This window comes from Phasianus colchicus, chromosome 8 (assembly GCF_987193195.1).
Source record: "Phasianus colchicus chromosome 8, bPhaCol1.hap1.1, whole genome shotgun sequence".
NCBI classification, from domain to species: Eukaryota; Metazoa; Chordata; class Aves; order Galliformes; family Phasianidae; genus Phasianus; species Phasianus colchicus.
This window is the reverse complement of record NC_143443.1, coordinates 32,769,116-32,912,115: the sequence shown is the minus strand read 5'-3', so window position 1 is coordinate 32,912,115 and position 143,000 is coordinate 32,769,116. Positions and strand designations below refer to the sequence as shown.

Genomic DNA, 143,000 nt, shown 5'->3' with positions numbered 1-143,000 from the left:
TCTGATTCTTTGGTACTTGTGTTTCCTAGGGGATGTGCTCCCTCTGCTAGGCTGCTTGTTGGAGTAACATAGGGCTGTAACTTTTTCATTAGTGATGGAGTAAAGTATATATTACCAAGACCTTTCTCTTAAATTCACCTGTTGTGGTTTAAATCAGCACCCAAAGTGCAGCAAGTACCAGTGTACCAACACGGTGATTCTGTATTTTCAAGTTTTCCTTCATAATGGGCATTTTAATTCAGCAAAGGAAGAGTTAACAATCTCCATAGGCATAAACTCTTATGTTTATAACACTCACCAAAAGCTTTTAACTCAGGATAATATTTATTTCTGAGCTGCATCGTGCTTCTAATGCTTGCAAGGTTTCCCAACTACTTTTCCAGCAGCTCTTCTGATGGAGAGAGTCCAGAGGGAAGGATGGAGCTGAGCCTGCAGTGCTGCCCCTGACGTAGCAGTGACACTGCAGCATCTCCTCGCTGCCCTGCCAGGTGTCCTCAAACCCTCAGGACTAAAAGCAATGGAGTGAAATGGATTTGCATCAACCAAGGCTCAGGCCCCCAGCACGCACTCCATTACCTGGAGGCACCAACATCTTTAGTCCTGGCACCACAAGAACATTACCTACCTGTAGCAGCTCAATTTATGCCCTCCCCAATACCTCTGAGTTGCTTTACAACCTTGAAAATCCCCTGACAACAAATATTCCCTGTTAGCACACGCTGGCAAGAAAGCCATGTAGCCACACCAATTAAGATTGAACATTCCATGCCTCTATGGTATTTCTTTTAATTGAGGTGCTGTCTATCTTTGTAGCTAGGTTTGTTTTTATTGAAGCAAAAACCTACCCTTTCAGATGAGCCGCCCAGTCTATCGGAGCTGACATTTAGTGGAAAAACAAAGTGCAGGCATGAGAAGGTTACGAGAACTGGCACATGCTTTAGCCCAGATTAGCCCACAACAGAACTCGACTTGTCTAGTTTTACTTCCAGAAAAATCCTTCTGTCAGTAAATTTTGTGCTGCTTGTAAGCAGAGTAGGAGGCCAGAGCAGTACTGTTACTCGACAGCTGCAGAAAATACAGGCTTGGGAGTTGTTCTCTCACATCCCCTCCAGAACTGATGTAAGAGGCCAGGACTGGTTACGTGTACAAGCTCAGTGGTTAAATCTGTTGCAGTTTCACATTTTTGTGCCAAAGTGCAGTGTGGGTCCTCAGCTGCTCCTCATGCATCTTGCCCTCCGTACCCTTCCCCATCTTTGTTGCCCTCTGTTGGATGCTCTAATAGTTTATCTCCTTTGCATATTGTGACACCCAAGACTGCACACAGCACAGATGTCCAAATAACACTAAATTAATTTGCGACTTAGTCTTGTGCAGTAGCGATCTGATCACAATCCAGATGAACCCCTGAGGAAGACTTTTTCTGGCACGTGTTACTTATATCAGCCACCAGCTGAAGGTCGAGGCTCAGCACTGCCCAAAGACAAAGAGACTGTCCCGACCCCAAGCAAGTCGTGGCATGGTTTTGTGTTGAGCTAAAGCAGGCAGGAGTCAAATGGAATTAGCAGGATGGAAACCAAGGGGTAAGAGGGCTTGCAAGAGGCACTGCACAGAGTGGGGACTGGGGAGAAACTAGAAAAGAGCTGATGGATGTTTTCCTGCAAATGAAGGAGTCATAATCCCATGGGTTCAAAGCTATCATCACTAAGCAGCTTAGTATTTCGGTGTTTGAAAGGGATGGCAGCAGCTGATTTCAGTTGCCTGAAGAGTGAGGCATGGTGGGCTTTTAGCATCCACAGTGCTCTGGTGGAAGGGAAGGGCTGGTAGGTATGGCCAGGGCTGGCCTGCAGGCACCAGGGAAGGAAGCAGAAGGGATCCTGGTCTGCTCAGCCAGGGAGCACAGGTGCAGTCACATCAGTCCAGCAAAGGTTTTTAGAACATTTTGCTTTTGTAAAAACTAAAGTTGGAGTGTTTGGTTTTCATACATTCATAATTATTTGCTGGTCAATTTTAGGGCTGAAATATTTAAGCCAAATAGTTGGATGAAAAGCTTTTCTCTGCAGCTCAGTGCCTTTATCTCACTGTTCATAGACCCAACTCAAAATTCTTTACTCTTAACATCATCATCTGTTGTCATAGAAACTATTGCAATTCATAAGTACTCTAAATGACTGCAACTTCATTGAATGGCAAGGGATCAAGATGGACTGTGATGGGGGAACACTCTAAACAGGTAGATCTATCAACAGTGACTGACAGGGAGAAGTATTTAGTACTTCAACAATGCAACGTGTGCAGCATTCATTTTTATGCTAACAAATCCATAGAAAAGTATTTACTGAACCTTTTGTTTATTTGGTGTACACTTTGCAAGGAAGTATTCAAGCCAGGAGGCTCTTTGCTTTCCTTACACAAACCCTTGCAGTCCGGTCCTGAAGCAGTTATGCTGGAATTTGGGGATGGAATTTCTTTATGAGAGAGGGGCCTTACATTCCTTAATTCTTAAGTTTATGTTTATTTACACCTTGCTAACAAAGAAATCATTCATAAGCGTAGTTATCTGTGGCTGAGAAAAATAGCACATCACCTCTGGCAATTGTGCCATCACAGATCTTCACACCAGTGAAACCACAATTACCAAACCCAGGATGCTTCAGCAGCTTATACACTTCCAGTCAGTTTGCATACATCTATCTGAAGCATGTACTGTTCCCAAAAAGCAGAACAGAAGGTCAGTTACAAGTTACTGGCTTTTTTTTTTTTTCCCCTTGCCACAAAATGCCAGAAGAGCTTCAACTTGAAGCCTGAAGAAACTGTTATTCCTGCATCATCTCAGTGGAATGCAAAGCTCAGACAGGTCCTTAGGATGTGTAAATGTCACAGAGATTCAGTTTTGCAGAGAAGTCATTGACACTCCAGTGACAGCACAGCAGTATTTTGCTTCTGGTTCAGTACAAATTACAGACAACTTGACATAAGAGACCTTAGAATGCAAAAGCAGACTGAAATCTTACATGATCAGCTGACTTCCCCTATTTACAAAAACACAGCTTTCATTTATACATCTCTGCAGGGACAAATGGATGGAATGGAATTGGAATGGGGAACAAGCCAGGGAAGTTTCAGAGTTGTATGATGCTGCTCCGTGCTGAAACCTGTGAAATGTGGCTGTGATTTGCCCTTGCAAGACGCTGCACGGAGATGTTAACAGTGTGTTCTTAGAGCTCTAATGTTTAGCCTTTACTCTCTGAATCCCTCTGCAAAAAGCACAGAGGGTCAAACTGCTCAAATCAGAAGAAATCTCAGCAGCATTTCCAGTCCTTGTTTTTGTTTATTTCTGATAATTGCTCGAGTTTATGTATGTCATCTGGTGACTTTGCAGTTATCCTCTGATCTGTATTTTTGCATGTGATAACAGCATGGTGACCGTTCTGTTGGGATGGATGCGTGCAGCTTGATTCTGCATTTTAAAGAGGTTGTTTGCTGAAAGACAAGGGAGATCACAGCTCTGCTAGGAACTACTGTTAGCCAAGGGGAAAAAAGAGCAATTTGGGCTCCATAGACAAATTAAAGAGCATGACACAGGCTGCTTTCTATGTGCTGTGCAAAGATACTGTTGAGAGTCGGGTGCAAAAGACTGGAGCAAAGACTTTACCTGCCTGTAAAGTGAAGCTATCATGGCTTGCTCTGGGCTGAGTCTCCTGAAGATTGAGAGACCTTGCAAGCACTGCTTTCAACAGCACAGAAGAAAAAAGAGTTAATAAGAAAAAAAAAAGCACCAGAACAAATAATGCATGCTCTTGCCCCAACAGTGGCTCCATGACCTCAATTCCTACTGGCAAACGAAGACCAAATCGAAAATGCAGGAAACATTTTCCTGGCCACCCTGCCCGTTTCTTGATTCCCTGCAGCTGGATGTTTTTTATTTAATCTGCTCCGAGCTGTGGCTGTTGGCTGCCTGCAAAGGGAATGACCCCATGCCTCGGTGGGAGCAGAACTGAGCAGCTCCCACACACCAGGGCAGGAACCCAGGTGACATCAAATCCCCACCTTGTGATGCTGCTTAGTGAGGAACAGCACTGCAAACCTCAGCAGCAGCCGAGCACAGCTTGGGGCCCTGAGCCAATTGGAAGGCCAGCTTTACATTGCCTAATTAATGCAACTGTCATGAAATTAAACTATCATGTACTTTGATATCTGCCTGTTTTCTCAGGTGCAGTTATATTTGAAGAGACCCCACGCCTGTTTAGCTGTGATCCCTTTTGGAAATAATTGGTGTGGTTTTGATTGATAATGTGTATTCCTCTTTAAAAGAAAACACACTATTTTTCATAATCAGAGGCTGAATGCATAATGAGTGCTCTGGTGCTGCCTTTAGCATCCGGTCTGTCAAACTGCACAGTTATTTCCATATTGATGCAAACTAAGATATTACACTCCCTCATTACATTGACATGGCACATCTTTCAACAGTCAGCTTCCAATCATACGTTCCTTGCAAACAAAATTACCTTCATTTTCTCTTTTGCTACAGAAGGAACTAGCAGTGGAAATGTGCCCTAACAAGCTAATCAACTAATTTTTAGAATATGTTTGAACCATTTAATATTCTAAAAGAAAACAAGAAAAAGTTGCTAATGGGTATGCTGGCATAAACAGAAATAAATAGACAACTGGTTGAGTGAACATTAGCATACTTAAGTTTTATCGAAGTCACAGTGGAATTCATTTTGCAAGTCAAAAAAGCAAGTATCTATTTGTATCCATAAGCCAAACAACCTCATTTTCCCTGTACGTTTTTGAGCAGATAACCTTGGTTATGAAGGTAAAAGGAAAAGCAGAAACCATCCATTTATGAGCCAAATACTTTGGGTGATAAATTGATTTGGTGGGACGGGGGTGGAGAGCTACAGGCAGTGGTTGGGTGATGGTCGTGGTGTGGCTGTGGACTGCCATTTGGTATGCTGGCAGGGATTGAGGGGTTTGTGAAGCAACATCCAGGGATGGAGCAGCAGGGATGGCAGCCCTGCATTGCTGGCTTCTGAACCCAAGAGAAGCTGGCTTCTTAAATGATCCAGCTCCATGAAAAAGGGCAGGTTGCTGGTGGCAGGCTGGAAGGGACATCAGGGGAGAAATACTGACCAGAGAAACCATGGCTAAGGTGGCTAACCCCCTGCAGGGATGTTACCTGTGAGCAGACTCAGGCCACCAGCTGCATGGACAGAACAACTTGAACCTTTGCAAAGATCCTCCTGTTCCTTCAGGACTCTCATAGTTTGTTCTTTAATTCTGCAGAAGGGTAACAAACCACGTGGGAAGTTCATCATCCTGCCTCACGTTGTAGAGTTTATTTTTAAAACGGAGTTTGGTTTCATTTCCTATGTCTGCATTTGTTTCATTTGTTGTTTTGCTTTGGAAAAGCAAACTGTTGGGCTGATCCTGTATTTAGCCAAACCTCCAACATCTCCTCAGGGTCAGGGTGGGGGAACAACGACATTCCTTCCCATGTCAGTGTGTGAGTACAAAGCCCCCAGCTCAGGAGGGCCCTGGTGCCATCGGAGCTGCTGGTGCCTGCAGACAGCCCTGGGCATCCCTTTCTCCTCGGGCTGCAGTGGAGCCTCTGCAAGGCAGAGACTCACAGCCACATCCCAGGTGTGCACAACAGCTTCAGACAGAGCACAGATACATGCATGTGACAGCTTGCCTCTTGCATTGTGTTGCACCACCGGTTATCTCCAGATCTCAGATTTTGAAGCTTCCAAATTGATCTTGAATATTTAGATGTCCGCATCATCGTCGTTCCATGTGCAGTCACCGTAAGGAATATAATGGGTGATTCACACATCTGAAGCCATAACAAATAACAGAACACAGTCTTGTGAGATGTAAACATTTGGGCACTACGATTTGCATTTTGTCTCCTATTTTACATTTGAGACTCTGGGCCTGAAGACCATGAGGTTAGAGCTGCCGTAAAACCTAATGTTATTATCGGCTGCATTTCCTTCCATATCCAGGGGAAAGTACCTTCCAAAAGCTGACAGTTGCATGGGAATGCACCAGACTGTTCCCTGACGTGGGATTAAACAACATACTGTGTAGCAAGAGAAACATCTGTTTGTTCTTGAGCTGAGCAGCGACTGTCTCACATGAGGGTCCGGAAAAGGAGAGCTGCTCAAGATGAAAGCTTGCAGTTCAGCTGTTTGGGGATGGGAGACATCCATGCTCCTGCAGAATATTTCCGCTGGGTCATAAAAATCAAGGCAGTGAGTATTCCAGCAAATACCCCAGCACCGCTGCGGCATGACAGCCAGCAAAAGAAACTGGAAACATTTCCGTCAGAAAATCGTATTCTACAAAGCTAAAAGCGGGGCTAAAGAACAGATGTCCCAAGATCTGTGAGTGTATCTTATCCATTATGGATGTCTTTCAGTCTGGAAAGCAAAAAAAAGGATGAAAGTAGCTGTAGGAAATAGAAGGATGCAAGAAACTCTCATCTATCACTCCAGCTAAAGCAGCCTTTATCCCACCAAATGGAGCATGCAGATGTGGATGGCAATGGCACAGAAATACAGAGGCTATGGGCAGCAAATTGTGGGAGGGCTCACAATGCAGCCACATGGCATGAGGTTCGGTGTTGCTGTTTTCAAGCAGTTGGGTGTGGGGTGTGGAGAGGTGGCCGTCCTGTCACGCCATGTCTTAAGAGGTTTTGGACATGTGTCTTGGTTTGCAGATTTAGACACAACTTTGTCCAAAGAAGTGTGGTAACCCGCTCTGAAACCTGATTTGCTTTTTTCCTTTTGCTATCTTACCTGGCATGGAGGAGATTGAAGCCACACCAGATTACAGAGCAGCGTCCTTTCTGCTCAGTCAGACTTCCAGGGCTGAGCTCCAGGTAGCCTCTGACTGTACATTTATGTTCTGAAGGTACTTTTCATCCCATCACAGGCTCAAAAGGTTCAAATGCTGAGTCCTAGGCTTGGTAATTTCTTCAACAACAATCCTGCAAAAGAACCTTTTCATGATATCAATAATACATAACTAAGCACACTTTAAAGACTGATTTCTTTTTTAGGGGGCTGTTTTGAAGAATCTTTGAATTTATTACGAGTAATTTTCTCTTTGCAAACTAAAAAGGAAGTTTCCCACAGAAGCTCACCCCCTGGCAGGTACATTGTTCCGCTTCCAGGTCTCGTTATTTAATTACCGCATGCACCAGACAGCCTGAGAGCAGCTGCACATCTATAAAGCCTCACAGCTGAACCTTCCTCCTCCTCCCAGGCAGTGCTGTGGGATGGCAGCCTGTGGCTGGGCAAGGTGTGTTTGCTGGGGCTGCCCTGATGCTGGAGGCTGCTCTTGGCCCACGCTACCTACACTGGGCAGGAGAAAGCAGTGAGGCACTGCATGGGCTGCCCAGAGAGCCAATAGTGCCCATCCCTCCAGACAGCCAAAGTCAGGGGATGGACTCTGAGCATCTGATGGAGCTGTGGGTGTCCCTGTGCATCGTGGGGAGTTGGACCAGATGGCTCTTAGAGGTCCCTTCTGACTCAAATGGTTCTATGATTCCAGGAAGGTAAGAGCTGAAGTTGCCCCACGTTAGATAAATAAAGGTGTGAGGGTCAAGGGCTTTACACTCACTGACTGCTATGAGGCACACATGCCAACATCAGATCCCTGGGAGAGATCTGTAACCTTTCCACTCAGCTCATGTTCCCAAGAGCACCAAGACCACCTGATAACAGCAGCAGGAGTATGAATTTCCAGTAGTATTCCACACTGTGGTTGCAAACCTACCAGAGCTGTGTCTGAGGGCTCTATCCTCCCTCCCCACATCTTCCAGCAGCAGCAGATCCTGTTCACACCGAGGGGCGGAGGGAAAGAAACGCTCCTCATGCAAAGCTTCATTCTTAGCTGATCTACACCAAGTGTTTGCACTGCACTGTGGAAGGTTGTTTTATCCCCCTCTCACCATCACTTTGCACAGGCAATGGGAACGGTCATCGGTGTCAGCTCGCAGAAACATGCAAGCATCAAAGCCATGAAGCACTCAGCCCTTCCAGGCATATGGATATCCACAGGAGAAAGAGAAGACCCCGATCATATCATCCCCTCTGCCATGTGAGCCACGGTTTCTGCTTAAAACTTCACTGACAATATAGAAAAATGCCACTCAGGGCCAGCGGCATGCCAATGGAGTGGGGATTGCTGGAGACTATAACACAACAGCCAGTCGGCAGCTGATAATCTGCTTGTAAACTCCTGTTTGAAAATAAAGACAATCCCATTTTACAGTAACCAGATGTTTAACAGAATATTTGTATCTACAAGTGCCTTAGGCTGTTGTTTTATAGAGGTCTGAAGAGGACTTACAAACGTGAAATCGCAAGCGAGTCTGCAGTTCAAAGGCTTTGCAAAGCTGTGAAATTTCATGTAGTGTGGGCTGGAGAGCCCTTTGTTTGGGTTTGGTCCATCGGATGGGATTGATCATGGGGCGTTCCTCTCTAACTTACCTAACCAAGTTCCCCTCTGCTCAGATTTTCCCTGTTCTTTATTATCCGTAATTGGATAACTTCTCTCCAATTTTCTCCTTGGAACACTGAAGATAAGGTTTCTGTTTAATCATCCCACTTTAAGTACTTGCAATCAGACAGGATATTGCTGCTTTTAAAATAAGACAATGACATTTAATGACTTTCATTTCTTCCTATACAAAAGATTAATTTATATGCTGGAGTCATCTGTTTCATTGGAAAATCCTCCGTACTCTTTGAAACGATTCAACCTGATTAACAACTTAATTCTTCTTTTATATTTCTGATGTTGTGGCTTTCACTCTGAGCCTTTGCTTGTCTCTTTCCCGCAGCCTGATGTGGCTGTTGTTTCTGAATTAGTCTGCAGTCACAGAGCTGTGAGGTGTGGGAGGGCAAACACTGCAGCTGCTGGCAAGGAGAGATGGGCTTTCCCATATGTGAAAATGCACTTGAGCAATGCCCATTGTAAACCTTTTTTTTTCTGACAAAATTCCTATTCCCAACAGATTTAACCCATGATTGTTTTCTAGACTGTGAAGCCATACTTCCTGGAGGACCCAGTGTCTAATACAGTGTTCAGAATGGGCTGACATAAGCCAGTGTGCCATGTGAGAACTTCTCAAACCCCCTAATGGTTCTTTCTGTTCTCTTCTGTCTTTATAAGAGACAAATGGGTGACCCTGGATGATTTTATTTGTCCCAGTACGTACAGCCTCTGGATGTGGATGAGTTACACTTCCCCTACGTGTACAATAAATGTAACAGGGTTTGCTTGGAGTTCGAGGTATAACACCATGTTTTAATATTTGCTTTATTTCCTCACTCAGTTCTCCTTTTTGTTGAGACACTGCCCTGCATCACGATCATTGCTACCAAAGAGCACTTTTTTTTCTGCAGCTAAGTGGCATCTTCCCTTCTCAACATAACTCCTGATTTTCCTCTCACTTGCCCCAAATACCATCATCAGGAGCCTCCTCATGCACACAGCTCCTGGGCCAGGCACGCAGCCCTCAGCCACTTCTCTGCATCCTGGGACATACACAGCCCAGCCCTATGTGTGCCCAAGGTGCAGAGTGCTTTGGGAACCAATGCTGATGGCTCTTCCCATTGGAGGGCCATGAGGTGTTGGGATGATGCTTTGGCACAGCTCAGGCACGAGATGCTGGAGGGTAATGAAAACAGGAATACACGTTTACCGGAGTATAAAGGCAGAGAGAGAACAGAATGAAAGTGATTCTTCACTTGAGGCCACATACATATGTGTCACTTGATTGTTTTGTGCTGCTGACCCCAGCCCAAACCCCACGGCAGGGCCACAGCAGCCACAGAATGAAAGCAGCATGGCCAAAGAAGTTGGATCCACTTTTCATATTAAGATCTTCTTGCAAATAACTCCAGGCTGCTGAAATCCAGCAGCCACATGGAAGTCCCTGTGTGGATAACCACCAAGGACGAGGCCCTGCCCCATTTCCACTGGAACATGCCACTGCCTGCTGGGAAGGTAACCCACTCGTGGTAAATGCACCAAGCACCAGGGATGATGGATAATGCCAAGCTGAACAGATTTGGAGAGAAGAAGCTTGACTCAGGACATTTAGCCCAGAGCGTTGCATCTCTTGTGGCGCTGATTTTGCTGGCTTTGCTGCTGTTGGTACACCGAGAATAGTTTGTGCATGGCAATTTCCTTTAAGAAAAAGAGACTGTGAAGGGAATGAGAGTTGACATGACAGATTGTATCTGCTGTGCCTGTTGGCCCCAAAGGCAGTCGGTTGTGTTTTAAAATTCAGTAATTATGTATGTACACAAATGTTTCTAATGGGCCCCAAACCGTTAGCAATGTGGGCCGCCGTCCCCGAGCGCCGTGCAGCAAACGCGGGAAGGATTAAATTGAAAGAAAGTGGCATGGAAGGGGAGGCCAGAACACTGGCAGCAGCTCCGGGTTCTTTGGTCATGGTGAAGCCATACTGACTAGTCTGAGCTCCGTGGGAGAGCAGCATGAACCTGGAGCTCTGCAACCTTGGGAAGAACAAATGCAGCTCTGTGGCCTGGTGCCCGGAAGGGATGCTCAGCAGAAATGTGCTTAGGAGCAGGGCTGGGGTTCTGCAGCCACCGTGGGGCTGGTGGGGCAGGTCAGAGGAGGAAAGGCTGGGGGAGGTTCAGCCTGGAGAAGGGATGGCTCTGGGGAGACCACACTGCAGCCTTCCAGAACCTGAGGGGAGCTTGTTGCGAATGACTTTTTTCGCTGTCTGATAGCAGTAAGACAAGGGGCAATGGCTTTAAGCTAAAAGAGGGGAGATTTAGGTTAGATGTGAGGAAGAAATTCTTTACTCAGAGGCGGTGAAGTGCTGGCATTGCTCCCAGAGCTGTGGTGTCCATCCCTGGAGGTGCCCATGGCCACGGATGGGTCCTGGACAGACTGAGCTGGGGGGACAGCCATCCCATGGCAGAGCTGGGGCTGGGGAGGCTGAGAGGTCCCTTCCAACCCAACCATTCAGTGAATCTACGACTGTATGGTTCTATAGTTCTATGAATCTATGAGTCTGCAGCATCCTGCTGCAAATGGCCTGGGGACAGCCTGCATTCTCCAAGGGCTCCAATTCCCTGGGCAAACAATGTGTGCCCTTCTGCTGGCTTCACACAAGCCTTGGCTGTGCAGGAAGTGTGGGCTGGATCCAGTACTGCTCCGATCTCTATTTTCCTTCTCATTTCAATGGTGCACTCCTCTCCTGCCTCCTGGCAGAGACCCTTGACCAGGCAGAAGGGACAGCGCCTGGTTAATGAACCACCTCCACACCTTTGTTCCTCTGGCTGCCTGGTGCCCTGCTCTCACTTGTACAGTTATTACAAAAATCAGAGTGTTGCCTTGAGATATGATTTTCATAGCGGGATAGATTTTATTATACCAGCCGTACAATACCCACCATTATCATTTTGATTATACGCTCCTCTCATTTGCACTATTGGAACATTATCTGTGGTACATTCATTATTACTTTATAAGAAACTGAAACTACATCCTTAAGATGAATTGTAAGGAAGGTTTTCTATTTCCTCAGATATATACTTCGGCTGAGAACATTAAGTGGCAAACATTATTTGTAAAAGTTTATTTTATTTTATTTACGTAAACTCTAAAAGAAAGAAATAACACAGATATTTCTAACAGACAGCAAAGCCCGCGGCTAGTTGCAACAAATGACTGCAATTTAGAATTCATGTACTATTAAGAAGTTCTGATTAAATTGTACGTTCCTGCGCAGGGGGGAAGTGGGATAAATGAGAGCTGGGTGCTGGTCCCGGATGGGCTGCGGGGTGAGGGATCGGTGGCCCCAACTCCTCACTGCCCTCAGCCCCTCATCTCTGCAGATCAGCTCCATCAGGAGTGCGATGGGAGAGGGCAGAAGGTCAGAAAGATGTTTGTGCTTAAGAGTCCCTTGGCTATGAACTTTTTCCCTGTGATCAGCTGTGCAGTTCGTGAGGGTCCATCACAGAGCACAGGATGTGCCCATGGCCCGTTGCTGCTACCAAATGAAAGCACCCCGCTTCTGCCCACATACAAATCCTGACCTTATTCGAGGCCTAAATCTTCTGTGGCCACAAGACCAGCAGACTTTCCGAGGTCCCCTGGCTGAGCAGTGCTGAGATCGCCCAACTACTGCCCTGCATGGCCAACGAGACTCAGCACGTGGGCTTACAGAGCATCCACAGAACTCCAAAACCCAAGTGTGGTCCATCTGAGGAACCCACCAGTGTGTGAAGCCCATGGTCAATTTAAAAGAGATCCTTGATGATTTCACTGGAAGAAATCACACTTTGTTGTGCAGCTAAGGGAACATTTTCAGGCTGATTGCAAATCATAAATATTTTATGTACTGTAATTTACTGTTTCTTAGGTACCATTTTCTAAATTATTATTATTTCCATTAAATACATAGAAACTTGGCATGGAAGAGTGAGTTATTGCAGTAACACTTCATTGCTGAAGATCTGGGCTTATGGAAGGTCATAAGTGGAATTACCTTTTATTTCTTCCCACTGCTTGCATCGCAGACCAAGCAAAAAAGAGACCCAGTGCTCAGATGACCCCAAACTTATCAACTGACAGACATCATGAGCTCTGTGCTATGACATGGACAGTCCCTACCTCATATTTTCAGTCTCCAGAAAACCAAACTCACCTGGGCACAATGGGCTTTTTAAAATAACATCAGTCATCAACTAATAGAAATTAACCACAAAAGTACCGTGGGCCCATGAGAGAAAGCTGGAAGCCCTGCTAGGATTTTACACTCCCAGCTGTGTCATCATTGAGTCTTTGGGCAAAACATGCAACCTTTCTCCTTCACCAAAGCCATCAGTTAAATGCACACAATAGTTCCTATTTCATGGGGTTGTGGTAAGACTTAGCTAACATTTGCAAGCCATGCTGAGATCTCTGATAGGTGGCATCTTATGAAGCCTATTCATTTCCAAGCTGTAAAAAGAGCAGGACAGGGGTGGTCCAGCAGACAGAAACAAGATCATAGAATCACAGAGTCACTGAGATTGGAAAAGACCTCTAAGATCACCAAGTCCAACCATCACCCACCCCACCATGCTCACTCACCATGTCCTCAATGCCATACCTACCCTTTTCTTGAACACCTCCAGGAATGGTGACTTCCCTCAGCAGCCTGTACCAGTGCATTACCACTCTTCCTGAAAAGAAATTTCTCCTAATATCCAACCTGAAACATTCCAGCTCCGAGCACTGAATAGCATTGCTGCAGCAACCAGGCAGAAATGGGCATGGCAGAGCTTTTGGTGGCGAGGTGAGCTGATGCAGCCATGCTCTGCCCAGGGCTTCCAGGTGGGCTCTGGGCTGCTGGTGCTTTGCTGGTTTCTGCCTGACCCCTCGTGCTATCTGCACGCACCTATCCTGCGCCTCAATTATTGCTTACAAGTTGGTAAACAGAAGGAAAATATTCAAACTAATCTGGAATAAGTCAGATATACTTTTTTTCACCTCTGGGGAGATTTTCAACTATAACAATGTAGCTTTGAGCTTCTGACAGATGCTAATGAATTGTTGTTTACATGTTTGATTTACTGCCTAAACAAAGATAAGACATGCTCTTGAAAACACATTGAATGCACAATCCAAACACATCCATTAAATCTGTCACAATAAACATGACAGCTTTCTTCTAACCTAACAACTGGCATGCCTCATTTACATATTAATGAGAAAACTGGGATCAGTCTGCACAAATTGCTTCTATCTTGCAAAGGGGAAGCACTGACTGACAGTGCAGCTCTCCACTGTGTAAATACAACAAGTAAATACCTCTGCCATCTTAATGGATTTTATTTTTATTTGCCTATTTGGTTCCGCTGTTATTGATTAGTTGTCTCCCATGAACAGACTTTGCAGGACAGGCATGGAAAGGCATCCCAGCACTTCCTGGGTGTGTGAGGCTGGGCTTTGCAATGGCATGGTGGAAGGCTGGGGCTGCCTCAAGCAGCTCTGGAGCACCTCCCTTTCATTATTCTCCTTAAATACACTGTATTGCCCTTAAGATGTTTAATAGAATCATAGAGTCATGGACTGGTTTGGTTGGAAGGAACACTGAAGATCATCCAGTTCCAGTGTTTCTGGAGAATGAACCATTCTGCAGGTGGGAAATCAAGGCAGAGGGGAAACTGTTCAAAATCCACCACTTCTGTCCCAGCTCTGGGTGTTGACAGCTCACTTCTTAGAGCCTCTCGAGTTCCTAATTCTGTCATTAGCAGAATGATGACATCTAAGTAACATTTAAACCTGAGCTTTGGGCATAACTATGACCTATAAACGAGTTTTCTGCAGAGCCTGGAAGCTCTGAAGTCAGATGAGTGAGGAGTTGTGCACCGTCTATTTATTTTTGTATTATTAACTGCAGAATACTAAAAACTCCCTTCATGCATCTCGGAGGACCCATGAATACCTGCCCCTAGCTGGCTGTGCAGGAAGCCCAAGCCGTCCAAGAGCAAACCATGCACGGCAGGCTCAGGAACACTGCTCTGCACCCAGGGAGGAATCCCAGGAAGCCTCCTACTGCTTTTGGACAGCTAAGGGAGATAAGATGAATTGCACCTTAAATGTCACTGACTTTCAATCAGGTTTACACTCTGAAGTGCTTAAATTACTTGCTAGAGTGACACTTAGTTTTCTAAATCACCGAGCTACTTTGGGAAAATCGATGTTGAGGATGTATCAACTCAGCTCTGCTTAGCTGTAGCACGCAGAGCCTTGTGCTGTGCAGATGTGCTTGAGAAGAGACCCACACGCGGGTTCTGCAGGGGATGCTCAGAGTAGCACAGGACCCTGGGGACCACATCATGATACATTTCCATATTAAGGGATCATACCACTGTCGTATGCTGCAGCGAACCGAATTTTCTGCAGAGCCAGAGGCCGTAGCAGCAGGGACAGGGAAGCTGCAATGCTCCAGGTCCCAGGGAGCACGTTTGAGACGAAGCAGATGCAGCCCTCAAATCCAGCCAAATCCTCACTAGATCAGGAAGAGCGATACAGATTTAGAATCCATTTTTTCAATAGAATAAGCTTTCAGGCATCCAAATGCAGCACTTCTGACCATGATGGGTCCATTACGAAGGCACTGGAGAGCCATTTGCAAAATTTTGATCTGCCTCTAGTTGTACATTTAAAACACAGCTTGGGCTTTGGATTCAGGCAAGTTTCCTGTTGTAATAGTTTGCTCTAACAGGCTGTATGAATAACACTAGAAACAACCCAAACTGTTCCAGAAGACTCGGGGGAAATTAATGCACTCCTATGCTTTTGTTTTTCTGTGTTTTTTTTCTGTCTCACGGCACTATTTCTTCCCTGCAAAACTATGCATGCTGCTTTATTCTTCCGAGGCCCACACAACCAAAAATTTCAAGAGGCTAATTTTATCCCGAAACGCATAGTCCTATTTCTAGATTGAAAGGGATGTGTTCAGTTACCCTCAGATACAGATTTCTCCTCCTCCTCTCCCAGGCTCCTCTCCCTGAACCACGTCTCCAGGCGTTAGTGCTTCGCCCCTGAAGAAGTCTTTCATCTGCTCGTGGCTGAGCAGTGCTGGGGCACGGCATAATAACCGCATTTGTATTAAATAATTAACATCGAATGAAACAGATTTTGCCGTAAATTATTATTACATTATTCCGACCCAGCATTACAGAACTACGTTCAAATGAATGAGCACACCCCAAGAAACCCAGGTGATCTCCTCTAAAATGCAAGAAAACTCCTCCAGCCCCCTGATTTCCCCAGTGCAGCACTGGCCATCCCAGTGGTGGCTGATCCCCTGCTGGTGTGTGCTGTGAGGAAGCTGCTGGGTGTATGGTAGAATAAGCTCAGCCATGCTGAGCAGAATGAGTTGCGTGCAGCACACAAGCAATGAACTGATTTAATTTCACTGTCAATCAACAAGGAAAAAGGGCCAGCATCGTGCAGATAGTCGCTTCCTTCAATCTGAGAAGAGCTTTCGGGGAAATATTGTAAATGTCATAATACAATATGTGAAATATAGTAGTTAAAATACTGTTCTGCAGCCAAATTCACTTCTGAGTCACACACAGAACTCCTACTGGCAGGAATGGGGATTGTGTAGGGTAGCCACAGGTGTCTTCTGAGGAGTAAAGAGGGGCTGGTCATTGTGCCCTCTGCACTGAGCAGCAGGAAGGACTTCAGGATCTCCAGATACTCAGGATAACTTTGGCTGCTAATGAGAAGCAGTTTGGGCACAGATTTCTGATCTCGTGCTCCAGGACACTGGACCAAATCCTAGGTCAAAGCTGGTATTCCTGCCCTTCTGCTAATGGAGCAGGAGTGAAGCCAGGAAGACCCCACTCCTAATCCTGACTTTAATAGCACGTGTTGGTGGTTGCATGCAGATGACTTAAAGCTGCTTATCCCACACCGTGCAAAACCTTAAACATAACTGTACTGATAAGGGCAGCAGCTGTGGGAAAGCTGAGCACAAGGACTGCACTTTGTGGTCACTCTTCCTATCTTAAAATGACACGATGGAGGAAGCTGACAAACAGGGCAAAGCTCTGCTATGGAGGTAGTTCATAAGTAAACATAGATAAAGATTGTTTTGCTGGTAGTGGTGGTTCCAGGTGGTGGCTGATTTGGTAAATAGCATTTTTGTGAGGAAGATGAGGATGGTGAGGAAGCACGTGGTGCGGCACCGGGATCACCTGGCTGGAGGAACTGGATGAAATAAAATGTTGTGACATCAGATGTGTCACCTCCTATACTTGCCATTCATTGCGCCTTCACCATGCAAGAAGCTAGACATCTCCAACAGACATTATGTTCCTTCTTTGCACTTAATCATATTCTTCTAGTGACCAGCAGAACTTGTATAATATAGAAGAGCAGAGCGATGGAAGAACACCAACTAATCAGCACACATGTTACATGTCACCATTCATTACAGCTCAGTGCAATGTACCCAGATGGGGAAGAACACAAGTGGGTAAGAACCACCAAGAAGTTGAGCAAAAAGATAAAGAAAGGCAGAATCCATCTTTTGGACATATCCTACATAAATTTGGGTAACTACCATTGAAATCCATTAATTTCTTTCTAACATCAGCCTGTCCAAGGCAAGTGGGTCCCACAGTGCAAGTAGGCTTTATGCGAACAGAGTGCTTGAAGGTTCACTTGGCATTCTCTTGAACTGAGCAACACGCAGTCACTCCTTTTACACCTCCTCCATGCCTCTCTGGTTTATGACCCACCTTTATCACATCCCCCCTCTGCCACCTCATTTCCTGAGCTGTGGGGAACAGGAAAGCTGCGGGCGGCGTTCAAGAGGTGGGCACACAAGAAGTTATATAGCAGCGTAATGATGTTGTCTGCTTTAGTAGCATTTTGTGACAGGCTAAGGACACCGATGGAACAAAGTTCACAGACAGACATAATGCCTTTTATTACCAACTGACAGAGCTGGAAGAATTAAATGAGTTTTCAGGCACACAAGCCTATAATATCGCGGTTGCCTTTTTGGCTGCCTATGAAGCTTTGACTGATGCTCCTTCAAACTATCAGCAGTGGCTCTCAGATCTCCTTTCTAAGTGGTAATAGCTGGAGAAGAGCTCATCAGCGATACGCAGAGTGAAGGCCGTGTTTTTTTTCCCTGTGAGCACATCAGAACTGGATTTGATCTGCTGTTTCACCACCGAGCTGTTTGGCATCGCGGGACCCTCCACAGAGGGCTTTGCATTTCACTCCCTTGCATCACTTTGTATCACCTTTTCACTATCGATCTGTTTTCCTCAGGAAATTTGTAAAAAGGAGATGAATAAAACACGGGGGTCAAATTAGAATCTACATTCCTTGTGAAACAGCCCGCCGGTATCGATGGGTTCTGCAGCTATTCCAAATGAGCAGTCCCTCAAGCAGAAGGGTTCTTTCACAGCCATCAGCAGCTCTTTCAGATCACATCTCCTGCATCCTTCTCTCACACTGAGCCCCGGTCATTACAGTTTCCAGCTGAGCTGCTGATTGGAGCTCACCTCATCTGGAGGGTCCCAGTTGGGAAAGCCACATCCAACTCTCCTGTTGCAAAGCAATCAAAAGCCTTTATTTGTTTGTTTATTTGTGATGGTTTATGCTGCGATTAGGCACTTGGAAGTACATTGGTGAGGGGAAGATGCAAGCCACCTCTTGAAACAGTGCCAGCACTAAGTCAATATTTCATTACAGCTCATTTATGAGAGCAGCTGAAGTACTGCAGTAAGGCCAATGCACGCTGTGTGGGCACAGAGCTGTGTCAAGGGAGGGTCAGGTGGGGATTAGGAAAAGGTTCTTCACCAGAGCGCAGTGGGCATGGAACAGCTCCCCAGGGCAGTGGACACAGCACCAGGCATGCCGGAGTTCAGGAAGCATTTGGACATTGCTCTCAGGCATGGGGTTTGGGTTTTGGGTGGCCCTGTGTGGAGCCAGAGGTTGGACTTGATTACCCTTGTGGGTCCCTTCCAACTCGGGACATTCTGTGGTTCTGTTTGGGTGAGTCACCTTGGTTTTTTAAAATGCATTTAAAATATATTTGAATATAGGCATAGTTTTAACTGTTCCAATCCCTAACAAAGGAAGAGTTATAATAATAAATAGATTACTCATATGGACAACATTTATCTTACTTCCTTCTAAAGATACGCGTGTGAACACATGGACACACAGACATTGCTGCTAGTATATCTGCATGCACGTACAGACAAAACAGGAAAGTTTGAAAGAAAAGTCTGGGCATGGCCAGACCAAGGTAGTGCTGTCTGCAGGGTTGTTTGTGGTATTTTGGGTGTGGGTGGATGTCAGCTGCCTGTTTCTCCCTTTGCACGATTCCTCCACTCCCTGTGCTGCACACAGCCCACAGCAGGATGAAGAAACAGCAGCTTTCAAAGCGATGGCAGCTGCCCAAAAAGGAGATGCAAAACCAATGGAGAACCAAGCAAGTGAGAAGAGCAGGAGCACGGGCTGATTGCATGAGCATCATTACAGGTGGGGTCTTCTGCAGGAACCCTGCTGGGTTTGAGCCTTTGAGCCCCCAGAGGACCCTTCCAACCTCAACCTCAACCAACTGCAGTACTTCAAACCTCTGTAATCCTGTGGCTTATGCTGGAGGGAACACACTGTCCTGGAGATCCAATGGAGAACATGACGATGGCTTGAGGGACAGGGAAGTTTCCTGCAGGCCCCAGCACCATGTCCTCTGCTCTCAGGGCTAACTGTAGGGACCAAGAGGAATGAAATGTCACCCTCAATTAAAACATCATCACAGAAGTGGTCCGTGGTGACATGGAGGTCCCCAGGCATGTCTGGCGTGGTGCTTGTGCATCTGCACATGGCTAGCCATGGCCATGGTTTGCAATTTCCTGTGCGGGGGGATTATAAAGTGAGGTCAATGCACTTGGTGAGATGCTGCCAAAATATGTATTTCCTTTCTGAAAACCTTTTTTGAAGAAAAGCCTTATGCTGGAGACTATAATTAATAAAGGAAATATTTATACAGTGTCACAAAATTTACCAGTCACTTTATAAACACAGATGATCCATGTTCCCTGTCCCAAAGCACTTAGAGTCTAAAAAAGGCAAGAGGCAGAGAGCAGTTTAGATGAGGGAGGGCACAGGGATTATTAATGAGGAGGAGGAGGATGAGGATGGGCTGCTGGGGAGGTGTTGTGGGAAGCGTCACTGGGGAAGCCCACGCTGCTCCAAGGCAAGGATGGAAAATACTGAAGATTAGGTTGTTTGAGTGATGTGAAGTGACCACACAGTGCAGGCTGGGGAAGGGCTGGAGGAGGGAGAGGGGAGGATTAGAAGGCAGGGGGGTAGAAAGGCAAGGAGTCCCTGCAGCAGAGGTTGGAGGAGTGTGTGGCTAAGAGGAGTGGGAAGGCAAGGCGTCAGGAGTTAGAGGAAGCTAGATAAGGGAAAGGAAGTTCAGGCAGCAAGAGTTAAGAACTTTGCCATTGATTTTGGAGACAAAGGAGGAAAATAAGTAAGAATGATAGAGAAGTGAGTGGGATGAAGGGGAAGTGCATGAAGATAAGCAGGGCAAAGGAGGGTGGGCAACTGGAGACTGAGCAAGTGGAGGGGATGGTGAAGCAACCAAGGAGCCTGACCTGCTAAATGTTGAGTTGAGGCAACTCAAATATACAGTGGGTTCCTATATTCCCTTGGAAAGATAAGGCCTGTGTATGTCTGAGCTCAAGTAGTAAAATGCCACAGTATATTTTTTGTCTTTGTTTGATCAAAGAAATACAAACCAGATAGAAAAGTACAAAATTGCCCTGGAGCTGAAGCTGGTGATGTCTTTCATTGCGCTATCATACAAATAGGAAGGATGTTCTTTTCATCTGATATAATGAAAAATGTATACCCTTTTCAAACCCACTGCTATTAATTCTGAAGTTAGCCCCCAAAAATCCCAAGACGTTACCTAGAACTTGATGACTTTGGATTAATTTAATGGGAAAAAATCTCTTGATAGTGAATACCAGTAGTGTTCAGGAGAAAGAGGAGAGAATATGAATTTTATTTGAAACCCATCTATTACATATAAGTAACAATAAGGAACAATTTTCAGAATTTTCTCATGCTAATAATTATTGTTCACATTAGATTAAAGGGGATGGAAGTGCTTGTGTAGGAGGTGGGGACAGCTCACTCCTAACGAGGCGTAACTCAGAGCTGTCCAATCAAATGGGCAAACCAAGAATTCTGTGTGAAAAATATTTTCTACGCTGAGTTCCTTTGGGGTCTTTTCCACACTTTCTAAAGCCGATGGAAAAAGTGCTACTGAACTGAATGGCTACCATCAAGCCCTGGGGTGCTTTCATGATAATGATGTCTTTCATTTCATTTTGCATGTCAGTGAATGTGCATTCCTAGCACTCAGCCCGTGCATCCAGCAACAGCCACATCTGTCCTTGCTTTTGTACCTTCTTGGTGCACCGTTACTTTTCTGTACTGAAGAGTTCAAGAGGTAATACATTTGCAGTTTGCATTTTGTAGTTGGTTTGGTGATACACCACACCTTCTTACTTTTGCATGTGGTCACCGTTGGTCAGATATACATGAACCAGAAGCTGAATGCTTTTGCTGCAGTGGGTAATCATTCGTAATTTCATATCCAAGAGAACAGGATTAAAAAACCCTCCAGCACTCCTGGCTGTTTGCGGTTCTGAGATGCATGGAAACAGAGGGAAAGATCATGTGAGGTCTTGTTTTCATCTTAGATTTGCATCAGGAATCACAATTTGTTTTAGAAATAGCTTTGGAAAACTTAATATGATGCTTCCCGTGGTGGAAGCAAGTTATGGGGAGCCAGTGGCCATTTCTCCATGAATCAGACAGACACTACAGCAAGGACTTCTGAAAGAGTACGTCAGAGACCAAGATGTGCTGGATGAAAGGACACACACTCTTTCTTGCAAAAGGGCCTACAAGCAGACCAGGTGCTTTTGTTTCAGGCACTTTTCATGGTAGGAATCCTATCTTTCCATTACAAAGATGAAGCAAATGTTTGCATTTGGTTTGTCAGTTGGGGTATTTACAGTATTTTCCTTCTCTGTGCTCAGCATTGCTAAGAGGCAAAAAGAAGCAGCTATGAGATGCTCCTGAGTCTGGACTTCCATGTTTTGGAAGTTTTTCTTGCCTAGCCTTGTACTGTAGTGACCATGTTTTCTATGACTGTCCCATGATTGCACTCCTTTCCTGCAGAAGATTAAAATGAAGCTCTCCTTGGCGACCCCCTCTTTATCTCCTGAAATAAGAAGCAAACAAAGAAGGAGATCTTTCTGAAGGAACTACACTGCATGGACCTGCCCACAACTGGCTTTACCAGCACACCATGACTCCTGCTATCCCATGGGACAGACGTGGGCTGTGCCCCCATTTCTGCACCCCTGCCCACCTCCAAGCTCTGGGCATAATATCTTCGTGCTTCGATATTTTTATTTTCCAGCAGTTTGTTGCATAATAACAACCCCCACCACTGTGCAGGATACTTGTTGTAAAAGACGTCTGGGATGGATTAAACTCCTTGGCACCTCCTCAGCGATTAATCAATCTCAATAGGCATTTATTGCTTTGTTCACTGCAGTGCAGGAGAGATTATCCCTTAAATATACTTGACTCTTCTGGTACCGTTCAATTACACCAAAAAGAGCCCCAACACATACACAATTATTTTGAACTACTTCTCCAGCGAGGAGCAATTGATCTCTGAGAGTCTCTTCCTCTTCTTGTTATGCTGATTAATAGCCTTGGATTTAGTCCCCGAGAGGAAAACATTTCCAAAAATAGATGACAGTCTCCTTGCTCATGTTTTAATCCCTCGAGGGCCCTTTACATCCATAACGAAGCCTTGAGGAACTTCCTCATTCCTCCCATCGTGTTTAACCTCACCAGAGGTTGGCACAGGGATGGGGATGGGTGCTAACACATGGAGGGAGCTCTCCTCCCCGGAGGGCTGGAGGGTGCAGGCACCAGCTAGGGCCTGGGGGTCCCTGCCAGACAGCTGAAGGAGTTTGTCCCCGCGGGCTTGATTTTTAATGCCGCTGAATTGCATTATTTATCTCATTAGGAAAGAAAGGAACTGAGTGGTGCGCAGCAGCTTGCATGGACACAAGCTGTGGAGGTGCTTCAGGGCACCCTTAGAGCGTTTGGTTGGGAAAAACTTGGGTGATTTTGCAAGTGGGGGGATGAGCCTCCGAGCGCGCCGAGGGCTCTGCTTCCTGCTGCACGCAGGCCCTTGCAATTTCCTACTTTTAACCGCGAGTCTTGTATCTAATTGTGCATTTTATAGCTGCTCTCCTGGCAAGCAGATGAGTCTGTTATTCATTTTGGAACTGCGTATCGTCGTTACTCTTATCCTACCATTTTTTTTTTTTTTAACGATATCCCATAATAAATGAAAATAGCCTTGTGCAGCCAGCTGGGTCCCGAGGTCCCCTCTGTCACCGCAGTGCTGTGGTTGCCACCAGGAACGGGCTGCACGGATGGGGTGGTGCCCACGGAGCCCTTTGCACAAAGCCTGGTGCACGTGTTTGCCTTTAAAGGAAGAGCAGGGTATCAGTTTGCAAACAAAATAATCATCTTTTGGTATTTTTCAGGAAATGATTTTTAATATACTTTATTGAAGCGAGGGAAAAACAATTTAATTGTGAGAGCTGCTATGAACCATATTTAACCTCCGAAGTACTAAATGGAGTGCTTTCAGATAAGTTATGGTTTTTAATCTAAGTTAAACCATTATGTACATAAACAGTATGTTTTTGCTATTCTAATAACTGCCAGCTTGGACTTATCGGTTCTTTTTTTTTTATCATCTTTTTTGTCTCCCAAGACAGACTGCTCCAGTTGAACTTTAAGCAATATTTTATGTTTTATTCTTCTTCATTTCTTTTCCGTAATACGCGGTGCAATACTGAGCATGATTTCTCTCATCTGTAACTTACTGGCTTTCGTAGGAGTTCTGAAACGTCTGGATAAAATCCCTGCTCTAGAGGAGTGCATGCAAAGTGTTTGTATTTCATCTCTCCTGGATGGCATCCAGTGGGCTGTTACCAGTTCAACACTCTGATTAATATTTTACATATAGTTTCCTAGCGCTTGAAGTTTCTTTCCTGCAAAGATTAATTACTGAGCGAATGGTATCAAAAACATTTTATTCACACAATTCATTTGTGGAGATAATCTTGGTAAAATGTAGCAGCACATGGAGTTAATTAAGTGACAGCAATGGAGATGGTTAAGATTTACACTCATTTCCCTGCCCCTTAAATAACTGTCCTTAGGCTGCAACAAAACAGTGCACAATAACAACTTAACGGGCAAGAGAAGCAATGAATATCTGTGAGAAGGAAATTTTGACTTTTTACCTTAACTGTAGATAAGCATTCCGTTGTTTAGACTCAACAATATTGAGTGGAGTCACTGTCCCTGGAGATTTTCAAGAAATGTGGAGATGTGGCATTGAAGGCCATGGTTTAGTGCTCATGGTGGAGATGGGTTGGACTTGATGATTATGGTGTTTTTTTTACAGCTTTAACGATTCTATGATTCTGTGACAAGATAGGAGTTGAGATCGCCCTACAGAGTTGATAGCAAACAGCTAACCATAGCAAGAGCCACGCTGGAGGGCAGTGACCATTACACAGCCCTCACAGTGTGCTTCTGCTCTCCTGCTCAGGCTGCGTGGGGCTGATAGATGGGGCTCCCATCTCTCATGGCATTCTCACTCACACACCATACCCTGGGGAAACCCAGGGGAAGGGTCTGGGCTTGCGTGCCTTCCAGCCCCTCCCATCCAGAGATGGGCACTGGTGGAGTAACTTTGCTCCCATCCCTTTGTGAAGTTCCCTCCTGTCAGTGATAGGAGGACAACCTTCTTCCTTGGGATGATTTTCTTTAGCACTTTCACCTGCCTCAGTTCTCCCAAACACATATAACGTATTCTTCATCTGCAAGAGCTCAGATTTGGGGTTGAGATCTGGCTAGAGAAAAGTTGGCACGGAAAGTCACAGGAGCAACTCTGCAGTGTCATCAGCATCGCAGGGTCCAGCTTCACACTGAGCGCTCTTAGTCCAAATCAGCCACATCCTTAAGCATGTGAGTAGCCTTAATGAAATCAGCAGGATTACTCCTGTGCTTAAAGTTAAATGCATACATAAGTGCTTCGCTGGACTGCAGCCAGGTGCCCTGGCATCTGGGACAAGACGCTACGCCACATGCCAGCATCCAGGATGGGGCTGCTGCCCACCCCAAAGCCCATGGCTGCAACCCGTGCCCTGGTTGGAGCCTCTTTGGTGCCCCCAAAGAAGTGACACATTGCTGGCTGCCCCAAGTAGCTGAGTGCTACCCAGGACCTCACCGAAGCAAACTCTTTGTGCACAGCTTGTCACTCCCGCTGTCAGATAGGCTCACAGTGCAGCGTATTCACATTTTTCCCTGCCTGACCCTCAACATCTCAATTTTCTGTCTGCCTTTGAAATCTTGGCTAATTAGGAGGCTACATGTTCCCTGTGAGACTGGCCTTTTGTGCAGAGTTTGTAATTAGAGTGACTGTGCAGTGCTCTATTAATTGCAAGAATTGTGATTTTTAGATTAATGAGTTAATTGCTAATATCTGCATACGACATTCCCTCAAGATGTATTACATTACAGTAAATAAACCTTGTGTCTGGAATGGCAGACATTAAAGGAAACTGCCGTGATTAGTTTGAATGCTTTAGATAGCTAAAATAATATTTACTCAAAACACAACGTGTGTAAAACCGGATTTTAAAGCTTCTTCTTCCCCCCCAGAGTAGAGAACACGAGTGTTTGCTCCAACACCTTCAGTATCTCATGGAAAGCAGCAGGCACAGAGGGCCTTCCACCATTGAGTCCATCGCTCCAGTTCTACTTCGTACCGCTGCTGCAGGGCGCAGCGACCCACCGTGCAGCTCCCAGGAGGCTCCTGCTCAGCTGCTGAGGAAAAAAAGCATTGGAAATGGAACAGCCAGAGCCGGCCAAGGCCTTGGTAACAGCTGAGTGATTTTCATCAGACAAGTAGCTGTGTGCTGAAAAGTGTAATTTGGGGACAGCTGAAACTATTTGCAAATTCATCATGATTTCAGGAAGCAGTGTCATTGTAGGGAAGAAAAAAAGCTCAGAATGAATAAGTTTCACAGGTTTCCACCTTGAGATTTTCTAGATGAAAGGCCCCTTTTTGTTTTGGAAATGAAATTTGATTTAGAGATTTATCTAAATTAAACAAAAACCCACTGAGAATGAACACAAATGCTGCTTTGCACGACAGTAAGCCTTCTGGGTTGGCTCACAGCAGTTCTTTCCTTTTTGTACTTTCTGGTTTTTTGTTTAAACAAAATCTAAGCCCTATCTGAAGCAATTTCCCTGTATTTTAGTTTAGATTGCAGCTTGACTTATTCACATCCTCCTACTCCATAATGCATAGAAATAAAGGGAGGAGGGATTAATTCTGGTAATAAGTGACTTTCTTTCTTCTCATCCTCCTGTCAATATCCAATATATAGACACTTAAAGAAAATGTTACGTGGGAATATGTCCTCATTGCCTTCATGCTTTTCAGAACTCTTCTTCTAAGGGAAACTCTTTCACTGAGCTAACATGGCACACATAGATGTCATGGAGCTGAAGTGCTTTCCACCTCCACATCACCACTCCGTGGCTCTCTGATGCCCTCTGACCCAGGGAATGAGCTGAGAGACCCACAGCTGGGTTGTTCTCCTGCTCCTCTAAGAGCCATCCATCTGTTTCAACTATTTGGTTTTGGTTTTATTTGCACTGCTGTGTCTGGGCTGGGTGGGCGATGAGGGCCTGGTCCAGTGGGTGGCAACCAGCCCATGGCACTGGGTTGAACTGGATGATCTTATGGGCCCTTCCAAGGCATTCTGTGCTTCTATGACTCAGGGATTCGATGATTCTATGACTGGTGATCATCAGCTTCCTTGACAAGAATCACACCTGACTTTGCCTCTATAGCTTTAGGCACCTGGTTGTTAAAACAGTACTACTGAGAAAACAGTGGTGTAATGACAACTGAAAAATACTCTTTACGTGTCAAAGTAGTTTAGATTTTTCTCATTTTGAGCCTGGCTAACCAACATTTCAGGATGCTTCCCTGAGATGAGCAGCTTCCTGTCAGTCCACGACATCCCAACAAGCCATGTGCTTTAGTGGGAGCACTGTCCTTGCTGGGAGGTCTGCCTGTGCCTGACACCCACCCAGGTACCTCTCACTGCAGTGCCCTTACTGAAACTTCCTTGGGCTCATAGCAGCAACCACTGTTAGCATATGAAACCATGAAAACCTTGTTGGCCAAGGAGAATGGAGGTGGCATGAAAGAATGGCTGAAGTGCTGCTGTCTGAGCCGTGCCAGCCCCTCTGTTCTCTTCCCACCTCCTCCAGGTGTCACAGATGCACATCAGAAATCATCTTTGGCTCTGGTTCTGCTCACCTGTGATGCGATGCTGGATAGGGGCAGGGGGAGAAGATTCCTCTGCCTGCGTCTCCCAACATCGTGTGCTCACTGAAATCTAGAAGTTCTCTGTGCTGAAGTTCCTGGCATCCCTGATAACCTTCTAAAGATACACAAACAGCTCCACATGAAAGAACAAAATGGAGAGGAGCGGTGTGAGCTGGGCCAGCTGCCCAGGCAGATGTGAGGGCTGCGCTGGCTCCGTGTCCTATCACTGCTGAGAGCACGGTCCTTGTCAAAACAAAGCAGTGAAAAGGGTTGGAAACATTTTGTACTGAGCTTCCCTAAAGCTGGGAGAACAGCAGTGTACTGAAATGCAGGGACCAGCAGGTCAGCTGCACGCCGTACCCTGCAGAGATGCTCAGACAAGCAGGAACATCCATCCTGTTCCTGCCATCTGACCATGGGGCATTCTCCCAGACCAGGAGGTGTTATGACTTCCTAGGAAGGCATTTCTCTGATTGCCCCCTGTCTGAGGTCTGACCAGGAGAAAGGAGCAGAAGGGAACAGACTTCTCTGCCCTGTATCTTTCTCTCTGATGGATCAGATTCCTACTGCTTATTTATTGCAGAGTAAAGAGTAAAACTGCTTAAAAACTAAGGACTGTTTGTCACTGGTCTGCAAAGCACACCTCTGAGAAGCAGGAATTTTTGAGGATGCAGCTCATTTGCTGAAAACAGTGCATTGGTGCAGTCTGTTCCAATTCGGTGAGTAAAACAAAGAAGCTGGTACAGGGTATGTTTACCCTGGTATGATTACATCACAGTGGGACTTCTCGTGTGTAACTGTTTTGGTTTAAAAAGAAATCCTATCTGTCCAGATAGGACCATCTGGGCTTCCTCCCCCCATCTCCTGTCTGCAGCGGCTCAAAATCATAGAATCATACAATCACAAGGTTGGAAACAACCTGTAGGATCATCTAGTCCAAACGTCTTCTCATTACCATTGCTACCACAAACTAAACCATATCTCATAGCTCCTATTCTCCCTGTTTGCAGCTGCCACGTTAACAGGGTGCCCTGAAGACAAGGTGCTCACATGCAGGCATGGCCAATAGGTCCATCACCAATGGTCCATACCCTTGAGTCTGTAGCAGCCCCGTCAACCCTGACGTAATTTGGCTGTGCAGCATTTTGGTGGCAGCAGGCTGCACGATTTAATTCTGCACTATGAGAAAAGTCTCTTGGTTTGAGAACCTGCTACCTTGCATGACTCAATACCTCATAGGAACCCACGCATACCTGCACCCTGTGCCTTTTCCCACCACCTCTGGGATTTTACAGACATCCATCACATCCCCATTGGCTGACTCTTTGCTCAGAGGGCTCCATCCATCCCTTCAAAACTCTTTCCTGTGGACACTGTGATGTTAAATCTCTCAGTAATTGGCTTATGAGGCAACAGCAAAAGCAGAACCAGAGCTTATGTGCTGCAGAATTCCTCACTGCGATATTAAAGCGTGCTGAAAGTGTGGGCAATAGGGGTAGGGCAGCATTTATGGGAGGTGAACTTTGAGGAAGAACGGCAGATGAAGGGCAGGGAGCGGAAGGGCTCCGTGTATCTTTATCTAACAGCTATTTGTTTGGAAACACCTGGCACATACATCACATCAGGGCATCCAAGTGCCCTTCAAACTTTAAACCAGAAGAATTGAACCTTTCATTAAACTTTCCAGGAAAGATTAAACATCAGCCCCGTGTTCTATCAGCAGAATGACTGTGTGCACGCAGCCATGGCATTCAGACGTGTTACAGGAGGGGCACACAAACGTGCTGCTGCCTGTGATGCTTTTCTCCGGCCCGATAATTCCTCGCTTAGGAACAAAAAGTGAATGGAATGGAGCAAAGTACCCCAGCATTCTGCCTAATGGTTTCACACATACGTGGAGTAAAATAAAAGGTGAAAAAAAAAAAAAAAAGCAGATTCTCGAAAGAGAAATTGATTGTATGTTCGCTCATGTTTGCAAAGGGAAATGGATTTGCAAATTTCCCACCTATGCTGAATTCAGCATTGCAGCAGAGCAGAGGCAATGCTATCGCCTCCTTCCAATCGCTGATTCAATTCAAGAGTTCTCAGCATGCGATTTCTTTTCTTTCTCAATGGGAATAAATTCACCGAGAAGGGATAACACCAACACGTTATGAAAAGCATCAGCCACCCCCTGCATTGTGCAACTCTGTGAAAATCAGTCAAAATCTGTTTAATTTAATATGTTAGAAATACAATAGTGAGACCGTGGTTACTCTAGAAAACTGTTACCACTATGACCAACACATGACCGAATTCTATATTATCTTAAAGTCTCCTATGCAGTGTGTGGCTCTCCCAGTACTTTTTCCTGCAGCTGATGATAGTGGGATGCTCCGAACCCACAGCAAGGAAACGTCTCCCAGCCCTACAGACCCAGCAAAGCACAGCTCATGGCTCCGGCAGGGACACACATTGCTGTGACCCCATGGCATGGGGAGCTGTCAGAACCCAGCCCCGATCTCACTGACCCCACAGCTCCTTCCCACCTTCAGCACGTGGCATCACACAGCCAAACCACAGAGCTGGGCTGGGGAACTGATCCAGCCAAAAATCACTTTGTTGGTTTTTTTTTTCCTCTCTTTTTTTCTTTTTTTTTTCCCCTGTTTTCTTTCCCTGGGCTCCCTGCTCAGCTGGAGCCGTTCCCTGGTGCACTTCACCTTGCAGCTGCACAAGCACTGGTGTTGGCCCAAAGCAGCTCTGCTTCTGGGTGCTCGTGGGCAAAGCTGCTGTGTTTCAATAGGGTTGGGTTAGAAATTAAGAAAAATAAAATTAAGAGCCGTGCAAACACTGCACGAGCCACAAGCACAAAGCAGTCTGTGGCCTTTTGCAGTTAGTGGGTTCTGCCAGTGCCATCTTTTGCACTGGATGACACCCTCATGGTAAATCATGCACAAAGGGTCCCCAGTCCATCTCAAAACTAAACTCAACTACAAATACGAAAAGGGGAATAAGAAGTAAAATGAACCAAATCATTTCTCAAGGCTCCAGATGTACGTACAGCATTTTCTGTAAGGAAAATTCCATAGTCCAGTTTATTGTATGGGCAGGCTTGAGTTTCTTGATGAAGAGAACTGGTAGGAAACCAATGTTTGCTGCCACGATAAGTGGGCTTCTTCTTAGGCAGAGCTGATCATTTTAATGATGACCCGCTGTAGACAACCCAGCATACCTGTCCAAAAGCAGCTAGCTTGTAAAACCTGTAAAACACAACATGGGCTATTGGAAATGGTGCTGGATGCATGGCATTCCTCAGCACATGCACTGCCCTTCTAATGACCCAGTGCAGGGTCCTGGCAGGGGTTGTTCTGCCTGTTCCCACCCAGCAGTGGAATAACTGCATCTGTTCACCTTCCCAGACCCTCGCCCTAAATCTGCAGAGCTGCACGTGCTTGGATTTCTGCGCAGAGCCATCCAGCTGAAGTCCATCCAACTCCTCTTGCTACGTAAGCTCAAGTGGGAACAGCATCAAGGCCCCTATTTGCATCTGCAAATCAGTCTCTTCAAGAAAAACAGCTTGCAGTTTTTTTCGTTGATTTTTTTATTTTTTTATTTTTTTTTGCAAGGTTTGAGAAGCCTGAGTGCTATTGGAGGTGCTGCTCTGAGCACTGTGCTGTGCCAGCAAAGTGTGGAGCAAAGTGTAACTGTGCTCCTGGCTGGTGGAGCACCTGGTGCAGTTTCTGGGAGTCAGCAGTTGGGGCAAAAAGCCAAATCTGGACATCAAGGCTCTTGCAGACAGAGGACTATGGGTTTTCAGCTCCCTTACAGCAAGCAGATACATGGTAGCACTGGACCTGATGTGAGCAGAGGTGTTTTGGCCAGCAAAGTGAGCCTGGAAAAGGGACACCAATTAAGGCACGCACCCCAAATGAGCTCCTTCCATCAGATGGGCTCACCAGAGGTGCCTTGGGAAAGTTTGTTTGGGTTCACAAAACTGATGCTGAAGGGGCTTCTTTCCCAGACAGCACCTCCTCCATGCTGCTCCCAACAGGGCTCTGGGAAGGCGGTGTGCAGCTGCACATGGGCTGCATTCTGCACAGTCGGGCTGCTAGAGCAGCTCAGGCACCTCCAGGGCTGGGCAGCCATGGGATGGAAGTTCCTACAGCTGCCATCTGAAGTTCAGTACCCAGTGCTTCAGTCCCTCCAAACCCACCACGTCCTCCTTCCCAGTGTCTGATGATGGTTATTTCATTCTTGATGAACATTCAGTCACAGTCCACATAGTTTGAGGAAAAACCACAGAACAGTTTGAGTTGGAAGGGACCTTCAAAGAACACCTGGTCCCACTCACTCACAATAAGCAGCTCCATCAGGTGCTCAGAGCCCATCCCCTGACCTTGGGTGTCTGCAGGGATGGGCACCACCAGCTCTCTGAGCAGCCTGTTCCAAATCAAAGGCACCACATCTGAAGACGTTCACTCCAGAGCTTTCTCTTCTACAACCTGCAGCTTAATTGCTCCAGTAATGAAATCATTACTTGCTGTTTGGCCTTAGTGTGTGCCACTTAATCTGGTTGTACCCTGAACTCAGTGCTGTTTACTAGGAGCAATCACTGCTTCTCAGTCCCACCTCCATCCATGACACTGACAGTGTTTAACCAGCAGACCCAAGCTGTGATGGGCTCGAAACAAAGCAGAGATGCTGTGCACAGCCCCAGCTCCACCTGCAATATCTGACAGTCAGCGATGGTGCTAATGATGGAAACCCAAGAAATTCTGAGATTTCTCAGCTAATACAGGAAGGCAGCTTCACAGAGCCACTCGGCAGCAGGTGCAAATGATGGACGTGGTGCAAACACCCAGCAAGGACCTAACACGTGCTTATGAACACGGAGATCTTTAGGCTCCTCACCATGTAATTTCACAGACAAAACAGTGAAGCTTGCTTATTAATTTTGATGGACAATTGATCTGGTTCAAGGGGTTTCTTTGACTAGAAAAGGAGCGTGCTTTTCTGCAGGCTGATTGAGAAGCACGGAACGCATCTAAGGCAGAAGGCTCCATGATTAGGCAACAAAAAGATCGGATCACCACCTGCCCACATTCGTGTGATAAGCAGATGAACAATGTCTGTCAAAACATTAATTCCCCAATCTATGGGGGGGGGGGGGGGAGGGAGGGGAGGGAGAGCACACACAACACAAACACACACCCGTGCCCATTGGCTCTGTTCTATCACAGCCCATCACTGGGTGTTTGGTGGGCACGTGTGGCTGCCCCTCCATCCTTCGGCTGTCCCTGTGCCTGGTGGCCTTTATTCCCCATCCATCCGTCCGTCCATCCATCCATCCCAAACTGCTGGCGCTGCACACGGGGCGATGCTGAGGGCGTTGGGCCACGCGGGCAGCATACAAAGAGAGGGCCGGGGCCGCGCTGGGTGCCTCCCGGCCCGGGGCAGCGCTGGGACCGGGCGGTGCGCGGAGCTCCCGCGGGAGGCGGAACAAAGACGGCCGGCACCGGGCGCAACAGGCGCGGAACCCCGCGGAGCTCCGGGGGCGGTGCGGGTCGCCCCCCCTCCGCTCCTCCAGGCGGCTCCCACCCCCCTCTCTCGCTGCGTCTGTTTGTACTTTAGCTGATCCACTAATCCCCCGAGAGAGCCTATTTGTAGTGAAGAGTATCTATAGGGGGCGAGGCTGGTCCATGTGGGTTTGTGTCATTGGTTTGCGAGGAGAGACCCCGCCTATTGCCAAAAAAAAAAAAAAAAAAGAAAAGAAAAAAAAAAGAAAAAAAAAAAGGAAGGGGGAAAAAAAAAAAAAAAAAAGCAGCGAGAGCCCCTACCTCTCCCTGCCTGCGCGCACCCAGCGCGGAGCGCTCCGCCCAGCGCCGCCCGGGCACTTTTTCGCTTGAAAAAAAAAGAAAAAAAAAAAAAAAAAGGAAAAAAGCCGCCGACCCTCCCCCAAGTTGCAGTTCGCATCCTCCCGATCCTCCCGCTGCCGCTGGGCGCCGCGCCGGGCTCCGCTGCCCCCGTCCGCTCCCGGCGCGGCGGCGGCGGGCGGAGCGGCGCGGGGGGAGGCTTAAGTTTTTGTGCGGGGTTCGCGGGTGGCACTGAAGGTGGATCTCCGGCAGCGCAGCCCGGCGGCGGCGGAGGCGGGCAGGGATGCGGCGCTGAGGCGGTGCGGTGCGCTGCGGGGCTGCCGGCGGCCGGGCCGGGCCGAGCCGGGCGGCAGGTAAGGGCTGCGGGCAAAGCCGGGGGGCGGGGGCTGGGGGGGTGAGCAGCGCTCCGGCCGCGTCTCCGCGACCTCCTCCCCGCCGGGCCGAGCTCGGGGCCGTCCCCGCAAAGCCGCCGCCCGTCCGGCACGGCCCGGCCCGGCCCTCGTTCCGCGGCCCCGCGGCGGGGTGAAGCCGAGTCTTTTGTTGTGCCGGGCCCGCATTGTTTACCGGGGGCCGAGCGGCGCGGAGCGCATCTGCGGCAGGGCGGAAAGTTTGGGCGCGGGGAGCGGGCGGGGGGACGGAACGGAACGGAGCCCGGCGTGCGTGTGGCGGAACGGCGGCGGCGCAGCTCCGCGCTCCGCTTCGCCCTTGCGTTTCCGATTTATTTTTCTTTAATTTTTTTTTTTTTTTTAAGATTCATTTTTCGCTTCTTTTCATTTATTTATTTTTTTTATTTTTCAATTTCTGATTTATTTTTTTTTTTAATCTCGCTGCTTTTAATTCTTTACCCTTTCACCACGCTGGCCGTTTTATTCCTACACTCACTTTATTCTCTTTTATTATTTCATTATTTCATTTTACCTCTCGGTGCGCGCTTTCCCCAGCGCTCCCATCTTAATTTATTTTCTTCCACCTCCCCCTCCTCTTCCCTTCTCCCCCTCCAACCCCCCCGTACTTCCCGTTGGCAGCACGCTGGCTGTTCGGTGCCCGCAGGCAGCGCCGGGCACTGCGTGGCCGCGCCTCTCCCCGTTCTCAGCTCCCATCCCTTGTAGGAGCGGCACCCCCGGCCGCAGCCCCCCCTCCGCCCCCCGGCTCCCCCGGGATTACCGCTCCGAGCCGCGGCTTTGCACAAAAAAACTTCCTGCGAGGGGGGAGCTCAGCCTTTGTGCGGCCCCGGGGCGAAGCCGAGCTGCGGGGAGCGGGTCCGGGAGTGCGAGATGGAGAGCTGCGAGTGGGAGAAGTCATCGCTGCCCTCCAGACGTTCGGCGCTCCCCGTGCGTTGCGCGCCGCGGTCGTCCGGAGCTCTAATTGTAGCGCTGTAATCATTTCCACTTGATTAAGCGTACCGTGGGCACGGCGCTGAAACCCCCACGGCTGCGGCACGGGGGATGCGTGGCGTGACGCTTTAATCCCGTGCCTTGAAAGCTGTGAGAAAAGCAAGGAGGAACGCGAGCCGGGCATAAAGAACTGTTGTTTTGTACAGATGGTGGCTCGGTGCCGCGAGTGGGACCGCGCCGACTGCCCGGATCGGGGGAAAAAGGCACATAGTTTGGAGTTTGTTTAAACGGAGCCAATGAAATAATGCCGGCCGAGATGCCGGGTGACAAAATGCTTTTGTTCCCGTTTGCGGCGGTGCGTGAGGGCGCAGACCTGCTTTAGCATTCCTTGAAGGTCTCTTTAGTGAGGAAAATTGGAGATGGTCTCATTATGGGGGAGTGTGTGCAGAATGCTATGAGGTCTTTATGGATTCAGAGGTGATTGTTGAGTCGCAGACGTTTCAATTACACATCTGGTAGTAAAAAAAAAATAATAATAATACTTATTTGTGGCTGTGTGCTCTGTGCTTTCCACGAGGGTGGTTTGTCCCCATGCTTTGGGGTGGGTTTGTCCACGGGGCTCAGAGCTGAGATTGTGTTGTTTGCATGGCAAAACTTTGTGCTGCTGCAAAAGCGGTGGTGTGTGGGACATTGGGGGTGGGAAACAGGGCTGTGTGAGCAATGGGCCGTGTGAGCAATGGGCTGTGCCTTGGAGAGCTGCTTGTGTCTGGGTATGGGGCATAACTGGGAGCATCCAGCCGGGCCCACAGCTGTAACCCCATAGGACTGCAGCCCAGCCGTGCCCCAGCACAGAGCTGGAAGGCACAGCTGCACCTCTCTGCTCCTCACACTTCCCCAAACAGGAAGATGCTTAAAGCAGTTTCCTAGTAGTGAAAAGTGCCATCTGTAACGCTGTCGGCTCAGTGTGTCACCAGGTTCCAGTGCTCAGAATCCTCCTGGTGGGGAGGATGTCAGCTTTGGAGTGCGGTGTGCCAGGGATGGGTTGGGAGCAGTGCATTCAGCTGGGAGATTCTGTGTGCTGTCAGCTGGCTGCGGTGCAGGCGGAGCTGCTGGAGTTCTGCTGGCTCTGGGATGTACACAGTGATCTAAAGTTGGGGCTGTGCCTGCCCAGAGTTTGGAGGAAAGTGGGTGAATTCCCACTGGAAGTGCACAGGTTGTTCTCTGAGCGCTGCTTCGAGCTGTGAGGATGGGAAGTGGCTTTGTGTTTGAGCAGAAGAAACGGGAAAGCTCCTCTGAAAGCAGCACCGCTGATGATCTGTGAGTGTTTTGTTAAAATCTGCTGTCATACAAAGTCTGATAGGTGTCACATTTACTCTTTGCAGAGGATGCAGTGAGGATTCCCTGGCTCTGTGTTCTGGCTGTGGTTAGAGGGGGGGGAGTGGAGCAGAGCTGCTATGCTCCTTGGATCGCAGCAGCTGCACCTGCTGTAGAAGTTTGGGGGCTTTCAGCATACAGAGCTGTTTCAGCCCCCCCCTACTGAACTCACCCACACTGTGACCCAGCAGACTGCCCAGGGCTGAGGGCTCGCTCTGCTCCAGGGCTGCTGGGGTCTCATTCCCATGTGCTCCTCTCACCCCTGTGCCCCTTCCTTCTGCCCCCCGTGTTTGGGTTTTGTTCCTTCTGACCATGAAAATAGAGACCAGTTGTAGGTGTAAGGATGAATAACAGCATGCACATCCCTTGCCTGCTGAGGGTGGGGATGCCAAACTTTGCAGCACTCTCTGCTTTTGCTCGCCCACCCCAGCGAGCAGCTCCAGCCCTTGGCACTTCCAGCCCACACCAGGAGGGCCCCGCTGACATCTGCTGTGATGTCAGCAGAAGTTTTTTGCTTGCTGCTGCTGCTAATTCAATGATCGATACCGCTTCCCCAGCATGCCCCCATTTGTACCCTGTGCACTGATGGTGTAGGAGCCAGGAGTTGTTTCTGTGGGATTAACCGTCTGCTCTTTAATTATTATTATTATTGTTTTCCTATTTGGGGGGTTGTTGTGTTTGGGCAGCGGGGGGCTGAGATGGTGAAGGGAGAGCAGAGCCTTTCCCAGAGCAGAGGTGCTGGACAGAGAGAACAGTGGGAACCTGCTGGCAAACTTGGTGTGTGTTTGTTTGTTTGTTTCCCCTGGGTTGTGTTATTGGTAACATCCATGGGATTATTAAAAACCCAACAGCTGGAACAGCAGGAGGGGAAAAACGCACGATGGGGGGAGGCGGTGTAACCGTACATCCACACCCATGTGTGCCCCACTGAGGATGGATGCAGGGGGAGGTGTGGGGAAAGCCACCTCCTGCAGAAGTAGGAGGTTTCCTTTCCATCACAGCAGAATATCTCTGGTAGCACGTGGCGATGCCGAAGCCTGCTTTCTGGTTGGAGGTTGGCTATGGGTAGTGCTGCCTCGCTCTTCTGATGCGCCGTGCTCTGGGTGGATCTTGGCACGGGTGAGAGCGAGCGCTGCTCTGGGACTTCACAGCAAACTGCCGATAAAAACCCAGTGAACTCAAAGAGATCAGTAGCAGGTTTTAATTATTAATGAGTTCTGCTCCTCCAGCTCTATCAGGCAGTAATTTGGTGTGTGCTTTAAGCCAGCAAAACCCGGCAGTCCTACTGCAAGCAGCTCCCTTCTGGGCTTTCTTGCTCACTGTTTTGCATGGGGCACAAAGGATTGGAGTGCTGGAAATTGCTCTTAAGTTGTGAGGCTCAGTGAGTCTCTGGGTGAAACTATTTCAGTTCAGTGCACGGGAAAATTTTTTTTTGCCAGCTTTTGTGATCTGAAGTTGCCTGCAGTTTTATGATCATAGAGAATCATAGAATTACTCAGGTTGGACAAGGCTTTAAAGATCATCGAGTCCAACCACAGCCTAACCAAACCCTGACAGCCCTCTGCCAAATCACATCCCTGAGCACCACATCCAAACGGTTTTTAAACGCATCCAGGGATGGTGACTCAACCACCTCCCTGTGCAGCCCATTGCAGTGCTTAACAGCCCTTTCTGTAAGGAGGTTTTCCTGATATCCAACCTAAACTTACCCTGGCACAACTTAAGTCCGTTTCCTTTTGTGCAATGAGTGGCTTGGTGCAAGCTTCAAACTGAGGTTTAAGGTCTCCATGAGGTCCATAGCAGAATACCAGTGCTGATTTCAGCTTTGCCCCTTGGCAGCAATGATAACAGGTTTTCTCAGGTGAAATACATGTGCTGCCCACCCATCCCAGAGGGAAGCAGGGCTCGGTGGTCAGGAGGGGCTGTGCAGTGTGCTGGGCTCAGCTGCAGTGCGGGATGCGGAGAGGCAGCAGCCTTCAGGGGGCAGCAGGGTGGTGTTCCAGGGTTGTGTTTAGCCAAAAGTTCAGTCCATTCCTTGGCTTTGTGCTTTCTCAGTGTCGTCGTGTGCAGGTTCCTGCCCCACCTGCGGTTCTTTCCAAAGGATTTCAGCAGAAGGGAAAGGAGTGGGTGGTGATGGGCAGGAGTCAAAGTGTGGTGAGGGAGGTAAAGGAGTGCAGGGAGAAGCTGTTGCCAGTAGTGATGAGAACAACAAACAGCTTCTCTAACACATCAGCTGTGGGACTAGGTTATGGGATGAGGTTAATGGAAAAGACCCAAATATTGCCTTTTGTTGATGGGTGATGTGTGTAATCCCGTTATGTCCCTGCTACAAGTGAATGCTGAACAGCAGCTGGAGCTCAGTAAGTGGGCTCTGGAAGCAGGGATGAGTGCTCGTGTTCTTCCAACAGCTGGAGCAGTGGGAGCTCCCAGCAGGCAGCAGCAGCAAACACTGTGTGTAGGGTGGGAGAGGAGAAAACAGGACAGACTGAATCATCCTGAGCTGCGAGGCTGGGCACACGGCTCACTTGGTGCCCATGGGACCACTTTGTGATGGAGGGAAGGTCAGCCACACGCTTCATCTCTATCAGCATGAGTTTAGGGGCATCAGATCCTTTGCGGTTAACTTTTTTTTTTTTTCCACTTAAAGAGCTGTTGTTGGGAAAGGTGAGCATTTCGTTCAACCGAAATTCTGAAAGAAGTTCAGCTCCCTGCAGCACCGTTGTTTTTGCTGGGGGTGGGCAGAGGAGTGACTGCGGGCTGGAGGAGATGTGGTGTCCCTGCCCCCATCCCAGTGTGCCAGGACACAGTGGCTTTCTCAAAGGCCCTCAGAGTGCTGCCAGGTGAGCGGTGAGGCTTTGCAGCCAGGAGTCCAGGACCTCGATCCGCTTCGCTTAGCCAGAGTGTTGGAAGGTAAATTGATTAAGGCAATTAGCGTTGTCATGGGGAAAATAAATTGAATAAAAAAGAGCACTTGGGTCTAGCAGGTGGAGTTTTAACAAGATCCAATAGCTGGAAGGTGGAGACAGAGAAGGGCTGGAATTAAGGTCCACAGCTTGCTGCTTAAGGTGACGGATGCTGGAAGGGCCCACTGAAGATGCTGGTAGTTCCTCTGCCTTTGTAAAGGCTGAATTCAGGAGTGCTCATTTATTGAAGCGAGGGAAGCTCAAACAGGGATTAATTAGCAAGTTACCATGCAGTGTGCCGAACAGGGATTAATTTAGGTAAGCTGCCATGCTGTGTGTTAAGCTGGAAAATCTCAGTGGTTTTTCTTTTGGCCTCAAAATCTGTGCAGTCCATGGAAGCCCACCATTTAAATAAGAGTGCCCAGGTGTTTGCAGATCCAGGGCCCAGTGCTGTAGTTCTCCTTCAGGAGGATGGGTTGCAGAGGAGAGACCTCTGTCTGGAGGTGGAGTTCTGAGGCTGTGCCTTTTGGAGTGTTGAGTCTTAGGATCACTGGATGGTTTGGGTTGGAAAGGGCCTGTGAAGGTCACCTTGTGCAACCCCCTGCAGGGTTTTATTTCTCACTGTTTCTTTACAAATTCCTTGTGCCCATCACAGCAATGAGTGTCTCCTGTGCTAGCACCAGGTACAGAGCACTTAATGAAGAGCTGAGCCAGGGCCATGTTAGCCCCAGCTGTGGCTGGTGGTTGGGTCAGGTGTGGGTGCATTGAGGCAGAGGGAGGAAATGAAGGAGGCTTGCTTATTTTCACTGTGTGCTTTATCTGCTTGTACAGAATTCACTCAAACTATCTCCTCTGGGTGGCTGTGGCACTTCAGGAATAAGGCCAGCCCTGGTGGGAGCCTTCTGAGTGGGGGAGCACCAATGAGAGCATAACCAACTGATCAAAACAGGTCAAAGCCAGGTTTGGCGAGGAATTATGCACTGCTCATGTTGTGCTGGAGCGCAGCAGCGTGTTTGCATGCAGTTTTGTTGCAGAGACCAAGCAACAAGGAAGGGGCAAGCAGAGCTCGAGGCAGAGGGCTGCAAGTTATGGTTTATTTGATGCACGGTTGTTTCTATTAGGATGAAGGTGGGAGGATTTGGGGGTTCCCCCATGCTTCGTGTGTGCAGTGTGGTTCCTGCAGTGCCCAGCACTTCTCCCTTCCATCAGCTAACGAGTGTTGCTGGTGAAGAATGACGAGTGCATCATCAAGCAATGAACTTAGCTTTATTTCAGGCAGGAATGCGTGGCACAGTGCATGCACACGTGCTCCACTTGCCCTTTTGGAGGTGAGTTTTCAGATGATCCCATCCAGTTCATCCACCCGTGGCGGTGTGCCTGCATCCTGTGTTTGGCTTTGTGTGATGCAGTGTAAGCAAACCAACAGGGCGTTAATCTCATTACTCAAACAAATGAAGTAAACCTTTAAGGCACTTAAAACACTCCTGTGTGTGTCGGCCAGTGCAGAGCTGTGGGGCAGCAGGATGGAGGTGGAGACACTGGAGCAGCCAGAGAGTTTTCTGTTGGCTTCCCGTTGCTTTTGGCTCTTGGTTAGGAGCAGAAAGGACCAAACAACGTCTGTAACAGTGAGAGCACCTGGCTATTTTCACACAGATCTCTTAATGGAGATTAAACACAAAATAAAGCAGGATGCATCAACAGCGATATTCCCATAAGCAATATTGTAACTTGCAGGCAGTGTAATTATATTTTGTACACTTGCCAATTAAGCAGTAATGCTTTAGAGAAAAATTACTTTCAAGAGATGGAAGAAAAGTATCGCAGTAAATCAAATAAAATATACATGTATTAGAGTGCTTTGTGTACGCAGTTGAAATTTTAAGGTTTCCTGCTGTGCTTCAGGAACGCCTCGTCGGTGTGCTGATGCTGCAGGGCTTGCAGCTTTCTGGGACTGGAAAGGGGCAGAGAGGTGGAAGGGTGTAATGAACCAACTGCTTTTTGGATAGCCACGTGGAACTGAATGCAAAGGCACTGCTGTCCACCTGCTGGCCAGGCTCCTAGCAGGGCTCCCCAGTGCTGCCCTTGGGTAGACTGGGTTCCTTCTGCTACTTCTGAGGAGTTTCCCCAGGATGAACAACAAGCTTTTGTTTTTCAGCTCGTGCGCTTGGTTGCCTTGAAAACTCTGCTGTGAGTTCCACTCATACAGAGGGCATGGGGTGGTTTATTTTCCGCTACCCAGAACTGCTGTGAGTTCCACCCATGAGCCCATGGCAAACCTCGTGCCATCAGCGCTCCGAGCCGCCCTCCCTCCCACCTGCCCACTCCTCAGTGGTGCTTTTAATTGGGGAAGAAATAAACGAAGGTATGTTCTGAGTGTAAGGAGATGATTATCACAATGGGGTGATTACATTTTGGTACTTGATTTGATTTGTTAGCTGGGAGATTAGTCTAAAAGCAGAGAAGGAAATGAATGCATTGTTGACTGCAGGAAGTTACTTATGAGATTTTTCCCTATGTTTAAAGGAATTCCCCCTGTGACTTCAGTAGCAGTGCGATTTATGGCCTTTCACATTGGATAGCTAAATAAATAAACAGAATAAAGACAGCTAGAATAAAAAGAAATGGTGTCAGGTTTGGGGGTGTTGAGTTTCTGTTGTGGAATGCAGGAAGAGGCTGCTTTCCAAGGCCGGAGCACACAGATCAACAACAACAAGGCATGGTGTATAAACTTGGTGCGAGTGCAGGAATGCACTGTTCACAGCTCCTGCTTTGCTTTGAATGCCCCCAGCCTCTAAACCCAGCCAAGCTCTCTGATCCTCCATCCATTGATGGTGGTTTTGTGAAAAAGTGGATCCTTGTGTAAAATGGAACAGCTCAGTGAGCACAGGACCCAACTCCTCCACGCGTGGCTCCGAGCCATTCGGATAGGTTTTGTTTCTGGAAACCATCCGATGGGTTTCATACTTCTTCCTTTGCAGTGATTTGGGATTGATGCTGTCATGGCTGATGTGGCTGGATGGGGGGATCTGGCAGGTCTTTGCCACGTTCCCTTCAACAGACACTACGAAAGCTCAGCTCTTGAGCCCATCAGCTCTGTAGACTGAAGGAGTTTGTAGGACTGTGTTCCATCCATCAACGAGGACAGAGACACCCAAAGCTGAGATGGACCTATGTGTATTTCAGCTCTTTGGTTGTTCCTGGGTTTGCGTATCACTGCGTATAGAAGTGATGAGGAAAGCAGAGAAACAGGCAAACTTTGAGTTCCTCGTTACCCCCACAGGGACTGTCAGTCAAGGAGTGCTTCCCAGCCATGAGAAATGGGAACGAAGCTGCCCTGCATTTACTTGTGGGACTTGGAAAAATGATTTGGGCCCTGAACAAGATGGAAAAGGCGCCGTGCTGTCAGGTGCTGAGTGCTCTCACCTTGGAACGTGGTGCTCAACCAATCTTTCACTCCTGTTCCAGTGGGGCGTCCCATAGTTGTGTGGGGTTGGGTTTCAAGGGGAGGGCAACGTGGTGGATGTCAGCATCTCCTGCAGTCACTCCGTGGTGTGAGTCATAGGGAAGGCAGTAATTTTGGGGGAACAGTAGGATTTCTGATGGGTGCAACAGTGACTTATTTTGCATCCTTGAGAAACCCATGAAAAGCGATGCGCTCGACTACAGCTGTATTAAACTTCCAGTGGTTTTATTTAAACTGCATTTATTACACCCATCATCAGTGTTGTGTCAGAGGAGTGCATTGGAAGAGCTCGACCCTCAGTAGATCCATAAAATGAAGAGTAGCCGTTCACTGGGAGATTACGCATTGATATTTATAGATCCTTCAGACTGAGAGATGATTCTGTCTCCACTCCAGTGCGTGTGAAGATGTTTTGTCAAGCAGCACCACCAGCACACTGCAGCATCAGAGCTTGGGAATAGTGCTGACTGAGGGGAGCTGCAGCCATCATTCAGCATGAGGATGGCTGTGTTAAGGCGCTAGGGCAGCAGAGCCATGCTTCAGCAGGCTGGGGAAGCTCCCAGAGGTCTTGAGCCTGTTGTGGTGGGTGGTTGAGGAAAGGATGAGGCAGGGGGCAGCTCAGTTTGTTGGCCCTCAAGGCTGGATTCACGTGGTGGAGGGGGGTGAATGTCATTTGGCTCCTGCAGCCCTCAGTGCTGGGACGGTGATGTCCTCGCTGTGCTCCGTCCTTCATTGCATTGTGTTCATTTATGGCCAGCTAATGAATGTCTCTTACAAATCCACCACAAAATGCTGATTGCTGTCCTGGCTATTTTCAGACAGGCTTCATTTGGACTCTGTTTGCAGTGTGCTCAGCACTGACCGCTGCCAACGGGTGGGTTTGTGTCCCCATTGCCTGCCGCTGACGTGCCTTCTGCAGTGTTAAAGCTCCCATCAGTAATTTCTTGGTGTTAAGTACAGAGTGTGAGCTGTAAGTAAGCCCGTATTGCTAGTGATCGTGATTGATGTTGCGATGGCCGTGCTATAATTTGCAGTGTTATGCACCAGAAAGTTGAGAGCATTAGGATAAAGTCTTTCAATAACGTGCGACAAATTCTCATCATCAAGGAGCAGCCGTTGTATACGTTCTGTTGAGTAATTATGGAGTACAAAGAAGATTTGATATAGGAGCTGTGGCTTAATCTCCTGCACTTCATTACATTTTCCCCGTGGTGGTAGCGAGGAATGGGAGGTATATTTTATTTTCCAATTTGAGTATGCTTGCTCAGGATGGCCTCGCTCTTAATGTTGCTTCACGGGGGAGAATTTACAGTGGGGGTTTCCATTAACGCTAATGAGAGTTATGCCCATGCAATTCACTGGCCTGGTGACAGGGGAGGAGAAAGAATAAATAAATTCTATGCCTTCTGAAGAAATAAATGACCCTAAAATGTCCGATGTGTCAGCAGGAAGTGACCGAGAGCAGGAGCTGCCGTGGTTGCTGCTCTTTAACATCCACCTGAGTAGCTGAGAGGTGTTCCTCTTCTCTGTTCTTCGAATGAAGGGGAAAAAATGTATTTTAATTGGGAAGAATAGGACAAGGGGGAATGGTTTTAACCTGAGACAGGGGAGGTTTAGGTTGGATATGAGGAGGAAGTTTTCCACCCAGAGGGTGGTGAGGCACTGGAACAGGTTGCCCAAGGAGGCTGTGGATGCCCCATCCCTGCAGGCATTCAAGGCCAGGCTGGATGTGGCTCTGGGCAGCCTGGGCTGCTGGTTGGTGACCTGCACGCAGCAGGGGGTTGGAACTGGATGAGCATTGTGGGCCTTTTCAACCCAGGCCATTCCATGATCCTATGATTCTTTGGATAAGTGACCTCAGGAGAGATGCTGTGATTATAAAACAAGGCATACAGGTCGCTAACATGAAGTTGTCTGAAATGGGTTGCAGCAGGTTTTTCTGCAGGCTGATGATTAACACACTCTTCCATTTAAAGCCATTAGGTGCAGTTCCGTGCTTGATTTAAAGTAAGTGCAGTTAATATTTTGGGTTATAAATCTCAGGCGTGCTGGTAAGGAATCATCCAAAAGTGCAATCCCTGGTGTGAGACAAGCTCGGATTCCTGCTGGTCTCCCTGCAAAGCAGGGCAGGTTCTCTCCCGCAGCCGGGCTCTGCTGGTTGTGTGTGGTGGAATTAGAGCGAGCGCGGCGTTCATGTGAGCTGTTGTGACACATCTTTTGTACGGCAGCCTCTCGGAAGGGAGCGCGGAGAGGGCTATACTTAATCAGTATAAATGTCAGTAGCATATTTTAATAAATTCTTGATTTTGCTTGGACTGTTTGCAATTGCATATTTAAAAGGAATCTGCCATCCCCTTTCGAAGGTATGTGACATTTAAAAGATCTGTAAAGAAGATTGGTTTGACAGCTTCAAATTACATTTGAAAGAGTTTTTTCCTTTCAAAACAGAAAATGAATACTTCCTATTCTAAATGTCACTGCAAAGGCATAAACATGTTTAATCAAATTATATATTTAATTTATGTAAAATGTAATTTTTTATTCATGCAAGAGGCTCACTTGTTACGTTTTTGCCATCTCCAAAGCTTTGCGAAGTTGGTGAACTGCTGAATCTCCTGAATAAATCATTGCACAGCGGTTCTTCAGACTCTTTCAGGATTGGCCCTCAGCTTACTGTTGGCTCTCCTCACTGCCAGGTCTTCGTGTTTTGGGGCGAGCTGTGATGGTGCTGGTTGGGTGCTGGGCAGCTGGGCTGGTGGTGGAGGAGCACTGGAGGTTATCGCCTGCAGCCTTGCTCTGGAGGTGGGGAGGCTGCTGACCATGGCTGATGTTCTTTGGGTGCCCATCTCGCAGCCCTCTGTGATGGAGCTGCTGGGCCAAACCCGTGAAAGCTCTCCTGGGGAAGAGAAAAGCTTGTTGGATTTGGTTTGTTGGCCACCAGCTCTCATGGCATTGCATCGAGGGCAGCCTGGTCTGGTGGTTGGTGACCCTGCACATAGCAGGGGGTGGAAGCTGGATGATCGTTGTGGTCCTTTTCAAGCCAGGCCATTCTATGATTCTGTCTGAAACGGCCCAGAGGGTCAGGAGCTCCCAGCAGGGCTGCTGCCATTTCAGTGCTCCCTGTGCAAGCTCTCTGCAGTTCCCTTGGCTGCTCATCTCTGCCTCCACCACCAACCCTCACTGCTGGAGCCCAGCAGTTGCACTCCGGCTGCCTTCGAGGGCAGGCTGCTTTTCAAGAAGGAACATTGAGCAGTAATGCTGGGTGAGCCCTGAGAGCAAAAGCCTGCTTTGTGCAGACTTGTGGCATCAGGCGGTGTCACTTGGCTGGGATGGATGGGTGTCTTGGGGCCTGGGCTTTCTCGCTAAGCGAGGAAGCAACGAAAAAAGAATCAATGTCAATAAAGCAAAACCAGGGGATTCAGCTCTTTCACCTTATTTCTGTTTTAGTGCCTGCAAGTTTTGTGTGTTTGCTGAGCAGATACAGATGTGGAACTTGTACTTGTCCCCAGCAAGGCCAGAAGTGTTAGGTAATATCTTCCCTGGTGTGAACATGGAAGGGCTTGGCAAACCTTTGAGCGTGCCCTTTCCTTGTGCATCTGTTTCAGGATGGCTGGGCAGCCTGTGGAATAGCTCTGGCAGATTGCAGGATGCTGACAAGGCTCTGAGAACCAAGGAGCAGCCAAGAGCAAGGTTGTGTTCCTGCAGGTTCCCTGTGCAGGAGGAAGGGAAGAGCTGCTCCTGCATGTCACAGCCTCCTTGCTCAGCCCAAGGCTGACGGTGGGACACCTTCTGCTGATGCTGATTGGAGAGAACTGTCTTGTTTTCTGCAGTGCCTTACACAGTACCCTCCTTTCCATGTCCTAACCTCATCAGTGACAATGATTTGTAATCGTGATTTAAGTACTCACTCACTAGGATAAAGCTGTGGCACCAGGAGTTAAACACAGTTTAGGGTACTCCCATAGGTGCTGCCAGACAGGTCCTAGTTAGAGCAGACCCAAGCTGCAGTCCTTACATAGATCCACTATCTGAGTGTCAGAAGGGCTTCATCTGAGGTAGGTCAAGATCTCACAGTCTCCTGAAACTTCTCCTTCCTCTTCATATTCCTGTGAAGTGCGTTTGCTTGTATACATTTATTCCTGTAGGGGATGGCCAAGCCAAAGCATTCAGGAGGAGATCTTGTATGCAAAGATCCTGGAGCCGACCAGAATCTGCTCCACGTAGATGTGGTGAATGCGGCACTCTGGCCATCAGGCTCCCTTCCAGAAGAGCTCTCCTTGGGTTTTTCTGGAAGAGTTTGGGTCTTTCAGCTGTATGGTGTTGTTTTTGCTTACAGAGAGGTTGAGTGAATGAACTGGTATTGACAGAGCTATAATTTAGGCAATTAGCCAGCTGATGTGTGTACTGAAAAGGACGGAGACTATTTCCTTCCTGGTCTGCAGTTTCCTTAGGAGGGAGAATGTATCTGAACAAAGACCCATGGAAACTTGGGGATCACAGATAACTAAAAGCATTGTATTGGGCAAAATCATTGGAGACATAGAGAATCACAGAGTCATTAAGGTTGGAAAAGATCTCTAAGCTCATCTAGTCCAACCACCAACCCAGTGCATCTTTGTTGACCTCTCAGGGTGTCTTTCTAAGCCCTCCGCAAGGGCTTTCTAAGCCCTCAGTGTACACCCTGCGTTGGCCTGATGTTGAAATAGCACCAGAGAAAGGAAATGTTTATTTTCTTGCACCTGCTGGTGTAAAATCTCCCCTCCTTATCCTGACTTACTCCTGCCCTGGTCTTAAAAGCACCTCCTGCAGGCTGATGGACCCATGTGGTGGGTCTGGAAGTGGTCAGCAGGGTTTGTCCTCCAGCTTTATGCCAGGCTCCGACTGTGGCTTGAGCTGGGCAGAGCAGTCTGAATCAAGAGTACAGCTTATATCTGTGCTTTATTTTTTTCTTAAGAAGGAAAGCCTTGAAAATATTCCCTGCCATATTCAAGTTCAAGCACAGTAGATTGTGCTTGAGCTATACTAGATTCTGCTGTAGCAGATTGGTGTAGAGATTGTGAAAGACAGAAAGTAGTAAACAGTGCAGATTTGCAATGTATTCCTCCTTTATAGTTTAGGGGAATGCACGCTCTATAGTGGTTTTTTTTATTACCCATTTCAGCATGAAATATACTGCAACGTTAAGTTGTATATTTCCATTGAAATATATGGCAGGAATAAAATTGCAGACAAAAAGTAACTTCTTTGCTGTTCCGTGTAGTTGTTGCTGTGCTGTCACCATCCTGAGAACTTCATTTTCTGGGTAAAAGAAGCCACCCTGCTCCTCCCCAGGGAAAATCTCCTTGCAGTGCGTTTTGGCGAAGCGTAACGTTGGATATTTGTTTTCACCCTGCATGTGCTCTGCTGTAGAGAGTTTAAATCTAAAATTAGAAGTAAGTGGAGGCAAACTGCAGTTAGTTAGATGAGCTAACGAGATTGCAGTAGATTGCTGTTCCACACTGTATGCTGGCCAAACCCTTCATGTAGTGAGGTGTGGGATGGTCTCAATTGAGCCAGCCAGAATTATTTTAACTGTTACATTATGTAATTTACCCATTAGTCCTAATTGCTGTCTCTCTCTTTAAAGCTTCCACTGACCCAGTGTCTACTATTAGTGGTCTCTTTTCCCTGTCAGGATAAGCTCCTACAATTGCCATGCTCAGTACAGAGCAGCTGAAATGCATCTCTTGTATGGTAGAGTACAAAATAGCTGAAGGCAAAGGAGTCAAAAATGAGTAAAACCAGCACAACTTTTCTCAGCAGTCTGATGTATTTCAGTGTTCACAGAATCACAGAATGGCCTGGGTTGAAAAGGACCACAATGCTCATCCAGTTCCAACCCCCTGCTATGTGCAGGTCCCCAACCAGCAGCCCAGGCTGCCCAGAGCCACATCCAGCCTGGCCTTGAATGCCTGCAGGGATGGGGCATCCACAGCCTCCTTGGGCAACCTGTTCCAATGCATCACCGCCCTCTGGGTGGAAAAAAAAAAGTGTTGTGCAGTTCTTCTGTGCCCCGTGCATGCCCTGCATTGTACAGAAGCAGGATTTGTTCCCCAGCACAGCTGGAAGCCACCGTCACCACAGCTCACCTTTGGTTGGTGGACACCCACAGACTGCTGAAGGGTAGAGAAGGAGGTGCCTGTGTGATGGATTGCTGAGGTTCTTAGGTTGTATCTGCACTCCAGCTTGCATGTGACAGCGGGGTCCCAGAGCAGTGCACAGTGACCCATCCCTGCTCCTGGGGACTCGCCGTGATGCTCAGCCCAAACACCCAATCCTGCTGAGCCCCACGCCGTGCTGTAGCTGTGAGCTGTTATTAAAAGGTGCTGGAGATAACAGCCGTAGCAATCCCACAGCAGTGTGGAATGACTTGATGGTAAATTACCTTTTTAGTCAAACAGAAAAATTGTTCATTTTTCCATCCATGCTGACAAATTTTGTTTGTTTTTTTTTCCCTCTCTGTTATTTCCTCAATTTTCACCCTCGTATTTTACTTGCTATTTATAGTGTTAGGTGTGTGCAACTTGAGACCAGCCAGTTTGAGATGTTTTAATCTCAGATTTTCCATAAACATTCCTTCCTGCAGCGAGACCCCTGTGCACCAAGTGTATGAGAACAGTCCCCTCCGGGCAGAGATTTTTATAATTCCCTGAATATGAGAGGGAGAACTTTATAATGAAGTGTTGAGAGGACCTTCAGCGTTAGTGTTGTGAGTTTAGCTATCTACAAACATGGTGAGAATTAGTTCTCAAGCATTTCACTGAATAGAGAGTAATTCTGCATTCGTACTTACTGTTTCTTGTAGCTTATTTTCAAAGAAAAGCTGCTTTTGAATATTCAGATAGTTCTGCTGTGATAATGTACGCTTTCCAATTTTAAAACACCTCTTTCAGTATGAAGAATTACTGCAAAATAATCGATTCTGCTCAGATGTCTTCTATTAACCAGGTTTAATGTTTGCTGTAAGAGGCCTTACGGAGTGATATTTCAGATGCACACACAATAATGTGAAGCTATTAGGCATTTCCCCCATATGTTAATACTTAAAGGGTAGCCTGACAGGCATTAATGTTATTAAGAGGTTTGCAGGGGGTGGGCATTGTATTATTGCTGGATATTGCTGCAATTACAGCAGATTGGGGGCCCAGCAGCCCGCTGTCCCTGCACTGCCACAGGGCTGGTGTGGGTTTGTGTTGTCTATTGGGTGGGTGCAATTTGGGAAGCTCTGTACCTGGGAGTGCTCCTGGTACTTTCCTTCCCTTCACTTCCCTGGTGATGCCTGGCAGGATGCAGAGGGCTGGGAAATACCAGCAGTGCCTCCAGGGATTCCATGGATGGGCATGTGGGCTTTATGGGTGGACTTTATGGTTGGATTTGATGACATTGTGGTTGATGTGATGAGTGGACTCAGTGATCTTGAAGGTCTTTTCCATTGTGATTCTGCAGTTCGGCATGTGTTACTGAAGTAAGGGCAGCCAGGGCAGGCACCTGTTTGCCAGCAGCAGTCTGTGATGGGTTTGCATGAGTGCTGGGTTGCATCCACCTGCCTCTGAGCCCATTTTGAGTCAGCTGTGACACCTGTGGGGAAAGCCATGTGGGCAGAGATCCCAAAGTCACCTGAACACAGTCTTAATGCTGCTCTCACCTCCCTCGAGTTAATTTGTGAAGGCTCTGGCTGCAGTTGCTGGAACAGGACCGCATCTCTTCAGTCTGCTTTCAGCAGCACTTAAAAAATGTTAATTGAAAACAGTATAAGTGTGCATCCCAGGCTCTGCTTCTGCTCCCCCTGTGTGCTCCAGATTACGGCTTCTGGTGAGATGGGGATGCTGGAAGACAGTGATCCCAGAGCAGACTTTCTGTACTACAGCATTATAGCAGCACACAGGGGCTGTGCTGGGACCTGTAAGTGAGGTGCTACCAGCAGCACGCTCCCTGCCTTGCTTTGAGTTATCTTTTAGCTGGCATTTTCAGGGTCACCTGTCACTCCGGGTGATAGTCTGATGCTAAAAATCACTTAGGTGACTTTACCTATTTAGAAAGCATCTCTTTTGTCTAAGATGGCTTTTAAAAGGTATTTCTCTCACAACTACTGCCTTTGTAAAAAAATAAATAAATAAATAATTTAAAAAATGTTCTTTTTAACTAACTGACTAAAGAAGATTTGAAGAGCCAAGCTGCTGGCTGTGCTCTCCAGCCATGCCTGGCCAAGGGTCTGTGCTCACGCAGGTAGTGGCAGCGAGCATTCATCATTCATCCCTTCCACACTGCTGCTTCCTCCTGCCCTCACCTCCCTGGCATGCCGTGAGCTGCCAGGCTGGAGGTGCAGCCCACGACCTGATGGTTGGGTGCAGAACACAAGCCTCCAGGATGGGAAGTATCTGTGGTAAAGGAGCCCCCAGAAGGAAGGGTTTGCAGCAGGAGCTTGGAGAGATCTGTTGGCTATGGTGCTGCAGACAGCACTGTGCTGCTGTAATGCTGTGTGAAATACTGTACCCTCCGATTATGGTTTAAGGAACAAAGTGCTGCAGCAAGCTGACACTTCCCCCTTGGTGTTTGCTCGTCCCTTCTGAGCATGGTGGACTGTGGTTAAGGCTGCGGTGGAAGGCAGGGTAGGGAAATGACAGGAATGGAAATTAGGGATTGGGAGAGAAGAGCAGGCTGCACTGAGGAGGAGGATGAGCCATTTGTGGGGTGGTGTCAGTGGAAAGGAGAGCGTGGTGCCCACAGTCCACATCCATCCCATGCCTTCCCTGCTGCACCCTGGTGCTCTGCCACCCCATGTCCTTCCTGGCTGTGCTGCTCAGCTGTTGGAATGGGGTCTTACAGAGCATCTCAGCTTATTGCACAGGGTTGGGAGGGTTGTGGTTCCAAGATTGCAAAGGAGCTGGGCAGCTTGGGTCACACCCTACGTAATGTATGGGAGCACTGCTAAATGCATCACCTTGTTTCATATTGCATTTGCTGAGAAAGAGCAGTTTTATTGAACATTAGGATTGAATTCTTAACTGACAAATCAATTTTAGTAGTAAGTTTAAATGCCTGGTATTAATGAACAAATGCAACCATTAATCAGGGTTACAGTAGATTAACAGTTGTCAGCATTTATGCTAATAGTACTTACATACCGTGGACTTTCCAATTGCACTCCTCACTTCCATCTTTCTCTAAACACGTGCAGCAGTTCTGCTTTACACCTGGCATTGTTTTCTCCATTTCGTGGCTCATCTTTGGTGGTTCAGACCTGGCCAGCATGCACAGCAGTGACCCGGTGTTGTGTACGACTTTTTTGCACGCTCAGTTTCATGCCAGAAGAGGTGGAATGGGTTCGTTTGTTCTACTGTTTGACTGCTTGATTTGAGCTGGTGTACAGTGAAACCAAGACAAATGGAGTGTCCTCACTGGAACTGTTTAACAATCTCTGGCAGCTCCAGAAATCAGAATACAGGCAAATGAGTTTGGGAGGATGTAGAAGAAACTCCCTTCAGGATTCCCTTACCAAATTCATTTTGCTTTCAGTCTTTTATCCCAGTAAGGAGTTTTAAGCCAGCGAAGCAAAATTGTTGTTCAAAACCAGGCAGAATAGAAAAACGCCTTAAACCTTCATGGGTCTTTGGAGCATTTTCCTCCATCCGTTTTGTTGGGATACGTTTCGGTTTGAAGCTGGGATTTCCTAAAATCTTTTTAGCGCGCAGTCTTCAATTAGCTGATTACTATAGATTACAGGCATACTTTGGATACCTCATCAAGCTGTCTAATAGCTGGATCGTATTGATTGTCCTTCAATTAATCACGTCCCGTATTTTCATTTATCAAAACCAAAATACATGTAATTAACTCTGAAGTGATGTAGCTCACCGTAAAGTGGTTTTGCTGCTGCTGCAGAGATAGCTCAGTAAATGATACTAACTGGAAATGCGAGTTGGAATTAAATTAATGGTGTGCCCATCACAGAATGTTAAGAACCTAAAAGTGAATGATGGTTGAGGGGAATCTTTGCGATGGCAGGTGCTGGTGTTTGTGTGTGTTTGTTTCTTTCCATCTTGAAGACTTCCATTCTCCTTTTTGAACAAAGCCATTCAGTCTCTTTGAGAAGATGCAAGAAGTGCCCCTGGTTCCTTGCAGGTGGGGAAGGAGGATGAGGGGGGAGCAGGATGGGGAATGGCGGATTTATTTATTTTCATATCAACGTGCGAGTTTATAAACAGACTGTACTGAGTGACATTGTTTTGCTTTGAGAGCAACTTCATTAATTTGAATGTAATCTCTCCTTCCCCTGACGTTTGTATTGAAATTGGCTCAATGCACTTAATTCCGTGACAGACTGAATTGGGATAAATAATATACAATATCCCTGAACCAGCTTGCTTCAATTGGCATGATATTTATGAGCAGTGAGTTTCTGAATTGCTCATCATGGCTGAGACTTTAAGCTGCAATTTTATTCATAAACACAACTGTGTGTAAACAGGGAGAGTGTGGAGTATTTGTGTCTGGGGCCATTCATCCTTCCGACTAAAATGGACATATTCTGTAAATGTAGGCTTTTTTTTTTTTTTTAGTGCATTGACTGTAATTAATGAGGAACTCAAGTGTTTTTTTTTCCACTGAACCCTATGGCGAGGAATTTTGTTTCTGGAGCAGAGAAGTTACCTGGGTTATCTCAGGACCTGTCACTGATCCTTTGATAGCTCTCAGGGCCCAACGCGGTGCTTGGTTTATCTCCTGTTATTTTTTGACAGCAGGGATAAACAGAAATCTAGAGTTTCCAATGTGATTCATTCAAATAATGGAACACGATGATAAAAACTAAGAAATACTCTTTTCTTCAAGTTGTTTTGCTTGATCCCCTCTGAGAGCAGTTCTGCTTTGTCAGTAGTGCTGTTTCACCACCACTTCAGATTCCCTGCCTTCGGCACTTTGTTATCAGACATTAATATCTGCAACAGCAACCAATTATCTTGTAATTTTAACAAAGGCGTCGGAAAAGAGAAAGTGCTTGTTGGTTAGATGGTCATAAATACACGGATCACAAGAAAGAGCATTTACTTTTATTATGCAAAATAATGACTATGTAACTGTTAATGGAATTTACTTCATAGGATGACAATTTATACTTCTGCATGTCTATGGGAGAGCTTTCCCACCAGGCTGTTTTGACAGCTCTCTGTAATAATATAGGAGAGTGAGGTGTCTAACGAAGTCTCCAAGAAAAATACCTGGTTTGCATTTCAGGACTTGTCACTCAGTGTGCTCTGCAGTAGGAGATAGCATGGGGAGATGCCTTCCTTCCCCCTCGGTCTGCCATTGCACTCCTAAAGAAGGCTCTGTGGGGCAGAATCACCACAATGGGGAGAATATCTGTTGCCAAGGCTGGTGCTGGGTTGGCTTTAGAGCACAGGATGTGTGGGAACGCATTATTGTTTTCCCTACTTTCAGTAATAAGGCCATTCCTGCAAGCATGGCCATGCTGAAATGCCACCTGTGAGTTCTGTGGTAGCCCTGTGGACTGAGAGGGCTTTAAGCTAAGGTTCCTTTTTTGGGGGAGGAGAACATCTGCAGAGCTGGTTCAGCACGGGCAGGAGATGGTGAGATCTCAATTGGTTGAATATCAATGTGATAGAAGGTGCTCCAGTAAAAGAAGTGATCCACGCACATGTGAAATCAGGACGGTCAGATAAACTTCAATAAATGAGATGCAAGTTGGTTTGGATTACCATGTGAAAGCAAAACCAGTCAGAGGCAGAGAAGCACACTGGGTGCAGCTGGTGGTGGTTCTCTGGTACCTGCAGCACCTCAGCCATGGTCCTCCATCCATCTCTGCACGCCGAGGTGGTGTGAGCTGCCAGCTGTGCACAGGGACCTCCTGCAGGTGCTGGTAGGGCGCACACAGCCCTTATGCAGCTCACCTCAGGATGCTGGACTACTTTCAGGCATTTGACTGCGCGTTAATTAGTGCCATTAATTCCCAGGGCTGACTGTGGGAATTGTTTATGGGGAGAAGAGATGGGTCGTGCAGAGTGGGAGCCTCCCCCTACCCTGATGGAGCACATCAGGTTCTCGCTGCCCAGCCAGCACCCATCTGGTTGTGGGGGCAGCTTTATTTGGGCAGTAATCCATTAGTAATTAATTAATTAACATCTGTAGAGGCTGTGATGGGTGCTGGAGCAGAAGCCCATCTGCACCCTCCTGGCACAAAATTCACCCTGTAACCAATGGGCATCTCGCTGCATCTCTGTACTGGTCTCACAGAGCAGCGGAGTTAAAGTGTGAAGTTTCTCTTTGTTGTTGTTTGTCTCTTCCTTTTTCTAAGCGAGCTTTTCTTCTCGGCTAATCCTCAGAAGCAGCCCAAGAAATGACATTTATGCATATTTCATAATGTGATTTCTGTAGGCATACGGAGCAAACAAATCAATTTCTCAGCAGCACGCTGTTTAAAAGAAACAGCAACAACCTGTGGGATAAGTTGCAGAAGCTGTTAAAATTAATTATAAATGGCAGAAGATATAACATTTTTGGGGAAAAGTGCTAATGTGTGAAGAATAATAAACATTCAGTAGATGAAAAGGAACTCTCTGTCATCTGATTATTTAAACTTCATATATTTATAAATATCGTAGCGCGTTAAAACAATGTACCGCTCGCTACCAACAGCACATTACCATTTTATTCTGGAATTGCAAACAGCCTCGTCTGCCGTCTCACGTTGGCTTGCTCCTTGCTGTGCAGCTTCCCTGTAGGTTTGTTATGACTCACTAAGCACTCTGAGGAGTGTTCTCTTTTCTATTCTGGGTGCTCAGACCTTAGGAAGCCGCGACCTTTCCTTTGTGGCCATTCAGAAGCATCTTAACTTCATCCTTTAGGGATGGTCGGGAGAAAACCCTGGTGCTGTTTCTCCCATCACATCTCAGGTCCTCAGTTTGCATGCGTTATTCTGGATTTCCAACCCGCTGCACTGGTTCCTCTGGTGGTGGCAATGGCCATTGCTTCCCACGTTGCAGGGACTGTTGTCTGATGGTGGCTGTTCTGGTGGCTGCTGAAGGACCAAGAAATGGAAGATCTGCTGAAGTGAGCATTGGGTGGATTATGCCAAATCTCTTACAACTGTTTTAGGTGTATGAGTGTTTGTTGGGGTGCTGTTATTTCCCTTCTGCCTTTCTACATCAGCAGAAATGCTGCAGTAGATACGGTCAGGCTAAAGTGGCTTAATTTTGTTGGGTAACTGATAGAAATAGACTCAAAAAAATCCTTTTTTTTTTTAGTGCTACAGGATGAACTTTCCTCAAGCTGCCTCTCCAATGGAGAAGTCGTATAATAGCCAGAGAAACATTCTCAAAAGAGAAATAGTTAATTTTCGGCTCGCTTTGCCCAAATGAGGGGGAAACGCAGTAGTGAGGCAGCTCCTGCTTGAGACATCTCCTCATGAGCTTGGAAGTGCTCTAGGGCTGCAGTTCAGTTTGCTGGATGGTTTGGTTTGAGTGGGTTTGGGTTGTGCAGTTGGCTGTGATGGCACTGGGCAGGATCCCACCATGCCCATCAGCCTCCCCGTGGCTTTGGCAGCTTCGCAGCTTCTCCGTGTGACCCTTCCACAACCGAGCCTTTCATTTTTTCCTTTCTCCTGAAGGTGCTGACCTGATAACACAGTGTCAGAACCACTTTGTTCTCATCACCCCTGTGCCCATCCAATGTGATGTGACACCATGTCACTAACATATGTCACGCTGCGTTGCTGCCTTCTCACTCTTCCCCAGCTTGCCGGAGGCCGCGTTGCCTCGTGGGGAGCGAGGAGCTCCCGTCTGTGGGTCTGCACCACATCACCAGGTTCTGCTCAGTGCCACCACGAAGCATGGTGTGTCCCTACGGGACCTTGGGGGTGGCAGCTGGAGCACACTATGGGACCCTGGTGGGGTTGGCAGGGTCGGGCATCCTCTCTGTGACCCGGTCGGGGTGGTGAGGCTTTATCCCGCGCCAAAAAGATGCAGGGGCCATTTGGGCTGAAAGGCAGTTAGATCCAGGTCACTGAGTTTGGGGCGGCTGTGTTTTCTGACAAAGTCTAAAAAATGCAGATTCGCAGCAACCTATGTTAATGGATTCCGACTGCTTGAGTTTCGCACTGAATAATGGCCGGAATTATCAGCGATGGTGACTTATGAGATGTGATTGAATATCATCCTTTTCCTCGAAATTAAATTGATAAAATGATGTAATATCACATTATTTTTATTAGCGTGCTTGGGTACAAAAATCTCCGTGGAGCTGAGGGTTTTCTTACAATAAAACAAAAGTACTACAATGATGAGAATGCTCAATAAATTTTAAAAATGTGGTATCACGTTTTAAATGCAATTTTGTGCATATGGCAAGCGAATGCAATACCTCTTTAGCCTCAGGCCGCCCACTTTCGTACATTAAAATATTCTATTTAAATGCAGATTTTGATTTGCTGTCTGGCGTGGCATTCAAGTAGAATAGACAGGAGAAAAGGAAGATGGTCCGTGTACTTTAATTTAATTACATGTTTCTTTTGGCTTGCAAAGGTGCCAGCAGGAGTTGTGAGGTATAAAGGCACGTGTGTTTAATAACAAAAAGCGTGAGGTTAGTTTTCTAAAATTTATAAAAGTAAATGCTGAAATGAGAGTCTGCTGTGGCCTTATGGAGTGAACGCGGTGTAGGGTGGTATGAAGGTGGGCTTCTTGCCATAGCCTGCTTGGGCTAGGAGGGCTATTTTTGGCCAAGATCCTGTCCAGTTATCTGGTTTGCGTGTGGATCTGCCTGCTGTGGTGCTGGGAGTGCTGCGAGGTGCACGGGCTGAGGATGGAGGGGCTCTCTCTTAGTGCCATCTGGGTAGATGAGCCGTGGATTTTTGACATGGAAACCAGAATGCTTTATATGCACCTTAGGGGGTCAACTTCAAGGGGTAAATGTTACAACTGCAAAGTGCTTCCAGTGCCAATGAAGTGCTTTTGCTATTAGATTTTCTAAAAACCAGGGAAGTTGTGTTTGATTTTTGGTACTCTTTATCTTTGTTTGTATGTCATCCGAGTTAAAGCCTATTTCCAGAACTCAAAGAATATTTGAATTTCAGTGCCCTGGAGCAAATAGTTTGAGTGGTATCAGAGATTATCAGAATTAATTCATTTATTTTAAATGTAAATTGATTTGAAACCGCTGGGAGCTGTTAAATTGTGTGGCAGTTGGCCTTGGTGCTTTGCAGCGTGTTCTCTCTGCTAGCGTCCACTTCCACCAGCTCCTTCCCCCATCCTTTGGCCAGCCTGCTTTGTTCATCTGGTCTCAAAAGAACTGAATTTTGATGTTGGGTGTTTCTTAGTGTGTCGGCCTTGGGCGTCCATTGGCACTGGAGATACTGCCTATTCCTCTAAAAGCAGTCACAAATTTAGGCTTTGCTTCAGTGCATCGTGGCCACGCTGTATCCTCTTTGAGCCTGAATTTCTCTCTGTGTCCACCCCTATTTCTCTCCCTTGTTTGTAACGTGCTAATAATGTCATCACTTCATGTATTAATAGGAGAGCCTCATTGGCATTGGTAACAATGATTATTCACACGGTCTCGCCATAGGAGTGGGCTCAGGACTCTGCACATCTCCATGCTCTGCCTCCCATCACTTTGGTGCAAAATACATGTTTTCAGGGGCTGCATGATTCACCATCAACAATTTACAGTTTCCTGTAAATAGAACTTCAGGACTGTGCCAAATAATGCCAAATGCATATTTTTAAGCCCATGTATAAAATTATTTGATCTCTAAGAGTATAACGTTTGCCAATTTTTCTCTCAGGCAGATAGATATTAAAATCATATTATGCACAGTATGCAGTAGTAAAATTGAAGTCACAATGAAAAGCAATATTATAATTTTTTTCTTTAATTTTCGTCTCAAAGAATGTGTCTTTCTGAAGAAAAGGTTATTTGTCTAATATGCTACCAGTTTGCAGAATTAGATAAGAGATATCCCTATGAAATGTGCTGCAGAGAGAAAGAAAAGCTAAAGAGACGCTTGGGATTCAGAACCCACCTTGGTTTCCCACACAGTTTGAAACTCCTAATTTCTCAATGGCTGTGAGTGTGAGGACAGCTGATGGGATGTATTACAAGGCGACTGGGTGTGCAGGAACCACTCCTGCATTTTGAAGCTTCATGAAGGATGCTCAGTAGATTGTACATCTCTTCCTTATGCTCACCAATAGGAAGTAGCATGGGATAAGTAACAGCTCCGGAACCACTGTTAGCCCACATTCCAATGGTGGTGATGGAAATGGGCTGGGCCACATGGATGTGTGTCTTTTGCAGGGTAAAAAAAAAAAAGAAAAGAATCTATTTAAATAGGGACTTCAAAATTAAAAGCGTTTAGAAATGCCCTACTGTTAAAATAAATTTTGATAGGTAGGTTATAAACAGCTGATTTAAAGCATCCAGGAGAGTGTTCATGACATCGTCCTGAGTGCTTAACTTGGAACTCCTCAATTTCGGACTGATCTGTTTGGCTGTTTTCTTTTCTTTTCTTTTTTCTCCAAAAGATGGAGGGAGGAGGAGGAAAATCAGTGGAATTGGTTTACATATTGCTTTAACTACTCTCACAATAGTGAAAAGCTCTCATCAAGTATGTATCAGATTATTTTATTATGCCAACATTAATATTGGAAGCACACACGTAATCTGGAGTCAGCAGGTTCATACACTACTATCTCATTAAATTTTCAGGCAAAAGCTGCAAAAATTAATTGGAGGCGTGTAATAGTTTAGAATGTGAGCTGGCTTATGGTAATATAAATTACATGAGGAGAAGACAGTTTTATATACTGAGAGAGGGAAAACTGGTTTACTTTAATGAGAAGAGATAGAAATGTGGAGCTATTTTTTCATTACAGATGCACTCTAAACTGTTTGGACTTACTTGATGAATAGAGTTAATTCTCTGCTACAGTTCCAATAATTCATGTTGCACAGTTTAATGACTTCTAGATAAAAACAGGATTGAAATGTTAATTTCTGTGAAGAAATTGGAGCACTCTCATACATCAAGCTTTTTTTCTATTAAACTACTAGTTAATTTCACTAAACGAGTCTCTCAGAGATATTTCATGCTACATAGATTTTGGTCTTTCTCACCTGCTTTATTTTACTTCATTACCCAGGAGCATTGGCTACTACCGTGAAGTGCCACTGAGATGTAGAAAAATTTGTTGTACTTAGTCTACCATTATAATAATTATTTTTTGTACAATACACACAGAAGTGGTTGGGCCTTTGCATGTCTTTTCCAGTATCTGTAAGCTGATACTGGCGGGTGTTTCTGTTTGTTTCTGGTTTGATTTGATGCCACCACTGCTGCTTGGCTTGGCATTACCAGGCATTGCATAGGTGCTTGTTTGTTTCATAAAGCTGCATTCCATATTTGAAGTTGTACAGATCTGTGGTTTTATTTTTGCAATATTCTGCACCATATTTGTGTGGGGATGGCTGGGCCAGCGTTGTACCTCCTCGCTTGGTAGAAAGCAGCTTGGTCTTGCCTACTACATCTCAGTTGATAGGACAAGAGGGAATGGCCTCAAGTTACTCCAGGGAGGGTTCAGACGGGGTATTAGAAGAAACTTCTGCTCTGAAAGAGTGGTGAGGCACCAACACAGACTGCCCAGGGAGGAGTAACTGTCCCTGGAAGTGTTCAGGAATCATGGAGATGTGGCACCGAGGGATATGGTTTCGTAGGCAGTATTGGTGGTAGGCGGACAGTTGGACTTGATGGACTTAGGGGTCTTTTCCAAATGTCATGCTTCTGTGATTCTGTGGGATCACAGGGCTTGTGTTGCTTGAGGTACCTCCACACCTCCCACCAGATCGGATTGTCCAGGATCCTATCCATGGCCTTGAGCACCTACAGGGATGGGGCACCCGCAGCTCTCTGAGCAGCAGTGCCAGGGCCTCATGCCCTTAGTATGGGGAATTTCTCCCTGAGAAATTTTTGGTGAGGTACTGGAACCGCTGCCCAGAGAGGCTGTGGATGCCCTGTCCCTGGAGGTGTTCAAAGCCAGGTTGGATGTGGCCCTGGGCAGCCTGGTCTGGCATTAGGTGGGAAGGTTGGTGGCCCTGCATGTGGCAGGGGGGTTGGAGATTCATGATCCTTGAGGTCCCTTCCAACCCTGGCAATTCTGTGATCTGATCTGAATCTCCTCGTTTAGACTTAAATCCATTACCCCTTGTCCTGTAACTACATTCACTGATGAAGAGTCGCTCCCTATCTTTCCTGTATGCCTGTTTAGGTACTGAAAGGCTTCAACGTGACTTCTTTGGGTCCATTCCTTCTCCAGGCTGAGCAACCCCAGCTCTCTCATGCTTTTTTCACAGAAGAGGTGCTCCATCCTCTGGGCAGCCTTGTGGCCTCCTTTGGACCCACACCAGCAGCTCCATGTCTTGTTATCCCATTGTGCTGTGCTGATACAAGCCGGGTATGCAGCGCACATTGAGGACCTCCTTCCTGCCCTTCAAGCCAGAGAGTTCCTTGTTGTTGTTGCTTTTTTTTTTTTTTTTTTTTTTTTCACAATTTCCTCCCATATGGTCGATGATGGGAAATGGCAAGTGCTGGAGCTTTTGACAGTTTTGCCCGAAGGCAGAGCAATTTTCTGCCCAGTGACATCGGCTCAGCAAACTCAGGGCCTAAAAGCCAAGGCGGCTGCTCTGGGGCCTCTGGGTGGGTGTCGGGGCCAGACGTGCTGGCCTGGCTTTCTCATACGGTGCCTCGAGTTGTTTGTCCTGTAAGGCACTTTTGTAAATGGACATTGTGCTGCATTGTGAGGCTTTGCTATTTGACATTGGATTAAACAGAGTGTCGCGTGTGCGAGGTGTACGGTACGATTATTTTAACCCATTTTCCTTTCTAGTGTGGAAAATCTGCTTGAAATAGGACTTGCTAAAGTCATTGTACCATATACAAAGGGGTTATTAAAATGCACTCTGGAAATAGGATTAGAAGAGACACTTTGGCTTTGAGGCCTTCTCCAGCCGAAAGAAGGCCTCGTGGCCAAAATGTCTCCTTTAATCTCATTTTCTGTTTTCTGGTAGGAATTTTATTAACTTCCCCCCCCCTCTCCCATGCCCCCTGTCTTGCTGCCTGCATGCTTGTAGCACACCAGTTGTCTTCCATCTCCCAACTGGGGGTCTGTGAGAGGAAGGAATGATTTACCCTTGTGGTAGGGGCAGTGCCTTTTATTTGTAGTCCAAAAAACCCCACACCAAGACAGTTTCTAGCAGTGATTTGTGGCTATTTGCAGTATTTTCCATTCTCTCAGGATATGCCACTTTTCTTTCCCAGGGTGGAGTCATTGTGCTCATGCTTTCATTTTTATAGAAACACTTGGAAATCCTAATTATTTCATGTGAGATGCTACGTTCTGTGTCTCTGAAGGTAATTTGCTAGTGGGCACCTGTAACAGTGTGTATGTCTCTGTACATCTATGCTGCTATGTATTAGTCAGAAATGCAAGAACTATGTGATACTCTGAGAACTTAATGTGCAGAACATTTTGTCTAATTGATAATTGGAATTTCCTGGATAATGTAATAATATTGAACTGGTATCTAATTGCTTTACAGCCGCCTTCTGCCATATTGGTGTTTCAACAAAGCTTAACATGCAAAAATTTGTGCCCCACATTAGGAAAAGGAACCCAAATCTTGCAGTAATTTTTAATTACAGTTAATTACTGTATTTCTTAATTAATTCCTTAATTTCTTAATTTTTAACAATTTAGCAAAACAAATTAGACAGTCCAGAGAGAACCTATCTACATGAAGCAGTCATGCTGTTTTCCATATTTCCTTGTTTTGAGGGAATTTGAGGGAATGCATTCGATTTAATTTCCGTAATTGGGAAGGACAGAATACTTTGGCCATGATTGCAGTGGGAAAATTCTAGGGAAAAAAATAATCATCTGTTTCACAAGTGGGAAGGATCTGCATGGGGTTTGCAGGCTGGCGGGGGAGGAGAGGCTTTGAGAACCAAAAAGCAGGGAAACATTTGCAGATGGTGAACCTGCGACATCTCCTGTAGGTTACTCACCAGGTTGAGTAATAACATTTTGTATCTGGAAAACTTGCCAGCGACCAGATCTTAAATGTGAAAACCATTTGAGTGTTTACAGGGGGAGCCTCAAAATCATTTTCATCAGGACCATTTGCCACGCTTGCACCTGTGAGCTAACGTGGGCATCCAGCGGTGGCATTTGGGCTTCCTTGTAAGATGTGTGCTCAGAGATGTCATTCAGATGTCAGTGAGGAAAGTCACAAGCCCTGTTCCCCGGAGCGCGGGGACTCACGCTGACATGGTGATTCATTCCAGAAGGGTTTTTTTTTTTCCCCAATCAAAAGTCAACGTTCAAAAAACCCCTGAGATGTTGGCTCAGAACGCCGTGCTCAGAAAGGACACGAGCGGTCAGCCTGAAGCCCTGTAACAAAAGGTTAATTTTTCTCCCCTGACGTATTGCTGACTAAGTCAAACCCCGACCACGAGTCCGTTTGCTGTTCTGTGCGTTTGCAGCGACTGCTTCAGACATCCGTGATATCAGTTTTGTGTCTCTTGGCAACAGATTGGTTCTGGCACCCTGAGGACAGGGTGAGCTGGCATTCTTGAACTGCCAAGAGACACAAAGCAGATATGCGGGCTGCTCAATGTCTTTCTGAAAATGCTTTAAAACACATTTTGGTGCAGTTATCATGTCTTTTGGAAGGATGACCTTTTGTGTGCGTGTGGTTTTGTTGCTGCTGAGGCCGTCCTCCCCAGTGCCCACTCCTCACTTTGTTTGCAGCATGGCCGCTCCCGCTGCCCTTTGCGGATGGCCGCGTCCTGCTGGCCCGCTGTTCACCCAGGGGCGATGCTTCCTCGTGGAGCTGCACACGTTCCCTTTTCCCTCTGTGCAGGCAGGGAGAGCTGCTGGAAGCATGAGATGAAAGCGTTTCTTTCTTTCTTCCACACCCACCTTAGAAAGAGGTGGCAGTCCAGTGCTTTGTTGATGTGTTTTCCTCTGAAAAGAAATATATATATATATATATAAAGAGATGTTTTCTTTAAATCCTAGGGCTGATGTCTGTTAGATGATCTTGGCAGAGTCTTCAGTGCCTTATGCGCGTAGCCAGGACAAGTGATGAAGCCATTTACAATAATTTATAATGCACAGCCCAGCCAAAAATCTGTTGTCATTCAATCATCGAATTAAATAAGCGTCATCCTACCTAGCTGAGAAATCACCGTTTTCTTATCCGAAATCATAGAATCATTAGGGCTGGAAAAGACCTCTGAGGTCCCAATCCCACCCCCACCATGCCTGCTGCCCACATCCCTCAGTGCCACATCCGCATGGCTCTGAACACCTCCAGGGATGGGGACCCCACCACTCCCTGGGCAGCTGTGCCAATCCAGTTATCTAATTTATCTGTCCAGACTTGTAGTTTTGACAAATAAATCAGTAGCAATGCCATTTTCTTTTTCTCCATGATATCGATGCTTTTGCAGGTCTGAACTTTTGCAGAGAGGACAGAAAAAAAAAAAAATGGGAAACTACAGAAAAAATTCTTGCTTCTCAAGCTCAGATGGACTAAAAGATGCACTGCAACCTGCCTGAAATGGAAGGGGCACAGGAAAGAGGACAGCTAGAAGGCAAAAATATGTGAAATTTGATGTTTGGAATGTGGTGTCCATGTACCTGTGGAAATAGGGCAGCAGAGCTGAGGCAGAGGCTGCAGTGGTGTGCTGGTGGGCAGCTTTGCTTGGAGGGTCTTCCCCATCCCAGTCTAGTCTCAGCACATGTGGGCATTAGCAGTATCTCCATTCCCCCTGTGTTAACTTGCAGGTTGAGTGCCCTGAGTACTGAGTTCATTTACATTTTCTGCTTTTTGTTACATTTGCAAACCACGGGGTCTGATGGTTGTCTTCCAGTTCTGTGTTCCATTGAGAACACGTGGGAAGAGCTCGGCAAGCAGCTTGCTCTCTTTACACCTCGAGATGCTGACCAGTGGATGCCCTTGTTCTTTATTCCTCTCCTTTATATCACGTGCTGAAGACTATTTATTTAATAGTCTGTGGTAATTTCAAGGAGCCAGATTTTTAATAATATATACACTTACATGGTGATGGAACCCTTAAAAAAATCTATTTAAAATCAATTGTATGCGTGAAGAAGTCAACAAACAAAAGGGCAGAGACAAGCATATCAGCTTTAATTTAGTACTGGATTTCCTTTGACAGGAGCCATTTAGATAGAGGGCAAAAAATTATCTCACTGAAAAAGGCAATGATTGATCACATGTTGGTAACTGAATCAAGTCTGCAAAAAAGAGAGGCGATTAAGGGACAAAGAGGAATTATCATATTACAATGTTGCTGCCTGTCAGGCCTCCCTTGTGTTGTGCATTCATGTGTCACGTTGTGACATTCGATCAGCCTTAACTCCCTGGGACAAAGGGATGGTAGTTAAAAATCTTTAAGTGCTGCTCGGAATTCTGCTGGAAGTGTAAATCTGTGGTCTGGGCGCTGGTGGGGATCTCTGTGCCCACGAGGAGGGATGTGCAGGGCCTGGCTGGCAGCTCATGAGCAGATCTCACAGCAGTGTGTTTCTGGCACCCGCTTGTTGTGGCTTTGCTGGCCAACGCTGGGCTGCTCTAAAGGCAAAAAGCATTCATAGAACTTCCTAAAAAATGGGCGGTGTCGTTAATGTATTTGCTGCAGCTAAAAGCTGTAACTGATGACCAGATGACATTTAAAGGTCCCTTCCAACTCAAGCAGTTCCATGATTCTACAACTCCGTGGTCAGTTTTGGCACTTCTGGCTATGGGAGGGGCTGCCAGTGGGCCCTTCCATCCCCAGCACACAGCCACTGCTCCCTGTGGCACAAATCTGTATTTTTTTAAGCATACATCAGCAGAGCAATGGATCTAAAGCAACCTGGCTGCACTGAGGCAGGTAGATCTGCGTGAAGAGCACGACAGAGCTGAAGCTGAGCAGATGAGGACCACAGGGGCAGATGAAAGTCAGCACTGACAAATGCATGGGAAGGAAAGGTCTGGGCTCCCCATGCTCATTGCTGGCTTTTCAATGAACTGAAACCACTTGGGAAAAAGACCTGAGGGTCACTGCGGACAGCTCAATGAAGACATCTGCTCAGTGTGCAGGCGCGGTCACAAAAGATCAAACAAGATGTTAGGCCATCTGAAGAATGGGTGAGAAAATACCGAAAATATTATAATGCTCTTACATCCACAGCATCCTGATCTGGATATTGTGCTAAGTCGGGCACGGGAAACCCCCTGAGCTTTGAGAGGCAGGAGGCTGAAATGGCAAAGGAATAGAATAACTTCTGTGTAAGGAGAATTGGAAAGATTGGGAGCATTTAGAAAGATCATGTGAGTAAGAGGATTCATCCGAGAGGTTTTATAAACTAATGCTTGACATATTTAACCTTTCTCAAAATACGAGAGCAAGGAAAAATCCAATAAAACCAGAAGTGTGCATTTAGCAGGGTCATGTTTTTAGTGCAGCACTTGCAGAAATGCCCGAGTTGGTGCTGGCCCTGGCTGCAGTGACCCTGCTGATGCCATCAGATGTGGCATTTTGATATCTCACTGCCAGCAAGCCCATTTCAGTCCATTTGACACCTTCTGACAGTGAGTACTGAAAGTGCTTTTTTACCATTTCAGAAGTACGCTCCATCACAACGTGTTCCCCCTGCTACCACTGTCCTGCTGAGAAACCAAAATGTTCTTGAGTCAAGTTCAGTTTGTCTCACCTTTTCTGGAGCACAGGACTTCACTCAGAATTGCTTTCACCAAATTCACTGTTGCCACTTGATTTGGAGAAATGCTTGGTACTGTCCAGCCTTGATGCAGGTGATAGGAATCCTTGTGTGGTCAGATGGGTTGGGATTGGTGTTGGGGTTGGTGTTAGGTTTAGCATTGGGCTTGGGGTTAGGGTCAGCATTGTGGTTGAGGTTTGTGTTGGAGTTAGTGTTGGAATTAGGGTTGGGTTGGGATTGGTGTTGGGTTTGGTGTTAGGTTTAGCATTGGGCTTGGGGTTATGGTTAGAATTGGGGTTAAGGTTAGTGTTGAGGTTGGCATTGAGGTTGAGGTTAGTGTTGGGGTAAGGGTTGGTGTTCGGGTTAGGGTTAAGGTTAGTGCTGGGGTTAGCACTGAGGTTAGCACTGGAGTTAGGGTTAGGGTTAGATGGTGTGTGTGTTCCAGGCAGTACAGGGTGTTCTTGCACTCTTATTAAGCGAGCACATCGCACACAAATCCCTCATCCTCACACTTCTTCCCTTTCACTCAAAGAGAGTTCCTGAACCAGGAGAGATGATTAATGCACAGAGACTGAAAAGTGTTGTTGGCTTTTTAGAATTTCAGTTCCTCAGAAATACGGGCTGGCTGCCATGAGAGAGAGTACTGTGGGAGTTTATCGGAATACAAAATGCTGGAAAGAGTCAAATTTTACATTTTAATTTGTCCAGCGTTTTTCAAATAATGATACTAAATGGATATATTTAAAACAGTGTTACCTCGGGAAAAATATTTATTTGACAGGGTCACTGTGAGTTCACTACTACAGTTCTGGGACAGCATAATATTGTCTGAAGTGAAGACGGAGAGAACACCTGCTGGGTTTAAAGCCCTGTAAAGCTGTTCCAAATCCGAGCATGGCCGCTGCAGTCCTGTGCAGCTGTGGTCTGAGGTGGCTTCCTATGCAGGCATGCCTTTGGTAGCTGCGTTTTGCTGAGGTGTTTTAGAAATAACTCTTTAATGTTTTTTAATGGTTGCAGAGATGTAAGCAGAGTGCTGGTGCTGCTCTTTTGGTGTGACCCTGGTCTGTCAGCACAGTGAGATGTGGTCTGGGAGTCATTGAGGAGAGGGCAGGTGCTGATGCGATGGCTGTATAATCACATCAGAGAACTAAGTCAGTAAAAGATTAATTAACGCCATCTAATACATATAAAACCTGTATAAGCAGAGCTCTGCACTACACTGGAGGGCTTCATTTGGGGGATGGATGGTGGAGCACGGGTTTGGGCTGGGAGTTATCCTAGGTGGGTCAGCACGTGGCCCAGGTATTTGTGTTCTCTCCTCACCACGGTCTGATCAGGTGAGTGCATGCCTGGCCAGAAGGGTCCCATCCTATTTGGTGCTAATTGCATGCTTGTCAGCTTTTACCACTGCCCCACTCTTGGGGCACAGCAACAAAACCGTGCTGCTCACACAGCTCTTCCTCGGACACACTGTAATTAATATTAACCCCATATTGCTGCACAATTCACACTGTATTTTTCAAAGCTTATGCACTAAGCACACTTTTTTGCTAAGGACTGAGAGTACAGAATGTGATGCTTGGCCAGTAGCAACAGGTTTGCTTGGAGGCAGACAGTCCCCAGTACCCTGCAGCTGATGGCTTTGTGTGCTGCTCCTTCCAGAGCACTGCTTATCCTTGGGAGCGGGCTGGCAGTGCAGGGAGCTGTGATTTGCAAGGAGCCAAGCAGCAGAGCCCAGGCTGGATTTCAATGCCAAGCCTGATGCTTTGTGCCCAGGAGCTGAACGCTGCTGGCTCAGTAAGCAGGTTAATGCTTGCTGGACTCTGGTGAGTAAATGGCTTGGTCAGTTCAAACAAAATTCCAGTTTGCTCTGAGCTGCCCCCAAACGGTGCCTCTTGTGGTTTTCCTCCTGGAACTTTGGGTGCACATCCTCTGCATGAGGTGTCACAGTTGGCTGGAGCTGTGTGCTTGCAAAGTGAGAGAGCTCCAGGTGACAAGAGACAAAAGTATTGATGTCAAGGCATCTAGCACAGGAGGGTTTGCATGTAGGATGTCCTCTGGATAGAGGTTTGTTGGATGCTTCATCTTTGTCCAGGATTTTTTTACATTTCCATCCTGTAATCTGTGGACCCATGCAGTCAGGCTTACAGAGGCTTTTGGAAGTGAGTCATTTCCAAAAATGAGAGTCAGCGGGTGGCTGGAGGCAAGTCTGTGCTGCCTCGGTCAGTGGGCTTGGCTCACGCTTCCAACATTAAGGCTCACTCAGTTCTCAGACAAAGGATTTGTAAAGAAGGAGATAAAGAACCAGGAATGGATGGGAATGAGGCAGAGAGGATGTTGCTTGTTGGTTGCTCCTGTCTCATGGTGGGCATGGCTCTTCCAGTTGCTCTTCTCCTCAACCTTAAAGATGCTATGATGTGTTTGGAAGAGCAGGAAGGCACGCAGCCATCCTTTGTGCTGTCTGTAGTTGCATTTTGGTTCCTCAGTCATCACTGTTTTCCAGTGATGGGTGTAAAAAAAAAAAAAACAAACCAGTTGTATTTGTGGGGATGCAGAGGTGTTGTGTTTGAATTTACCTTTTGTTGTAGTCATTTTAAAGACATCTATTAAATATCGATGCATTTAGTTCTAAAACATGCTGAAATGAAGGCTACAGGAATGTGAAGACCACAGAAATTCGGCTGGTGACTTCCTTTAGAGCTGCTAAACCTGGGACCCATGTTAAGCAGACCAAGGAGGAAGGTATTAAAGGTTAAGGTCTGTGAAGACTGAAGAAAACAACCACAGAAGTGTTGGCACAGAAGGGAAGCCTGCAACACTGCATGGGTGAGGTAGCTTTAAAATGCCCCACTGCTTTGGTCAGTGTTGGTGTGGTCCAGAAGACCTGGAACATCATGAGCTGCTGTGCTTATGGACATGATTGGTGTCCATAGCTCCTGGTGCTCAGCTTCTGGTCTTGCTAGGGATCCTGTTACTTCCAGGTGAAGTGTAGATGTGCAGCCCGGCCTTAGGAGTAATTCATGTGCATGTGGAGTGTATCTCAGGCTTGTCTGCTCCTGCACATTCATAGCCAGGGGTAGAAAATTCCCACCGGTGTTGGCCTGGGGAATGTTCTTTAGAGAAATCTCTGAAGCTTTCTAACCACGCTGCCCCTTTGTTCTCAAGTCGCTATCTTTTATCATGAGAGCTCTGGTGTGTGTATAACTATTGGGGAAACTCCTCGAGGCTGCTGAGCAGGAATCTGCTTTAATGACAGAGATGCGTCCAATTTTTAAGCAAAACAGCCTGTAAACTGTGCCATCAGCTAACAAGTACAGGATCCCTGCTGTGTCCTGTGTGGGATCCTGTGGTATTTTTATTTCCAGGGTGATACCCTTCTGGTAGCATGTGGAGCTACAGCTGGGCCGCCAAGGAGCATCCTGCTTTGGGAAGATGAACAGAGAATATGTTCCTCAGGATTGCCATGCCTAATTAGCCTTGAGTTCTGGTATTAGGAGATGTTAATGAGCTGGAGCATATAAACTAACCACAGGAAAAAGAAATCCTCGTAATGGCTACACCAGTGGTAAAGGAGGGGTGCTGCATGGGGTTGGAGGAGCCAGCAGGACGTGGCCATGGCCACAGTGACCTGCTCCCAACAAAGCACTGCTTGGTGTCCACACTGAGGAGCAGCCAATTGCTGTGGAATGATCTAATTAGCACCTATTAGAGATAGGTGGTGTTTTTTTTTTCTTTTACTTTGGGTGCAAGCAAACGCTCTATCTAATATTGCATATAATTTCATTTATGCTTTGCCTGCTCATATTTGTATGTTGTGCTTCATTTCACTTCAGGTTTTTTGGGTTTTTTATTTTGCTTTTTCTTTTCACAGTGAAAATAAAGGTTTAGATGCAAGGAGAAGAGATCTAATCCTTTTGCAATTCTGTATCAAAATTCAGAGAGGTCAGAGAAGTTTGTTCTTCCTGCTTCATTTTGGCCCATTTAGCACCTTTTGTTAGAGGCAGGTGGGCAAGTTGCACTTCCATTCTCTCTCCTTTCCACAAGCCTCCATCATGACACTGCTTTTCTGTGCCAGCCAGGTGCTTCGTTTGTGGCTGAACTGAGGTGTGGAAAAAAAAAAAATCTGTTTTATTTCTTCTCACCACTTTGAAACTGCTTAAAACAGACGTGGGAAACAAACAAACCAACAACAACAACAAAACAGCTTGCCAGGCTCTTAAGTGAATTGGTTGTATTGAAGAGGGAAGTTGGAGAGGAGCCAGCGTAGAACCCCTGGGTAGGCAAGGGAAGGGCTAATGTAGAATCACAGAATCGTTTCTGTTAGAGGAGACCTTTCAAGACCCTCTGGTCCAACCTGCAGGACACAGGGGCACCCATCAGTGCTCAGAGCCCATCCTTTGGCACTGGGTGTCTGCAGGGACAGGCACCAGTACCCCTCTGGGCAGCTCGTGCAGTGTCTCATCATTCTTTTTGTAATCAACTTTTCTGTCCAGTGTAAATCTCCCTTCTTTTAGTGGCAAGGAACAGCTGGAGTGGGGAAAATCATTGAGGTGTGGATGTAAATGGGAGATGTTTGCTACAAGGCCAGGGAGGATTGGTGTGTGCTGTTCACTCAGCTGTAGCCACGACGGCACAGGAACTATAAGCTTGCTGTCTGTCAGCACAGATTCACTGTTGGACATATAAAGAAAAGGACATATAAATATATTATACATATATAATATTTGTCTAAGGATAAATGATTCTCTGATTCTATGAAATGTAAAAATTTAAGTCCTTCCAAAGAATAGAAAGAAGAGAAAAAAGGCATGGGAGAAGATATTACAGTATGTTCATTCTTTTAAAGATATCTGGTGTCTTCTTTAAATGCTTGGGATGAAGAACTGTGTTGGTCTGATTACAAAGTACCACAGAGCCCACATGTCAGAGTCAAAGAAACCACTTGTTTTCTGACATCCCATAATCTTGAGCACTGCAAGCATACTATCAGTTATTCCCCAGCCCATGTATTGCAACCAGCTTTTTAAGTAATGGGCCAAATAATGATTGCAGATGTTATAATCAACATTTTTCTTAATGATGTACAGTTCCATTTGCAAAATAATGAGTTCTGCAGAGCTCCGTGGTACAATACCAGAGGAACTCACTTTGTGTAGCCACAAGTGAATGGAAACTTCTGAGCCCAGAGGGTGCAGGGCAAACCCTGGGGTCTCAGCCATGGGATTATTGTAACCATAGGCATGAAAGGAGCTGAAACATCAGCATGGACTCACACTATGACACAGGGGTGCTGGGAGGAACCTACTTGGTTCCCAGTGACACCTTGGCGTGGTTGGTCTGGTGAAGCGTCTCAGTGGGAGCACAAAGAGCTGCTCCCAAAAATGGCAACAGAAGGGCAGGAGAGGAGCGCATCCCTTTGTTGAAAGGGAGTGATTTTCATGCTCCTTTCCACGCAGGGATAACTTGAGGATGGGGACCACTTGGGAAACCATCTGGGCTCCTTCCAGCAGCAAATCAGAAGGGGGTCCTCACAATCCCAAACACCCAATCTGTCCTCACAGAGGGACACGTGAGTCCTGAGAGCTTTTGAAAACTCTTGGATGATTGTGCTCCTGCCATGGGAAGAAGAGCGGTGCCTGTCTCTTCTCCACGTGGTCAGAATGGGGCTGGGTGCAAGCGGGTGCATTTCCTTGTTGCTGCAGCTCCTGCCACGCTGGGCAAGGCTGGTGTAGGTTCCTCACTCTGCTTTGTCTGTTTAGGTTTTCAGCTCAGGAGCTTGGCACAACATGGCTCCAATTTCAGTGGCAGATGCCAGGTGCTGCCAGAATACAAAGAAATTATGAAACTAACCCAAAATGTGTGAGTCAGCAATAGGTGTGATGGGGGTGCCTCTTTTCGTGCTGCATCCACTCTGTTACCAGCTTCTCCTTTCTCCCCCTCTGTTCTTCTTCCAGCTGCATTCCCTTTGTCTTTATGTTCTGCCTCCTGCCACCTTCCTACCAGGTGCTGTGGCCACGTGGTGGGAGAACATGGTAGGAGAACCCTACAGCTCTAGTAATCTGCTACCTCTTTCTGTTTTGCTTCTGCACAGAAATTCCCTGGTACCCTCGGCACCACTAGTGCGCTCCTGGCAGCTTATGTTTCTTCCAGGGAAATTCGTAGTCATTCTTTCTGTCTCTAAACACAAAGCCAAGCGCCAGTGTCACTGCAGAAGTGCTAACCGCAGTCAGAGCCTCTTTGAGAAATGCTGAATTGCTTTAGTTCTGTATTGTGAGTCACTAATTTTATTTCCTCCTACCACTACGTACAGTTTCTATAGTTGTGGAGGTCACCGGAGCTTTGTAAGTGCAGCCAAAAGTGTTTTAAATAGTCGTTCTGCAGCACAGCAGTGCCATCAATCTCCCATGCCATTATTCCATCTAGAAAGTTGGGTTTGATATCCATTTTCTGATTAAAAGCAAAATTAGTGGCACGCCACTACATCCCGTAAAGCACAGAATGGGAACTTCCTGAAGGTTTATGTGAGCATAATGGTGTTACCTGTTGATTTGGGATATTTCTGAGCAAATCAAGAGCTGCTGGCAGCCAAATGGTTTCTGGAGAGGGTCTTTCATCCTTAACTGGTATTATTTTATTGTTTCATTTCCAAGGCTACTCTGTAGTTGGGCTCTAATAATGATTAGATCTTTTTAATTGGAGTCTCATAAGCTTCAATAAGCTTGCCCAGAAATACTTTGTTTTTTGGCTTGTATATGTGCATATATATATACATCTATATAGGGGAATAAAAAAAAAAACCACAGAAAATAATAGCAGAATGTAAGTCTGCGGCATATTGAATTAATTTCCTGTTCCACTTCTGCATCAGCTAACCAGACAAAAACCAATTTGTTAAGAGCTCTGCTGCTTCCTCCCATCACTTGCTCACAATGCACTGCTTACATTTTATTTCCTGGTTTTTCCATTTCAGTTCCTCAAGTCCCCTTGGGCCCCTGGTGCGTCTGCCATCCCTGCTCACCCCACTACCAGCACCCAGCCCAAGGATGCTGCTGTGTCTCATTAGAGCCCACTCTTTCCTCATTCATGGCTGCTGCTCCAATCAGGTTCCCAGTTTATTGACTTGTTTTGGTCACATCTGGGAGCGCAGAGATGGGAATATTGCCATGGCGTGGAGGAGGGAGCAGGGCTGCCAGCATCGGGTGTCTGCAGCAGCAGTGGGATGAAGCAATCCTAGCAGGCAGCTTTTAGTGATTTCCTCTCCCATCACACGATGGGTTCGTTCAGAGGCTGGCACTGCACCGTGTAGCTCAGCGCGATACAGCATTCTGTGGGTTTGTGTTTATGTTTAGGAAATCGATGGTGAAGGAAAAATGCACTTTGTTGGATGCTGTGCTGGGGACATCTTTCCGGAGGAACAGACAGTGGGAGAAAAAACACCCAACAGCTCTGCATTTATAGGCACACTGCCTCAGCTGCCATCCCTTCAAAATGCACAGGCCTATAGGAAAATCAAGTTGTGTAATTGGAAACTTCTGGAGTAGAAGTTACAGAGGGCTTTCCGAGTGCTCTGATGGGTAGGGGTGGAAGTGCATCAATTCAATCACAGTATTGTGTAGTGCATGATAAATATTTGATGAGTACAGCCCATCATTTAGTTAATACACAGAGCGGGGTGCATTCTGCTCTCGGATGCAGTGCATGCATTTCTGACTGTGCCTATTGCATGAGTCCAGTTTTGTACAGGGGGACAGCATTTGGTCCAGCTGCTGCAAAATCTGCATGTAAAACATTGGAGCATCACATAAGAAGACTGTAGGTTATCAGCACAGCATTGTGTTAGTGCAGAGACTGCTGAGACCCAGCAGCATTTCTGGTTTGACCATAAAAACACTTTGGCCTAAGGCTCGATTTTGATAAATACCATGAGTTAGGCTATTTTGTTTCTGGTGATACAGGGTTATGTGTATTTCAAAACACAGTGCAGCCTCAGCTGTCCAAGTGAAAGAAGGACAGTGCTGTTGTGTAGGCTGAGCTGTGGCACTGGTCTTCTAACAGAATATTCATGAATGGGAGTTATTTATGGATTCCAGGAGTTTTTGCAGATGTTTGCACTGCACCATGCGTGCATTTCTGTTGGGAACAGAACTCAAGCTAGCAGATTCTGAGCAAAAGGTCAGCAAGGAGCAGTGGATAGAAGCCCATGGTGCTGGGGGGGCAGCATCCTCTGAAGCAACTTTATAGAGGAGCTAGTGAAACACAAAGTTTTACATCTTCTTATTTCATTTTATTTCTATTTTTGTGTTTAATGTTTTGTGGGAAAGCCAGAGAGGCAACGGGCAACTGGGAGGAACCATGTAAAAATGTGTTCTTTACTGAGAGAGTGGTGAGGTGCTGGAACAGCTGCCCAGAGAAGCTGTGGATGCCCGTCCCTGGAGGTGTTTGGGACCAGGTTGGATGAAGTCCTGGGCAGCCTGGTCTGCTACCAGACCTGGGAGTTGGTGACCCTGCCTGTAGCAGGGGGTTGATGATCCTCTGAGATGTCTTTGGGGTGATGTCTGGTACAGAACTGCTGGGTTCTGCGAGTTATGGGATAATTGTTCCCTGGCAGGTGCTGTGAGAATGGAGCTTACTTGACAAGAACTCTGTTGGATGGAAGTAGGGCCCCTAATTCAAATTTGGGCATGTTTTCAGAGTCAAAGACATGCATGCAATAAAATCCAGGGAGAACAATTTGCATAGAAAAGCCAGGAAACAGCTGGGTGTGCAGACAGCTGAGATTTTAGGGTGGTTTTGGGGGAGAACAGGAGCAGAGTCGAGCAATAGAATTTTAAATACAGACTTCTTTGGAGGAATGTGTTTAATACTATAGATGTGGGAATCATTTGTCAAAACACAGCTATGTGGTCACTCCTGAGACCAGGTAATTTTACCTAACGTTAATATCAAGGTGGTTGTTCTTTGTAATTAGCAGCTGACAGTAATGGTGAGAGACACTTACGTGCCTGTATATATGCATATATGTGTATATTTATTCTTACTTTAAATTCTTTCCCATACGAAATTCAACACGGTCAGTGTCAATAAAATCATTTTGAAAGCCCATTAGATAAAAAATCAGGTCCCTTATTGAGCTTCCCAATGGAATGTGAGGTCTTCCTTACAGAATTAAGGTTTGTGTTGGCAGCAGAAGCTCACAGGATTGCTTGGCCTCTCGCTGGCCGCTCCGCTGACCTTGTGAGACTGGTGACTAACACCAGGCCTGGAAAAAGAATCTCAAAGGCATTTTTTTTTGCACGAGCATGATTGTGGTTTTGCTCCATGTGGCATTACTGGCAACTTGGGGCTTTCCTAGAGGGAGGTGAGGATTGCTGTGTGGTATGGCTCTGTGAGCGTTGGCTGAACCATTCCCAAACCCAACCCATTGGGATCTGCACTGGGAGCATCTCCAGTTGGGTTTTGTTGGTTTTACACGGAACAAAATCCCTCTGTTACTGTTGTATTCATGTATGTGCCACACTTAGTGCTGCAGCTTACTGAGCACGTGGATCAGTCCCAAGACTTCAGCCCGCTCAGCTCCGAGGACGCCATGGCTCCAGATGGTTTGGGTTGATAATATGGTGAAGGTGTATTAGGGCTATTTGGCATCCTTGCCACCTCTTGCATCTCTTTTAGCAAATAATTCAGTGCAGAGTCTCTGAAGAAAATAAGCAAGGCTGCGATTCTGGAAATAAGTTGCTGTGCCTCCCATTGTTACCCCCCTTTGTTGTTTTTATTTAAAAGAAGAATCACTCTTTTTACAGATTTATTGCCCCAGCCTGGCTTAAAAGAAAAGGGGACAGAACAATCAGCAGTGATTTATTTCTTTAATGCATTTTAAATAAGTAGACCCCCAAGAATGAAGCAATGGTGCATAATTACACTGCGCCGGTTGCAAAACTCGGGCTGTGCCTGCCGCCAGCTCTTAATTTAGCACCTGGCCAGCCTGAGTGAGTGTGCTGCTGGGGCCGGGAGCTGCAGCTCGCTCCGAGCTGTGCAAAGGCTGTTCTCTGGTGGCAGTTTCTCTCCTTGTGAGCACAGTCAGCTCGTCTCAGTGCCCTGTTCCTGCCTTGGCACTGCTTTAGGAGCATCTGCACCTCCCGTGTCTGCCCGCTGCCCCCCCACCCTGTGCTCGGCCCCGAGGAACTCCTGCCCACATTGCCGTCTCCTCAAGTGAAGCAAGCAGAATCAGTTTGAATGTTACATTTCCCCTGCATGTACCTCCTGATGATTTCTGTGTTTTTTACATATGCGTTTTCCTGTTTTTGTTTAGTTTCTTCAGCTTTATCACTTCCCCGCTGCTGACTAAAGGAGCTGCACAACAGGGGAAAGTGTGACTAACTCACTGCCTGCCTGGGGGAAAGAGTGAGACTGGTTCTGCACATGCTGCTGATAAATGCACGGAGTAAACAGAATTGAAAAGTGGAGAAAAACAGCTTTTTTTCCTACCTTCTCTTTTTTTTCATAGCAATGTTAGTCACTTCTTCCAGCAAAACCAGGTTAAAGCAACTTCTATCACAATAAGACTTCTTGCAGAAGCAGCAGTACCAGCTTCAGACGTGTGCTTCCTTCTGAGATACTTCACTGTAAGCTGGGAGGAAGACCAAGAAATGTTCTCCATCTCTTCTCAGCATCCCGCTTTGTTTTGTAGCACATCTCATAGGTGTGGTGGTGCCATGTCATAGAATCATAGAATGGCCTGGGTATCAAAGGCCCACAATGCTCATCCAGTTCCAACCCCCTGCTATGTGCAGGTCACCAGCAACCAGACCAGGCTGCCCAGAGCCACATCCAGCCTGGCCTTGAATGCCTGCAGGGATGGGGCATCCACAGCCTCCTCGGGCAACCTGTTCCAGTGTGAAAACCTGGCCCTGGTCCTGGGGCCCATCATCCCTTCTTGGAGTGCCTCCGCAGAGCCGCTTTCGTATTTTTCCTCTGAGCATCCCAGCGTGGCTTTGGGAGGAAGGGGAAATCTATTTGTGTGTAAATACAGCGCTGTGATGTTTATTTAGTGTCTTTGTTTACTTTGAAAGTTAGTCTCATGCTAATGAATTTATAAAACCTACATTATCCATAAAACTGTCACAGGAACAAAATTTAGTAATAACTCAGGTAATGTATTTAAACCACCAGTGAGTTTGCTCTATCCTTGAGTTGATAAATCGTATGGCTTCATTTGCTAGGAATCAGCAATTTTATGTGGCAATTAATTTTAATGGCAACGGGGAGCCAAAGGACTACATTTTTTTTTACCCTTTCTTTTCTGCACGTTGATGGGAATATCCTGGTGGTTAACATTCAGACTGCGGAACGAGGAAGCAATGTGTGCGTAGTGCTTGCTCTGCACAGTGCTGGCTGAGCCCTGCTGTGGGTGTCTGGGCACAAGGCATGTCCGAGCAGCAGCCCCTGATGTCTGTCCCCAGGATGTGTGTGCAGGAACTTGCTGCTTCTTGCTTTGAGTTGTGTACATCGCTGTCAAAAGCCACGAACTCAGGGCAGAGGCGGGGAGCCGAGCACTGCTGAAGTGTTTTGGTGCCAATTTTACCCTCTTGGTGTCTGAATCCCACTGTGGAAAGGTCCCGATGTACGCTGGGCTGCTGGCTTGTAGTTGTGTGAGATCCCATCTGGGAAGCTCCTGCTGCTCCATCTGCATCTCATCATTCCCATCAGCGATACCGATGGGTTCCCAGCAGCATGCAGAGCCCAGTGTAGTTCCCCTAATGCTGAGATATGTCTTGTTGCAATAAAAACCAACAAGGGTGGTAATTTTAAGGGGATTTATTTACGATGTGGTCAGGTAACATTCATATCTTGGTTTTTGCCCTCTGTGGAGAGCAAGCAGAGCTGTGTGGAGGATTTTGGTGTATGTGACCTTAGAGCCACCATTGGTGGCCCATCGGTGCACCTTGGACATCATCTGTATTAGAACTTTGTCAGTTCCCAGAGAGGACAGTGGCCCCAAAATGAGGTTGGTTGAAGTTATGAGCAAGGTTATGAACCTGGTGGAAATTTCATTTTGTCCAATATTTATTCTGCTGTTTGGGGTTGCACGGAGTTACCGGTCTGTAAAATGAGGTCACAACCAGAAAAGAAAGTTTGGGAGCTGCTGCTTCGGAGCCTGGGTTGAAATTAATTATTTGTATACCTTGGAGGGTTGTGCTGGTTTTTAAACAAGACAGCTGGGTTAGAAAAACAGTCTGAATTCATTGTGAAATACGTTGTGTGATGGCCAGCTTTTGAACCTTGCACTCCCTCGGTGCTCTACCAACCAGAAACTCCAAATTGGCTGCTTAAAATTGGCCGTGTGGTCACCCAGATATTTCATCGTGTTATTGCAGAAATCTCAGCAGCTCCAGATGCCGCGGGGCTGGGGAGCAGCTCATTGTAGCCACGTTTGGAAAAGCTGGTCTGGTTTTGTCACTTGCATTGTAGCCACAGATACTCAGGCAGCAGAAGTGTTGGTGTAGAAAGGAGGGCTGGGCTGGCAAAAAACCAGCTCAAGGGCATTTAAGTGAAGGAAATTGTAGAATCACCAAGGTTGGAAAAGACCTCCAAGATCATCTAGTCCAACCATCCACCTCCCACCAATATTTCCCCACTAAACCATGTCCTTTAAAAGCCCAGGGAACATGGATTTGGATGTGAAAAACACAATGCAAAGTGTCAGCTTTGTGGCTTCAAAGGAGAATATTCTCTTTATTTCTCTAACATCAGAATGCTTATAAAATCTCACCCTTGAAAACTAAAAAGTATATTCCTCCAGAGGGGGTTGAAATGATGTGATCTTTGAACTCTCTTCCAATGTAAGCCTTTCTATGATTCCATGAAGCATCAATTCAAAATACCAACAATTCCCAATTTACAAAGAAAATAATACATCTACAGCAATATAAGTGTGTTTTCATGGGCAAAAACAACCGACCAAACTTACAGATGCAATACTGATAGAGCAACAGTACCAGGTGCCAGCCCATGCCTTTCCCAGGCATTCCTCTGCAGGGCTCCTTACCCACTGCCTCTTCTCCCTACTGATAAACTCTGATCTCCCTACCGACCTCTTTGCAGTTCTGGTTTGGTATGTATGGAGGATCACTTCTGAAGAGTATGTTAATGATAATAAAAACGAGTCATTTATGTATTCTGTTGAGTTGTGAAGTGCTGACTCTGCACATTTGTTTGTTGTTTTGGTTTTTTTTTTCCTCGTTGTTGCTTCCTTTCCAAAAAGCCCCAGACAAAGGTGCTCTGCTTAGGCTTGAATTGCTCATTAGCGGCGTGACCTCTGCATTTGGGAATATTGTGCTGGGGAGTGGTCCAGGGCTGTGTGGTGTCTGCTGGGAGGTGCAGGGGAGCACCCCGACATCTGTGCCCAAAGGACGCTGCGTGGGCAGCCTCAAGCTGCAGACTCAGCATCTGGTGGAGGAATTCTCGTCACCTCATTATTATTGTTTGACTTGTGACTTTGTTATTGCGTGCTCTGAGTTGCAAGGAGAGCAAAAAAGAAAGAAAAACAAGGTTTGGGTCCTCTTCCTGTGGAAGGCCATGGGGAGCCCCATTCTTTGTTAGCTGCTGATAAAGAGAACTTCAAAACCACAGGTTTTTAAGCAGTGTTTAAATAGCAGGGAAGAGAGATGCTTTTTCTGTCTCTGGCACAGCCGTGCCATGGCAAAGCCCATGCCCTTCTGGGGCGCACCATCAGCTGGCTTTCTGCTTGCCTTGCTGGGAGTCATGGCGTGCAGTTCTTGGGCTGATGTGCCTGCAAGGCAGTGACTCTGCACTGCTTTTCCTTCTTCATTCTCAGAGTCTCCCTGTCCTGATCCCTTTCTCGGTCACTTCTGCCCCAAGTGATTGCTGGGCCACTGTCATCCTTGTTCCTCCTGGCACACCGCTGCTGACTGGGTGTGTAATGCCCCTATCTGCCATCCGTGGGGAGGCCCATGCATTACAAATGGATTGGGGGTCCGCAGCCAGGGAAGTGGCACATTTGGGAAGTCTGGATGTGAGGAAGGAAGCCCTAGGAAGATCTTCCCTTTCTATTGGGAAAGACTTAATATACAGAGGCCCTTGGCTGCCTCAGCTGAGGTGTGTGCGAATGTTGGGGCATTCTCAGAGATCCTGCTCCATTTTGTGTCCCACACAGAACAGAGCTGGTTCTAGTGGCCATTTGCATTCTGCTTCAACCATGGCTGTGCCTGTCTTTGTAACTCCATGTTCTGCTTTAAATGTACCCGAAGCCTTATGATATTGCCTTGCCTGAAGCAAATCCCTTCCGTGGTTGCCGATGCTGGCTGTGGTGGTGTTCAGGAGACGGCTCACTCCATCACACCCAGCCTGTAGCACACGATGGCACTCATGATCCTACTTGCTGGCTTTAGGTCTACACTCACAACATTTTAAGACCCGCAGACCACGAGACCATTCCTCCCTGTTAGTGCTTGAGATTGTCTCGGAGCATTGGCAGACACGGCACCGGCCCTACTGCAGGCTGCCCCAGAGCAGCGATTCTATTTGCCTGCTCCCTAGCAACTTTGTGTGTTGGTTCAATTACAAAGGACTCAAAAAACTCACTCCATCTGGTTTTCCAACCCCAGATGCGACCACCCCAAAGAGTGATCTAATTCTTCTGTATTTAGACTCGAAAACTTCTCACCAGTTGGTGGTGTGGGAAATCAAATGAGAGTCCTTAGGAGCAATAAGATCCACATGCTGCCCTAATTGCACATGGAGCTACACTGCTGCTCTTGCTCGGGCGTATTTGCAGTGCTGCTCTCAAAGGCGTATTGTTAGGTGAGGGGAAAGCCCACAAATCCTAATTTGAGTAATAATTTAATGTGTTCCAATAATTAGCTGCTCATGATAGGGGCCCCTCGGCGTCTGGTGCGGGGCGTTGTGTGATGCGATGCCTTCTGTGGGGGGAGGCAGGCAGGTCGGTGTGGGCTGGAGGTGCCGAGCAGACGGACAGCACTTGGCAGCCCAGAGAAAAAGAGCTGGAGCAGAGCTCTCCCCTCCTGTACCATCAATGGGGAGGAAAGCTGTGTTGTTTGAACTTGCTGCTAGACACCGGTGGTTCATCCTGCCTGCATGATGGGGTTCTTGAAGCATGGGGGGTGAACGAGGGAAGGTCGGAAACCCTGCGTACTCAAAGCTTCAGACCGAGTTTTAAAAACAAATGAGGGACGACTGGCCTTCGGCATGACGATAAGAGCAGGCCCTGGTTCATGCTGCTGGTTGTTTCCAGTGAAGGTTTCCTGTGGGAGCCCCGTGTGCCTCGCAGGAAGCGTGGTCGGGCTGGCAGCCGTGGGCCGTTCCCTGCTCTCACCTCCATTGGGCGGTGATGCGTGGCCGTGTGGGAAGGCTGGCTGTCCTCAGGGCTGCTCCGAAGGTACGCGTGGCTCTGTGCAGGAGCCCAGCCCCAGGAGACCCGGGTTGTGTCAACAAGCCCAGTAGGCACTATTTTAAGCTGCTATGTACCTAACGCTTCCTGTTTTTCAGGAGAAACTTCTTGTTTTCTTGCTTTTATGTTGACGGATTTATTTTAACGGCTTGTTCCTGAAGGAGGGCGTGGGGTTTCTTTTCCCCAGCTCTCCTGAAGTGCTGTGGGTTGGTGACCCGTGGGGCAGGAGGACTCCCGGGTGCTGGGCTGCCCTTGGCAGTCAGCCTGGGCGCCAGGGCTGCCTGGGGTCTTGTGGCAGCAGGGATCCCGCTGCAGGTAGGCAGCCGCTCTGAAGAGAGCCGTGAGGGTTTTGAACTTTCGTGAATGCTAAGTTAAGCCATGTGTGGTTCTCTTTCGAGGAGTGTTGGCCTAACCAGTAAGGACAAAGTAAATAGCATTCATTTCCTGCTGACCTTTTAACACCAACAGATGTTTTCTCTTACAAGTACCATAGGCCACTTCTGTCACTGACCTCATCAAGTGAGCTGCTGCCATTTTCTTACTCTGCAGTCTCTAATGCTGCTTTTTTAACCCACTTTGCTGAGGCCTCACTGCAGAAGGGGGTCTCCCGCCTTGGTCCGAACCCATGCACCATTTAATATTTTTGACTTTTTTTACTTTGGATGAACCAACCACATCCTCCTCATTTTCGTCCTCAGTGGAGGATGGCAGATGTTTCCTCTGATGGGCTCCATCAGGCTGCCTGAGGGAAATTAGTTTCCCTTTGTGATATTTTCCCTCGCGGTCCTCTCACAGGTTGGACTTGCAGGCTCACGGCTGGAGCAGTAAGTCCATCGGCCTTGTCCATGTTTGCAGTTGTTGAGGAGAATGAATGGGGTCCTGAATCACATCAGCCTCAAAAAATGGACGGGTTGCCAGTGCCGAGGCTTCCACCAGTAATGTTCCCATCAGCGCTGATTGCGCTACTGGTGCCTGCTTCTCTACAGCCTCGTGGGTCTTTGTCCTGCCCAAGGAGTCAAGAAGATCTTAGTCCCATCTCCAGGCTGCCCTGCTGGGAGATCACCTCAGTGTTGTCTTTTTTGCCCAGTCTTCCCTCCTGCATCTCTAGATCTGCTGCTGCAGATGGTGCTGGGTGGGAATCTGTGCAGGAACTGATGCTGTTGGGGAAGCAAGTGTAGTAGTAGTGAGCAGTAGAGCTTGTTCATTCCTGCTGCTTTTTAATTTGCTTTTGGCCAAGGGATGTTCAAGTCTGAGCATGACTCATGTGTCTAAGACTGTCAGAGGTGCCGAGTTCATCCAGGAGACAGCTGAGGGAGGTTTCTCTGCTGTCGGTCCTGGCCAGAACCTGCCTTCTTCTTCCAGTCCTATGTGGAGAGTGTGGGGACAAGCTCTGGAGTGAGGTAATGGAGGAGAGAGATGTGGTGGTTGGCTGATGTGCATGGTAAACATTTGTTTGAGACCTTCACGTGTTGGTGAGGAGCCTCTTCTCAGAGCTGGCTTTGCAGCAGTGTGTTGTCTGGTGGCGTGGAGCAGGGTGAGGTGTATCCATGTCTGGGGTGAAACAAAGCACAACTCCAATGGCTTTGCTGCACAGCACACACCTGGTGTTCCTGAATTAGTGGCGTTCAGTTTGAAGTGCAAAGCCTTCAGTCTTCTTTTGGTTTCAGGTGGGGGGAATCAGAGAGGGGAAAATACAGTGTGATGATCAGTTGTTGAGTTATTCCATCTGGAAAGGGATGTACGTTAATTTGAGGTTTATGGAATTAGCCTCATAGACTTTTTTTAATGCCATGTAGAAATTAGGTTGATGGAGATCCCCAGGTTGCCTCTTTGCATTCTGTCTTTATGTTAGTGGTCTCCATACATATTTAGCTCAGAAGTTTGACTTCATGACTTGTGATTTCTATCCTGAGCAGTGGGTTTATGCAGGACAGAGAAGGAGAAAAGAAATACTGTGGCTCAGATTCCCCTTTTCCTATTTAATTAAAAAGAGAAGTACGCAAAATCTTAAAAATTCCTGAGTATTACTCAAACGTTACCAACTTAATAGTTTCAGGTTTCAAGAAAAATGACTCACGGGCATTTTTAATACAGGATTGCTCAAAATAGAGTTGAGTATGATTCATGTTAGCAAATTAAGACAACAGAAGCAAGCGAAAAGCCTTTAACCTGGCATTTGCCCTTTGTGATAGGTATGTTATAGAAGGGATGGCTGAGCTTTCCCTTCTGCTCATGGTGTCCAGTGGTGTGGGGAGCAGCATGCAGGGCAGGGAGCAGCCCCAACTCAATCTATCTGGCAGATTATCTGCTGGGGGCTTCTTGAGCAGGATGGATAAAAAGATTACATCTCTGAATGGTGGGAATCCTGCCTGCCTCGTATATTAATTTTTATCGGTCAGTATCATTAAGCTATGCCTAATTGTTTTAGGCAGTCATGAAGATCAAATTTTTGAGTCTGAAGTAGAGGAAAGCAAAGTCTGTAGTTGGGTGCCTTTTGCAAAGCCACCAGCCTTTCATTCACCAGCATTCAGACTCAAGCTTGTGTCCAGCACTGGACTGGTCTAAATTTTGTGGTCAGCATGGCAAGAGAGATGTCCCATCTACAGCAGTGTGCTGCCTGGATGGACTCTAATAAAAGAGGAGCCAACTCCCTTGGCTCTACCTGAAAGCAAGGAGCATTCATAAGGCACGCTTGTAACACAAGCCTTGTGAGAAGAATTGTTTAACAAATAGCCAGATAATCTCGTTTGCCTTTTCTGCAGTGTTCTAGTTTGCCCTGCGCTGGCAGTCGGCTTTTCCCAGGTTTAACCTCGCACAGAAGATTTTATCTCACAGGCCAGCAGGGATGGCTGCTGATGGTAGAAAACATCACCAACTTAGCAAGTGGATTACTGAGCAAAATCGATTTTATTTGGTACATTTATGGGCTGGAAGGCAACACAATAGTGTCTGCTTTGCTTCCACGCCAGCGAGGAGGGAGCGTCCCAACCCGTGTTGGAGCCCCTGTGTGTGCCTGAGAGGCAGCCACGTGTTTTGGACCACGTTCATCGCCGACGTAATTCTGATGGCATCGTTCTGGCTGACTGAGCAGGACCTGCAGAAATGCCTTAGGTGTACGTGCTGGTGTCTGTTTGCGGCTGTTTCTACTTACATGTTAAAGATTCTCTGTGAGCGATGGGAGCGGAGACCTTCCCCGTGCTCCTTGCTGCTCCCTGGATTGATGTATGGTGCTTTCCCTCCTGTTTTGTCAAAGTGTCCTCTGCTCCAGAGATAATGCAATTGCTATGCAGTGCCGTGCAAATACTGTTCTGTATTTGTATCTCTTTTCTATTTAATTATACTGTATAAATGTCCTCAGTAAATTTGATAAGTTGGGTGAAGGATATTGATTTTTGAGTCTCTCTCATGCAGGGCTCCTTGCGGCAGCAGCAGCAGCTGTTCCCCAGGTCTATTTCCTGAGTGAAGGTTCAGCATTTAAGTATTTTCAGGATAACAAAAGAATTTCTCTCCTCTCCCAGTCGAGCTGCTGACTGTGGGAAGAGAAAACATTCGTGTTGGGTGGTGTTTTTTCAAGCCTTAGACTCACGTCGTCTGTAATTGCAGGTGGGAAGGGAGATGGAGGTGCACAACAGACCTGGTGCCTTCGTTGCTGTGGATAAAGCCTGCTGCCACCTCTGGGGAGAAATGAGAGAGGGATGCTCTGGGGCTGGGCCAGGCCCGGGGGCAGCAGTGGGGTCCCTACTCCCCCTGCATCACCCGCAGTGTCGTGGGGAGGCAGAGCTGGCAAGCACGGGGGTGGGAAGAAAAGGAAGAGTGCATTCAGAGGGTTAAAGCAGGAGGACCAACAGCCTATTTTTAACAGCAGTTTTGAATGTGAAGTGTCACCAATGTTAAAAAAAGCTCGTGGTGAATAGCGGGGAAGATGCGTGCAGTAGTGGAAAGCCAGCTGCAGCTCTTTGAGCTGGCCGCTGCCATTCGGTGGAGGCTACGAACACTTGGGTAGTGTTAATGTTTTAATTTTTCTTTTCTCAGCCTGAGGTCTCCCTGCACAAGGGAATTCCTTTAAACCATGCTTAGCTTTCAGCCTCTTAAGATATTTTCGTTCTTCAAGAGGAAAGGAAGGGAGAAATGTAGATATTTGTGCACTTTCCTATCGTGCTCGCTCTCTTTTCATTCTCTTGGAACATAAAATGTTTTCTTTTCCCTTTTTTTTTCCCCCCTGAAAATTAGACCCTGTTTTTTCTTATGGCTAATTTCCATGTATTCCTCATACAGGATTTCAGCCTTGATCTGCAATGCAAGCCTGTGGCTGTTCTTCCTAAAAGTTTGGTCCCACCGGGGCGTTCATTACAAATCCTTTTTTTCAGTAGCAACTTGTCTTCTGCAGACATCCCCCCTCGGAGTCAGCTGGGTCAGTAGCTGTGTCACCCCATGTCCCACCCCCAGGACAGGGACGTGGGGCTGCCACGTGCTCTCTGCTCTCTGCATGGACACAGGAGGCTGCGGCACCGCAGTCCCTGGAGTCAGCGATCTGTAGAGCGATGCGTCCCCGAGCCGCGGCCGTGTCTGCCCATTGTGTCACCGATCTGAGCATTAAAGGGACCCCGAGTAGGTGTTGCCACAATAAACCATAACAGCTCTATAGGAGCTGTCACAGTTCATTGCATCAATAATCTGTGCATTAAGGAGTCCCGAGCAGGCCCTGGCACACAATGGGCTGTTACGGCTCCAGATGAGGCTGTGCAGATTTAGGTCAATAACCCAAGTGTTGTTAAGTCCCAAAATAGCTGCGATACAGCAAACTGGCTCCTAAGAAAGATGTGTAGATTATGCAAACCTGTGGTGGTGGCAGAGGACTTACTGCTAAAGGTTAGTGGCGGGAGAATTATTTCATTTTATTTATGGCTGTTATCTAAACCTCTCTCCTCTCGCTTTGCTCCCTCCTTCCCTCTCCTTTCACCCCTCTGGAAATTAAACCGCGTGAGCGATGCTGCGGGATCAGCAGAGGTGAGTTGCAAGGGAAGGAGGGAGGATGGCTGGGGGGGTCCGAACCCTTCCTTCTCCCAAAGCCATCCCCACCCTCATCCCCATTGCTGGGCTCTGCATCCCACTGGCAGCTCCCACTGCTGCCCATCACTTCCCCAGCCGTGGCCCTTTTGTGCGCAGGCGGTGAGGAGAGGAGTGCCTCCAGCGCAGAAAGGAGGGCCGGCTCGCACTGTGGGAGCATGCCTGAATGGAGACGTGGCCTTGAACTCTTGAACTCTTCTTTTTCTGTAGAGTACAACAACTGCGTACCTGAGAACACACACAGGACTTACTCAGGTGGAAAGTGGTTGTGTAGTGGCAGCGGATCTCGCATCACAACAAACAGGGTTTTCCACGTTTCCATTCGGAGATTTTCTGTTTGAGATTCCTTTAGCAGTCAGGCAGCAAAAGATGAATTAGCCGAGCTGCTGAAGGTATTACACGTGTTCCCCCTTCAGAGACTTGTTAGACCACATTTTCTTCGCTGATAGTAGTAAGTGTTGCAAACAAAACACAGTTTTCCCCTTTGAATGTTTCTTTACGCAGAGCATCATCTACATAAAAAAAAAAAGAGTATGTTAAGCAACAAGAATAGCTTCGGGCTATTTTGTTTCATGTTGCTAAATAAGTCAATGCAGATGAGGACTTTTTATGTAAGAGTGACTTGTAAATATAAGCATTCAGATAAGAGCAAATTACAGCTCTGAAAATCTCCTGGAGACAGCGGAGAGGTGCTGCTCCTCCTGCTGCTCCCAGACCAGGCAGAGCTCTGAGGGCAGGCGGTGTTGGAAAAGAGCTTGAGATGCACTGGGGAACACTGGGTGTTTGTTCCATGCTGGGCAGCTGGGTGTTGGTAGGGTCTGCTGGCCTGTGCTGTGTCTGCAGGGCATCATCCTGGCTCTCCTGCTGAGCCAGATGCTGAGGGATGATTGGGGAATGGCATCTCCATGAGATGGGCCCAAGGAAGGCATCCTGTGTCACTGCTCGTCTTCATGTAGGCTGTGAATGAACTGATTGGACTATGAGAGAATTGAGAAGTTGTGAGTAAAGGGCAATATTGTAGACTTTAAGGCACTTTGGTTGTGAGTCCTTAAGTCTGGAAGCTGGCTGTGCTGCTCAGGGGTGCAGGGTGCTGTCGTGTTTGGGTCTGACATCAACCCAGTGGTGCAGCAGCTTAGAACTCAGGCAGCAAGGTGTGCCCTGGAGGGCAGGGACAGGAGAACTTTGCTCCCACCATGTCTCACGTCTTTGTTTTCAAGGAAGCACTCATCTCATTGCCTCTTCTATTATTCCTTTCATTTAGGAGTAAGGCAGAACTCTTTTTGGAAGACCTTTTGCTCCTTTTGGTAATCTTGCCCTTGCTGCCATTGCTGCTTTGAGCTTTTAACTTGTTAGCATATTGGGAGCATGTACTTCGGTAGGATGAGAGATGGTGGCCTGAAGTTGCACCGGAGGAGGTTCAGGTTGGATACTGGGAAAAATTTCCTCCAAGAGTAGTGAGGCACTGGCATAGGGACCGGTGGGGTTAATGTCTCTGGAGGTGTTCCAGAGCCATGGGGATGTGGCACTGAGGGACCGGGGCAGTGGGCATGGTGAGGTGGGCTGGGGTTGGGCTTGGCGATCCGAGAGGTCTTTTCCAGCCTTTGTGATTGATTCAGATATTTAATGAAACTCTCCACACTGGGGCTGGTCTGGAACCCCGAAATGCACAGCCACCACCCTCCCAGCCCTGCCTGCTTCTGTCCAGGGAGCAAAGAGTGCTCTGGGCTTGGAGGACTGGCAGCACAGCGTGGTGATGGGGAATCAGGGAGCTCCACGGGGGGTGCGTGTGTGCGGGAGAGGCATGGAGGCTGGAAGGATGTGGCTCTTGGCCACATGAAGATTTTGGTATGCAGCTCATGCTCAGGAAGTTTGGCCACCCTGATTACAAACATACGTGTGTTTGGAGATGGATGCTGAGATATCTGTCTCTTTCCTAATTTGATTTGTATTTAGATGGAGGAAGAAAAAACACCAGAGTGGGGAAGTGGGTGGCTTCGTGTGGTTTCCTAGCCAGCAGAAGCTGAAAACGGCTTAAAAAGCTCACATTTAGGAGCACGGTGGGATCTAGGAGGAAGCATCAGAAGGTAAGTGGCCTTGCCTTGCCTCTTGGCAGGGGGGAAGTTGCATTTGCCTTTGTTCAGCTCTGCAGAAGGGAAGAACCCTCAGCTCCAGAGGTGGATAGCTGTGCTGAGACACAGCCTGCAATTTTTATCTGTTAATCATTTTTAGAACATCAGAAAATGTAAAGTGCTGTGTGTGAGAGCAGAAAGGATGAGGTTTGCTGTGTCGGAATTAGGGAGGGGAATGAAGTGAACTGAACAAAACCAAACCTTGGAGGCAACAATAGCTGCACACCAAAGTGTTTGTATAGCCAGGACTTTTTATCGTAGCTATTTCTTCTTCTTTTCCTCTTGTCCTTGCTCTTGCTTGCTCATCTATATACAGCATATGGAAAGGTTGAAAAGTGGCAATTACTAAATGAGAGCAGACAGAAGCGGTTCTCCAGCAGCTCCAGATGGGGGTTAGCAGTGCTGTTCCCAAGCCCCGTGCTTCACTCCGCAGTATGAAATGCCCTCTAACGGCCAAATAACCACATAACTCATCCGGCGATGGGGAAACAGGCGTTTTTCTAGGGGCTTCCAGTCTGGCTGTGCTGATTTTGGTGCGGTACTGAATAACTGCTGTAGTAGAGGAGAGCTTTTGGTTATCGAGATGTAAAACAGATGAAGGCTCATCTCTCTCCATCATTAGGTTGGTGAAGTACAAACAACCTGAGAAGGCTGGCAGGACATGGAGTGGGGTTTTGTTTTGCAGCACGGCAGGGACCTTTGGAGACTTTCAGATTATTTCTGTATCTCTTTTTAACTGGAAAAGTTGAAGGTAGTTTCCCAGGCCACTGTGTGCCACTATGTGCTGTACTATCAGATTGTGTGTTATCGGTGGCAGACACTTAGAAAAACAAGATAAGAGAGGCTAAAGGAGGCCCGTGATTAATTAGCAGATGGATTAGGCCCTCTCGAAGCTAAGTGGATAATTTAGGTTCAGCTCCTGGTTATTGCTTTGCCCAGCACCAGGTCCCTGTGAGCTGTCAGTGCAGGATGGGCAGAGCATCGACCTGCTTCCTGATGGCAGTTGTCCTTACAGCAGTGCTGTGTGTTTGTGCTGTAGCTGTAGGAGTGAGAGTTCTGGTATCTCCTAGTTGCAGAGCAAGAGGAGAGGAGCTGCAGAGGGCTGTTCCTGCCTGCCAGGTAGCACTGCTGCACACGCTGGGAGATTTATTCCCTGAAAGCCAAGAGTCCATCACTGATGTTGAAGAGTAAAATTAAGGAAAAAAAAGTGAAAAATGAAATAGGAACAAAAATCTCACTCTGTTCCTTTTCATACTGTGGCAATTTGGGTACTGTCCTTTCGCCAGGTCTTCACAGCAGCATCCTGGCTGCAGGAGCCCAATCTGGAATGCAGTTTGTAACCTGCACTGCAATTCTTAAAGAAACTTAAAAAAAAAAAAAAAAGCCCAGATCCAAGAATCAACCTAACCTACCTCATGGTTTACATATCATTAAAATGGACACAAAATGCTACAAACCCATCTATTCTTTTTTTACTTATGCATATATACTTGTAATCCTCCTACTGAGACAAGTAGCTTTGGTGGTACAGAACGGGGGTCCTCCCCATGCCTTCAGGGCTCAGAGCAGTGCAGGCTCAGGCCTTCTGTGTCATCTTTGAAGCCTCATTATTTTAACCCAGTCTGTATCTTGTTGCATAATGTTTTAAGATGTTGTCTCCATCTTTATGCAGCGTGTTTAATTTAGCAGCAGATGTGCAGGCTCATATGCCGTTATGGTACATTTTGTTCACTCATATAATAGTGAGTTTCTCAAAATTGTTACCAGTTCTTCAGCACTCCTACGGCGTGATATTCTCTTCTCTATATGGTGAAAAGCAGAAAAGCTCTTTATTTCTCCATCTGCAGGTGCTAACGTGGGAGTGTCGGCTCATTGCGGAGCACGCCTGACCTGCTGCATTGCTTTTTTGGGGAAAAGGCAGCAAGCAGTCAGAGGAGGACAAGACTTCAGTCCTTAGGTTTCTGGGCACAAAACAAGCAAGGCACCTAGACAGAAACTGCTTCTTGCCACCCACAGAGGCATGCAGGCATTCCCATGGAGAGGCCTTAATGCAAAACATTGCTGAACGCTTTGCGGCAGCAGAATCATACTAATAACTAATAAAGGCACACAAGCTCATTAGCAATGGTTTTGTAGCAAGAGACCTGCTCTGGCTGTTCTGAGGGTGCCGAAGGCTTCACAGCAGAGATTGTTTTCCCACAAACTGGAAAGAATCTTTTTTCTTGATGTCCTGTTTCCCATGCGATGGCCAGGGGCATTTAATGGAGGAAGAGAAGGCCAAACGTCGGCCACACAGAAACTGTGTGATTCCTCTTCCCAAGTGCATAGGGTGACATCCCTAGGCATTAAATAATAATAATTATGATAACCTATTTTTTATCCTTCCTAATGAAAATCTATGTTCTTTTCTCATCACCCGTATAAATGTTTAATCCATTTTTGGTTCCTGCTGAGCTATTGTGCTTAATGGTACCTTGACACTGTGAGCTCCACGTGTTGTTTTGCTGTTGCTTTTCCAAAGAAAGCATCCAAAAGGAGGATCTGGGCAGGGGTTGAGTGGCTGGTGTCTGTCTTTCCTGTCATCCCCCTCCTCCCTGTGACTCTTAGAGCTGGGCACCCCCCTCAAGAATGCGCTGCCGGAGCGGGGAGGAAGGATGACTCAAAGTGTCCCTCCTGCACTGTGCCGCCTGCTTTGTCTGTTTCCCCACCCCTGCCATTATTTCTGTGTGTCTCCTTTCTTTTCTCCACATTTCCTTTTTTGCACTGAGCCAGGCTGCCCTGCTGACATCTGAAGCCTGAGGCACAGCCCCGCTGCAGTCACGGCCAGGGGTGGAAGCTTGGGCACTTCACAGCCCCGAGAACTGCTCCTGTGCTGAAACCTTGGCTTGAGTGAGACCCAGCTTTGGGACAGTGGATCTTAATGTAAAGGTGGCAGGGAGAGCTCACAGTGTCTCATTTCAGTGTTACAGACTGTTTAGAATCGTAGAACGGCTTAGGTTGGAAGGGACCTTGAAGCCCCTCCGGTTCCATATGTCTGGGATTGCCCCTACCTGAGTGCATCACCTTGCACTTGGCCTTGTTGAACCTCACTGGATTGATGTGAGTCCACTTGCTGAGCCTGTCAGGGCCCTCTGGATGCCATCGCTTCCCTCTGTTGTGTCAGCTGCACAGCTTGGTGCCATTAGCCAACGTGCAGAGGGTGCACTTGATCCCACTCTATGTTGTTAAAGAAATTGAAGAGCACCCAGGAGGACCTCTTGGAAGGGGTGCTTTCTGTGAGAGGTCTCTAATATTTCTGTCCAACAGAGCGTTTTATTTTGGCCTTTTCTTTCTTCTCTTTTCCCATCGAATGCAGGAAAAACAAGCCCTGGTGCAGCTCTTCTCTCATTTTCTGGCTCATGGACTGTGGTATTTGACAGGCGGTATTAAGAAGCTATCTAAATGTGTTAACATCGGGATGAATATTTTTTCCTAAAACATTGCATTTAAGTACATGGCTTCTTTAAATAACTAACTAACTGCTGGCTATCATCGTGTCCGAGGGTTTTCAGGAAAATTTACATTTTGAAAGACACTGTTGGAGGCTAACACGGACATGCAATTACTGTATGTAAATCACTTCACTTGTTTCCTAATCTCGCTTAAGATGAAGTACAGTTTTTCTGTGCGTGCCTCTCTCTCTCGCATTCCCTTATACAATGAGGTTTTCTTGTCTTTTAATTGCTGGCCGTGATTTCTGTCCTGCCTTGCCTGATTGTGTTTATTTTATTTCGGAGGACATTTAGCCCCGCGCTCGGTTCCCAGTTGGGTTGGATGGAGAAATGGCTGAGATTGAAGTTGGAAGCACAGCTAATTGCATCCTCACTGCTGCAAATGGAAAAGCTCTTTTTTACAGCTCCATAGGAAGGCTGGGGAGCACCCACTCGCTTTGCTTCCTTTCATCCAGCCCTGCCATAGCCTGCCTGTAAGCTCCTGCCACAGTTTCAGTAAGGCTTTGGAGCTGTGCTTTTCTTGCTGGTCGGTATCATGGACACCTGTCATGTAAGGATGGAGCAGATAGAGTCGTTAGGAGGGAGCTCATTCATGGGCACTGTGTTAAGCTGTGCTGGATTCTGTTAATACGAGCAGCAATCTCTGTAGTTCCTTTGTGGGAAGTTTTCTTTGGGGGAGCAATACAGTGGGTTGAGATGGCTGGAAGAAAACTTCACTGGAAGCATTTGTCCATTAGGAAATGCTATCAAAACTGCATACCCTTTGCATATTGATTTTGTTTGGGGAAAAAAAAGAGTCGCAGACAGAGCATAGTGATCCTTTTGAGCATTTTCACAACAAAACAGTAACTTTTTTCTTCTGGAGGAACCTTTTTGTAACACATTGTTTCTCCCCGAAGGTGAGCTGGGATTTAATAGACCTGGAAAGCCACGTGTCTCCATCTAACACTGGCCATGGACATGCTGCCCTTGTGTTAGCTGTGCTGACAGCATCATTCCTGTTTTACAAAATGTTTTGGCTGTTGCAAGCTTCTTCCTCCGGAATGGAAGTTTTCTGCTTCTTTCAAAGTGTGGCATTAATTATTAATGGAAGTGGGAACCGTGCTCTTTAGCATCCCTATGTTTAAAAAAAAAAAAAAAAAAAAAAATCAATTAATTATTGCTATAAATCTCAGAGATTACGCTGCAGTTGTGCTGCTGGGAAATTGGCCATTAACTACCAGGAAATTGCCCATCTTCCCTGAGTCAGAATTCAGTTGTACCAACACAACCGTTTTCCTTTTATAAATTAACTATCAACGTGATGCATAATTGATAACCATTTATAATAATAACAACAATCTCCATGAAATTGTCATCTCGCTCTGCAGTGGCCTTGTTAGAGCCCTCACCCTGGTGTACACAGCCCGGCCTGTGGGTTTGTTAACCTGGAGGCTTTCGCTTGCACAGTCCAGGAGAGGCTGCAGAGGGGTAATTAACCCACCAAGGGGACTGCGTGACTGTGCTGCAAGGATGGGTTGAGTGCTGCTGGTTGTGCTCTGTGGAACAGGAACCAGGAGCCAGTGTTTCCAATGAGGACGTCCCTTGACTTAGCTGCATGCAGAGCGGCCAGAGCTTGCAGCTGGGTGCAGATGGCCGCTCAGGAAAGGATTTCTCACTCCTCGTGCATGTCTTCCCCTTCCCCTTCTGTCCTGGTAGGGCCTTTGTTTCCACTAGTTCTGCTCTTTTGGCAACGTGACATGGACTGAAAAGGGTAGGGCTGGAGGCAGGATGCATCCCTGGAGGGCTTGTAGCTCAGAACTGGGAACCTGTCTTCTTAAAACATCCGAGAGGATAGCTCGCTAGTGGGTTGCTGGCTGTATAATATAAAAGATCAGTGCGTGCCGCATTGGGCTGTTGGAATTCAGCTGTCAGCATGAAATCTCTTCACCTTATGTCTTCATTCATTGACACGACTGTAGATATTCTGTGAAAGGCTCAGCCCTGAGCCTTGCAATGCAGTTGCTGGGGCAAATACTGTGCTGCACCTTCCGGACCGCAGCCTGAGCCTGGCTTCAAGCACTGGGAACGTGTAGAAACCAGAGCGATCCACCTGAGCTGAGAGGTTCAGGTTCTTCCTCCATGTTATCACGGTGCAGAAGACCCTGCAGCTGTTGTCCCTTTGTGGGGCATTTCTTGCCAATGTCAGGGTGCATGGATTGTGTTATTTCATTGCATTTAAATGTGTGCTCAATACAAAGTATGCAGGTCGGGCCACGGTGGCAGCTGGAACGTACATCAAGGTCTAGTTGGAAAGTCAAGGGCCATTGATGACTTCTGCTGGACCAGGCTGTGTGTATGTCTGTGTGTGTAAAAGTACTGGCAGAGCAAAAGCTGCTTTCCCTTTTTTATGTACTCTCTAATAATCTTTCAGTATCTGTGAACCTACAAAATAGCTTAATGGATTTTGTCTGCTAGGAATAGATTTTTAAGGCAGAAATGAAACTCGGAAGGCCAGGCAGCGCTTTGGCAATTCTCTTGTACAATGCTGGGTTTTCTGATCCCAGGGAAGATAAAGGGGCTGCACGCTCGGTTGGCGGTGTAGGATCTGGAGGGACGCAGGGCTGGAAGTGCTAAACCCACAGCCTTGGCTGCAGAAAGCCTGCTGAGCTGGGTGGGTTGGAAATCCTATTTACCAGCTCCTCTCCTCTCGACAGGATCGATACTGGCGGTATGCATGCCGACTCCTGTGAGTTTTCCTGAGTTCCCGGGGGACTGCTTTGCTTTTTGAATCAGGAAGTTGGAAACTACCATCAAGAATGGCACTTGTAGATAAACACAAAGTCAAGCGGCAGCGACTGGACAGAATTTGTGAAGGTAAGAGGATATTCCAGCATTTCTATGAAAGATGACAGACTGTTAAAGTAGAATTACCTCACTTGTCCTTGTTTCATACAGCACTCAGAAACTGAGATCCAGGTCCATGGCTAGATCTCCCATCTTCTGCGTTGGCACAAACTACATCATATTGGTGTTGAAGTATTGGCAAGGGACACACTGGTTCTGCTCATTCCTCCCCACAGTTGTGTTCACAGACTTAATTACCCAGTGTCATGTCCCGCAGCACTGGCATGAGCTCTGCCCTGCTGCCCTTGGGGAGTTTGGGTAAAGCTCAGAGTCCTCCACTCCCACACAGCCACCACTCGCCTTAAGGCTTTGGCAAGGCAGAGATTTGGTCGTCTCACAGCCGCTGCTTCGTGGATGTGGGAGTTGACCATCGCTCATAACAATGAATATCTTCTGAAAATGGATGGAAATTCATAGATAGTTCTTGAAGTATATTGGAGTTGAAACTTGATGATCCTTGTGGTCCGTTCCAACCCAAGCCATTCTGTGATATTTCATACGCTTTGGAACAGATTGTTAGAATGGCTTTTGTTTTGTTGGTGTGTGATGATAAGACAGATTTGCTGTAAATTGTTCTTTATTAATTGTGCGTTACAGTGGGACAGCTGACTCTTAACCTTCCATTTATTCCATTTTTCAGCAGAAGTCTATAGCTAATCTTTTCCTATTGTAGCTCACGTGAAGTTACTTATGATGGAAGTCAAGTGATGGCAAACAACCTCTGACTTTCAGGTGTACACTCTGGTACTTCTCTTATGCAAACCAACACTCATGGAAGTTTTATCATCAGTGGCAAAAGCTGAGCAGAGTATTATTTTAGGAAAAATATCGTAAGTCACATCTCTTAAAGAGCTCCAGTTTTTATCTGCTCTTAAAATGAACGGCGGCCTGCAGGGTAACAATTTGCTGTATTACTTGAATACCAACCAAGTGAAATAGGTTTTGCTCTTGGATGAAAGCGCAGAGCTCACGTGGGAGCTGTACTGCATCTGTTTCAGCAAAGTGGAGTTTGTGCAGCTTCCAGGGAGCCTAAAATGCTGAGCACTGGGACAAGGTGGCTTTGGGATGGCTATTTGTGTTATGTATTGCTTGCTCCAGCATGCCAGAGCTGTTGCTCTCCACTTGTCATGAGTTGTTTAGCTTTAGATCTGGGTGAGCCTCGTGCCCTCCTGCACACACACAGCCCCATGAACAGCCTGAGTATTGCCCAGAGAGCAGCAGCGTTGATGGGGAGCTGAATGCTAAGCTCAGAGAACAGCTGACAGGAACAGAAAATCAGCTCTTCGTTTAATCATGTCGTACATAAAGGAGAGGCAACCCTGCCTCTTTGTTTAATTAACCCATCCCATGTGAGCAGCACTGTGTCCCTGGGCAGGATATGAAGCCCTACAGATTTTGGAGAGGTGGAAGTGAAGCAGAAAGAGGTGAGGAGCCGGGAAGGGGTATCCAAAGTGTGCTGCAGCGTGGAGTTGCATATTTCTCCTTTTGAATGTCATAAACACTCAGGTGTAGTACAGTTTCTCATCTTCAAAATTTACTTTGAACTCGACTTAAAAGAGTTGTGTCAGCTGAGCCTGGATGTTCAAAAGCTGCCTTCCCGGTTTGATGTTTACTATCAGATCGAGTTGCTGAGTGTACAAGAAATTCAAAAGGATTGTACGACAAACCTGCTAACAGAGCTTTAGATGTGATTGAAGTTTAGATTATTTTCCTCTGATATATGAACCTTCTTCTTCTTTCTTGGTCAGAAGATATTATTTCTTAATCTGTAAACATGCAGAAGACATAACTATTTAAAGTATACTTTGTCATTTGCCAGCTGTGTTGTGATTTGATTTCAGGGGTGGGATTCATGTTGTAAGACACCTATATTTATAAGCAACAGATTTATAAGCACAGATGACTGTGTGCTGTAAGTGGCATTATAAAAGCTACCTTGAAAAATGCAAAGAGATGGGATTTCACAAAATACCAGGCTCATAGGACTGTGATAGTCCATACTGACATCTCTGATGGCTATTTTTTATTATAGTCACCTACTTGGATTATAGCATAGGAGAGCACAGAGGAGTGGATGTTCCGGCTGCTGAAAACACACCTTGAAACAACAAGCTTTTCTCTTGGTGTTGTCTTGAAAGTACATCGAGCACGTGGTGAAATACAATGAGAAGTCAGGCAGCTGTTGTCCAGAAAAGTCGCTTGAAGGGTTCCTGTTGGGTTGGTGGCTGGACTTGATGGTCTTAGAGGTCTTTTCCAACCTGAATAATTCTACAAATCTTTGTTCAGTGGAAGCATTCGTGCAGCTTTTCTCTTTAAACAAACGGATGGAATGCAGAACTGTGTTGAACTGATGGAAAGATAACTGCATGGTAGTACACAGGGGATTTCTGTGCTTGTTACCAGGTTGGTATGCTGTCCCATCCCTTTTACAGCACGCACAGGAAGGGATGTCAATCAGTGCAGCAGGGTGATGGCACCTCCAGAGCTGAACCATCCTTGTGCTTCCCCTGCATGCTGCATAAGCTCTGTCCAAGGAGTGCTACTTAGTGCCCCAGGTCTGTGCTGTGCTGCACAAACTGCTGCTGAGCAGTGGTTCTTAATAGGGGGCTGCTGGAAACATAACAGGCACATGTTGAGGGAAATAGCTTACAAACTGCCGCGGTACTAACAGAGTGTTTTAAGAAGCTGCAGCGTTTCTGTGTCTCTGTTAAACGTGCATCTGGCATGGAAAAGTAATCCAGGCTGTACAAAGGGTGGTGGTATCTTTGAAAATGCCTTTATGTGCAGGTTTATGAGTCTTCCAGGAAGTAAGAGAGTTTGGTTTCATTGCATTACACAGTGCCTCCGTGCTTTTTTTATGTGCAGTTATGAGGTCTTTATATGACAGAGCTCCTTTTCCTGCTAAGCAGGCTATATCCAAGGGGCGAGCTCTGCACCAGGTATCCAGCTTTGCTCTCTAGAAAACTACAAGTGGAATAATGGTGCGTACTTAAGGGGATAAATAAATATCAGGGCAACAGCCTGCAATAATGCCATTTGGAGCAGCCTGCTAAGAATTAAATGGCTTTGTGGTGCCCGTTAGAACGAAGCAAAGCCTTAGCTTACCCGCTTCTTTCTGGTTGTCCCAGAGAGTTTGGGTGCTGATGCTGTAATTGGATCCATGTGGGTGGAAAGATGGATCCAGTGCAGGGCTGGGGTTTCGGAAAATAATGTGTGGAGTGGTTTACAGAGTTCCTGTTTGTGGAATCGTGGCTGATTACGTAGTGAGTCCAAATATGCCTTAGAGGTGGTGCTGCTGGTGCTGTGTCTAGTTAGAGTTGTTCAGCACCCCTTAGTTCAATTCCCTTCCCATTCGCTTGTAATTTTGACACTTTTTTACATTCGTTTGAGCTGGATTTTTCCATTTCATGATGAGTTTTTACTTCAGGGTGAATTTAAAAAAAAAAAAAAAAAAAAGTTCCAGCAAAAACCGTTGAGCCGCATCTAAGCAGGAGATGGTGAGGAATGTTGGTTTTGCTATGTTGGAAACAAAGCAGAGCCCCTAACATGCAGCGTGGAAGCCACAGTGCCCTTCTGCTCTGCTTGGGAAAAAAAGGGGTCTGAATTGTGCAGCAGGGTGGCTGCGGTGCCAGGAGCATGCTTGCTGTTGTTCCCAAATTTGGGGCTATTTCTTGGCCTTTGAATGCAGTGAAGCTCGCACACGTCCCTGTTGGACACTGGTGGACACTTGGGCATGTTGTGGGCGGGCTCCTCTGCATCCCTTCAGAGATGCATGATGCTTTGTGTACCCAGCAGGGACAAGGCAGTAGTGGTGGCACAGCCAGGATGCTGATGACAGTGTCTTATCTCTGTGTAAAGCTCAGGTTTCCCAACCTCACTGAATTTCTCTCCAGTGATGCCCAGTGCTGCCTCTGCTCCATAGCATTGCAGCCATGCTGCTTTGCTGTCTGCAGCTCCAGAGCCTTGAAATTTTAACACTTGGCTTTATAGGTTAAAGTTTGCACTGACATTTATGAGTCAGTTAAGCTTTCAACACACACACACCCAGAAAGTGGCAGCCCTGAGATGAACAAGAAGCAAAGAGGAAAAATAATGGCAAGGCCAAGTGAGCCCAGGCATTTCCTGACGGAGCTCTCACTTTGGGATTTGTCGTTATCTAACGAGGAATCATGTCCTTACACATCAGTTTGTGCCACCAGAGCTGTCGGCGCCTTGTACAACAGCACAACCATTGGAAGTGCCACACAAGCTCTTTGTGACTTTTGTTTGCTTGTAGGGCCTTCAGTGTGTTCTGTGGCTGATAAATGCCAACTCAGAAACATCGTGCTTCCAGTGCTCAGTGCACGGGTCCCTTGGCTTTAGGAGCTACCGGCTTCTATTCCCCAGGTGTTTGCCTTCCAGCCCTATAGTTTCAAGATGAGATGGAGCACTCTCTCCTTTCTCACGTTTCCCTACCAAATCTGTGGCTGTTCGAAGGAAGAGGAACAGGAGAGCTTAAGAATCATGCAAAATCAAGACAGACTGGGCAACACTTTGTTCCTGGCTGGGCCAATGGCTCGTTATTTCTTTGGCTGCAGTGGTGGTGCTGGCTGTGGGTTTTGACCGTGGCCTCATTAAGGAGGGTTTCTGCAGAGGACACCTGATGCTCAAACGAAGCACCCAGATTTGGAAAGGAGCTGACATGAGGGTGGGAGCTCCTCTGTGAAACGCAGGAGGGAATTTGGGGAAGGAAGGGATGGTTTTGTCATCAACAAGTTTATCTTGGCTGTGGCTACATGGGGCTGGTTAAGTCATTTCAAGGTGGGCAGGAATTCCACATTTCTGCCTGTGATGGAAGTCAATGCAAACCATATACAGTAATATTTGAATAAATGCACCATGTAATGCCAGGTATGCTGGTAAATAAAGCCCTGGATCTTTGTCAGGGGTGCTTTTTACTTGGTCTGTATTTCAGTTTCTCATCCTTAAAAGTGGGCTTAATATTCCTGCAATCAATTATTGCTTGTGATGCCATTAAAAAAAAAACAAGCCTTTGACAGAAGTGCCCCTGAAGAATTGTCATGGTTCTGGGCTTTTCAGCAGTATTTGAGCTGTGTGTCCTGGAGATTTGGGCTCGCACACCAATAGCAACCAAAACCAGGTTCTCATTCAGAAAGTGCAATCCACTGGGGCTGAAAAATAGAGGAGCTTGAGGAGCTTTGCCCGTGGAAGCACAGTTTGTAAAACATAATTAAAAACTACCAGGTAGTCAAAATAAAAGTTGTACAAGGGAACTGAATTCTGGCAGTCTCTTGTTTCCCCCTTTGTGATTTCTTTGCATGGTACTGTGTAAGAAATAGCCAGTTATTAGGCACTGTGATACATGTAATTCCATAAAATTGAGTAAAATAAAATTTTAGTGCTTGGCATCCCTGTCCCAGAACACTGCCTGTCTGCAGGTCTGGACAGTGACTGGGCAGCATTGGGAAGCTGCTTGCTCCTTTGGATAATGTAACTGTGGCCAAAATGAGGATGTTTGATATTTGGGTGGAGGAATTTTCTTCCATTCTTGGAAATTTGAATGCCAAGTAGCATCTGATAATACTTATTTTTACGGCTTAGAAATAGAATCCTATTATCTCAGGAAATTCTTATCACCACTAGTCATTTGATGAGAAACAATGAGTTAAAGATGATATCAAACGTGGAAGAAACTGCTTGTCCTGAGTAAAACTGACTTATTTAGAACAAATACAAACCTTTATTTTTGTCTGGTGGGTTTGGCTTTCTTTGTTCTGTAATTATAAAACACAGTACCAGGATTTCCCCCCCACATAAAGCTTTTTATGTATTTTTTTTTTCAAGTTTCCACCTCAAAGCACACAAACCATCAGGCTTGTAAGGAAGGCTTGCTTGCCACATTTTGCTTAGAGAAAAGAAGTTCATTTGTCAGATGCTCTGCCATTGCACCCTGTCCTGATTTGATTTCTCTGAAGCTCTGTTTGGCTGCTATCTCCTTACCAAGAGTCCATATGAAGTCCATCAGCCTTTATGGAGGTTCCAGAAATGGCTGTAAATTCAGACAAAACCTAGGCTGCGACTCGCTCAACCAGTTTAGGCATTGGGAAGTGTGTCATTCAGCATTGTTCTTAGCTACCCTTTTGTTAATATTAGTATTTGTTAAAATTTTAAGGTGTTTTTTTTTTTTTTTTTTTAATTAAACAATCCTATGGGTGAAGAGAATTCTAGCAACCTCAGTGGATTCACAGACGTTATACAAACTCATTGGCGTTCTTCCATGATTTTCAACCCTTTTGCTGGGCTGCATCAGCACTTTGCTCTACGTGTGAGTGGGCATTTTTTGCTTTGTGGCAGGGCTGCAGCGTATCTCCTGTTTCCCAGTGGGCTGTTGTCCTTACAGCAGAGAGGCGTGGGCTGCTCGAGTAGTTTTCCAGCTCTGTGTAGATTTTTTCTCTACGCGTTCACTTGTGTGCAGTCTGTCTCCAGTGACACGCCACGGGGGGATACGCACGACAAGATGTAGGACTTGAGCCAGATATGAAGCCAGCCTGACAGAATCCCCGGGGCAACCAGTAGAGAGTAAGACACATTTAGATAAGGTTACAGGAAGAAAAAAATCATGAATTTGGTATGCAACTTCTTTGTAATAGTGACTCAAGCTATTGCAAGATGTAGAGCTCCCCTTTCCTGTGACTCGAGTGCTGTATGCACATAGGTAGGGAAAATTCTGTTGTGTTGTCCTAGCATTTGAGCCCACATTTACAACAATTTAATATGCATCTAACTCTTAAGCCCACCTTGTATTTTTCCATTTTCTCCAGTCTTAAGACAAGGGTCTATGTAACGAGCTTTCCAACTTCATGCCACTAATTAAGAAACAATTACAGCTGATGACTTCAATACCTTCAACTTAATTTTCATCCTTACCACATTTCCCATTTAAATTAACTGGTTTATGGATTAACACGTTGTTGCTGTGTCTGGCTTTCTTCTCTTTCTTCTCAAATCCTCTTCCTCGTTTGAAGATTACTCAGAGAAAACAATCTCTCTGGACTACACGAGGAGATGTGGAGCAGAGGTGTTGTGGGAGCAGCAGCCGTGGGGCTGCCCTGTTGCTGTGTTTGGAAGTGCTGCCAAAATCACCTCCAGTTGGCTACTTCACCTTTCCAGATATGTGATGGGAAAGGATCAGTCCTCAAGGACGGATGAGAATGGGATGGATTTTCCTCCCAAACACCAGGAAAAACTCACGTCTGTTTCCTAAGGATTGACGACGTCTGGATCCAGACCAAATTTTTAGGTTTGATACTGACTCTACAGACTATTTACCAGTAAATATTTTGACAGGAGTGGGACATCTGGCTATATAGTAAAATAAAGCTGCAGAGAAATGCATTACACAACTTTTCTTTTATATTTTTTGGTATCCACAAGCAGATGTAGTGGATCTCTGCCAAAACAGTGAAGGTTTTCATTATGCGTGTTATATCTGAGAGCTTTCTGCAGAGTGCAAGTCTTCTAGAGTTGGTTGTGCATTTTTGCTTTGCCTTAAGCTTTAAATGGCATTGATAAGTTCTTAATGACACTTTCATGTAGCCCTCTAGCTTAACTCTATTAACTTGTGGGTTTTTTTTAGGTTGTCTTTTACACTCTCTACTGCCACCTAGCACCTCAAAACTTCCTAATAAATAGCTTTGGTTCACAAAATAGTGGATAGTTATAGCCCAGCATCTGTTTGTGGGAGAAAATAGTGTCACTGCCTGCTGATGTTAACAGCTTTTGGAATGAATCAGCCAGTCAGCCAAAGCAAGGGGAGTGGGGCTGCCAGCTTCAGCCTTGGGGTCATCCCTGCCATGCAGGAGTTGTCCCCATGGAGAGTTGGGCAGTGCAGTAAGATGTGCCTGCAGTGATGGTCCCTCCACAGTGGAATCTTTCATTATTGCAATATCATAATAAAATACATTGATCTTTTAAATTTAAAAATATATATATTTTTAACCAAAATAATGCATATAAATGCATATGTATATATATGTGTATATATATAATTGTGTTGAGTCTGCAGGGAAGATACATGTTTCAAGCTCTTGGCATCATCAGGGAAAGTAAAGCAGGGAAGCAGTCTGCACTCCAGCCTGTTTATCTCCTCAGGACCATGTTACAACCTAGTAATTAATTATTTTTTATGCAAAGCCCAAACATGCATGGCAGAGTTCACAATTACAATATATATTTATTTAACAGTGGATTTCTCTGCTGCTTTTTGGGACAGATATAATTCCCATGCTTTTCATTACACGTGCTATTTAAATCTTGATCCCGAATTCTTATTAAAAATGATGAATTTTGACCTAGAGGTCTAATACCTAGTTTTGGAGACAAGGTGCTTGATGTGATTTCCAGAGGATTATTTTGAAGAGCATTCCTAGATTAGATCTTCACAAATTGTTGAGCCTTGTCTGCTGGCTTTTCGACTGCTGTTCAGCATCCAGATTGATTTTTGGTTTGTAGTCCTTGGCAGGATGCAGTTGCATGGTATAGGGATACAGCTGATGTATTTATTATCCCTTTGTTAGACCAGGCATGTCGCAATACTTTTTATGCTAACTTGTACTGGTCTCTCCCAATACTTGAAGGCAAAATTGTTTCCCATTGAAGATTCAAGAGCCTGAAGGGTTCATTCTGACAGCTCAAAGTATGTTTTGCAGATGGGCTTCTTGTTTTGAAACGCGAATGCCTTTTGGAAGCTCCATAGCTTCTCACATTTGTCAGCCACAACACACTTTTCAAGCCCTGAAAAGTGGGGTAGATCAGCCAAGCTTTGCAGAGAGCTAGGCAGCATGGGGTGATGAGTTTCCATCCTTGGAGGTGTTCAAGGCCAGGTTGGATGGAGCCCTGGGCAGCCTGGTCTAGTATTAAATGTGGAGGTTGGTGGCCTTGCCTGTGACAGGAGGGTTGATGATCCTTGAGGTCCCTTCCAACCTGGGCCATTCTGTGATTCTGTGTGCCCCTTGGGGTGCTGGTGCCCTCATCCTGCGATACGTGCGGGGTAATTGGAGGTAGATGTATCCCTCACATAAAAGTTGTTGGCACACAGATGGTGCGATGCGGGACGTGGTGCTGGCTGGAAATAGCAAAGGTGACTGTAGTTTCCTTATGTGAAATGCTTGTTGTTCTCATGATACTAACTGGTGGGAGCTGCCCTTTTTTGGAAGCTGACCCCAGTTCCAAATCCCAGTTGGGCACAGCGTGAGCTCATCGCTGGGCTCACCATGCACATGAGCCAGCAGTTACTTCCACCCATCCCTGGCTGGGTTACACGCAGACGTCAGCTTTTGTTTCATGCTCTCAAGTCATCAAAATGCAGAGTTACAGGAGGCAGTGACTGTTTAATTATCAGCTGATCTTCAGTGCGTTCTGTTGTAACGCACTGAGTTGGTGTTTGAGGGGGCTTTGTTGAACTTACAAAGCATCTATGCTTTTGGTTTGGAAATTGGTAAAAGCATGTGGCATGGCTTCAAGAGCTGAGTGCTTTCAGATGCTGTTCTGTTCCTTTGATTATTGAAAATGATTCCTGCACAATCCTGCTAATTTTCTCTGTGTACGCCTCTAATTTCACGAGACCATTAGAAAGTCCATCTATGCCGAGTGCTTATTGCCACTGCGAGAGAGATTTCTGCAGAGCCAAATTTTAGCAAATGCACTCATTTCCGAGGATTTGGAACATTTTCTTCCTGCATTTCTTCCCCCAGTTCTTTCTTTAAGATTTGTCCATGTGTGTACATCACTTGGAGCTCACGCTGCTCCTTTTCCTCTCCGTCACATCTGCTGTTTGGCACCATGTAGCTCAGCTCCAGCCCAGTTCTGTTTCCCAACGCCCTGCGAGCTGCACACAAGGAGCAGACACCCCAAAAGGCTCCTGAGACTGGGGCCATTGGGCACCATCACACGGGGTCCTTCAAGTGCAGGCGCTGAGGGCAGAGCCACTTATCCCCCCGTTAGCTTTCTGGTGCTTTGTACCTTGTCACCTGAAGCGTATTACAAACACGGATTAATCTTAACACCATCTGAATGTGTTATTATATCCCTCTTGATGGAAGGGAAACCTGTGACTAAGAAATTAAGCAATTTGCTTGCTGACAGTGGCAGAGCAAAGTATAAAGCCTGGGTTTTCTGATACCTGCTCTGTCCATTAACAGGAGATGTAGTTATTTTCTGGAGGATTCCTCACTACCGTAGGTAGGGTTTCTTTGACTCAGGGGGAAATAGCTTTTCCAATACTGATTTACCTTAGTTTTAGCCACCAATCCGGCAAATTGACACCTCGCAAATGTTGTTTCAGTTCCATGTTCTGCCACAAGAAAATAATTTGGGAGAAATCATCAAAACTTTATTATGTTTTTAAAAAAAGATCACGTTTCCAGCAGAAACAACATTTAAACTTGTACTTGAAAAGTATTTTAACATAATAAAAAGCAAAACGAAGAGAAAGTGTACTGTTTTGTTACCCAGGGTAATTTTTCCAGCAGCTTGCTCTCAGAATTCAAAATGAAATGTTTTATATCATTGCGAATTACATTTCACATCCATTCTCCCTCGAGTCAGCACTGCAGACACCAAAAGATATTGTTTACAAATTTGTGTTGCAGATTTAGCATCCTGATTTCTTATCATGGTTTTTACATGTGTAACAGGCTTTCTCCTCACTGGAAGAAAGCTGAGCTCTTTACCACTGTGGAAGATGTTCAGGAATGATTTCCAGAAGCAGATCTCATTCCGTCCATTTTGACCATGGTGTTTGGTGGGCCCACCTTTCTTCTTATCTGTTTTTTTTTCGGAGGAGACTTCTGTAGTTGTTAACAACTGTATAGTACATCTGTACTATATATTACACCAGCACTAAATTGAAACCCAGCGTACCGAGTCACAACTGTACATTTTTCACGTGATCAGAAATACCAGAGCATTTAATCTCTTGATCAGCTTTTTTTTTTTCCTTTTGCCTCTGTATGTTTTTTTTTGTTTGTTTGTTTGTTTTTCCCTAAATACCTCTAGAATTAAAAGATAAAGGGAAAATACATTTTTTGTCTGTCCAGCAGTCCTTGTCTCCCCCTCCTGGCAGGAGTGCTGGTGCCCACACCCTCCTCCTCTCTGTGAGGTGCAGCTGGGATCAGTTGCATTGGGGTTGGGTTGGGTTGCATTGGGTTGGGTTGCACTGGGTTGGGTTGGGTTGTGCTCTTATGCCCCCGCACCCTCTCCTGGCAATTGCCACCTGGTTCTGAGCTCAGAAATAGCTACAGAGCACTGGTATTTGTGCAAGGAGCTGTTGCAAAAGGAAGGAAAATAAAAGAACCTTACTGCCCATACTTGATTCCAATCATTTCGTATGCATTTCTTGACTCAGAGTGAGTGTACCATGCTACCGTAAGGACATCTGCTGCATGGCTGCAGAGAGAAGGACAAGGCCCACAGCCCCTCATCCTGCAGACCTTTACCTGTCCTTTACCTGTCCACTCCTGTGGAGTGCAGGAATCGGTGATTTGATCCATAGAGGGCTGTGTGCATACAGTAAGTCATCCATTATGTAAGAATGCTCCTGGCGTTGGTCCAGAGTTGGAGTTTCCTTGCTTGTGTTGGGCAAGCATGATCTTAGCACGTCCTGCTGCCCCAGGTCTTGCACCTAGAGGGACTGATGCAGTGGCACTTGCGATGTGTGAGCTGCTCCTGGGCTGGGGGGATCTTGGAGATGGGTCTTCGGCTCCTGCTGAACCCACACAGGTGCCACCTTCCCTGATCTGTTGGGTTGGGTGAAGTTTCTTCATGTGTCTGTCTTAGAATCATAGAATGGCCTGGGTTGAAAAGGACCATAATGACCATCTATTTTCAACCCTCCTGCTACGTGCAGCGTTGCCAACCACCAGACCGGATTGCCCAAGGGCAGCAACCCAAGGGCTTACTGAAGCCTTTGGTTTTTTCAGAGGCAGTAAATGCTCAGAGCTCCCTTTTGACTTCCCTTGCAGTTGTTCAAGATTCAACACTTAGAGAATTTAATTTCTCTGTGACGTTTTTTTTCCGTTGCCAACTAGGGCTTAGCGTGGTGGCTGAGTTCATACCAATTTCTTTGAAAACAATGATGGAAGATGCCATTGATCTATGGATGAGTATTTTATTATTCTTGCATATACATTTTTAGGACTTTTCTTCTGCCGCTTCAGAGCAAACAAATGGAACAGATCTCTCCATATCCAGTGGGGAATACATTTTATTCTTTACCAAAATGTTGTTGTAATAAAATGTTTTTGTTTGTTAGAATGTTCTCTGTTTTATTTGTAAGCCACAAATGTGCCTTCCCATTTTGATTCTCACAAAAGAAGAAATTTTCCAGTGTGCCTTAAGTTCATTAGTTAATTCAATATGATGCCAATCAGATACTCTCTGTGAATTGCATAAATAATCTTTTGGGGCCCATGTTTTGCATGTCTGTGTAATATCCAACATAATTTTAAAGGCTGTGGTTCTCGGGGACAGAATTGGAGGAGAGAATGTTTGAAGAGGATTTGTAATATTTACTGCAATAAAGAAATTTAGGGATTACTCAAAGATCCTGTCAGTATTTGGGTCAGAAATATAGCCCAGAGGCATTAGTATGATAGGCAAGTAGAAGCATTAGACTGTATTAGTGATTTAGCGATCATAATAGCACAAAAGTCTATCATGTGAAGGCTAGTGCACCAAACATTTATTGTGGATCAGCAGTGAAAACACACAAGCTGCCTTGCAAACAGACCAAAGGTGGCTGTTCCCCCTTTGCTGAGTCCGTCCTGGAAGACACGTGTTTGAGGAGAAGAAATTTGTTATTGCTGCAGAGAAGGACAAAATTGTTTCCTTCTAAGTGTTTTAATTAGAGAAGGAAAATGTTGCTTCACTCAGTGGTTCACTACATAAGTACTGGATGACCTGTTCTTCTAGGAAAAGGAATATGAGAGCACAAGCAGCATATGATAAGTTAGAAATGTGTTTTGGGGAGCCATTTTAATAGCTTTTCCGAAAATGGTAACTATATATGGAAATTTTTATTATGTTTCCAAATAACAATTTTCTGTGGTGTGATTCCATCTGAATCCTTTTGCGTACTCTAACTGTAAAAAAAATACTTGATCCATATAAATACTGAAAGACCACGAGATACAAATTGAGTTTTTTCTGATGTCTCTGAGTGTTTTTCCATCTCATAAACATGTTGTGTTTTGTTTTTTTCCTGAAGGAAACAGGAGATAATAGGCAGAGGTCTCTTAACTCCTTTTTGCTTTGTAGGGCTGGGGTTTAGATCCTTTGATCCTCCCCTCCTTGCCTGTGACCTCTGGTAGGGTCTTAAAATTATACATTCCAGATTACACCTCCACAATTTTCTGTCCTGGGATGATGAAAGGATTTGCGTATTATGATAATAATGTAAAGAATCCTTGTGGTGCCTCGTTAGTATAGCTAATTTGAAACTACAACAACAAAAAACGTAATTTCCAAAGCAAATTACAATATCCGTAAAGTGTTAAACAGACACCTAACTAATTTCTAATCGCTCCTGTATTCCTGAGTATCCAGCACTGGTCTTTTTATAGGCCTGCCTGCTTGCTCCCATTTAATTTGTCCTTAGCTGTGTGCAGTGGATTAGCATTTCATCAGGGCGGATTAAGATTGAGCTGACATTGGAGCTTTCCTTTTTATTTTTGTACGTGTGCGTGGGGCCGTGCGGATGCGCGCACGTTCTGTTATCTCGTGGCCCGTTCTCTGCAGGCGCCGGTGCGGGTGGGAGTGGTGAATTTACGAAGAAGGAGACAAAAGCAGATGAAAAATGTGTCAAAAGCAACATGGAAAAAAAAAAAAAATCCTGAGGGGGAGAAATTGCATTGAGATTGCTGGCTGGGTTGGTGCAGGAGATTTCATCGGGCTAAAATGATGTCACATGGAGGAAAGGCTTTAGCGGTTTTATTTAGCCCCTAATCCCCGCGCTGCTCGGCCAGTTGTCCATGTGAGCGCGCTGTCCCGAGCACAGAGGATAAAGCATCAGAGCTGAGTGCAGCGGCCCTCTTCTGAGGCCGTGCTGCACGGGAACGTCCTTCCCCCACCGCCGTGCAGCCAGGCTGGGTTACATGCTTCGCCTCCTAAAGTTTCGAAGAATTAATAATTCAGGCGACACTTGGAAAGATAAAGCCGCCGGCAGGCTTGTGAAGGGAGGGCTCAGGCCAGGCATGGTCTGCTGCTGATGCTGGCCGGGGAAGCGGTGAGAAGAAAGGTGCCTCCACTTCTCCGTCCCAGCGGGAGCAAGCAGTGCGGCGGTGATGCCCATCCCCAGCAAGCACCCCAACATCGGCCGCTCGCAGAGCTGGGATGCCGCCGGTTGGTACGAGGGCGCCTGGGAGGGTGAGAATGCTTTCGAGTACCAGAGGCCGCCGGGCCGGAGGAGCTCCCTGACCTATGGCGGTGAGGGCGGCTGGTATGAGCCGCCGGGCCTCCGTGCCAACGATATCATCTTGCAGGGCGGTGCGGAGCTGAAGCAAGAGGCGTACCCCTACCAGGATGCTGCCTTCGCCCCGGGGCCCCTCAGGAAGGGCTCTGTTCCTGACTTCACCTACTGTGACCGGCAGGCAGTCATGGCGGGACGGGGCACCCAGGATTACTACAGCGACCCGTCCTTGGCCGCTAGGTCACCCAAGGACCCTCGTTGCTACCAGGCGGTGAGCCGGCCGCCAGCAGGCTACGGGGCGCCGGGCAGCCGGCTGTCCTGGGACCAGGCTCCTGGCCGCCCGCCTGCACCCCCAGAGGCCGCCCGCCTCTACAGGGACCCCAAGATGGCCATGGATGGGCAGCGACTGCGCAACAGGGACATCTCGCCAGCACGGTATGGCACGGAGCCCCCCGGCCTGCGGTACGGAGCAGAGCCACCGAACTTCCCTGGCCGTCCAGCCTATGGTGATGGGGCTGAGCGGCCTCCTGAGACGGCGGGCAGCAGACAGGCTGTTCCCACATGTTTAGTGGTGGATCCCGCTGGTGGCTATGGGCCAGGCCGGGAGGGCACCGGCACCAAAGGACCCTACGACAGCTATGAGACGATGGCGGTGGCACCGACCCACCCGCCGATGCCCACAGCCTTCCCCGGGCAGGAGGGAAAGAGGAGCTTCGACCCTGAATTTGTGGCATTGCTGCGTGCCGAGGGTGTCTCGGAGAGCACCTTCGCCGCTCTGCTGCAGCAGGGCTTTGACTCGCCCAACCTGCTGGCCGTGATGGAGGAGAACGACATCAAGTCGGTGGCTCCCAACCTGGGGCAGGCACGTGTGCTGTCACGCATCGCCCACAACTACAAGGCCGAAATGCAGCTGCAGCGGCAGGAGCGGAGGAGCGGATCGCTGCGCCCCAGGAACCGCTCCAACAGCTTCAGCCACCGCAGCGAGCTGCCGGGCGACTACGGGCTGAGCGTGGGCTCGGGACCGGCTGCCGATGGCCTCGCCGCCCCACAGCCTCCATTGCAGCCACCCTCCCCGAGGGCCGGGGAGATGCACCGGCGGCCATCCAGCGCCCCAACCCAGCACCTACTGGAGACCACCTACCCCACCGGCACTCCGCAGGGGCCGCAATTCCTCTCCAATTCTGGATACAACACTCCCCTGCCTTGCAACGTGCACCCACGGCCGGCGTCCACCTATTCCGCTCCTTCTGGCACACCCATGACCACGGCCAACCCGCATGCCAGCCCCAAAACGGCGTACCCGACCACCTACACTGTGCCCATGGAGCTGATGAAGAGAGAGCGGACGGCGGCATCGCCAGCCCCCAGCCCACACGGCAGCCCGCAGCTCCTCCGCCGGCCGGGTGCACCTGGGGACAGCAGCCTGGCCCCCGCCGGCCCCGCGTTCCCCGCACAGCTCTCCCCGTACCCGAAGCTCAGCAGGCGCACGGGGCCTCCTGTCATTGTCTCCACGATGGCATCGCCCGAACCAAGTAATCTCCTAAGGATCTTTGTCTGTGCGGTAGTTTAGAGTCACTCTTGTTGTCGTTTGTGTGAATTCCTAAGAAATGCGGGGCAGGCGAAGTCGGGTTTTGTGCCAAAATCTTAGGTGCCTCTCCTATTTAGAAAAGGGCTTCTTTATAAGGCTGCACGCAGCTAGAGATGCTGGTTCTCCCTGTGTGGTTAAATTCTAAATATTTTATTTGCTCAGCCAACTTCAGTTAGCAGTGAGCAGCATGTCAGGTAACGTGGCCATGGGTAAGCTTTCCATCCTGTTGTTTGTAGAGAATGGGAGATCAGATACGGCGCTCGCTGAGCAATTAGGACCACGGGGTTTGCTGCAGATCGACTTTTTACTGCTCTTATCAGGCACAAATGTGTTCCTCAAGGAAACAGTTAGCATTGTTTTGACTGAATTCATCAGATAGCTGATGGCATTACACGGGAATCGACTTACCTTTGGCCATTACCTAAGTCTTTTCTTATTATTAATATGCTCTTTTATCTGGCATATAAAATAACCTCCCTGATTTCCTTCTGGAGGTGCCTATAAGGGAAGTGATGTAGCTGTTAAAGTAATAGGGCTGTGCTTAAAACTAAAAGCATGTCGTTAAGCTCTAAAACAATAAAAATGAATGGTGGCTCCGCTTCTCCCTTCCCCTTCCAGAAGCTGAGATACACAGCTGGGTGGTTTGGGCAGGCTTAGAAGATAGAAGCCCCAAAAATATACCACCAAGTAAGGGGAAAAGCAGAAAATCTGTTCATTTGTGGCTTGACTTGTTTGAAAAATGTACAGAAAAACCCTTGAAATGTTTTTTCCTGGTAGTGAGTCTGTGGGCAGGGAATTTTCTCTCTGCATAGTTTATCTGAACTGCCATACAAACAAGTCTCAAACAATGTACCCTGCAAGCGCACGCACACAAAGCCTTAATAAAAGTCTACCATTTATAGGCGTGGAAACAGTGCCAAACCAATGATGGCATTCCACAGGAATCTAAATAAAGAAGGATTTTCTGAGTGGAAGTGATAAAGTTGTCAAAACGCAGCCGGTTGGCGCAGCCCTTGCCCTGGCTTACTGTAATTACACGGCTCGAGAGGGGATGCCCTTTCTTTCATGCTCGTGCATCCTTTGTGCAGCTGGCGTAAGGTATTGATTGATAGCAATACTTAAATATTAGGCGACGTGCTTTGTGTTGACATGGATCAGAGGCAAAAGTGGTACATCCAGGCAGTGCTTTTAAATCACCGATTTCCCAAAGCCTGAAAGAAGGACGGAGTGGCACGGTGCAGGGAGCACAGGCATGTTAGCATGTTCGCAGCGCAATCGATGTGAGGGACTGCAGTAATGCACACGTTGGAGCAGCCTCCTTTGGAACCAGCAGCCATCCCCTCCTGCCATTTGTCTCCTGTATAAACCACAAACCTCTAAAAATCTCTATATTATCCATTTTCTTTAAAAGAATTACGGGCGCACAGCAAGGGGAAGCCGGCAGCGTTTCAGCGCTGCTGAGCTCTTTCTCACTACTCAAACCTCTTTTTTTCCCCCCTACAACCAACTCATTTGCATGAGGATGACATTTGTTGCTCCAGTAATTTCATCTGATAATGGCCAGCTTGCAAAGCGGATCTGAAAACATATTCCTTAATTATGTGTTGCTAAGCAACCGGAGGGTTTGGACATAATCACAGAAAGATTATCTTCTCATTGAAGTCCCTGAAAGGTTTAGCTGAAGTAGGACCTGTAAAATTGTCTTCATTTTTATTTATCTCCCCCTTTTTATTTTCCAAATAGCCGCAGAGGTTTTCTTCCCGTTAAACTGTATTTTAGAAGTAGAAGCCAAGGTAAGACCCGCTGCAGAGGGAAGGCTGTGGCTGAGGAATGGAAGGCGTGGCGGTTCTGCATCCTCGAGTGGTGTTGAGGAATTGCTGTTTAAGGAACACCATTGCTAAGGAGCGTTCGCACTTGCAGGCGAGGTGATAAACGAGCCTTACGAGTACGTTAGCGTGTTTGTACAACATCGGGTGGATGACAGAAACTTGACTAAACCCAGGTATTTACCAGCAGGAGGAGAGAGGACGCATATCTGGGAGCCCCGAGCTCTCTCCTGGCTGTAGCTTTTGCTGTGGATCCGTGAGTCACGAGGTGAAAGCAGGTTCAGTGTTCAACTCCGTCTCTAAATGGCTGCACATATTTTCTGTCGGTGTAGGTTAATGTCAGCTTGCTCAGCAGAGAGTTGTAAAATGTCTGCTGTAGTCCACGGATGTGTTGAGGGTTGATAAATGAACAGAAGTTTAAAACAGATCATTTTGTTGTTGGTTTTTGTGTTTTTTTTTTATATCTTGTTGGCCTGTGTATAGCAGCTGAGTGTATTTCCAGGTACCCAGCTGGTGGTTTTGTGCCAAGCTTCGATGCTCTGCGTTGCATCTTTGGTAAGAGCAGTGGGATCAACTGCCGCAGGTTTTGGTGTTTGATAAAGTATTCAGGAAAAGTCAGATGGATTGTCCTTCCTGGGCATGGCAATCTCTGCTCCAAGCCACAGCTGTGGCAAGCAGAGAAAGAGCCTGGAAGGTGTTGCACAAAAGGAGAAGCGAGGCCACTTGGCATCCAACCCAAGTAAGAGCTGGTTAAAACCCAGACCTTCTCCTACACGGGGAAAGCCAGGCTGAGGATGGCTGCATTCCCTGGGTGAGTAATGCTCTCCAGTGTGAAAGGGACTCATCTTTTGGTTTATCAGCTTAGAGCCCGGCTCGAAATGCCGTTCCCTGCGATTAGCTTAGTTCTGCTGGTACTGTTTAACACCTGATAGTGATTCTTTTTATTGGCATTTTCCACCCTGTGACAGACAGAAATGGTGTTAACCATATATTGGTTGCAGGCTGAGAGGGCATAGTCAGGGGCGAGAGCCTTGACAGTTGCTCAGGGATGGTTGAAAGAGCTAAATTTACTCATTCTTTTAAGAGTAATGTGTTGAAATTGTAATCGCTTTTTATGGGCAGAGAGAGTGTAGCAGTGATATTTCATGCACAATATAAATTTCATGAGCATTTGTTGATGTTGGTTTGTTCTCTGCCCAATGTACCGTATAGCGAACAGTTCAGAAATCAGCTGCAGGTTTTCTTCACTACATTTTCTGTACAGATTGTACCGTGTTATCACAATGTATACATGTAAAGCAGCTCAATTAACAATCCAGACTGAAGGAGCACCACAGCAAGCTCCATGCACTGAATAAATCTGATTTAATTTGCACATTGACCTGACAGACCATAGCAAGTTCTTGGAGCCATTCCCAAGGAGTGTGTTCCTCCAGGTGAAGTATGTCTGCATGGCATGCGCTGGCAAAACCACGGGCTGATTATTTTAACTGGGATTGTAACTTCCATACGAAAACATTTGATCGAAATCAGCAGATGTGTCTTGCTTGTGTCCACTGTCCTGGTGGTCATGTTACCATTTGTGGTGTGGTGTGGGTACAAGATGAGAATAATTTGAACTGAGTTTGGGTGGAAGGCTCACAAAGACCTGGCTTAGCATTATTTGCATGTGCAAACTCTCACCAACCTCACTGTGCCAGATGAGTGTGCAAATGTGTGTCGTGTGGGACTTCGGATTGGTGTTACTAGAGCTGCTCTCATTAATGGAGTGCATAGCCAGAGCGTGCAGGAGAGGAACTGCAGTCTGACTTGATAAAGCACTGACTGTCGTGGCCAACATGAACACAGGATTCACTGATTGCAGAGAATACGCTTCTAAAATACTTTTTAAAAGTTGAAGTGTGCTTTTTATAATGGCTTTATCAAAAGCAATATAAAGTGTCAAACTCATTCCAGGTGCAATTCATTGACTTTAGTGCCATGGCAATAAAAATGAGTTTGGCCTGTCAGAGGAGAACGTGTTGTCGATGCACAAGTGTTGTCATCTTCAATTTACACTTTCCTCTTACCCTGTAGGTCTCTATCATTGTTAGGACTTCCCTATATCCACAGCATTCTTTGGCTATATTTGCTGACAATTGTTTTTAGCTTTCTTGTAAGTCGTTTCCATAGCTACAAACTTAGCGTTCGTAGAGGGGAAAAAATGTTAAAGGTTTCTGATCATTATTATATTACACATTTTTATATTTCTTCTTGTCTCTCGCATAGCACTGCACCGCGGAGCACTTTAATGAAAATGCTGCACCACCGAATTGTCTGTTATTTCGAGAAGTGGAGTGGGTGCCGAGGTGAATCCTTAAAAAGCAGAAGAGCAGAATCATTAAGCCACTGATTTAGAATAAATGCTGCAGACGCGGGACGTATATTAGTAATGTTTATATAGAGCACCTTGCAGATGAGCCTTTGACTTTTGCACGTAAATAAAATCTGACATTAACAGCATTCCACTGGCTTTTGGTAAAGAAAACTAATTTATAACCTCTTCTGCCTTCTGTTTCGAGGGCTTTGTTACAGATGAAACGTTGATGTTTTTATTCACATACTCTTTTCTGATGCAGTGGTGCTCTGCCTCCCAATGAAGCTGGGGCAGTGGAGCTGGGCAGCCAAGCTGTGCCCACCTCGTCAGGGGCAGCACCTGGCTCTGCAGCAGGACCCTCACCCCATGCACCGGAGCAGCTTGGTTCAGTACAACAGCAGGTTTGGGAGCATGCAGGGGCCTCGCCTTCTGCACTCGCAATCCAATTAGCTGCTGCAGAGCAGATGGAGCGGATTAGTGCCTGGCTTGCCTTCCTCCGCCCTCTCTCCCAGTGCGAAGGGTGTCAAGGCCAGCAATCAGCTTACGTGTGAGTCCCGTGGCACATGGAGATGTGGCTTCCACCCTGCCTGCCTGGATTCACCCTGTGCCCAGTGGGCTGGTTCCAGGTCTCAGGTAGCTGGGAAAGTCTTGACCTGACCTCGGAGATTGAGAAGCCAATGCCAAATAGAAAAGCAGAGACAGCCAAGGAGGGGCTGGGAGACGGGGGCAGATAGTGATACACCAAGGCTTTGAACTAAAAGAAGGGAGATTTAGGTTGGATTTCAGAAGGAATTTTTTTACTCAGAGGATGATGAGGCCCTCATCAGCTGTGGCATCTCCAGGAATCCCCAGAAGTCGGCAGTGCCAGGCTGAATGGGGCCCTGGGCAGCCTGAGCTGGTAGGTGGCAACCAGTCTACAGCAGGGGTTGAACTGGATGGGCTTAAAGGTTCCTTCCAACCCAAACCCTTCTGTGATTCTGTGAAACCAGTAGGGCTTGAATGGTTTGAGCTGATGAGGATCTGTAGCAGTAAAACTAAGTCACAGCCTGAAGCAGTGATGGAGCACCTGTTGGGAAGGCAGGGCCAACCCAGGGGAGCTCAGGTGCATGCAGTGCAGCTGAGTAGCGAGAAAGACTGAAGCCAGGATCCACCCCTTCCCAGACCTCATTTAAGGGTTGGCAGTGGAGGTGAGGGTATCTCCTGGGAGATCCCTGCCTATCTGAGGCCTTTGAAAGGTTAGCAGCTTTTTTTTTTTTTTTTTTTTTATTTTCTTCCCCTTTATCCCCTATTCATTTCTCTGTATATGGCTGTTGTATTTGTTGTATTCAAAAATATAATCTGTGCATTAGTCATTATCCATTTGGATCAGCACTTCTGCGCAGTCAGAAGTGTTTGCCAGGAGTGATTTGGTTTGGTTTTCAAGCAGTTTGTTGTTTTCTGGGTTGTTATATGGACTTGGCAAGTAAATAAACAGAAGGGACTTTGGTTAGACAGCAAACACAGTGAGAAGTAGTAAGTTAGGATATACTTTCAACCAGAAAGAAGTCAGAGAGAAGAATGTCAAAAGAGGTCCCATTGAAACATTTGGGATATGTGCTCTTGGATGTTAAGATGGTACCATGGGTGCAGGGCCAGGAAGTGCAACACCCTGATGATGCACACTTGATACCTTTGCAGGTCTTCTTAACCCCAGCACGTGTCCTGACACTTGTTCTAGTACTGCAAATCCCTGCACAGTTTCAAGCTGCCTCCTACACACTCCTCTGCTGACCGTAGTGATTATCATCGATCTTTTCTTACGGTGGCTCTTGTTGGAGTCTCTCACCATTAGCCACAAAGTGAAAAAAAGAACAGGGATGGAAATGTCACATGCAATCAGCTGTAATGTTCCCTGCCTTCCTCTGATTGCTTTATGATAAAGTTGACAATGAATATTCAGAAAGTACAGTAGTTTGTGCAAGTGCATGTATTTTGTTTTGATGATGAAAGAAGTCTTGATTAGTGTGTATTATGAAAGATAAAAGGAAGTATTCAGTGTGGACAGTAGAGAGTTATCTGCATCTAGACTGTCCCATTGGGACAATGAGCTAATAGGGAAAACCCAACCATAGCTTTCATTGTTCCACCTATCCACATCTCACTTGTTCTGTCATTGGATTTTTGGTCACGTTGGGTGGACCTGAGTGAGAGTGGAAGTTGTCAGCTTAAGCACTGCAAGATTTGGTTTAAGGATCTTAAGTTCCATGTCTTACTACTTCTAGATGGCTATGGTGCTGTTTCATCAGCATTTTGGGCTGAGAGGTCCCAGCTGTGGATTGCTGCACTATCATTAGTGGATCACTGTGCTGAGCAGCCAGTTGTGCTCTGTCAGCTCGTCTTTATCCATCAAGGGGAAGTTTTCTATACTTGATGTTCTTCCTTACAGCCATGAAGCTCGTGCACCAACAGCCCCACATGGCTGTGTTTTACTTCCTTAAATCCAGGTTTCTGCTTTTGAAGCTTGCATGAGAAGAGCCAAAGGAATGAGTATTTCTAATTTTTGAGAATTCCTTTCTGGAAAAGCAGTTTCCAGAAGAGAGCAGTGAGTGAAGCTGTACTTCCAGCTGAATAAATGGTGGTTTTGCCATTCATCGCAGCAGAAGAAAGATTTTTACCCTCCCCTGTAGAAGCAATCAGCTCCACATAACTTACTTTTATTGCGTTTCTTAAAATTAGATCTACAAAACCAATGGTTTCTTTAAGCAAGAGGAGCTGTAAATTTCATGCATTGAATGCCTGTGCATTATTAAAAATAATAGGTTATATTTGTCAAATGGATAATGAGTAGGTTTCTTTCTCTGTTTTTCAGTATTTTAATGAGTACAGGAAATGTTTGCTATTTATTTGCTTTCAGGTTTTACCAAGGAGCTCTGGAGATAATTGTCAAATTTCCAAATGTGTATCAATATTTCATGAAGTGCTGTTTTTCCTCTGAACATTAAGGACTTGGGCTATTAGCACTAGAACTGTTCCTGCCGTGCCACAGCCCCATGTCCTGCCACATCCCCCCCTTGGCCCCATGCCTGGGCTGTGCAGGTTGGGGTGTGCCTTACATAGATACTGGATCCATCCAGGTCATGCTATGGAAAAAAAAAATTCCACCTTTCTTACCAGCAGCCAATTAAATGCTCTTGAATTATTGAAACTCAGATTGCTTTTTAAATATAGTAGTGTCGTGCATGGGTGTTGGCTGTCCACCTTTCAGTTGGTTCTGTGTGGTCAGCTTGACTGGGACATGCGGTGCTGGCTGTGTGTTAGCAGCTATTGTTCTGGTTTGGATGCTTGCCATTGAAAAGTGGTTGTGCAAAGAACAAAAATTGGGACTTAAAGTTTTATTCAGCTGAACCCAGGGTGGAACAACAGCGTGGAAACCTAAAAGGACATGGAGAGCTGGAAGGTGGGTGGGAATTGCACCTAGGTCTCCGGGCTGGATATTAGGAAATGTCCTTTCTGAAAAAAGAGCAGTAATGCATTGGCACAGCTGTTGGGATCACCATCCCTGGATGTGTTCCAGAATTGTGGGAATATGGCATTGAGGGATGTGGGCATGGTAGGGGTAGGTGGGGTTGGGCTTGGAGACCTTAGAGGTCTTTTCCAGCCTTAAAGATCATGATTTTATGGCTAAGGGAGATGGGATGTGCTGCAGAGACAGGACGTGGGTCGTGCTGTGACAGCAGCAGATGTGCAAGACCTGTGGGTCAGGACACCCAGAAGGAGCTTGCTTGGCTGCTCCACGGCAGGAGCAGTGGCTGTTGCCTGGAGAAGGAGGGGTGAGTCCTGGGGGAAGGGCAGAGCTGAAGAGCTTTGAAGAAGATGCCTTGAAGTGGCAAAAGACATCAGAACTGGTATATGAGCCTGGCTATATTTTGAGTTAATTTTAAGATGGATGACAACGTGTTGCTGTCCCTGGAGGTGTTGAAGGAACATGTAGACGTGGCACTTAGTTTAGTGGGCGATATTGGTGGTGGGTGGATGGGTTGACTGGGTGATCTTAGAGGTCTTTTCCAACTTCAGTGATCCTATGGTTCTGTTCTGTGCTTCTCTGGGCTACAGTCAAGCAGAGCGGGTCAGTTGTGAGGAGCACAAAGATATTTATCAGAGAAGGTGGTGCTCAGGAGTACAGGCATCTGCCTTGTGAACTTAAAAGCATTGTGCTTTTTAGGACGTGCAGCTGTGAGTGAGATAAATCCAGAGATCTGTTGGACTATCTTGCTTTTTTTCTCTTGGCAGCCATTCCATGACAGTAGATGAGCTTTGTCCTGGTGATTGCCAAGGGAAGCCCACTCCTCTCCTGGTGCAGGGTGAATTGGTGTCCTTAGGAGCAGTGGTGCTGGGCAGAGCCAGCCCAACCATTTGGGTCCACACCTGTGTATGGTGTGCAGGCAGCTGAGCAGGGCAGGATCAGTGGGGAGGAGGCCTGAGCTCTGGCAGGTGAGCGGATCAGCAGAGCCACGTGGGAGGCAGATCTCACAGAAGGATCAGAGGGACGGCATGGGCTCCTGCAAGGCTCGGTGCCTGGGAGGTTGTTGCTCAGCTCTGTGTTGCACAACCAGTTATAGTTTGGGAAGAGCACTTCAGTGAGAGCCAGAGGGACACTCCACAGCTCTCCCTGGGGACAGACAGCAAGCAGCTTTTGCTGCAGGAAGGAAGAGGTGTTTGGTGCCAGTAAGGAAAAGCGCTGCTGTGACTCCTTCTGAAAAGCCTCTCCTGCTCCTCCCAGAGGCCTCAGGCTCCAGAGCAGCAGCTGGCCTCCAGAAGATAAGCAGTTTGCAATGCAATCTCTGCCTTGCTTGCACTCATTTGTGGTTCGGCTGTGGGTTCCCTGCACCAGATGCCAGGAGTGCTTAATTCCCTTCCATGATGCCCCTCTAATGGGTGGAATTTGGCCATTCGCCGCACTCAGGGACACTTTCCTGGGGGATCTCCAATTTCCTTTACTCCCACTCTGGAAAAATATTAGGCTCACGGTGTTAATATGCCTCTTGCCTAGTTGTTTGTTTAATCTGTTCGTAAGGCATCTAGCCAAAGCACTGACCAATGAGTGCATACAAAGCAGTGCTGGGCAGCTGGCTGTGAGCACAGCAAGGCTGGTAGAAGGCAAGAGAGCAGAAGAAAGGGGCAAATACTGGAATTAACAACAGCAAGCCAACTAAAATACTGCAGCTGGACAGGCAGTAGACACATTAAAGGTAGACAGTTTCCATGCTATTCCATGCTTGCACACAGCACTGCTGGTAACATGCACAAAATGTTTGTGATTTGAATTTTTTGCAAGCTCCTCCTTCCAAATTCATGTCATTACGTGCTTTGTTTGCTTTCAGCTTCTAGCCTTAATAGTTTCAGAATATCCCTGACTCGAGTCCATCCAAAGCCCTTTGTGCTGCAGCAGGGCAGTGTTTGGTGAGTCCTGCGGCTTCGGGCTCTGAGCAAAGATCTGCAGGTGGGATTTGGAAAAACTATAACTAGAAAGTAGATCTTAAACAAATTGATCCCTGGCTCTGGGATTTTGACTTCACGTCATGAACAGAGTGTGTAACCTGTGCTTTGCTGCCCTGAGTCTGACTGCACTTTGCTGCTAGCTGTCCAGGCTGGGGAGTTGGACCAGATGATCTTTAAAGGTCCCTTCCAACTCAAATGATTCTATGGTTCCATTAGGACAAGGAGAAATAGTTTCAAACTTAACAGAGGAAAGATCTAGGTTGTACACAACTTGTTTCCTGTATCCAGTAAGGCTGGTGAGGCACTGGCACAGGCTGCCCAGAGAGGTGATAGTGTCCATCCTTACAGACACCCAAGGTCAGGGAATGGGCTCTGATCACCTGATGGAGCTTTGGGTGTCCCTGTGCATTGCAGGGGGTTGGAACAGATAGCCTTAAAAGTTCCCTTCCAACTCAAACCATTCTGTGACTCTATCTAAGCTAGTTTTGTAGATCTGTGGGTTTAATGGCTCTGTTCCCTTTGCAGAGGTGTTTGGGACCCTGGAACTCCTTGGGTCAGAGTCCCTCCATGGGGCCCAACCTCTTCTCCAATTTAGGCTGTTCTTTCTCATCTCCCACGTGGAAGAGAATCAGGAGGCAGCTGTCCTTTGGGATGGTTTTCTTGGAGCTGCTCTTAGCAAGCCCAGCTTGCCCTGTCATCATCTCTGTGCTCTCACCAGCAGACTGCAGCTGTGCCCACAGCCTCCCTCCCACCTGCCCCCTGCCATCCCATTCCTGCTGGCAGCTGCTGTGAAGCAGAACCCCTCGCTCAGCCATACGAGGTAGCAGCCCATCCCAGCAAGGAGCCAGCACAGCCCTCAGAGGCCACAGCTTCATGTTCAATTACAGTAAGAGCGTCTCAATCCCACTCCTGGAAGTGGTCCATGGCCGTTGTTTCTCCTTGGCCAGAGCCTTGTGCTGAGAGGAGGGATCAATATGCTGCTTGTCTGCTGCAGCCGAGGAGCTCTGCACAGGTTGCACGTCCCCCTGTGGTTCCCAGACCTGTGGCACAGCGCTGCACCCACAGCAATGCCCCAATAACTACAAGAGGTTTTGGAGAGGCAGTGGAGCTGACCGAGCCGTTTCTGTTTCCTCCATGTGCTGCTGTTTTTCCTTGTTCTCTGCCTTGATTTCAGCGGCGTTGTTTTCCTCCTCCTTACGAACGCAGCCAACTTTGTAATTAACCAAAGCACTGCGCAGCCGTTGTGGCTGTTCCTTGGAGCTCTTTGTCCAAACCAATGCCTCCCATTCCCCAAAAGATTTTGTTCAAGTCCCCGCAGCTAAGGGAAGGTTGGAACCTGGCCTTCAAATCCGATACCTCTGGCTATGATAAATACTGTAGGGGTGATTTTTCCGTTGCATTCTTACATGAGAAAAATAGTTACGAGAAATAAATATCACTTTGTGCTGGGCTTTACTGCTTGCTGGGCTTCGAGCCTGGAAGGATTTAAAAGTCATCATGCTTTCAGGGAAAGCTGCAGAGAGTGAGAGGAGGCGGAGGGCTGCTGCTGCCAGCTGTTGTGATTTGGGAAACGCTCATCCTGACCAATGGAAGGGAGGTGGGGAGAAAGCCAGCACTGAGCAGTGACACCCAGCGTGACAGGGCAGTGGAGAGCCCCGGGTTCATCTTTTCCTTCATACTGTGATACTGCACATGCAACCTGTTTTTAATCATGGTTGTTATCTTGTGTTGCTGGGCATTGCATGAACAGGATGGGAAGTGTCTTCTTGGGCATTACTGGCTCTGTGTCCCCGTAAGTCCTCTTTCCATCCTACATCTGTCCCATATGGAAAGCAGCGCTCTGCTGTAAAGACTTGGAGCAATCTGCCAGGGCTGGTTACAGCATCTTGTCCATTAGAAGCAGCAAGAAATACCACTGGGGATAGAAGATAGGAAATATATTTGCAAGGCATCTGAGTCTGATGCTAAGACATTCTTTCTTTCAACGTTGATGTTGCCAATAGCTTCTCTTGTGCTCAGACCAAAACTATTCTGGGTGGAACATTTGCTCCCTACTTTCTAGCAAGCCTGGTTACAGGAATGAAGAATGGATTCTTTTCACTCACCACAGCTGGTTTGAATGATTTCCACACTGAAGCCATTGACTCCAGTCACTTTTCATGTGAATCGCAAGGAAGTCGTGACTGGGTTTTTGTTCATGTGCCTGACAGGGACAGGAACAGCAGAGTGGTTGGAGCCAGCTGGGTGCTTGCATGTAAGTGCATGGCAGGGAGGAGTCCAGTTGCATGCTCTGCACCCAGCACAGATTGCATGCATCCCTATCAGCTCTGTCCAGCAGTAAGGAGGCAGAGGAGAGTGAGATGTGCTGCTGACCTGTGTGTGCTGCAGAGCACAGCAGCGTGACTGCCTTGGGTGCAGAAGGTCCACTGTGCTCACTTAATGGAGCTTAGAGAGGAGTCCTTCAAGAATTGTGACCCTCACGTTACAAGTAATGCAAAAAAAAACTACCTTGAAAGCCATCAGTGTCAGTTGGGTAGTCCTTGAATGAGGCGTTGAGAGGGATGTGCTTCAATGCACTGATCTCAAGGTCTGCTTCTCCAAAGGAGTGGCAAAACCCTGTGCTTCAGAGTCCTCAGGAAATGACTGCAGATCCTGCAGCAGGTCTTTGTGCTCTTATAGATGAGCTCTCTGCTGTAAGCAACTTGAGTGAGATCATGGGTCATAGAATACAACTTGCAACAGGCTTCTGCAAAAGAATCCCCTTCCTTTTCTCTTCTGAAGGAGCCCTATGTCAGGAAGATGGGTGAGCATGTGGAAGATGACAGGTGATCATCAAGGAAGATGAACCATTCATTGGGTTTTTAACCAGAGAGAGGTCCAGTAGAACTTGCTGAGAGTGATGTGACTGCAGAAAAAGGGATATGGAGAAAAAGGGATATGCTCCTCCTGCTAACAGCCAGTGGGGAGGCGCCATGCTGGGGTCTGTTAGTGTAGAGGGGCTTTGGGACCCATAGGACACAGGCACCGTGTATGATCATTATTGCAGCAATTCATTTCAAATCATGGAGTCACTAAGGTTGAAAAAGACCTCTGAGATCATCTAGTCCAACTGCCAACGAATCTGTTGGGTGGAATGAAGTGCAGGAACAATCACTTGCTTCCCTTTCCTACCTCACTCCTAAGGAAGAAGTGAGATCTGGTTTGTTCATTTTGCTGTACCTCCTTCTTCTGGTGGGTTTGTGTCATGACTTTGCCATGAAATCTAGGTTTTTTGTTTTAATTGAGAGTAACTGTAGGGTATGTAGCTTTCTTGGGTGGGTAGGTGATGGGTTTTATTGAAGCAGTAAAGTATAGAGAGCTGTTAAAAGAAAACGGCTTACGACAGTGATACCGTTCAGTGTGATTTATAGTTTTATGACTGCAGGCAACTTTGAAATATTTTCACCATCCTCAGTATACATATTAGATAAATATACAGCCTGTGCTTACCTACATCAGTGTTGCCTTTCTTTTCTGTGATGCTGGGAAGGCATAAAAATGAAGACATTTTCAGCCTGTTACAGCTTGACGTTGTTGGGAGAGCAGTTTTGGTACAGCTTTGGGGTTTTTTCCTTCCTCTGGACAATGCCTCTAAGAAATGCCTCCTGGCAGCCATGGGAGTTGTTGTGCATGCAGAGGATCACTGCACACACAACGAGGCACCTTACATGTGAAGGTTATTGGTCAGAACTTCCGCTCATTTCAAACGGAGAGAAAATACAGTTCCTAGCTTGGGTGATTTACTCCTTCAGCCCCATCCCCTCCTCTGGTTCCTGTGGCCTCGCTGAAGTTCCCCTTGGTGTTGGTGAGGGAAGGGCTTGGTTCTCCACCTAAAGAGCCCTGGGCCATGGCCAGAAGCCCCTGTGATGGAAGGAGAGGTGGGCAGCGACCTGTGAGACTGTGGGAGCAGCTCCATGATCTTGGAATTGGAAAATAAGGCTTTGCCAGTGCTTTGTCTGGATTAATGAAGATGAAATGTGCTGTTTGAATGCAGTATGATCATGTGGTTATCTCTTGGGCAGGAGAACAGGTTCTCAAGGAGAACAGGTTGATTTGTGTTTGTGGATGGTTTTGTTTGCTTCACCAAGGTTTCTTTTTGGTTTATTATGAAAGACAGCGTGTGTTCTTCTGCTCTGAAACGCAGCAGATCAGCACATCGTTCTCGGTTATTCTACTTTACCTAACTCTCCTTTAAGATATTTTTTTCATCTATCCTGAATAGTGATGCTATCTCAAAAACTGTTGATAAATAAGGATGGCTGCAAACTCTGTTATTTGAATGTTGAACAAGGTATCCAGTTTCTCCTGCAATGAAGCCATGGAAAACATTGCTGCATCCCAGGGTGAAGAACTGCTTCAGGTGTCGAAGGCAGTGATGGTATTCACAGAATCATAGAATGGCCTGGGTTGAAAAGGACCACAATAACCATCTGGTTATGTGCAGGGTCGCCAACCAGCAGACCAGGCTGCCCAGAGCCACATCCAGCCTGGCCTTGAATGTCTCCAGGGATGGGGCATCCACAGCCTCCTTGGGCAACCTGCTCCAGTGCATCATCGTTTAATGGGTTCATCTTGGAAAAGTTAAATGTGCAGCCTTGGATTGGCAGAATTTCTTTTGGAAAAGCTTTGTGTTTGGGTCTCGGGGCTGTTGGGGAGGTGATGTACAGATAGGTGGGGCTGTGACAGATGTCCCATTGCATGCAGCCCCCAGACCTTATTGGTTTTCAGCCAGGAAGACTGAGACTAGGCAGGGTTCACAGGGAGAGATAATATCTTTCATGAGAGCAATTTGTACAGTTAGAAAAACATTTGTGCTTTTGGGACCATATGCTTTTCTTCAGATCTCTCTGGTTGCGCATTACATGAAAAATAAAATCGGTTCAAGTTTTGAAAGATTTAATGGATATTTGAGAGAAAGGAATTCAAAAGCAGCTCGCAAAAAATATCTCAGCATTTGATTTGAATATTTTAAGAAAGATTCAATAGCCCTGAATGACAAAAGATCTTTCTGGCTTGCAGCTTACTACTCACAACCCAGCATCTTTGCACATGGAGTTGAAGGATCCATGGGCAGTCTCAGAAGTGTGCGTTCTTGTGCACTTGGGCGATGTGCAAGTGTACAGACACGTTCTTGTGCCCTTCTGCACCTTCAGGGTGCTCTTAGCAAACAGTGATGGATTGGGCTATTTCAGATGTCAGCAGGAACCCAACACATGCCTGTGTTGCTAAAATCCAAGGATACGCTTGTAAAGAATTAGCTGTGGAAGTATTGACTTTAATAGCATGTGGGTTGTACTTAAGTTCTTTCCAGTGTTGGTCTTTAGTTGTTTTTTTCTCATTTAGCTGTGACGCCATGCTGTGAGGAAGTGTGTGTGTGTTTATCTTAGGGAAATTGGTGGGATTTGCAGGCGTTCAGCACCTCCAGCAGTTATTCCCTGCTTGGTGCGTTTTGCCATCGTTCTGCACCATGCAGAAGTGTTCCCAGATTCTTCAGAGGGCAGTGGGAGAGCACAGGGGCTGTGGGACAGGGAGGGAGCACAAAGTGAAGCAAAGAAGCAGGAAAACAAAACTAGGAGCTGCAGAAGTGATGGAAGCATGGTGCTGGTTCACCCTCTACTCCACCGAGGGGTTCTGCCAGTTGATTTTTGCCGTAGAGGTGGGGATCTGAGTGCAGAGATGGGGCCGGGAGTGGTTTTGGGAAGGGAGGAAGCAGTGGAGGGTGCAGCACTCTTGGCAGGAACAAGAGTGGGTCACACAGTGACAGCTGTCGGTCTGCAGAAGGAATGACCTCACAAGCAGGGTCACCCAGCAGACTGCAGGCTTGGCTGGCACGCCTGGCTGATGCCCAGGAGCTATTTTAGTAGGTCTTGCAGGGGATGGAGCCTTGGCAGGACCTATGGGTTCTGAAGTGAGCTCACAGCCCTTTTCCCTTTGGTAGCCAGCCAGCTCCAGCATGGCCCAGGGCACCGCTTGTGTGCGTCACCCCAAATGGCACCGCTTGGCTTCGCATCCCTGTGCAGGTCCCTCCCAGCAGAGCAGTGCTGTCTCTCCAACCCACTTGTCTGTGCACCGGGGGCATCGCCACACTGTGAAGCTGTGAGCCAACAAGTGCCAACCTCTGCCTTGTTTCTGTCCCCAGCCCAGAGCTCTGCTAACTCCATCTCTGCCCTCCTGCTCTGGGGGTCTGCAGGAAACCTGCAGCTGATCTCAGTTACGTGAGCCACAGAACTAAGCAGCATACAGAAACCTTCATGTACATCTTCATTAAAAGATTCGTAGCCCTTTCTGTCCAGCATAATTAAAAGGCCTAACGTCAGCATAATTTAATTCCAACAGCTGCATCACAACGTGGCGTTCTCTTTGTTTTCTGCTCATGAGCAGCGTGCTGACACAGGTTTAGAAGGTACATATGGCACATGCTCTGGCAGTCAGCTCGAGTCCCTCCGCTTCCCAAAAGCTGAAGCTGAGGGCTGTGTGTGATGGATGGTGTTTCTTTCAGTGGGGGGGGGGAATCTCCTGCCCCAGCCATACGGCTGTCACTTCCCCCTGTGCGTAACAACTTAGCATCCCGCATGCTGTCAGACTGCGTAAGTGAAAACCCTGAGTTGTTTTTCTCTCTCTCTCTGTGATGATATAATTAGAACGGCTGCCTTTTCCCAAAATGGCCAGGCTGTGCTATTTTCTGTACCACGATGCTTGCTAAGGAGGCAGTCTTCGTTTCAAGAGGAAGACACCCTGTCTTGCTGCAGGCAGCAGGCAGATGGACTTCCCCAGAGTTTGGGGAATTTGCACATGGAGTTGTTTCACACCCCAATCTCTTTCCCTGCACTACAATACAGAGAAGCAATAAGACATGGGACCAGGCTGGGGTGGCAGTGCTGGGTGTCCCTATGCCAGGGCTGCTGTGCCTTGGGCCAGGCTGATCTCAGCCTCCATTTTTCCATCTTCCAGAGCATCTTTAAAGTCTTCAGATCCCTTAGGGTGACTGAGAGTCTGGAGAGACTCTTATCCAGAGAGACTGTGGATGCCCTGTTCCTGGAGGTGTTCAAGGCCAGGTTGGATGGGGCCCTGGGCAGTCTTGTCTGGTATTAAATGGGGAGGTTGGTGGCCCTGCCTGCAACACGGGGGTTGGAGCTTGATGGTCCTTGAGGTCCCCTCCAACCCAAGCCATTCTGTGATCTAGATGGCAAACCCTAGGGCTTTCCCAGTGCTGTGTGGCTCATTGTTACAGTGGGGATGCTGGAACACCTTCCTGCTTGCATTGCAGAGAAACCTTTTTTGTTTTGTCCTGATGCCATTAGTTTCCATTTGGATAGAAGGGAAAAAAAGAATTGGATGAGGAGGGCAGGGAGGACCCAGGGGGATGTGCTGTGGGGTGCACTCCTGTGCCACTTGGAGCTGCCTGCTTTGCACTACTGCCCCAGGGACCTTCAGCAGTGTGCTGTGTGTGTCTGTGCTGTAATGGGGCACGCGTGGAGCTCAGGGCTGTAGGTGCTTGTGGTGTGTGCTCCTACAGGAATTCAAGCTGTAAAACAGTGAAATGTGCAAATATAAAACCCCGTATTTTGACCGAGTGTTTAATTTATGGTTGCTTCTGTCATTCGGATGTGGCTTGCAGTCCTGGCATTCGTATTATTTCATTTTCGTGCATGTGTTTATTGTGGGAAGCATTTATGAACTCTCTGAGAGGTTCAGTGAGAGGGAGAGCTCCTGGGCAGGGCAGTTGCTTCCTTCCTTCCTGCAGCCTCTGAGTTTGGGGCTCGCTTTGGTCCTTAGAGCAGTGCAGTCATGAAGGGTGATGCTCTTCAAACCAGTGGGAGCCTTTCCATGAATTTCAATGGAAAAACACCTGTGTGCTCTTCTAGGACAAGAAATGCTGGCCACAAGTTGCGCCAGGTGAAATTCCAGTTGGATATTAGGAGAAATTTCTCAGAGCAGTGAGGCACTGGCACAGGCTGCCCAAGGAATGGTGGGATCACCATCCCTGGAGGCGTTCAGAGCCGTGGGGATGTGGCACTGAGGGACGTGGGCACGGGGCGGGCTGGGATTGGACTTGTTGATCCTAGAAGTCTTTTCCAGCCTTAATGATTCTGTGATTGTAATCTGTGTTTGGCCCTGTGCTCAACCCAGGCCATTCTATGATACGAGCTGAGGGACGTGGGCTGCGAGCGATGCTGTGGGGCTGCTTCCATGTCCTCTGCACTCCCAGCACAGGGGCAGGAGATGGGCACCTCAGGGAGGATCTGTGGGGTGAGCGCTGTTGGCTGCCAACCAGCGGGTGGACATGTGCAGAATTAGCCTTTGGTTTGTGGTGCTCTGAGATCGCCATGGCCTTGCCTTCCCCAGTGCTTTGTGCTGCTTTTCTTGCTGCCGCAAAAGGCTCTCGGTTTGTTCCTGGAGCCTTGCTCAATGTGCTCCATGTGGATAGGCATGTTTCATTTTTTTAAGCTTTGGGGGGGAAAAAAAAAAAGGAAAACAAAACAAACATAAAACACAGCATGGCACAGATTAAATCCATTTGAGACAACTGGAAAAAAAAAAAAAAGAAAGCCGTGTGTGCAAGTCAAGTCAATAGGAGGAGGGGAGTGGAAGGGAGAAAAAGAAACTGTGACATATACAAACCCTTTAGTGTGCATAGCATAAGATTTTTTGGCTGGCACTCACATGATTTTATTCAAGGGCTGGGAAAGAACTACGATTAGTTAAAAGCTTCGGCAAAGTCTGGAGGGAGTGCTCTGAAGAGTTGGGAGCCGCGCAGAGGTGGCTGTAGCTCCTCTGGCAATTGCAGACCATTCTTCCGAGGCTCAGGACAAAAGCCTTTTCTTTTCCCTCCGTGTTCAAAGAGACTTGTTTGTCTTGAGATGGTGCAGCTGTGGGCCGCGGGACCGCCTGTTTGAAGATACCCCCTCGTAGAGGAAAGGAGAGCCTGCGCCCTGCAAAGTGGTGGTAGTATTTCTCGTGTGTGGGTCCCCCCTCCTCCTCCCTCCCTCCTCCTCCACTGCCATGTGTGGTTTTTAATAAGAAGAAGAATGTGGAGGCAACATTTTCCAGGCAAGGGGAAATTTCCTGTTTCTTTTCTGTTTGTTTAATAAAGTGTGTAGTTGACTGTAAAGCTGTAGCTACTCCATAGTGAATGAGTAACGCGGCCGATAGTCAGGCTGGCTTCTCGATGCACTTTGATATACTGCAAGTGAACATGTTTAACGCTGGCTTTTTTCCTTTTATTTATTATTTTAAATGCTGCGTGGCGTAGGGAACTGAGATTAATAAGAATTAGGCAAATGGCTCCGGCTTTTGTTTCTGTGAGATAGCACCCGCCGTCTGGCGGCCGCACAAAGGCTGCCATTGAGCAGGAGCGCTCCCTAATTCTCCTGGCAGGGGTGCCATTGGGATCGGATACAAGTGGGTGGCAGAGGGGAGGAGCGGTGCAGAGGACAAGCAGGCTTTGTGCCTTCCAAATGGAACAAAAGCACTTTATGCACCGGGCTGCGTGCAACAAGCGAGCCGGCTGGACTCGGAGTTCTGAGCGCGGCTGCAAAACCTCGCTGCTGCTCCTCCTTTTCCTTGTCCACAAAGCCTTCCTCCCCTCTCTCTTCCTCAGTACACCAAGTGATGCCAGCTGCCCCCAGGGGATGGGTTGGGGCTGTGGTTGGCAGTGGTGGGAGGCAGGAGCTGGGTGAGGGATGCACGCGGAGAGGCTGGGGGTTAACCGTGGTGTTAACCATGGGGTCGTGGAGTCATGTGATGGCTTGGGTTGGGAGGGACCTAAAGGCTCATCTCGCTCCAACCCCTCGCAGCAGGCAGTGCTGCCAGGCACCTGATGGCCCAGCTGCCTGATGGCTTTCTGATCCAGGGCACGGCTCTCCTTAACGAGGCAGGTGTGTGCAGAACAAGTGTGCTGTGTGAAGAGATGGCATTCCCTGCAGTGCTGTGCCAGCAGCTGGACGGACAGCTGTGCACGGATGGGCCGGGGGTGTTACACACACAGCATCTCTCTGTGCACCGTTATCCCTTTTTGTTGTGCAGTGCCTGCAGGGTGAGGCTGGGAGGTGATGCTCCTCATCTCAGAGATGCTATTCTGCGCTGTGCGTTAAGGCAGTGTTGTAATTCACTTGCTTGTTAAACAGAGGAAAGAATCCAGCTGGCTATAGTGCTTCCCTGCAGGCTTGTGTAAGCCTTTTGCGCCCTGTGCATGTTTTTATTCTCGCTTATCTGCTTATGGCAAGCTCCTTTTGGTTATCCACATCATCTCGCCTACCGACACAGCCGCACTTCCATCTGGAGGATGTGCGTGCAAACGGTGCACGTTCCTCCTGTGTGCTCTGATGGAGGGCTCCAAAACCACTCGTGTGTAACGTTATGCTGGATGTTGTGGGTCGGCTGTGCTGGGTGGGTTCACTCTTGGCTTTGTTTTTCCTGAGGAGAGGGAATGTGCTGCTCCCCATCCTGATGGCTGTGTGGCTGCCAGGGTCCCTCCTGGTGCTGCTCCTCCTGTGGCATCGCTCTGGCCCCTGGTGTCCCAGGCTCACATCCTGCTTGACAACAATTTGGACAAACAGGCACATTTCATTTTCCCTTTAAAAAAAATTAAAAAAAAAACCCCACACTGTTGCTCTTCTTCATGAGTTTCCTCCCCTCATTGTCATTTTCCTGGCAGGAGGGTGGTGTGATTCCCTGCAAAGCGGCCCCTGCTCCTGGCTGATGCTGGCACACAATAGCATTTGTTCTGCAGAGAAACCCCAGCCCCAAACCTTCACCCCTCTGGCTTCTAAAGGAACAGCTACAAGGCATGGTTGTCGACAGAGAAATGATGGCACTGAATTCCCCCAGCAGAACATCCCTGACAACCATCACCGATGTCCAAAAATGAACCTGATAATCTCAGGCTGAGCAGCTAATGGGATAGAAGCATGGGGCTTCCTGCAGCCCTTGCTGATTATCACTTGTTTCCTAACCTCACCTTGGTGAGCCTGTGATTAGAAAATGAGCCCAGAGCAGCACACAGCTGGATGTGGCCATGCCCAAAGAAACAGCCATAGGCACAGGAGTGGCACTGGTGTGTGTGTGTGTGTGTGTGTGTCCCCACAGCAGAACTGTCTGCACTGGTTTTGTGTCCTTCACTCTGTGTGCTCTCCACTCCACAGGAATGCTTGGGCAGAGCTGTTGCCATGGGTGTAAGGGTTTGTGCTCTTTCTGCTTGCAGGTATCCGTCCTCAGATCATGAATGGCCCCATGCATCCCCGGCCCCTGGTGGCACTGCTGGATGGCAGGGACTGCACAGTGGAGATGCCCATTTTGAAGGACTTGGCGACCGTGGCATTCTGTGATGCACAATCAACTCAGGAGATCCACGAGAAGGTAACAGAGTGGTGGCTGTGGGACATGTGGAGAGGGGCAGGGATGCTCTCCTTCCTTCCCAGTCCTCAAGAAGATTTGTTCAGAGCTCTGCTGCGAGTTAGCCCAGATAGCATCAGCAGAAGTTGCTGCTGATTAAAATTCAGTGAGGCTGTTTCAAAAGCCAGATGTTATTTTGGAACAAAAAGTCACCTTATCTCTTAGCATCAGCTTTTGAACATCAATATTTTGAAGGTTTCTCCCTTTCACTGAGCCTGCAGTAACACACAGCACTCCATGCCCAGCACTCTGCACCAGCAGCTCGCTGCCTCCAGCGCGGAGTTTTATGGCTGTGGGCAGAGGTCAGAAATCACATCCAGGGTCTGGGAAAGAGAACTGAAAAGAGCCCCAAATGTTCAAGTATAAAGTGCAGGAGAAGGGTTTTTTATGGGGTGTCCATTGATTAATGAGCGAGTCTTGCAGAATTTAGGGCTTAGGTTTCCCAGAACACTAAGGTGGCTTAAGGGAGCCCTGTGAGGGTTTGAATCTCCATTGAAGGATGGAGTACAGCCTTACGTGGGCATACAGCCTCACACAGATGGTCTTATGTACTCCTGGAATGGTGGGCAGTGTGACAGGTACCACCCATCCAACACATAAAAGGTCATGGAGTGGCACATGGTTGTCTTCAAAACCAGCGGATGCAGCTGTAGAACCTAATTGCTTCTTAAAAGAAGAATTACTCTTGCTTGGAAGAGGAGGAGCTGATAGATCTTTGAGTGTCCATGCAGTTCATGCCTGATCCCATGGGGATGGCTGCAGCTCTGGTGGGCACACTGCTGCTGGGTTTGGTGGCACTGTGGCAGGTCAGCCAACAGGTTGGTGGTAAAGCTGGGCAACTCCCGTGTAACTGTCTGCATCTCAGTGGCTCTCAGGAGCTGCAGGTGTTCTGTCTGAGTGTCCTGGTGACTCCTGACATCCCTGTGCTCTGTTGCAGGTATTAAACGAAGCTGTTGGGGCGATGATGTACCACACCATCACTCTGACTCGAGAAGACCTAGAGAAGTTCAAGGCCTTGCGGGTCATTGTTCGAATAGGCAGCGGCTATGACAACATCGACATCAAAGCAGCAGGGGAGCTCGGTAGGTCTCAGTCCTGCCCTTCAGTTCCCTCCTTTGTCCCTCTGGGTCTTTAAAATCAGCACAGGGGACCTCTGCTCCCCACGGGAGCCAAAGGGCAGTCCCCAAGTCCAGGCAGGCTTGGTTCAGCTCCTACATGCCTGGCTGCACTGCTGGACCACCACGTATCACAGGGGTCACAGAGACCTCTGATGAGCTGCACACCATTGTGTTGGTGATTGCAGCAGCTGTAACAGACATTGTGGGCCACCTGATCCAAGGACTCAGGCTCTCACTGAGCCCTATGCTGGTGGTTAGGGCTATCTCTGGGGAAGTTGGGGATAACAGCTGCTCCGCATGAGCCATTCTGCAAGGATAATTGTGATAAGAGAGTTTCAAATAGGCATTCCTAAAAAGCAATTCTCAGTATAGTGAATTATTTTTTTTCTAGAGGAGAGCAGCATCTTCTCAGTTTAATGGTTTCTTCGTGTTTTTAACTCTTATTGTTATTATCCATTATAATGACGTTCTGAAGCTCTGAACATCAAGAAACGAAAAACATAACGAATAAAATAATGGGATACTGCAGCATAATCCCTCTTTTATACTTAGCAAATTGGGTGGCCAAATGATGTGGTTTAGAGTAGAAAATGTAATGACTACCCACAAATGTAGCGTAAAGTTTAATTGGTATTGCTTTCCATAAGGTAGTTCTTAAACTGTGCAGGCAGCACAATGTCCAGTGTCTGCACACAGCGCCTGCTGGGCTGAGGAGATGGAAAAACACTCCCAACAGGTGCAACTACCACTGCAGTGGGTCGGTGGGTGGGTAGGAAGGTACCCAAGATGGCAGGGGCCCATCAGACAGGGATGAACGCTGCAGGGCTGGCTGTGGGACCAGCCATTGCTGCCTGAAACAGGGTGAGAGGCACAAGGTGCTGGGAGCTTGAGTTGGGGTTGTTTCACCACTGTAGGGCTGGTCAGGTTTCTCTAGGTCAGCATAGGGCTTGCAAACAGGGAGGAAGAAAGGTCTTAGAGCAGAAGAGCGTGCTTCTGGAGGCAGGGAGGTTGGCAGAGGGCCCAGAAGGTGGGTGCATGGCCCGAAATATTCTCATTTTTTAACTGAGTCAGTGGCCCTTAAAGTGGAAGGGGATTTTCGGAATGTTATTCTCTCTTTATCTCCTGCTTTTTCATGGTTTCTACTCCAAGGCCCCAGTACAGTAAAGCATTTAGATACACATTCATCTCAAATTGTGTGTTTAAATTGCGTTGAAGCCAGTGGGATATAAGCGTGTGCTTAACTGCTTTGCTGAATAGACGTGAAATTAAGCACCCTCTTACATGCTTTGCTGGATCAGAGCTTTAACAGGGTAATGGCCAGGGAGACATTCTCAGTTAACTTAATACCCGCAGCTCCGAGCAGAGAGGCACACTTTAAAATGACCCCTTTGTGCCAAAGGAACAAAAGCTCTGTTATGGGGATCTGTGCGCGGGGCGGCCACGGTGCCGGGTGGGGAGAGCTGTGCCAGCATGGCCAGGCCCCCAAAAACAGCACCCAAAAAAGCCTCAGCACCACAAAGAGCACACTTTGGGGTGGTGATGGTCACCCCGAGCCTTCCTGCAGCACCATGCCCCCATTGAGAACCTTGGGAAACCAAAGCAGGGTCCAGCTTGGAGCAGCTGCGCTCAGTTGGCTGTGGTGGCACATCTTGGGGGACCCAAAGGTTTTTCCATACCTGGAGCTGGCCATGCAATGTGCAGCACGTCGTTCTGCTCCAGTGCAAGAAGAGGTGGTTGGTCGTGCCCTATGTGGCTTAATGGCTGAGCAGTCTTATTGTGGAGAAGGAGTGGCTTGTGCCATTGTGGATTAATTTGCTTTGAAGGTAGATTAAACTAAACAAGAATAGGACTTGCTCTTACAAAACAAACATTTCCTCCTGGAGTTATTCCTGCGTAGCTTTCGCACTTAGAAATGGCACTCGTTCTCAGAGGTGACCCTGAGCAGTACGAGTCGTGGTGCCTTTGCAGATGTGAGGCTGCTGCTCCTTAACTCTGCATCTCCTTGCAAAGTGTTGCTCCAGCTGGCCTCTCACTTTGAGAAATGGTGCGTGGGGGCCAAGGACAGTGCACGTTGCGCAGGGAACTTCTTTGCTTTTCAGCACACCCTGGTGCACGCCAAGCCCAGGCACGCTGTGCTTTTGGAAGGACTCTTGTCAAAGCCGAGCAGCTCCCGGCACAGCGCTGTCCCCAAACTGCCTTTGTTTGGGGCTGCGTGTGGCTGCTCCTGAGCCGTGTCCTCCCGCAGGGATCGCCGTCTGCAACATCCCCTCGGCTGCCGTGGAGGAGACGGCCGACTCCACCGTCTGCCACGTCCTCAACCTCTACCGACGGAACACGTGGCTCTACCAGGCGCTGCGGGAGGGCACGCGGGTGCAGAGCGTGGAGCAGATCCGGGAGGTGGCCTCTGGTGCTGCACGGATCCGGGGCGAGACGCTCGGCCTCATCGGCTTCGGTACGTGGGCAGACGGCGCAGGGAGGGAGAGTCAGTGCTGCAGGATGAGCTAAAAGGAGAGTTTGTACAACCAGAACTACTGGTGTGGGGATGGGGCTGTGTCCCACGAGGTTGGTGTGACATACAGTCGTCGAATCACAGAATGGTTGGGTTGGAAGAGACCTTAAAGCCTGTCTGTTCCCAACCTCTGTCACAGTTGGGGAAACCACCCACCAGATCAGGTTGCGTGGGACCCCATCCATCCTGGCCTTGGGCACCTCCAGAGATGGGGCAGCCACAGCTCTGGGCGGGAATGCTGCAGCCTCACCACCCCCAGAATTTCCCCTTTTTTATTTAAAGCCATTTTCCCTTGGCCTATCTTAATCTCCCCATCTAAAACGCCACTTTTCTCCTCTTTATAAACTCCCCCTAAGTACTGGACGTAGCCATAGACTGTTTTATGCTGATACTTTAGAGAAGGAGCTGTATTTTCCAAGGAGAGTGGTGGTGAAACCCAGCAGCGCCCTCAGAATGACCGGGGCTGGCTGTGCTGCCTTGACACACAGCTACATCACCTCCCTCTTTCTGAGCCATTCTGCCTGGCGTAAATAGTGTTTGTCTTCAGTTCACCCACAGCAATAGATGGGACAGAGCTTGGACACCCACTTAGCCGAGAGCTGATTCTCACACACAGAGGTGCACAGTGTGCACACCTGGCAGCTTGGGCTGGTTGCATTAATTCTCCTTCCCCTCACACAGGTCGCACGGCGCAGGCGGTTGCGGTCCGAGCCAAAGCGTTTGGCTTCAACGTGATCTTCTACGACCCGTACCTGCAGGATGGGATTGAGCGGTCCCTGGGAGTCCAGCGGGTGTACACACTGCAGGACCTGCTCTATCAGAGCGACTGTGTCTCGTTGCACTGCAACCTTAACGAACACAACCACCACCTCATCAACGACTTCACGATTAAGCAGGTAATTGCCTCAGGAACAGCCAAGGCGAGTGCCCTCTAGTTGGCACCCAAACCCCAGGTGATGCAGTCAGGCTCTGTGCTCGTGCCCAGCACCTTTGGGTTCCAAAACAGCTTCTTACACCATTTGTCCCTGTTTTTTTCCTGGATAAATTCCCCTGTAAACAAGCAGTGAACAGGGGGATAAGGATGGGGTTTGCTAATGCCAGCCAGTGTTGGGCCAGCTGTAGAAGGCCCTCTGACACCCAGCTCTCTTGTCTCTTCCCGCTGCCCCCAGATGAGGCAGGGAGCGTTCCTGGTGAACACAGCACGCGGGGGGCTGGTGGATGAGAAGGCCTTAACTCAAGCCCTGAAGGAGGGTCGGATACGAGGGGCTGCGCTCGACGTGCACGAGTCGGAACCCTTCAGGTAAAGCTCCATGTGGTCCCTTCCTCAGCATCACACACAAACCTGCAGGGAGCCCAGCGGCCCCAGCAGACATCAAGGAGCCCTTTGCCATTCTTAACACCTTTTATTCTCTTTTCAAATGGTGGCTAATTTATTTTTTTTCCTCCCCTGCGCCCAGTTTTGCTCAAGGCCCATTGAAAGATGCTCCTAATTTAATCTGCACCCCTCACACGGCCTGGTACAGCGAGCAGGCGTCGCTGGAGATGAGAGAAGCTGCTGCTACCGAAATCCGGCGCGCGATCACAGGTACAGCCCTTCTGTGGGGCCCTGAGCTGTGGCTTTCCATAGCCTCATCCAGGGTTCTAACCCTAATTTTCTTCCCAGTGAGAGACCTGAGAAACCCAGCTTTACTTTTCTGTCATTCAGACATGTTAGAAGCTGAGGATGATTGGGATGGAAAGGACATGAAAGAGCATGTCCAAATGGTGCTGGAACAGAGTTTGCTGCAGGATGATGCTCCAGCAGATGGGTGGTTCTCTTGTCCTAAAATTTATCCCTGTCCTTCACCTGGTGGCAAAGCTTCACTCTGAGCTGCCCTGCCCTTTGAAATAGGGCTGAAGGGAGCAGCTACTCTGAAGGCAGCACAGAAGAGGTCTTCCACCATGACCTTTGGGTTGATCTTCTGGGACCCTCATTTCTCCTCCTTTTTTCCCTGTTTCCACTAACAAATAGAGGGAGAAGGAATAATTGTAGCTTTATTATAGGGTAATAAAACAACAGGGTGCCTGACACATGCTTACCTTTAATACCGACTCCAGGGCGCATCCCAGAAAGCCTAAGGAACTGCGTGAACAAGGAGTTCTTTGTCACAACAGCTCCGTGGTCAGTAATAGATCAGCAAGCAATCCATCCAGAGCTCAATGGTGCCACATACAGGTAAGCCAGAGAAAAGGACAGTCACAAGCAGGGCTTGCCCTGCAGATTTTCTGCTGCTGCTGGGCCAGCACTCACACCAAGCAGGATGAAACTTACGCATTGAAAAAGGGACTGCAGATCTGCTCTGTTTGTGTTAGACTGCACAGGCTGCAAGCCTGGGTTTGCTCACAAACTAAGGACTCCAAATACAGGGCTAAATTCAGGTGGCCTGATGATTTCCGCCAAAATCCCTGAGATTAGATCACTTGCTGCTTGACTGTGGGAGGCTCCACACACCAGCATCGTGTTGTGCTGTAGTGTAGAGGCAGGCAGGATCCCATCCCCAGCAGAGCTGTGAGGGCAAGGGCCTGAGCAGTGTGTGTGCCCCTGACCAGCAAAAAAATGAGGCCAAACCACCTGCAGGTGGTGAAAGCATCCTCCTTAAGCTGCACCACTATGAGGTGTTGTGTCCCGTGGGGCCCTGCTAAGCTCCATGGTAAGCAGCTCCCTTCCTGGCAGCAGGCAGAGCATCTCCTCCTGGCTTCTCCTTTCTCAAACTCAGTGTCCTTTCTTGGAATGCTGTAAGGAAGGCAGCTGGATTAATCCAGCTCCAGTTTCCAAGTGCTTTCTCTGCTTATGAGAGTAAGAAAGAAGGGGACAGACTCCGTAGCAGCATCTACCAAGATAGAATGAAGTGACTTCAAACTAAAAGGGAAGATTTTTGTTCAGATACAAGGAAAAAGATGCTTGTTTGTTTGGGGGTTTTTTCTTTTTTACAAGAGATACTGGGGATGTCACAGCATGCAGGATGACTGCTTACCAAAATCTTCAAGAAATTGCTCTTGGCAAAAGAGGAAGCCTTTCTTGTGGTTAACAGCTAGTGTCAAGGTACAGGGCCAAAGAAGCACACCCAAGAGCTGCACACAGTCCCATGGGTGCAGAGCTGTCTGTCCGTGATACAGAATTACCCAGCAAAGGGCAGTGTAGAGCTTCATAGAACTGCAGGAAAAAGGCCTGTTCTAAAAAAGAGCAGGGAAATAAACAACAAAGCCAGTAGATGGGAAATGGTTTTAAACTTAGACTGGGGATGTTTAGATTGGATATTAAGAGGAAGTTTTTCACCCAGAGGGTGGTGAGGCACTGGAACAGGTTGCCCAAGGAGGCTGTGGATGCCCCATCCCTGCAGGCATTCAAGGCCAGGCTGGATGTGGCTCTGGGCAGCCTGGTCTGCTGGTTGGCGATCCTGCACACAGCAGGGGGGTTGAAATCAGATTATCATTGTAGTCCTCTTCAACCCAGGCCATTCTGTGATAGATGCACCAGAGGGAGTTTGCCCAGCTCCAGGAAGGGAGAAGCAAAGTTGTGCAAAAAGGGAGGGTGTAGGGGGCCATGACACGTTTATTACATCTGGTGTTCTCTGCTCCTCCAGCTGATAAGCAGCAGTTTGTTTCCTCAGGCAGTTAAACCACACAGTTGTTACAGCAGCTCATGAGATCACTGCTCTGGTACTCTCACTAACTGTGTCAAATTCATGACAGTTTTCAGTGCTGGTTTAGATTAATATTATTTCATATGAAATGCCACGGTAATTAATGGCAGTAGCAACTCTACTGTCAGCTTCCTCATCGCAGCTCTCACCAGGTGTTTGAGGATTTTTACAGCTGACAAAATCATCTTGGCTCACCCATCCCCGCTTTAAGCCCCGGCACTGGGCCTACAGCAGTGATGAATTGCCCTTGCTCCATTTCCCCCATGGTTGGGTCCCCAGGTGAGGTGACGGTGGCTGCCTCTCTTCCTCACACCAGGTACCCGCCCGGGATGGTCAGCGTGGCACCAGGAGGAATACCAGCAGCCATGGAGGGCATCATGCCCGGGGGCATCCCTGTGACTCACAACCTCCCCACGGTGGCACATCCTTCCCAAGCTCCATCTCCGAACCAGCCCACAAAACACGGTGACAACAGGGAACATCCCAACGAGCAATAGCAGATAATTTTAAACAACAAAATCCTTCGATAAACTTGGGACCAAGAGACATTGGAAAAAGAAGTTATACACGAACTAAAAATGAATTTGATACGAAATTTGTAACGTTGATTTTTTGGACAGATGCATCATTGATGTTCCAGTGTTACCGACACGGTGATAGCAGCCAAGACTGGGAAGAAGCCCTGAAGAAGGCACCTGCTCACTGAAGTGCTGAAAACTAAGATGTGATACATTAAGGATCAAAATGATCGACCTCTGTTATTGTGTGTTAAGTTTCCTTCATCTGTGCATCAATCACATGAATAAAAATCAGATTTTTTTTCCCCTCCCTTCCTTGGGAAGAACAGGGTGTCTGCACCTGTTTCCAAACAATTGCATTAAGCAATCCTTACCGAGTTAACATAGAAGTGGAAGAGGAAACCATGATGTGGCTTCAGCCCTTTCCTTACTCTTGTTTCTGGTTACCTCTGACAGTAGGAGGCACCAACACTGGCTTAGCAGCGGAAGAAAAAAACCAATGAAATCCTTTGTGCGGCCTCCCGGGGCTGATGTGTGCCAGGAGTGCTCCTGCTAGGCTGGGGGCAGAGGGCTGGGAAGGCAGAGGAACAAAGCAGCAGCTCCTCACTGCCCAGCTCTCAGTAATGGAGCTGTGCACACATCTGTGCCCTGCAATGATGCAAGAAAAAAAAAAAAAGAAAAAAAAGAAAAAAAGAAAGAAGAAAGTATTACGTTTCACACACTATTTGTACTCAAATATATTTTCTCAGTTTTAAATCTGCAGCTATTTTATCAAGTGGAGAAGTCTTGAGCTGGAAGGGGTTCAAGAAAAATGTTGCATTTCCTTATGTCTCAGGAAACACTTTTTATGGTAACTTGTCAGACTGTCTATGAACAAAACCCACTTTTTTAGACATTGATAAAAGTCTTCTTTTCTTCACGTGATATTTTATACAAGAACACTTCAAAATGTGCTATTAGACGTGACTGATTTTAACAAATCCTATTAGGTTTGTATCAACTAGTTACATGTTATATTCATAGTCTTTTGTGAATCATCGCCTTTTTGTTTTTAAAACGATGGCCTCTTTTGAGCCTTTGTATGGGTACATTCCTGTTTCTGTGACAAAGAAATCTTAAGCTGTCCCAAACAGAAAAAAAACAATGGCTATCAGCAGTATGTTTTGTTTTAGTGTGTTACCGTTACTGTATTTGTTTATTGTAAAGGTGGACATTTAGCGTTCAGTGCAGTTTTCAATAAAAAGTGATAAAATTTCTATAATTTCTGGGAGGTCAGAGCTCACTGCATTGTCCCAGCACACCAGTGACTGCTGCTGAACAGCGAGAACGGGGAGCAGCACACAGGTCAGATACACTGAGGGGGCATTTGGTGAGGAAAACGTGTTATAGATCGTAAGGTTTGGGATTGCATTAAAAACAAACCCCTGGGATTTTTGCCTTGGCTTTAAGTTGCATCGTGGAGGGCTGGAAGGGCCTCCCCTGGAAGCAGGCTCACACCACAGCTCCCCTCCCAGCACCCACCTCCCACTCCAATCAAAGTAGGAGTGGGTGCAGATGGAGGCAGGCACCTTCCAATGCTGCACAGCAGTAGAGATTAAGGGATGCTGGTTAAAGACAGAAGGAAGCATCCTAGCGTTAGTGTTACCTCTTCTGCTGGGCTGTGAGCAGCAGCAGTGCGAGCAGCAGCAGGGGATGCAAAGATGATGCTTAGAAGAAGGGGAAGAGCAGCACCACGGCTGAGATCTGCATGAGCAACGTGGAGCGGTGCACAGCAACTCGCAGATGGGAGCCAAGGAGTGAGAAAAGCAGAGCTGAAAGCTGCTGCTCCAGATCTGCGCCTGGGATTCTGCTGACAGCCACGCTGTGTTCACCCTGCAGCAGACAGGGAGCTCTGTGCTGCTGAAGGAAGGCAGAGCAGCTCACAAGCAGCTTGAAGGTGGCAAACACTCTAAAGCCACTAACAGTTAAAAAGGGGTGAAGTTTGAGCAAGGAAGCAAGCAAGTCTAAGTGCACACAAACCTATTTTGTTAATGGTGTCAAATCAGTTCCAGTCATACTTGCCTTAAGCCATGCAGCAGGACTCTGGAAGAACCCAGGATTACTAAATTTTAATATATTTAAACCAAAAGAAATACAGGGATTGACCGCTGAGGAGTTCATAAATAAAACCAGAAAACTGACCAGGTGTAAAGGAGGTAGCAATGAAAGCTAAGGTCTGTGCCAGGAAAGTGTTTGCTACTGGGAGCAACAATGAGGAAAATAAAACTGAGAAACAAAGTTTGTGTACTTAGCTGAAGGAGCAGAACTTGCTGATGAGCTGCAAGGTAGCATTCACAAATTCATCTCAGCATTTGTCAACTTTTAAGTATGAAATTCAAGAATAGCCATGAACATACACTGAGTACTGTGCTAGCACAAAGCAGGGTTTGCATCTCTTTAATCTACAAGTACATGAGGTTTGGATCACTTTGATTTCGAAAAGAAGACACTTCCCCAGTCCCAAACGGACCCAGGAAGCTCATCAACCTGAACACACCATTGTACAGCACATGGGAACAAAACAATAGTGATTAAGAAAGCCAGGAGCTCTGAAGTACCAGGACTGCCCTCTCACACCAGAACTACACACACATGGGAGCACGCTGCATGCGTTAACAACAGCTGGCACTGACTGCATGGTGAGCTTCCACTTGCTGGGGATGCTGCAGGCTGCCCACATGAAGCTCAGGGTAGAGAACAGGGCTCAGGGTAGGTTTCACATTAATTATTCTCCCCACTTTACAAGGAAGCTTTACTTCCTTCAGCAGAACATTACTGTGAAAATAAGGGGCAGGGGGCACATCACACAGCCCTCTAAGTAGCTTGATGAAGGCAGGAGGTTCTCCTTCCATCCATTCAGTGCTGGTGTGCACAGGGGCAGTGCTGCAGGGACCACGTGCTGCTCTCATCCCAGCACACACTGCCTGCAGCTCTCTGACAGCCCAGCTTCAGCCATCAGCAAGAACAAGGGGTAAAAGGGCTTTGCTGCGAGTTAAGAATAAAAAGAATACCAACTTAGAAAGCAAACTTGGAACAGGGCCATACGTGTGCCAAAAACCTCTTCGGTATCAGCAGCTTGCCTGTCAGTTAAGGTCAATCATACATACACTGCAGATGAACATGCACTCTTTTACCTGACGTTTTGCACATGCACCAATCAGAGGAGATAGAAT

General features: G+C 47.2%; 1 protein-coding gene across 3 annotated transcripts; it reads left to right on the top strand.

Annotated features, from left to right (window-relative positions):
• The first annotated feature begins 33,062 nt into the window (after positions 1–33,062).
• On the top strand, positions 33,063–141,049 carry CTBP2 (C-terminal binding protein 2). Of its 3 annotated transcripts, none has more exons than XM_031597329.2 (10): positions 33,063–33,263; positions 94,626–94,785; positions 131,770–131,924; positions 132,898–133,042; positions 135,324–135,530; positions 136,269–136,483; positions 136,757–136,887; positions 137,045–137,172; positions 137,685–137,802; positions 139,587–141,049. In XM_031597329.2, exons 2-10 carry the CDS (start codon positions 94,728–94,730, stop codon positions 139,765–139,767), a joined length of 1,338 nt encoding a protein of 445 aa, XP_031453189.1. In that variant the 5' UTR covers positions 33,063–33,263; positions 94,626–94,727; the 3' UTR covers positions 139,768–141,049. The 3 variants fall into 3 exon arrangements, with proteins under 3 accessions (XP_031453189.1, XP_090001766.1, XP_090001767.1); XM_090145640.1 differs by lacking the exon at positions 33,063–33,263 and adding an exon at positions 82,441–82,642; XM_090145641.1 differs by lacking the exons at positions 33,063–33,263; positions 94,626–94,785 and adding an exon at positions 116,225–116,284.
• The last annotated feature ends 1,951 nt before the right edge of the window (positions 141,050–143,000 follow it).

What these genes read in the sequence shown, in the direction of transcription:
- CTBP2 (XM_031597329.2), top strand. Translation starts at nt 94,728, where the DNA reads ATGGCACTTGTAGATAAACACAAAGTCAAGCGGCAGCGACTGGACAGA. An exon ending in CTCAGGAGATCCACGAGAAG is followed by an intron (nt 131,925 to 132,897) that starts GTAACAGAGTGG and finishes GCTCTGTTGCAG; the next exon opens with GTATTAAACGAAGCTGTTGG. An exon ending in AATCCGGCGCGCGATCACAG is followed by an intron (nt 137,173 to 137,684) that starts GTACAGCCCTTC and finishes TACCGACTCCAG; the next exon opens with GGCGCATCCCAGAAAGCCTA.